Source organism: Macrosteles quadrilineatus, unplaced genomic scaffold, assembly GCF_028750875.1.
Source record: "Macrosteles quadrilineatus isolate MER2022 unplaced genomic scaffold, UCM_ALF_1.0 Scaffold_1__1_contigs__length_201487025, whole genome shotgun sequence".
In the NCBI taxonomy this organism is placed as follows: Eukaryota; Metazoa; Arthropoda; class Insecta; order Hemiptera; family Cicadellidae; genus Macrosteles; species Macrosteles quadrilineatus.
This window is the reverse complement of record NW_026542594.1, coordinates 131,689,389-131,832,330: the sequence shown is the minus strand read 5'-3', so window position 1 is coordinate 131,832,330 and position 142,942 is coordinate 131,689,389. Positions and strand designations below refer to the sequence as shown.

Genomic DNA, 142,942 nt, shown 5'->3' with positions numbered 1-142,942 from the left:
GTAATTACATGTGTGCTACAGAAGAAATTAAATTATTGCTAAACGGCGGCCATTTTGGACGCCATCTGGTATTCGAAAAAATCACGCCCTAATTTTTTGCTTATGTTTACATCATATTTTACTAGAATAATCTTTTGCTTTTAACTAAATAAATCCATGAATGTTTATTTCATTACAAATGAGCCTACACAGGTCCATACGTAATTTCATTTTTTTTTATTTGGTTTTTTATTTGATAATTTTTAAATCTTGACCAAATTTCCAGCAATTGAACACTTTAATCATAAAGATTAGTCCAAAATTAAGGCGTTGGCGGTCTCACAAAAACCGCATTATTTGCAATAGTTTCTTAAATAATTACAACTTTTTTGTGTGCTCACCCTCGCCTTAATTTTTTACCAATTTTTATTATTAAAGTGTCAAACTGCTGGAAAATTTGTCAATATTTCAAGAATATCGGTTATATTGACCTTAGGTGGATAGGTTTTGCCACGTTTAGCAGTTATTATACATACAAATTTACATGTATTCCTTATGGAAGGAGTTTTTGAATAGGTTATTTATTATATCTTGTAAATGGTTGAACGGAAATAGTTACATCATATACTTTTCTTGTAGGAAATTTAATCTTCTTTAATTTCCTAATTTAGTATAGTATACAAAAAGTTGATATTTTTCGAGATATTTAGGAAAAACCTAAAAATGGTACCTAACAGCGGCCATTTGGGACGCCATCTTGGATTGGAAAAAATGACACCCTAATTTTATTTGGAGATTACTATATCTTCTTTCAAAATATATTAAGTTTTTGCCTTTAACAAAAAAAAAACACGAATCTTTATTTTATTACAAATGAGCCTGCACTATAAGTTGTGTCTTACATTCATTTGATAGATGGACCTACAGTACTGTTCTGTATGTAATTAGAACAAATAATAAATGTATTTGTCAAAGTACAATTTTAACCAACTTTATTCAACACAAATTAAAAACAAAGTGAACAAGTTAACATTATAACCAGCTGATAATAGTTATAGAATAAATAAACGGTATCAGCATTCTGACACATACTTTCTCCCATAAGTTTGTCAACAACCTTTATCATGTGTAAGCGGTGAGAGTAAATATATGGAAATGGGATAAAACAATTTTCTTCAGAATTTAAAGGACTATAACATACTAAATTTTTATCAAAATCGTTCGAGCCAATTTTGGGAAAATCTGATTTTCCGTTATTTTATGGGGTTTTTATGGGAAAATAACATAATTAACAATAACTTTTGAACCGTAATTTTTACAAAGATGGGATTTGTACCATTTTGTTCAGAATATAAAGGACTATAACGTACTAAATTTTTATCAAAATCGTTCGGGCCATTTTTGGGAAAATCCTATTTTTCCGTTATTTTATGGGGTTTTATGGGAAAATCCCCATTAGAAATAAAAATTTCTAAAAAATGAAAAACCATCAAAATTGTAAGGAACATAACATACTATGTAAATCAAAACCGGATTTTTGTCTAAAATCCTATTTTTCGTTATTTTATGGGGGTTTTATGGGAAAATAACATAATTTACCATAACTTTTGAACCGTAATTTTTACAGAAATGGGATTGGTACCATTTTGTTCAGAATTTAAAGGGCTACAACATACTAAATTTTTATCAAAATCGTTCGGGCCATTTTTAAGAAAATCAGATTTTTCCGGTTTTTTATGGGTTTTTATGGGAAAATCCCCATTAATAATCAAAATTTCAAAAAAATGAAAAAAACGCCTGGAGATACCATGGATTAGAACCTACATACCAAATTTCATCGAAATCGGACCACAGGTGTGGTCTCTAGCTCTGTACACATCCAGACACACAGACACACACACACACACACACACACACACACAGACATCACTTCGAAAACCACTTTTTTGGGGCCAGGGGGACCCAAAACGAATATATCCACTCAAAACTCAAACTCGAAAATTTTGACGAAAACAATACTTTCTCCATATACTATGGTATAGGGGGAGAAAGTAAAATAAGCAATAAGTAAAGGTAGACTAGGATGTAACACCTCCCCTTCTTAGTGAGTTTCATAAGTTAAGTCTATCGACGGGTTTATGTGTCCGTTTTGATCGTCTCACTGTCATAGCGGAAGCTGGTGCCACTGGAACATCTGATATGTTGTTACTGGTCTCTGGATGATCTGGTATGTTGGGATCATTGGTCTCTGGATCAATGTTGTGATAATTTGTTACATGGTCTTCGGTGGGTTCCTCTCTGACTTCTCCAAAATTTGTTGGTATGAATACTTGATTTTGCTCATTCCTTAATGAAAACTCACACAAGTCCCGCCCTGAGCGTCTAATTTGGACTTGATGTCGTCTGATTGGGCCACTGCTTGTGGTTATTTCATAATTTCTTGGTCCTTCTTTTTTGTTGATCTTTCCGAACCCCCATTTGTTGCAGGTTCCATAGAGGCGGTAGGCGACAGGGTCTTGGGCTTTAAAGGACTTTTGCCTGTCACGGTCTTGAGCTTTAAGGGACTTTTGCCTGTCACAGTCTGGGTCAAACTTTCGGTTCATTTTTTGTGACAAATCAGGATACAATAAGTCTAGTCTTGATCGAATTTGACGTCCAATGAAGAGATGTGAAGGAGATTGTCCTGTAGTACTATGTGGAGATCTTCGATAGGCCATTAAATATCTCTGTAATTTTATTTCGATAGAGCCTTCCTCAAAGTGCATTGCTCTGATGGTATCTTTCAAGTCTTGCACATAGCGTTCTACTTGACCATTAGTAGCAGGATGGTAAGGTGCTAATCTCTTGTGTCTAATTCCGTTTGATTTAAGAAATTTTTCAAACTCTAATGAAACAAATTGCCTTCCGTTGTCAGACACTAATATGTCAGGAATTCCAAAGGAGCCGAAGAATTTACGCAAAGCCTCAATGGTTTTATGTGAATTTATAGTTGTAAGTGTTACAATTTCTGGCCATTTACTGTAGGCATCCACAATTAGGAGAAAATAATGGCCTAAAATGGTCCAGCAAAATCAACATGAATTCTTTGCATAGGTCTTGAAGGATATTCCCAATGGTGAACTGGTGCTTTGGGTGATTCATGCTGTACTCGTTGACATCCCAAACAATTTAAGGTCATATTCTCAATGTCTGCATCAATTTTAGGCCACCAAACATACGAACGAGCTAGTCCCTTCATGCGAACTATACCCACATGAGCCTCATGAAGTTCTTTCAAAATTCTTGCACGAAGTTGTTTGGGAATCACCACACGATTCCCTTTTAATAAGCATCCAAGCTGAATTGACCATTCTTGTTCGTTAGAAGACATCGGGTGATGGATTGGCTCCCCTCTGATTAGTGATTGATAAATATCTCTAAGATCTGGATCAGATTGTGTATTTTTTGCTATTTCTTCAGCTGTGACAGGTAAAGTATAGATTTGTTCTATTTCATGAACATCGGCTGAGTCAATAACAGCAGCTTCTTCAACATTTTTAGGTAGTCTTGAAAGTGCATCAGCATTAACATTGTCTTTGGTTGATTTATACTTTATGTCAAATGAAAATGCCTGAAGGAATATAGCATAATGTTGTAGTCTTGTTGCGGCCATAAGTGGTATTCCATTTTTCGGTCCAAATATTGATACCAGGGGTTTGTGGTCTGTAACTAGGGTGAAATGACGTCCATAAAGGTATTGGTAAAAGTGTTTAACTCCAAAATAAATTGCCAGGGCTTCTTTTTGTATGACACTGTACTGTTTTTGTGTTTGTGATAGTGTTTTGGAAGCAAATGCAACAGGTCTTTCGTTTCCATCCGGAAACACATGAGAAAGAATTGCCGAAATTCCAGATTGACTAGCATCTGTTGCTAGAATGAGTGGTAAGTGTGGGTCAAAATGGCATGGTATATTCTCTGACATCATTTCCTCCTTCACCAATTGAAAATCTCGTTCACATTCTTCAGTCCAATTAAAAGGTACATTAGCTCTTGTGAGATTAATAATGGCTTGCATCTTTTCACTTAAGTTTGGAATAAACTTTCGATAGTAACTTATCAACCCAAGGATTTGTCTAACTTCTTTCACATTACTTGGTCTCTTCAGGTTTCTTATTGCTTCAGTAATATGTTTACTTTTACTTATTCCCTTTGACGAGACATGGTAACCAAGAAAGTCAATCTCTGGTACAAGGAATTGAGATTTAGAAACATTAATGTGTAAATCGTTGTCTTTGAACCGATTTAATACAGCACGGAGTCTTTTCAAATGTTCTTCCTCACTGTGGGCTGTTATTTTGACATCGTCAAAGAAAACATCAACACCATCAATACGTTGTAGAATATTTTCCATTGCTGATTGCCAAATAGCAGGTGCACTTGCAATTCCGAATGGTAGATGATTTACTCGGTATAGACCTTTGTGTGTATTGATTGTGAGCAATTCTTTGTATTCTTCTTTCACTGGCATGTGTAGGTAAGCTTCGGATATATCAATCTTTGTAAATTTAGTCGAATTACCCATTCTGGCCAAAATATCATCAATGCGGGGCATGTTGTGTTCTGGTATTACCAAATGGGGATTGAGGGTTACTTTGTAGTCTCCACACAGTCTGATATTCCCATTTGCCTTCATAATCGGTACAACTGGAGTAGCCCAAGAACTCTGATTCACCTTTGTAATTATACCTTCTTTTTCTAGTCTGTCGATTTCTGCACTAACTTTTGGTAACAAAGCATAAGGTAGTGGTCTAGCTTTTTTAAAAACTGGTGTAGTGTCAGGCTTTAAGTTAAGAAGTGCTTCTCCCCCTTTGAAACTTCCAACTCTTGGTTCAAATATGGATTTAAATTCCATTAAAATATCGTGTACTTTGGGATTTGAGTGTTTAACTCTATTCAAGTCAGCTCCGTGAACGTTATTTATGTCTGACCAATTTATTTTAATCAATCTCAGCCATTCCCTACCAAATATCGTATCTCTATTACCATCGACTATATACAATGGAAGATATTTGGTTTGGTTACCGTAACCAACCTGAACAATGGTTTTACCCAATGGAACAAATTCATTTTTAATGAAATCTCTTAAGATTATGTCTGGATTCATTAAAGGTCTGTGTTTTGGAAAAAACTTGGAAAAGTTTTTTTTTTGCATCAAAGATACCCCTGCTCCTGTATCTAGTTCAAATGGAATAGTTTTCCCATTTATTTTTATGTTTAACATAATTTTCCTAAATTTATCTTCTGAGGTATTCATAGAACAAATGTCAATAACATTAGTTTCCTTATGTTAACTGTTAGGATCTAACAGAATTGTTCATATTTTGTTGTAGAAATATTTCACTTTGATCTTCGAACGAGTCTGTGATTTGTTTTACATTTCTTGAAGTACCGGTAGTGTTAAATGTAGTCTTATTTTGTCTTTGCAATTTGATAGGTGCATTAGGATTCCTAAAACAAATCTTTGCTAGATGCCCTATTTTTTTACAGAAGTTACATGTTGTATTTTTGTGTTTGCATTCAGATATGTATTCATGTAACTCTCACAACGGTAACATTGTTTAAGATTGGTACTGTTTTTAGGTTTTTGAAAACTTTTCTGTTGTACAACATTTAAGTTAACCGGCAATTCATTGTTTTCATGATTGAATTTTGATTGGATTGTTATTGAATCGTTTTGAGCCTTTTCAATTACTTGAGCCATGAAATTTGAATGTCTCTGATACTTCATTTGGTTTCGGTGTAAAATGTGAATTAAGAGTTTGAACTAATTCAGCATAGGGTTTAGTTATAGGTGATACAGGATGCAATATATCCCTAAGTTTACTGTAAGTGTCTGATCCAATACAGTGAAGTAACGTAATTTTCTTTTTATCTTCCGAAATGTTGTTATAAATGAATGATATCTCTAGTATTTCCATATACATTTCCCATGTTTCATATCTTTCATTAAAGGGTCCAATCAATGCTTAGTTAATCATTTGAATGTTTTGAGAGGTATTTGAATTACTTGTACTCACCTCCATCGTCGCCAAATTGTTCTGTATGTAATTAGAACAAATAATAAATGTATTTGTCAAAGTACAATTTTAACCAACTTTATTCAACACAAATTAAAAACAAAGTGAACAAGTAAACATTATAACCAGCTGATAATGGTTATAGAATAAATAAGCAATAAGTAAAGGTAGACTAGGATGTAACAAGTACCACAATGTGGGAGTTTCAAACCGTTGGTATGCCAGGTTAAAACCTGAACTAAGCTGTGTCTTATATTCATTTGATAGATGGACTTACAGTATCACAATGTGGGGGTTTCAAACCGCTGGTATGCCAGGTTAAAACCTGAACTAAGCTGTGTCTTATATTCATTTGATAGATGGACTTACAGTATCACAATGTGGGGGTTTCAAACCGCTGGTATGCCAGGTAAAAACCTGAACCATGTTTGTGTCTTACATTCATTTGATAGATGGACCTACAGTATCACAATGTGAGGGTTTCAAACCGCTGGTATGCCAGGTAAAAACCTGAACTAAGCTGTGTCTTATATTCATTTGATAGATGGACTTACAGTATCACAATGTGGGGGTTTCAAACCGCTGGTATGCCAGGTTAAAACCTGAACCATGTTTGTGTATTACATTCATTTGATAGATGGACCTACAGTATCACAATGTGAGGGTTTCAAACCGCTGGTATGCCAGGTAAAAACCTGAACTAAGCTGTGTCTTATATTCATTTGATAGATGGACTTACAGTATCACAATGTGGGGGTTTCAAACCGCTGGTATGCCAGGTTAAAACCTGAACCATGTTTGTGTCTTACATTCATTTGATAGATGGACCTACAGTATCACAATGTGGGGGTTTCAAACCGCTGGTATGCCAGGTTAAAACCTGAACCATGTTTGTGTCTTACATTCATTTGATAGATGGACCTACAGTATCACAATGTGGGGGTTTCAAACCGCTGGTATGCCAGGTTAAAACCTGAACCATGTTTGTGTCTTACATTCATTTGATAGATGGACCTACAGTATCACAATGTGGGGGTTTCAAACCGCTGGTATGCCAGGTTAAAACCTGAACCATGTTTGTGTCTTACATTCATTTGATAGATGGACCTACAGTATCACAATGTGAGGGTTTCAAACCGCTGGTATGCCAGGTTAAAACCTGAACTAAGTTGTGTCTTACATTCATTTGATAGATGGACCTACAGTATCACAATGTGAGGGTTTCAAACCGCTGGTATGCCAGGTTAAAACCTGAACTAAGTTGTATCTTACATTCATTTGATAGATGGACCTACAGTATCACAATGTGCAGGGCCGAACTTACCTAGGGGCGGACGGGGCGAGCGCCTGGGGGCCCCTTCTTAATAAATTCAATTAATTAGGCGCTTACTGAATAAATGGCCGTTTTGCGTAGTTGAAAATTATTATCGTGGGAAACTAATACGAATACCGGAAATTGCAGCGATCGCAAGAAATCATGACAGCCGTAGCTGCAATCGCAGGAAATCATAAAGAATTTTGCCGTGATTGAAATATGATCCTAGATAATGGTTGGAATCGCACATAATTGTCACGAGTATTGAGATAATGGTGGATGTGGCTGCGATCACGGGGAATCATCCCAAACTAAGTCGAGATCCCCAAAAAAGTCACAGGATTTGAACACCAACTAAAAATTAGACTGTTTTTCTTATCACGAAAAATAGAGACGATCGCGGCAAAACCCAATTGCAGGTTTTGCCATGATCGTGTGAAATCATCACAGGTGTTGTCCCGATTGCCGTGGTTGAGTAAAATAAAGGGGTTCACATGGTCGCTTAGAAGATAAACGAATGTTCCTGCTATCAGAAGACATTATCACATGTGTTGCCATGATCAAGATGAATTTTCACGGATTTAGCCATGATCTAGTAATGATAACCAATGTGGGGGTTTCTAACCATATGCCAGGTTAAAACCTGAACTAAGTTGTGTCATACATTTATTTGACAGATGGGCCTACAGTTTCACAATTTAGGGGGTTTCAAACCGCTGGTATGCAAGGTTAAAACCTGAACTAAGTTGTGTCATACATTCATTTGACAGATGGACCTTCAGTATCACAATGTGGGGGTTTCAAACCACTGGGTATGCCAAGGTAAAATCTGAATGACGTGTCATACATTCATTTAAGAGATGGACCTACAGTACAATGTGAATGTTTCGAACCGCTGGTATGCCAGGTTAAAACCTGAACTAAGTTAACCTACAGTATCACAATGTGGGGGTTTCAAACCACTAGGTATGCCAGGTTAAAATCTGATCTAAGTTGTGTCTTACATTCATTTGACAGATGGACCTACAGTATCACAATGTGGGAGCTTCAAACCACTGGTATGCCAGGTTAAAACTAGGGGTGTGCAAGTACTCGAATCTCCGAGCTTTTTGGTCAAGCTTTTTACCATTCAGGCCGGCTTGAGGCATTTTGAAAAAGCTCGAAGTTGTAGCCGAGCTCTTACTTAAAACTACTTGTTAAAACTAAAATAACACTTAATTTGTGTCGTAATTGAAAACAAAGTTATCACAATTCTACATTGTTCATGCATTCGAGGTTTAAAAAGCACGAACCTCGGCTCAGTCAAGACACAATGATTATTGATTGTAATTTTGGGGAGATACGAAAGCCTAAACTATCACCTATCCCCTTGTCTTTCTAACACAGCTATTCGTCATCTACAACGCAGTACATGATTAACTTGTCGCTATGACGACACACGGTTGCCGTGACAACCTACAGTGATTAAATTAACTTCACATTTTCTAATGAGTTTTCATAAACATTATTTAAATTGGTCAAACTATTAGCTTTTGTTTGCTAATTGAAAGCTATAGCAATTTTATGATAATTTTGCCGACATTCACCATAATAGTTTAATGATAAATATGGCAGTCAGCCCTACAAAACAGCTGTTTGATGGGAAAACAAAGCGGAAGCAGAATGAATGAGCAGAACACGAGACGTTACCGACAGACCACCACCGCGCCGTGCAGAACGCATCATACCGTGCATAGCCGAACTGTTCGTGGGAAATTGTTATCTCTATCACTGTCGCTGTCAAAACGTATCGTTTGTAGGTTAAATTTATATGAATTTAACTGTCATAACCTAACCAAACTTGCTGATAGTGAAAATATCGAATGAAGGTTTACTAATAACAAAAATAGTTCTGTCCATAAAATAAATAAATTATAAATGTTTCAAAATCAATTATATATTTTTTAAATTATAAAATTAAACTATCAAAACCTAACCAAACCAACCAAACTTGCTGAGTAGTATAGGTTGTCGCCGCCGTTTTTTGCGCATCGAGGTTTTTTGGGGGTACTCCCTCGCCCCATGTCTAATTGCTAGTACATCTACCATTACCCTTTCTAGTTGTTATATTGACTGATTTGATATGTTGTAGTCTATTATTTATGTCCTATCTATATATTAGCCGTACGAGTTGTTTAATATTGTCATTCCACTGTCTTTTGTTATCTAATAGAAATAAATATAATTATAAACCTGACAATTTACCATCATATACTTTTGATCTGATACAAAAATTCTGCGGCTGGATGCCTGACAGTCAGCCGCCGCAGTTACTGGCCATCCTTCGAGTTTCCCGCTTAAGAACAAGGAGAAATACATTTTGACACGTGAATAGCATTCTGTAGATTGCAGAACACTAGGAACGGCACATGATGCACTAGATTGTTTGCTGCGTTGAGGTTGTTGCGCTGAGGAGAATCGCTGAAGCTTCATCGCTGTCACCGTGCTGCCACTGCCGTGGTACGTGAGGGAGGCTGCGTCCTTCTCTGCTGTCTCTAGCGGTGTTGCCAGCGACTCCGCCTTGGTAAACGTCAGGTTGTCTTCCACCAGTAGTCTCTTCTTTATCAAATTATTCGGAATACCGCTCACTAATCGGCTCCTGAGATAGTTACTTTCTTGTCGTCCGAAATTCCATTACACTTTATGTAAAGCTCAAAACGTTCCACGTATGTAAACCACGTCTCCTCCGAACTGTCGAACGGCCCGAAATTTCCAATGACACTCATTGTAGTAACTTCCTCTTCTGTCAACATTAATTTACCGAATGCGGTGTAAAAATTGCCGTCTAGTGGCATGTAACATACCGAAACAATGGCACTGCACTGTAAAACGTGCTTCCTTTATCCACGCGGTAGGTTGTCGCACTCGTCGCCATAAAATCAAATCAAATCAAATCAAGTTATCCTTTATTCATTTAGTACACAATATACATAAATAGCGTCAATACAATAATCGTGATAAAACAAATATCTTAAAACTAATGTACAAGAGTCAGTGGAAAAAATCTTTTACCTTATAACAGCATTTATTACACAAAAACTTAAATAACTGTTTTTTAAAGGACTTAAGGGAAGCTGCAGATTTAATCGAATCAGGAAGGTTATTGTAAAACTTAACACCAGAGTAGTGGGGAGAAGATTCTAAAGTTGAGGATTTATGTTTAGGGTATAAAAGGCAGCTTTTGTGTCGGGTATTATAATTATGATTGTCCGAATTAACAGAAAATTTAGAAATATTTTGTTTCATAAAAATTAATAAATTGTAGATATATAGACTGGGAAAAGTAAGGATATTATTGCTTTTAAATGTATTTTTACAAGAACCCCTAGCTTTGATAGAATAAATTGTTCTAATTATTCTTTTTTGCAATTTAAAAACTTTTTTATTTTTGTCGGAATTTCCCCAAAAAATAATTCCGTAATTGAGAATAGGATAAACATATCCATAGTATACCATCAAGAGTGGAAATATCAACTGATCTAGAAAGAATGAGAGTTACAAAATATGCTTTATTTAACTTTTTGATGACGTCTGTTATGTGAGTTTTCCAGGTTAATTTATGATCTACTGTTATTCCTAAAAATTTGGTGGAGTTAGCAAGGTTGCAAGATAGAGTGGTGTTTTCGTGCGAAAAATTGTTATTAAAATAATTTTTTTTAAAGTTCATTAAAAGAGACTTGGATTGATTTAGTAAAAGTCCATTAGCTTGAAACCAACTTTCCAGCTTTTGGAATTCTTGTTTTATAAGCTGTGGAAACATTGATTTATCTGGATGGGTGAAGATAGCAGAAGTATCGTCAGCAAACATAACCAATTTAGAATTTAAGGTCATGGGCAAGTCATTGACATAAACCAGGAAGAGTAAGGGTCCAAGAATGGACCCTTGAGGTACACCATCTGTGATTAATCTATAATCAGATTTAATTCCCAGTGACTGCAAATTTATACACTGTTTTCTGTTGGATAGAAATGAAACCAACCATTTACTGGTCCTGCCCGATATACCATAAAACTGCAACTTCCGAATCAGTATATTATGGTTTACACAGTCAAACGCTCTAGACAGGTCACAGAAGAGACCAGATACATTCTGCGACCTGTCAAGAGCATCCGCAACCTCAGATACAAAGCTGAATATGGCATCTACAGTGCTTTTACCCCTTCTAAACCCATACTGATCCATGTTGAAGAGTTGACATTTATCAAGGTAATCATACAACCTATTAAAAACTATCTTTTCAAAAATTTTTGAGAATGTCGACAGTAATGAAATGGGCCTATAATTAGTTAGTTCTTTTGTATTGCCTTTTTTTATAACTGGTATCACGTTTGAGAGCTTTAGTACATCCGGAAACACACCTGTATAGAGTGAAGTGTTGATTAAATGAGCAAGTGGGATTGAAATAAAAGATGAACATTGTTTTAAGATGAAGGGTGATATTTTATCCCATCCACACGATTTGGAAGGTTTTAATTCGTTAATTATTTGCTGAATTTCTTGAGGATCTGTAGTTTTGAAAGATATTAACATGGAATTAGGTCGGACCCCTTGTTGTAAAAAATTTATTGAGCTTTCAGGATCAGAATTAAAATTTAGAAGTTTGCAAGTTTCTGTAAAGAATTTGTTAACATAATTTAACTGATTTTTTATGTTTACGGAATCGGATAAAAATGGAAATTTATCTATTTTACTGGCGGAAGTATTCTTACAATTTGCCAAGCAGTTTTAGTCTGTTTTTACAATTTGCCAAGCAGTTTTAGTCTTGTTGAACAATTGTTTAATTTTATTTTCATTATGTAATATTTTAGCAGTTCTTATACATTTACTGAGCACTTTGCTGTACTTTCTAACATAGTTTTTAAAATGCAGATTTGTGGATTGTTTGCTGAGCTCAAAAAGTTCCCGTTTATGTTTACTAGATCTTTTTATCCCACTTGTAAGCCAACCTTTATCTTTATTCCGGTTAAGACTATTTTTAGCCTTAACTAATGGAAAAGAAGCATTAAAATGTAGTTTGAAAATATGTAAAAAACACTTAAAATAGTATTTACATCAGATGTTACATTCAATTTCTGAAAGAAGTAAGACCAATCCTCCGATTTTAAAGAATTGACAAAATTGGAGATATTAACCTTAGAAAAATGTCTTACATATATTATTTTTTTGTTAACAACAGTTTCTATATGTTTCTTAGTAAAATATTCACTATTCACTTGAAGATATTGAGTTAAGTGATCAGATATACCATTTTGTATCACAGGAGGCAAACATAAATTAGGTTTTAAATTAGTTATAATATTATCAATACATGTACTAGAAACATTTGAAACCCGAGAGGGTACCTTTATAGTTGTAAAAAGATTGAAAGAATTTAATATTGAAAGAAACTCTTCAGATTGAGAACTATTTTTCAAAATATCAATGTTAAAATCTCCTGTAAGTATAAAAAAGGATTTAGGATTCTTAAGAATAGAATATTGTAAAAGTGAACGCAAGCTAGAAAAAAAATATCATATGCAATTTTGGTATACACGGTAGGTCTGTAGACACAAAGCACAATTAAATCAAGAGGGTGCGTGATCTGAGCACCACAACACTCAAAATAAGAGTCAACCGTAAAGTTTCCAAGATCCGGTCTTAATTTAATACTGTAATTATTATTAACCAATACACAAACCCCACCTCTTTTTTGTTTCTCCCTGCAATATGAACCGGCTAATTGATACCCATCGAATTGAAAAAGTGGAATTTGGCATGTAGATGGAACCCAGTGTTCAGAGAAACAAACAATATCAGGTTTTGTTCTAAATGAATCTATGTAAAGATTTATTTCATCGATTTTATTGCCCTGGGTTATCCCTTGAATATTGCAATGTAAATAAGTGCTTGTGTGTCAGCAGTGCCCACATTAGAGGAATTGGTCTTAGATTGTAGTCTTATGCTTTCTTTTGCATGACCTTTCTATTCCTTAAAAAATATTTCATGTTAGTTTGCCTAGTATTTACATCAGTAAAACTGTTATCAACTATAATTTCTTCACTTTCTACAGAAATCAAACTCTTGGGTATTTCAGCTTCTTTTTCATTTTTTGTGTTGAGGTCATGGTGGAGTGAGATGTCAGGAGTTGTAGGTTGTGTGTCTTGACCAGGTGCACTGGACGTCGGAGAAGCAACATCCCGAGTTCCGATCATATCAGTTGGTAGATCTGCCTCTTTGGCCTGTTTAGGTTGTCTCTCGATGGACATTGCTATAGACTGAGTTTTATCATTCGGCGTTGAGAGGCAGTTGTCCAGGCCAGGGGTGAGAGTATGTTCGTTCTTCTATCTTTAAGCTTGTTGATGACTTTATCGTACTTAAATTTTATGCATCTGCAAAGTTCCTTTTTCCCCCTTTTATTCAAATGAATACCATCCTTTGAATAACATTTCTCACATAAGGAAGAACCATCGATAATGAAAACATTTGCATTTGAATGTGCCACATCATTTAAAAAAATGTTATATTCTAAAATATCAAAGTTGACCTTTTGTGAGAGAGATACATCACGGCGGAAGGGTACGGTGATAAGAAATAACGGAGTTTTCATATTTGGCAGTTTAAGGTTGGCGTATAAAGCTTTGAGGTCATTGCTATATATATTATTAGCACCAGCAAGTAATATTGTCAAATCATTGTCATTCCATGTACTACTGTTCATCATAAGTTTATCGACTTTGGCGTTTGGGCATGTAAAGCCACATACCCTGAACTCTTCAGAAAATAAATCCATTGTCATTTTAGCTAAGCCTCTTGCATGACTGTCTCCAATGATTTGAATTTTTTTCTGGGTCTTCTGGTTGTGTGATTTAATATTTGAATTCATCAGGTGGTTTCCCATATTTTTAAAACGTTTGGGCACATTTTTGGTGGTCACAATTCTCGGGTCTTCTGATGGTAAGTTTTCCGGAGCCCTAATTGACCTTTCCCCTGTAGCAAGTTTAGTAATACTTTTCTCTTCTTCAGATTGATTACTTGCACTAGTTTCATTTATTGATTCAGCGAGAGGTTCATATCTGTTCATTGTTGTTACAGGTAGTAAACACGGTCACTTACCGAGACTTTTCAATCTTAAGTTATTATCTTCATTTGCAGCAGTGGAAAAAGTACTATCGTCCGATTCCATGATAAATTTACTTTGCCTGCTTTAGATTGTTAATTTCTTCAAGAATACTCACATCAGTTCCCTTGGTGTCACCTATTAGAGTAGGTTTCTGTGATGTATTGCATATAGAAGGAAATATATTATTGTGTTTAAAAATATTTAGCAAAGCCAGTTTTGCATTCACTAAAACATTCAAGCCGCATTCAAACGAGTTTTTTTGTTGATTGCAAGAAACTTCTTGGATGTGCTGCTCACTAATACCTAGACGGTGGGCAATTCTTGCTGCAGCAGCTTTGTTATAGCCACTTATTGAGTCCCAGTGATAAGCTTTGGAAGGTCATATATGAGAAGGCTCCAATGGGATCCGGAGTCAGGAGACTGCAATTCCAAGCTGTCATTCACACATAAAAAGACAAACTTTTTTGAGCCAAACGACATCAATTCAAGCTGTTTTTGTACGTCGACCGAGGATCCTAGTTTTATCTGTAGCGTTGCTCCTGGTCCAAGAAGAAGAATGTCCTGTCTGCCATTTATATTGTCGTAGAGTGAATCAAAATAGGTTTGTAATATATCATCAGAAAACCACAAGTCATTATTTGTGGATGAAGGATTACTCTGTTCCGTAATAGCTGTAAGCTGTAACTTATGGTCAGAGATTTCCTCAGTCAGCTTATTGATAATGTCAGTACTTATATGATTTTCCCATTGGATTTCATTTATGTGACGAGTTAGGCATTCTTTCTCAGAGTTCAACCCGCTGATGATTTGTTGCAAGTCCGATATCTTTTGCTGAAGTTCGTGTATTTCATCGTTAGCTGAGTCTTGGATCTTGAACGAGTTGTTAATTTCCTCAGATCTAAGATCTTTCTCATTTTGCGCAATTCTATGCAACATATTTAGTTCTTCTTTAAGTTTTAGATTACTTGTCTCGATATCATATTCCTTTTTATGGATACTGTCAACTTTTATAATAAGTTTTGCGAGGTTTGGCAAAAGCAGTGAGTTTTGGGATTCGTCATTGTTAGCAATCAAAGTGTTTATTTCATTATAAAGTGAGGAAAAAATATGTTCAGATTCATCGTCTAAGTTAGTCACGTTATACAAAGCAGACTCTACATCCATCAATGTGCTACCTTCCCTCCTAATATATTGCAAATAAAAATTTGAATAGTTTCCCGTCAACTCTGGATACTGTAGTGCCTTCAACAGTTGAAACGCAGTTGCGCAGTACTCAACTATCAAGCGGGAAGCATCGCAAGAGTTGCAGGCGTAGCTAACCTGCAGAATCGCTCATAGGTAGCGTTGTGATGTTCTCAAGAAAGGGGTAGCTGCACGTATCCCGTATAGGTGGCGTCTGGCCTCTGTACAGTGGCGCTTCGTTTAGCAAATGTTGAGATGGAAGTTGGGCATATTAGCTTCATAGGTTTGCAAAATATTGGCCAAATGTTAATTGAAACAGAACTAGGTTAGGATTTAAAAACTTCTGACATTTAAAACTCACGCAGAAAAATGTCCAGGGAACCACAACAGTAGATGCGGAAAATCATTGACTATACACAACAACAAAAGTTAACTCAAATGGTCAAATCAAATCAAATCAAAAATCACTTTATTCACATTTATAAATATAAATACAGGAATACATTATTAGGGTAAGAATAGTATTCCCCCGAATGGACTGCAAGTCCGTGCTCAAGGGAAGAGCTCTTACCAGCAGGAAATAGGTTTTTGTTATTGTCCATAGGTCAAAAACATGTGCACACTGTTTATAAATAATGTGTACACGTGTACATATATACTTAATATGTATCAGGAGCTCCTAATAAATATATATACGCTATATAAATATATTGTATACTAGAATTAGTTACCTAACAATACACAGCCTTAAGCAACAATAAATATAAATCTATGAAGAAAAATTTATTTTGATAGCTATTATGGCGGCTTTTGATGTCAGTGAAGTTTTTAACGAGTATTTTGTAAGTGTTGTTGACAAATATATTAACCCTAAACTAAATAATCATAGACAGTTTGTCCAAATGCCAATTCCAAATAATGTATCAAAATTCCATATTAAACCTTTAGATGAACCAGAACTCGAGCAAATATTATCTTCTTTTGATAACAAGTTCACTTCAGGCTACGATGAGATTCCAATGCCCATTATAAAAAGTTCTAAAAACGCATTACTAAAACCCTTGGTACATATTATCAACTCTTCTTTCATTTCTGGAATTTTTCCAAATAAACTAAAAATTTCTAGAATCAAAACATTACACAAAAATGGAAAAAAAACAGTACCATCTAATTACAGGCCTTTATCAATATTGCCCACCATATCTAAGCTCTACGAGCGTGCAATGTACTCCCGATTGGTAAGTTTTTTGGAAAATAATCAATTATTTGACGAAGAACAACATGGTTTTAGGTCTGGAAAATCTGTAACAACTGCTGGTATTGATCTAGTTGAGGCTATTATTGATGCCATTGATAGAGGTGACAACTCTGTTGGAATTTTCATGGACCTTAGTAAAGCTTTTGATAGCGTTTCGCATCAGACACTTATTTCAATATTACAACATTTTGGAAGGTATTACTGGTAATTCACTAAATTGGTTTAAATCATATTTAGAAAACAGGCAGCAATATGTTGAACTGAATACGATTACAGAATTCAATCAATTACTTAAAGTCAAATCATCTCTAAAACAAGTCAAATATGGAGTCCCTCAGGGGTCTATTCTTGGTCCAATTTTATTCCTCTGTTATATAAAAGGCCTGCCTTCAGCTCTAACAAACTTAAATAGTAAATTATGCCTCTATGCTGATGATGCAAATTTAATAGTTTCTGGTAGATCAAAAAATGACATTGAATATATAGGCAATAGTAGCCTTGAATCTATATATGAATATTTATCTTGCAAAAACTTATTGCTTAACTCAGAGAAAACCAATTATATAAATTTTTCAACTGCCCAAAAAAAACCTTTAAAACCTAATTTAAAAATTGATAACAATTACTTAACTCAAGTGACTCAAACTAAATTCTTAGGACTAATAATTGATCAACATTTATCTTGGTTGTACCACATTGATAAACTAAAAAGTAATATTTGTTCAGGTCTATTTATGCTGCACAACTTGTCTAAACTCTGCTCGTTGAATGTTTTACTGAAGGTTTACTATGCTCACATAAACTCACATATTGCATTCGGCATTGAATTATATGGTGCAACAACCATTCAAAATTTAGATGGTATATTAATTTTACAAAAGAGAGCCATGCGTATCATGTTAAACTTGGGAGAAAACCAATCGGCAAAACAGTATTTTGCTAAATTAAATATCTTTACAGTGTATGGATTATATATTTATAAAACTATAATTAATCTAAAAAGTGAAATGAATACACATACACTTCCAAAATTGGGAATGTCACATAATTATAATACTCGGCATCGGAACTACCCAGCCATCCAGAGGCATAATTTAGAGTTTTATAATAAAAAACCCACTGCTGCAGGTACTAGGTTTTTTTATGCTCTGCCTAAAGATTTAATGGAAATTAATAATATTAAGACATTTAAAAAGAAATTGAAAATATTTATATTAAGCAAATGTTACTACTCATTTAGTGAGCATTTTGATAATATTTTATAGAATTAATTGTATTTATTGACGCCATTCTGCATTTATATTTGTAAAATGTAAATCTTGAATAAAGTGTTTCTGAATCTGAATCAGAGATTAATTTAAATGTCAAATCAAATCAAATCAAATAGTTTATTTCCAAAATATAAACAATACAATAAACAGATATAAATTAAAAAGAAATATATTTTTCCGCATAGGCGTAAGCCCGTGTGCGGAAAAAGAGTTCTAAATCTGCTATCTGGTATATTGTGGATAAACAGTGATTTTTATTGTCTAATTAAACATTTACTACATTTCTTAAAAATAATTATATATTACATGAAACATAATTTAAAAGTTAATATGCACAAAATTAGGACACAATAACACAAATTTAATTTAGAGTAGAATTTCCTAATGTAACCATGGATTAAAATAAGCAACTAGAAGCTACAATAGCTACAATGAAAGGGTCTCAGCAGATTACTCAGATGTTTACGTTTTTTTCTTCTTTATAATGAGCCTAATTATATGGGGATTTTACCAGCGCCTCCGTAGCCGTCCGGCCAATGCTGGCAAGCCAAGTACTCACCTTTCTTTTGTACACCGGGACACTGCTCTCCTCATACTGCAGGATTTGTGGCGGAAGATTGCGATATAAGATATGGGCGATAAAAAATGGGTTACTTTTTAACGAGGTTATATTTAATCTAGGAAATTGGTAACCAAAGTTGATTCTATGTCTTGTGGGATAGTTATGCTGCAAATTGGTAAAAATTATGTTTTTGTTTGACCTAATAAAGACTAAAAGAGTTTTTACAAATAACTGTCGTATATCATGAACACGAAAATCTGAGTACAGATCCTCTGTTGGATATCTCGATGGTTTGCTAAGTATGGTTTTGATTAATGACCTTTGCGCAACAGCCAGAGGCTCAAGCATAGAGGCCGAGACACCGCCCCACGCCAATATACCATATTGAAGCAAAGACTGCACGTAAGCATAGTAAACTGTCCTACAGTAATCCGTGGTCAGCACTCCAGCAAGTTGAGAAAATGCATATATGAGCTTTCTAAGTCGTTGTTTGAGATAATGAATGTGGTGAGCCCAACTAAACTTTTGATCAATTATAATGCCTAGGTACGTGTTCTTCTCTACCCGCACTATAAAGTCACAAGTACAAGCCGCTGACCGAAAGTCGCCGCATGTATGAAGAAATAGTTGCCTCGGGCTGGGGTCACTTTCATTCTTAAAAAATATTGGTAAACTTTTTGTTTTACTTATGTTAAGGGTTAACGTGTTTTGGTCTAACCAACGTTTAACTTTATAAATGTCTGTAGATGCTTGTTCATATGCCTCGTCCCACGTGCATCCAGACGATACTATGGCCGTGTCGTCAGCAAACAAAAAAACTTTCCCTTTAATTCTGACTTTTGAAAGGTTATTAATATATATCAAGAATAGGATGGGCCCGAGTGTACTACCTTGGACCACTCCATAGTCAATGCTAGTTTTATCACTATCAACACCATTGATGGACACATATTGTAAACGATTTTCTAAATAGCTGATAAACCAGTTTAATGAACGACCACCGATGCCAACTAGTCTCAATTTAGAAATTAGATATTGTCTGTTAATGGAATCAAATGCTTTAGCCAAATCTAGGAATGTTACCAATACACGCTTCTTGTTATTTATTTCTTCAGAAATAAATTTGGTTATATCAAATAATGAGTGTGATGTACTGCGGTTCTGTCTAAATCCATACTGCGCGTCACATATAATTTTCTCTTGTTCAAGGTAATCCGATAGCTGAAGTTTTACACATTTTTCAAGAATTTTAGATACTGTGCAAATTAATGAAATTGGTCTGTAATTTATTGTTAGGTTTTTTTGGCCAGACTTGTAAACAGGTATGACTTTTGCAATTTTAAACACTTCTGGGAACTTCCCTTCCCGTATACTAAGGTTAATTATGTATAATATTGGTAAAATGAGAGAGTCTACATTATTTTTTATAAATTTTGAGGGAACGCCATCCCATCCCGGTGCAGAGTTGCCTCTAATACTTTCAATAAATTTTAAAAGCTCCTCAACGGTGACAGGCCTTAGTGAGAACTGGGAATCGGTGGCGTGGTCAGCGTCGTCGACCTCCAAGGGGCCGGCGGGCTGCAGCGCTCCGGCTAGCTGAGATCCAACAGAGGCATAGTATTCGTTGAAATTATCACAAATGTGTTTAATATCGTTGGTGGGGGCAGTATCCCGGTTCACATGGAAAACTTCCAACGGAAATTTAGACTTGCCAGCAGGACGTCCCGCTACATCATTAACAATTTCCCAGAATTTTCGTGGATTTCCCTGATTCGTCTAATTTATTTTTATAATAATCATTTTTTGCATGTTTTAGTAAGGATTTCAATGAGTTACGGTATCTGACATATCTAGCACGAAGCTGTATGTTGAATGGGTTTTGCTTAACTCTGTTACTTAATTTATCCCGATTGCGGATAGAAGTAAGAAGACCATTTGTAATCCATGGTTTTAATTTAGCCGTTTTAGCTCTCAATATGTGTTGGGACGTGTTCTGTTCTATGATATTTTGCAAAATCAAATTAAAATTTATAGTTGCTGCATCTAAGTCATTTGAATTTAAAACTTGTTGCCAATTTTGAGATTTCAATGCTTCTGTTATATTTTTCCAATTAGTATTCTTGTAAATAAACTCGTTGCCCTTTCTAATACCTGTATTACTTTTCAGTTCAAGAGCAACAATGAAATGGTCTGTAATGTAAGTTTGTAAAACTGAGGTGTTGACACTCAGCCTGTTTGGCAGTTTTATAAAGTAATGGTCGATACATGTATCACTAACTGGCCGCGTAATTTTATCTATACAAGGAATAAATCCGAACTCATAAAGCAAGTCAAGATATCGTTCCTCTTGTGAATTTAAACATGGATTACGAATGTCACAGTTAATGTCACCGGCGATAATTTTAAGTGACTTTTTGTTTGTCATACTAAGAAATGTTTGAAGACCGTCGTTAAATGTAACTAGTGACGAGGAGGGACTTCTGTAGATGCAGATTAATTCACAATCAATATTGGCCCATGTAAAAACTATGGACAAGCTGGTGGCGACTCCACCTATAAAAATCTGGTTACATGTTGCTAATAACGTGTCATCTAAGTACACAACCAGACCATCACACTGATTGAGGCTATTGTATGTTCTAAACAGGGTATAGCCTTCTAGGGCTGTGAGCTCACTGTCGTTCCTCAACCAAGCTTCAGTCAAAATTATACAATGGAATTTAATCTGGAGACCCTGCCATAAAACTAAAAACTCATCAAAGTTTTTATTATAGCTCCGAGGATGTAAGGCGAGCGAATTACAGCCTCTGCAGCCTCTCGTCCCACAGTCATCAGCCACTCACAGACCTTGCTTTTATACACAGCGACACTGCCTGATTCAGCATCAGTTATATTGGGCGGCAAGTTGTGATAAAGGATGTGAGCTATGTAAAACACATTATTTTTCAACGAACTATATGCTATTTGTGGAGTGCGGTATCCAATGTTATGCCTGTGTCTAGTCTGATCACTGTGTTGTAAGTTAGAAAAAATATTTCCTTGTTGTTCTTAATGAAAAGTAATAGTGTTTTTATAAACAATTGTCTAATATTTAAAACTGGGAATTTGGAAAAAAGTAAATTCTTTGAGTAATGTTTCGGCCTTTTAAGAATAATTAATTTTGATTAAGGTTTTCTGGGTTACGTGAAGAGGAGCCAATGTGGCAGCAGATACACCGCCCCACACCAGTATGCCATACTGCAGCACAGACTGCACGTATGCATAGTAAACGTATTTGCAGTGATCAACCGTTAACACACGGCTTATTTGATAAAAGGCGTAGACCAGTTTCCTCAATCTTTGCTTTACATAGATAATATGAGGAGACCATGTCATCCTTTGATCAATGATCACCCCAAGGTACTTGTATTGGTCCACACGATCGACTGTGTCACATCCGTAGGTATTAGACCACAGATCGCCACATGATTGAAGATAGAGTTTAAGTATATTGATAAAATCGGAAAGAAATTACAGAGCAAAATAGACACGTCTAACATGAATCCGTCGTCACGTGTCTTCCATATTGTCGCATCCGAACCTAGATGCGAACGAAGGATCAGGTGCTCGAAATAATAAACTCATTTACGTTAAGAAAAACCGCATTGGCGTGCGGGAGTCTGTGAGGTAGGATGATGACTGAAGGTACAGAGAGTGTCGGGTGATCGTGGTACAGTGTTTCCATTCGCGGGATTATTATCCCGAAAACGGGATTTTTAGACCTTGAGCGGGATTAAAACGGGATGCGGGATAAAACGGGATTTTCGGCTGTGACGACTATTTTTATTTTTTTCTACTTAATTTGAGAGAAAAACTAACTCAAATTGATTAAAAACTGTAGCAAAATATAATAGTGATGTTTAAACAACTTTATAAACATGATACGTCAAGTATAATACTAGGTATGGTACAAAAAAAATCATGCGGGATAAAACGGGATTTCTCGACCCAGTAAGCGGGATTATTTCTTTGGTCGTGTGGAAACACTGTCGTGGTAGCAGTGGGAACGGAAGGTGGTGTGATGGAACAACCAATGGGGTTAGTTTATTCGATCAGGCCATATGACGTCACATCGTACGATATTCTAACGGTACATGGATCGAGCTAGCAAATTTAATACTTGTAACTATCTGAATCTGAATTAGAAATATACAATTAACTTTATATTTAAATCAATACACTACAGTTTCCATCGCATATACTTCTGATTTCATTGACTCGGTTTTGTACATAAACAGTCCAATTCTCATTTCCTTTTATCCATGCCAAACAAGTTGAAGAGTCACTCCAAATTGTGGTTTCTGCATTCTTGAACATATCCATGCCCTTCACTATAGATGAATGAAGCCTAGCACTTATCGTAGCACCCAAAAGTTCCAGTCTAGGTATGGACATGTTTTTTATTGGTGCGACTCTTGACTTCGCTTGAATCAACTGAACATTCATACCAAAAGATCCTTCCACTCTCAAAGAAGCTGCTTTGGCATATGCGCCCTGACTCGCATCACTACTTAAATATGGAGCTTTCAAACCATATGTTAATGTAATTTCATTAGTATATGATTCTTTCAGTTACTGGTACTTCATTTGTTTATGTTTATGTTCTAATATTTGTGAAATGCTGTAATAATATTTTTCACCACACTATGATGTTTTTGGCTGTATTACATACGTTAATTGGTGGCTGAAAGTTACGTTTTGCTGGTCATGCCAGCTGTCATCGTAATTTGGGGACCGAGCAGGTTTTTACAGGCCGGGGCCGCAAAATCAGCTGTCCGCTTACTTACTGACTCGACCGCTGGTTTAATGCATTTTAAATACACAATCAAAATCCATAGCATTGCAATAGAATTGTGTTATTGTCACCGTTGCCTAGCAACTATTTATTTTTATTTTTCAAATTAGGCTGATTCCTCAAATTATTTCTTCACATAACCTTAAAGTTGCAGTTGTGTTGACTATCAGTGTGCATTATTATAGTGGTGAATCAGTGATAATAGGGTATAGTGTGGTGAAAAATAGCGTTCCTAACACAGACCGAAATGGTTTTGCAGCTCTCGATCGATTTAAGTTCTCGACTTCGTCTCGAACTTAAAAACTATCTCGAGCCGGCAAAACCTCATTTTTGGCCCTAGGTACGAAATATACTATTTCAGGGAATATTTCATTGTAAAAAGAAATTATTCATGGATATGAAATAATTAAAATTCTACTATCATTGCCGTATCAACCTAGGCCCTTATCCTGAGTTGTATGAGAATTATATTTAGACTAGGTGAAACCCGTCGAAATCGACGGATACTTTCAAGGCTTACGCTAATTCATCTAACTGCGATAAATTGAGTAAAATGATACATATTTTGAGCATTTAGCTTGTTTAAAGATTAATAATTGTAAAAACAATAATGATATTAATTGCGTTAGTTACCAAATATGGTTGATCATTCAATGAATCAAATATTTCCCATATTGCACGTCATCGGCGTTGTTAGTATGCTATCTGGATGTCTTCCTTTGGAAGAACCTTTAAATAGTATTAAAATTGTATTGGTGGATCTTTTGTAGTTAAACACTTCCGTGATTTCATCAGTGTAATGCAGATTAATCTATAATTTTATTTGAAAAAAAAATCGGTTTGTTGGGAAGACACGTACTAACTTCAAAGGGAGGTACATACGTTACAGTGTAAGTTTGATTTTTCCTTCGTCACGTCGCGTCAGTTCATATCGTACTTATGTGCCAATGAATAACCCTCTAGCACAGTTTAGAAAAATTGGTTGTGGGGTTACTGTTAAAGCTGGAATTCCTTGACATGGGGGATGTCAGTTAGTTGTTTCAGCCTTATCAGTTACATAAAGTTGTCAATATAATATTCTACTGAATGTTAGGTGTAGTGGAATATACTTGAAGTGAAGTTGGCTATTATTCTTGAACCGTTAGGGACCTCCTCATTTATATGGTCGTGCAGCTTCATTGGCAACAAATAATGCGAATTAAATAGTAATGTGGCATTTCCAAAAAGCAAAAAATAATGTAAATTCGCTGTTACGTAAATATTGACGTTTACATGCATTGTTAATCAACGTATCTTATAAAGGATAATGTGATCTAGTTTAAAAGGAATATGACCCATTGGTCATGACAGTAGCTGCTTAAATAGTATTTACTCATTGGGCCATTTTTACAGCCAAAATGTCGTGTTATTTTCAATAATGTTACCAACCCAGTGGGCCACGGTCGGTAATGTAGGCCACTGCAAATAATTTGTCAAGATAGGTTCTATTTTAGGCAAGGTTTCTGTCTTTGGATGTTATTAGAAACGGCAAGAGCACAATAAAATTCTTCTGCAGATGAGTTTTCTGTTGGAGAAATATAAGCCGAATTATAAATGTCACAATGCGAGTTTGAGCATTTTGTAACTATATTATACGGGTAAGTTATATAGATTTTTTAGGCTGTTGCTCAGTGCACCTTAAGAATATATATTTTAGAGATAAATTAAATGGTTTTTGTTGCTGAGTAGCGCTAGTAAACATGCACAACCCTTTTCGTTAGTCTAAAAACATTCAAAGGCTCTTTAAGAGTTCAAGTTCTTATTTGTATACATATCTATATTATGTTTTCACTAAGCTGAATGAATACATCGAAGTGACCTCTGTGAAAAGTCTGCAGTATATTGCAGTTTTCCAGCTTAATGACTTTCTAAATCATGCACATATTTCTACATAAAAAATGTATAATGTTTTATCCAGTTGCTGAAAACCACTATTAATTTAACAAAATATAGACACTGCTCAAATGGGCACCGTGCCCTTCTGCACTTGTATTATTTTGTATTGTATTACACAATTAATTGAAGAATTTTCCAATGATTGAAAGCATGTATGACTATAATCTCATGAACCTATGATGATCCGTCTAGAATAATACGATAAAATATAGAGAAAAGGTGTGAAAAAGGCAGACGCCAACCCGTAAAATAGATATAAGATAGTTCAATAAGAAATAAATGCAAGAGTTATTGTGATAAAAGGATTTTCCACTGATTTTGTAATGGAAATTTATATTGCAACACATGACATGATACAAAAGAAAATCAATTTTAAAATCAGAAAAAACAATGCAAATACTTCTTTTGGACTATTCTGTAACTCCCAATAAATGTCCGGTGTTTAAAATACAATTTTAAAATAACAGCTGTTTTATTAAAAAGTATTATCCACATGACCAAAATGTAAACAAATCTGTGGAGGTATCTTAAGAGGCTTCTGGGGCAGAGCCCTAAGAGAATTTACGTAGTTTTTCTTTTGATAACTCATCTAGAGACCAAGACCTTTCTTTGGACACCTCCACCAAGTTTCTACGCCCAGCCGTTCTCTCAAATTAGTGGAGACAAAGTTTCCAAATAAATATTTAGATTCCCCCATGTTAATCTTATGGGAGAAAATCCAACTTTGATGAAAGATCCTGCCCAAACAATAAAAGCTATCAAAAAACTAAAAACACTTTGCAAAACTACAGATCAGGGCAATTTTTTTGACACTTTAATCATCAAAATCGGTCCAAAAATGAGGGAGGAGTTCTGTTCACAAAAATCGGCTTAGCGTATTATATATATAGATTTATTTTTGTGTAAACAGTAATTTGATATCCCTGCTGCAGCAAACCTATAGACTAAGCGAATTTCCATTTGCCTGAATGTAATTTCCCTAAAATATGATAGAAAACTACCCTATTGACAGGTTTGGAACTATTTTGATAGCTTTTAGTTTACAGTCCAAACCATTATACAAGTTATTTTATTATACCTTAAATATATCATTGGTTTTGTATCCTAGGAAGCCTAAATAAGTATTCACAGTATGAGTTAACAAAAAAGTACTATTACTATTGTCAAGTTAAGTAATACAGTTCAATTTCGTTTCTAAAATAAATGGTAGGGAGTCAAACCATTTGGCATTTTCAAAGAACCAGCATTAACTTTTTGCATACTGACCCCGTTGCAAGGGGATCACATAATTTGTCCGAGATTTCAACTGTCCGAGTTTGTTAAAAATTACAAAATATTTTAAAAATTAGTTGTCCGAGTTTATTAAATTATTTGAAAAAATATCGAAATATCAAGTGTCCGAGTTTTCAACTGTCCGAGTTTTTAAATTATTTAAAAAAATATCGAAATATCAACTGTCCGAGTAGGGTCAACATCAAATGTGACACTGCGCGCCGAGACTAGCGTGTCTAAGGCCAGGGACACACTTACCGGCGAAACCGCCGGACTGCGACTGCCCCCCACTCATCAGTCATGGTTCAACCCTCGAGGGTGGTGATTTTTCATGATTTTTATGCAGTGTCCAAGTGGTGTATTTAGTTTTGTTTTGCTATTTAGTTAATTTAGTTTTTATTATTAGTCTGTTTATCATTTTAGTCTGTTTATCTGTATATCATCATGGTAGATGTTGACATGGATTTACTTATTAGTTTGGTTCATGAGAAACCAGAACTTTGTGATAGGTCTTTGGAAATTTACAAAGACAAAAACAAAACGAGGGATAGCAGCAGCTGGCGACAAATTTGTGCCGCACTGAATCCAGCCTTTCCAGCGTCTCATGTATATGTTTTGTCCTTGTATTTGCACTGTAATCTTTGATAGTAGCTCGTCGAATGAGGGGGCAAACATTCAAAAATAATTTAAAAACTTATTTTCTTCATTTCTCAACTGTAAAAATAGAGTGTAAAAAGCTCCATGTAGCTGTCTGTTCTCCAGAATAGGATGCACCCAAACAGTTCGGTGGTGTTTTCTCTTCCTTCTGTGGTGGATCAAACAGAGCAAGGCCAACTTTTGAGGTCTCGACAACACCATTTCTAAGACTAAACTGTACTAGAACTGTACTAGTCTAAGGCAAAACTGATTCAGAGTTCATTGCACTCTATTTTTATTCGCCGGCTTCGGCAAAATAGTTTTTGCCGGAACAAGTGTGTTCTGACCCTCAACTTTTGGGGCGGTTTTGCCGGTAAGTGTGTCCCTGGCCTAAGGTGCCTGGTCAGAAGTCGATGTAAACCTCTTCTGTGAAGGAGTCGGGCATTGTGCGAACCGCGAGAGCCCCTCACGTTGACTTAAGAAAAATTATATTATTTTTATTATAAGACTAATTTTACAATTTTTAATTATAAAATTAAACCGTCATCACTTAACACAACCAACCAAACTTGCTGATAATATAAAATACCCCCGCCGCAGCAAATATGCAGACGAAGCGAATCTCAACTTGCCTGATTACATATTTAGTAAAATATTTCCAAAATTAAGCGAGTGCTTAGGTTTGCTGCTACGGGGAAGGTAAACAGTGTTTTTTGACCATACGTCAAAAGTATAGGATGAAATAAATAAAATTTCCAAATTTGATCAACACATATCCATAAACAAGAAAACTAAAACAGTTTTTATCTTCTCCATAAGAATAACATGGGAATTTTAAAATTGCATTTTTTTATATTTTCTCCGTAACCATTAGGCATACAACAATGCTTCAATATACTAAATTATTTTTTTTTTTAGTTCTACAAAATGGTTGTGAAATATATTCCAAAATGTTATGTTTTTATGGTCAAAAATGGGAAAACCCCATAAACCCCCGTTCCCATTGTCCGGTTAAAAAACACTGATTACCTTTCCCTAAGCACTCGCTTATTTATGGAAATATTTGAGTAAATATGTAATCAGACAATTTGAAATTCGCTTCATCTGCAGGTTTGCTGCGGCGGGGGTATTTTATATTATCAGCAAGTTTGGTTGGTTGTGTTAGGTGATGACAGTTTAATTGTATAATTAAAAGTTGTAAAATTAGTCTTATAATAAAAATAATATAATTTTTCTTAAGTCGACGTGAGGGGCTCTCCCGGCTCGCACAATGCCTGACTCCTTCGCAGAAGAGGTTTACATCGGCTTCTGACCAGGCGCCTTAGACACGCTAGTCTCGGCGCGCTGTGTCACATTTGATGTTGACCCTCTCGGACAGTTGAAAACTCGGACAGTTGATATTTCGATATTTTTTTTAATAATTTAAAAACTCGGACAAATGAAAACTCGGACACTTGATACTTCGATATTTTTTTAAAATAATTTAATAAACTCGGACAAATGAAAACTCGGACAGTTGATGTATCTAATTATTATTAGTTATTTATCAAAACTCGGACAAATAAAAACTCGGACAACTGATTTTTCTAATATTTTGTAATTTTTAACAAACTTGGACAAATGAACCTCACCCGTTGCAAGGCAAGGGTATAGCTGCTAGCAAATAAGAATAGAAGCGTTGGTTGCAGTAGTGCCAGTCAAATTTTTAAGCGACCGGCGCTACTAATTAGGACCGACGGGATTGATTTATTTAGTATCTTATATACCTTAGAGTTAATCATTTACTACCCAAAAGTCTTCTTTCTACATCAATTACAATTCCATAACACCCGGGCAGCCTAAGCGAATTTCCATTTGTGTGACTTTATTTTCAATTAAATCTAAATCAATAACAGGGCCGGATTTCCCAATAGGCCCGGGCCTATGGGCGCAAGCTCCCAGAGGGCGCACGGCCGAGAGGAAAAATATTTTTTTAATATCTAAAAATAAAATAAATAGCCATAGCTTAACATATTTTGCGAGTTGATATAAAAAAAACTCTTGCCAATAAAGCATTATAATTTTTAAATTCATTAGAAGAAATAACCGTTAGAAAATATAAACAGTTTTTCAACATTACGCATCAATTTCGTTACAACATTGATAACGAACATTGGTTATACGGGAGTAGGCTGTAGGGATGTTGTCGAGCGCCCGAGCGGTACGCATCGTATTGCCACTGTTCTCTTTGCACTGCTACTATGCTGGCTTGGCGTCACTGATCGGAGTGATTAGGGGCGTATGCGTGTTAGACACCGTTACCACCCTTACCTCACAAAAAGAAAATGTATTAACTAATCTTTTGATCAGTTTACAGCAACCTGCAGGGTCAAGTTAAAATATATAATACATTTTTAATATTACAAATATGATAAGTTATCTTTAAAATTCAATAACGAAAAAAAATCTGAGTTTGCAAGAGGTTTTAGAAAAATTAAATCCCCTCCAAAGCACCATTTGATGTTATTTTCTCCTCAGCTCAGGCCTGAGGATAATTATGGTTGGCCGGACTATTGCTTTGCAAATATAATCTGAATGCAGTACCACCATAGATTAACCATAAACTCAAGTCGACTTGTTATCATATTTTTAATCCTAAATATAGTTTTTCATGTCTAGTTCATATATGTTGGTCACACTGGAAGTTAGTTTTGACGTAATTTTGTTTCTATTATTGTCTATTATTCTATGTTGTCGTTGTAAGAGTTTTAGTTTCTTGTAATATAACCAGGGGACGACCTATTGTTTATGATTAGATCGTTTTATTTTGGACAAACTAGGTTTAAATAACATATAACTTACATAAAAAGAATTGTTTTCAGCTAATCCCTAAGGATGACAAATCTACTAAAGGCCTATGTTTAATCTATGGTATCACGTACTTGTTATGAAGTTTATGTTTTGGGGCCCGAAATTAGAATCAATGGACATGTTTTTTTACAGGAATGCTCTGTGGGTTGGATTGTTTTGTTTCAGTCCCACAAGCGTGAGCATTTGCTAAAAGCATAAAATTGCCTAAAGTGTTTAAGACGGCATTTTGTTAAGGCTAACCAAGACAATTCTTAAAAAAACTTGCAATGATAAAATTTCGACGAGGAGTGGTGTTCAAACAATTAACATAGGCCTTTAGGCATGATATAGTTTTTAGTTTTTAATAAAGGTTTGTAGGAAATAAACTGTGACCAGAACAGGGGGCGGAAGAAATATTTGGGCCTAGGGGCGCCAAAATGCTAAATCCGGCCCTGATCAATAACATTATGTTTAACGAGTATCTAGGTTATGCTGCTACAGGGAGGGTTACGAAGTGTGATTTTAGGAAAATACTAGTTTTAACCAACTAGCAACAAAAAAACTGGGGTACACAATGAGACCTTAACTTTTTTCTATGGTTCAAGGGCAGTGGTGGAACAAAAGAACCAAACTTTCTCAAACCATGTCCTCACCCATAACTGCAATAAGCATTTGATACTTATATGCCAACCCCGTACGAAGGATGGGTACTCTGCTAGTCAAACAATAAGTGGCAAAAGAGTAACAGAGCAAAATAAAAGTTATAGAAGACAAAGTCTTCAAATATTCTAAGCTCGTTTAATAAAAAATATTGGCATACATATTTTATTTGGCACCAATTTTAATAAAAAGTTGGACACCCAAGGACACTTTTAACCCTCGAGCTGGTGGTCTTTTTATGCTGTGGTGGCAAGGGTTTTTTATGGGTTGCGCAACATTTTTGATAACACATTTTTATATAGTAAATAAGTTTGTAAATATATCATATTATTTATCTTTTTTTAGCAAAAACAAGGAATAGTATTATATAAATTTTAAATATGAAATTTTAATAAAATTTTTTTTTTTTTTTATATTTACTAAGTGGACTTTTTTTTATTCATATGCATATATATATCCTCTGCATTATAAGACAAATCAATGAACTCAAAATAATTTGTCAAAATATACAAATTGTGCACAATTTCATGAGGAAAGGAATGAGATATATGTACCTTGTAAAAAAAAAAAAAAAATACATATAATGGTTTTTATTACCATCTAGGCATACATATTCTTTGTACAACCTACACGAATACTCGAAGCGAATCATTCAGTTCTAACTTCATACAAGAAATAATTTATAAAATACTCAAGTTATATCACATACCAAAATCTTACATTTCAAGTTATATTATATTCAATTTCAATAAAAAATAAAACTTATAACGCCAAAACACCGAAACTAACCAAACACAGCGCGAAATAAGCAACAACAGATGCAAACAGATGGTAATAAGCGACTGCGTCATCATGACAATGTTGTCAGCTGATGCGTTATTTTCATAGAGCTTTAAGTTTTCCCAAAGGCGTCCAAATAGTTGAAATTCACATCAATCGACAGATTATTAATTTCAAAACCGAATAAATACTATATTAAGGGAAATTTGTTTCATTTTCGTGCAAAAAACTGCAATTTCCGTGACGTAAATTTCGGCCGTGGCATAAATCGCATGCCAGCTCGAGGGTTAATCAATTACAAACACTAGGATGGTTATAATCACTTGAACAACAACTACATGGTATGAAAGAATGTAATTAAAGCTACAAATTTCAACAAAACGCTAAGGTCTAATGTAGTTGTTACGCTTCAATTTAAAATATTTGAAAAGTAGTTAACTTTTTATTTGACTATTTTTCCAGCCAATAAAACAAAATGTGACAAATTCATTGACTATTCATTAAACAAATGTCATTAGCAGATTAAATGGCTTTACATAACCTAGATACTAATAATTTGCATAAACTTATTGTGAAAAAGCACATTTTTCAGTATTCCTATTCAAACAAAACCTATGCTAAGGTTTGTCCTTATAGTGTCATGGTATACATTAAACATTCTATATACAATACTTCTTGCATTTTGAATTCAAAGAGCAACTATAGAAATCACGTAGTTGGAAACACTATTTATGTAAAAACCATTTGAGCCTAGGTTGGTACTCTGAGAGCCTTGTTCAGGTTAATCATAAAAAATAGATTCTATTCATATGTTTTTGTTAAGAACTTTAATTATACAAAATATTAGGCCAATTTAAAATATGTGCAGTAAATAATGAGAGCAAGCAATGGTGTAGTTATACAATGAAAAGGTGAGATTAAAACTCATAAGAAATTACTTTTAAGTTTTCAAAACAAACTATGGATATTTGTATTTGCTAATACAGTGTTTTTTTACTTTAATTACATCATAATGTTCTAACAAATCCAGAACAACTCCTGAAAAAGGCAATTTCACCTTTAGTAATTGTACTTCCATTTGTATCTATTATAGAATATTTTTAGATGAGCCATCACTTAAACTCATGTGTTTGATATGATACAGTACGCATATACAGTTTAACCCAGTGAGTAATAAAAATAATTATTTTGAAAAGATTTTTTTTCTTTCAATAAACAATAAAACATAGTGATATGAGGCATCAACTTTTTTAAATAAAAATCCCGTAGGATATGTATAGAGTCGGCTTTAAACCCTTTTGTGTTTTTTTTTTATTTATTACAAAATACAATGTGTAGCCTATCTGTTAAGACACAAAAACCCTAGCACTGAGGAATGGTATAGTGATAACATTTTCGTTTACATCTTAAAACGAATTTTAACTTTTACCTGTCACATACAACACTAACATTCAGAAACTAATGAGAAACTCGATCTTTTATAAATATTGCTGGGTTTAAATAAAACCTTATTTAAGTTTAAAGCAACCAAGTCATAGTAAGCAATATAATTATTCTAAAAACGGCTATGTTAAACAGTAAAAAGTCTTTCACACAATGTTTCAGAAAGATAAAATTACACAAATTATACTTTAGTAAAACAGTAAATTAGTTGTCTTTGAGTGGTGAACATCCCGAGTCCTCTGCTAGACTTGAACACTCGGAGGAGCGGTTGGAACGAGTAACACGTGATGTTCGGCCAGTTCTATGCCGGTCCCGGGGAGTGGCTGGTGTTGAGCCTGTGTCACTGGAGGCCTCCGACATGGAGCTCAGGTCCAGGCTGGAGCATCACAACAAACATGTGTCATATAAATTTTAAGCAGATCAGATAATGCAAGTTAGATTCACATTTTAATGGCTCAGGGATGATTACAGATTTTTATGAACTTAAGTGATTCACATAATTTTTTAAGTTTGACCAAAACAAGGCAAAATTAAAACAAAATTAACAAATTTAATCGTTTCAAAATTAAAACAAGTTGCATGTAGGGACACAAGTCCCTAAAAAGCTCAAAATGTAAAAACAACTTATTGTAATATTTAAACAAACTAAGAATTAAATAAATTATTTGTCAAGATGGATACCTCTGTACCCAGCGGTTCCCAAAATATGGAGCACGACCCACTAGTGTTTTTTTTATTGGGACTCATAATTTATCAATGCCTTAATGGGTTTGCTGAGCGTCAGAAAAGTACCGAGCGGCTAAGAAGGGGTTGTACACGTTTTAACCCTTTGAGTGCTGCTGCGTCTCGCTCAGAGATGCACCATTGTCGTAGCTGAAGTGCCGAGTGTCTTGTAGCGAGACGGCCGAGGTTGCGCGAGAAATGCCGGCGTCTCGGAGCGAGACGCTCAGAAAATCAATTAATACAGTATCACATTTCAATAAAGCTGGCTATTTATGAGGCTAGCTTCATTTATGAGGAAAAAACAGAATACATCTACTTTTCACTAAAAAAAGATCAACCCACTGATGCTTATAAAACAGTCAAACTCTTAGGCATCCATCTTGACAACAGACTAAGCTGGGATAACCACATTACACAACTTTGTAAAAGATTGGCTAGAAAAACCTGTCTCTTGAGAAAACTTAGATCATGTGTGAGTTTTAACACTCTAAAAATGACTTACTACGGTTTTTTTCACTCACAGCTGCTTTATGGTTTGCGTCTCTGGGGTGGTTCACACTTAGCTCAGAAAGCATTTGTTTGGCAAAAGAAAGCTCTTAGAGCCATGCTAGGATTGCAAGATCATGAATCCTGTAGGGATCACTTTTCCAATTTAAATTTGCTTACATTGCCATCTATGTACATTCTTTGTAATTTAATTCATATAAAAAACAACCCCTTAAAATTTTCTAGTTATTCTCATCCATACAACACGAGGCACAAAAACAACCTGGTCACACCTCAAATCAGACTTTCAAAAACTTTAAATAGCCATTTTTACATACAACATAGCCTATTTTCTTCAACAAGCTACCCACTTGTTTTCGTGAACTACCTTTAAACCAATTTAAAAGAAAAATTACTGAGTTTTTAAAATCAAAAGCATTCTACACGCAGGAAGAATTTTTAAATAGTGACATATCATGTTTAGATTCTTAATAGGATATTGTATGTATTGACATTTATAATTGATGTATGATCTATTTTTAAGTATTATTGTAACAATGCCTATTACAAAATGTTATGTTTCATGGCTGCAATTAATCTTATTGAATCTTATTATTATTATTATTGAATCTAGCACACATTAGGCTTTTCCCAATAGGTGACAGCACGTACTGGGTCACTTGTTGTTTTTACGATAAGCTGCATTAATTTCGTCATGGGACGGAGCTGTAGTTTCAACTTTCCCCGATAAAACAGCACGTACTGGGTCACTTGTTGTTTTTACGATAATCTGCTATTGGTTTTAGTGTACTGAAATTTTGTTTTTTAGGTTGGCGATTCTAAATTGGCTGAGTTCAGAAAATAATTGATAACGTAAACAAACCTGGTGTTCAGAAACGTTTATAACTATGTAACGTTAGATTTTGAGGTTGTAAATGTGGTGAAATGGCTTCAAAACGGAAACATACTTTGGTTACATTACGAGACAAACTTAAGTGTTAAAACGATTAGACAATGGTGAAAGTGTGTCAAAATTGGCTGTTGAGTTTGGAGAGGGGAGTACGACAATCACAGACTGGAAGAAAAGCAGGTTATAAATAAAACAATTTTGTATTGCTTCAACAAGTAAGTGTACTAAATCCCATCATATGAAAACCACACCACTGGAGAACCTCGACAGTGCTTTGTTTGTTTGGTTTTCTCAAGAGACAGAAAAAGGTACCCCGATTAGTGGACCCTTGATCAAAGAAAAAACTCTACAGTTTAATTAATTATTGAACAGCATACAACTTTTTCTGCTAGCCCAAGCTGGCTTTATAGTTTTAAGAAGCGTCACAGCATACGGCAATTAGCCATGACGGGCGAACGGCTATCGTCGTGTATGAGGCTGATGCAACCAAATACATTTCAGATATATTTGCTGACCTGTCACAACATACATTTGTTCACAACTCTGCCTATACTGTATTTGAAAAGTACTGTGTAATTTTTAGTAGATGCTGTAATACCCTTATTCACTGCTCTATATTTTTTCCCTTTAAAATATCCTTTCTTACAAAAATAAATTCTAAAAATGTCTTTTTCAGTTTCAGATTAAGTGTACTTTTGGATTACCCAAGTTTGGATTATCGGGACTCCACTGTATTTAAAAATTACTTCCCACAAATAATGTCAGGCGGAATAACTTGTTAAGCTTGTGATACTTACTCATCAATGTTGCCACCGCCCTGGGACGGAGGGTCCCAGAAGTGAAGCTGTTGGCGCCACTGACGTATTAGACCATCCCACGCACGCCTGCTGTACTTGACATGTCTAGGTGGTGTCTGAGGATGCTTTCTGTGCCGCTTATGTCTAAATAAACACAACAAATACCATAATGAGTTTGTATCATAAAAAAATTCATAAATTCTGTTCCCATTTTTCTCCCCAATAATGCCGATGACACTATTTTGAGCTCTCTGTGCATTTAACTTTTCTAGCATTCAGAAAATGAATTAAAGACCTAATTTCACAAGCGGCTGGATTATTTATTACCAGAGCTATTATAAATAAACGGTAACAGCAATCTGACACATGCTTTCTCCCATTAGCTTGTCAACAACCTTTTTCATGGGTGAGCGCTGAGAGTAACTATGAATTTAATAGGTAAAATCACAAATGTTGCATTAACTTTTGAACCGTAAATTTTACTGGAACTAGGGGGTTGCACTATTTTGTTTATTATTTGTTACAACCACCACAACAGACAAATTTCAATCAGGACCGGTTTTTTTACAGCAATGGGGGGGGGATTGCACTATGTTGTTAAGAACTATAATGACAGTCACGTAATTTCAATCAAAAGCTTTTTTTTAATACAATATTCTCTTATTTTATGGGTTTTTTAAATGGGTAAAATAACATAAGAAACAGGATTTGAACCGCAATTTTTACAGGAATGGGAGTTCACCATTTGTTCAGAATTTAAAGAGCTACAACATACTAAATTTTTATCAAAATCGTTCAGGCCATTTTTGAAAGAAATTAATTTTTCCGTTATTTTATAAGTGTTTATGGAAAATCACCATCAAAAATTAAAATTTCAAAAAAATGAAGCTAAAATTTCAAATTTAGCGGTGTGGTCTGTAGCTCTGTACACATCCACACATATGGGTCTTTACCAAATACTCGCAAACACCAAATTGTGGCATCTTTCAAACTGCGGCCACCAGTGGATGAAGGAAGGTACCAAAACCTTGTGTACACCGATATTTCTATGAACACTCCATTTTAACATCAAACACTCTAGTTTTTAATGGTGGCACCATGCCGCAATTCGGTATATATCAACAGTGTGTGGACAGGATGCCACTAATGCGTTGTAGCGCTTGAGCAGTGTGTTTGTCCCCCCTACTTCTCGCGTGCACTGTTGCCAGTTCTCTGTTCTAGTTTAATCTGTCTTCACGTGCCTATGCCCTAGCTCGTTGCCCATGCCTATCACTTCGTCTTTCTCACTTTATGCTCATTAGTTTAACGATTTGTTTACATATTTTACCAAACCGGTATTATAATTCTATCGAATCATTTAAAGATTAGACTTAAAGATTTGGATTGGATTTAAAGATTTGGATTGGATTTAAAGATTTGGATTGGATTTAAAGATTTGGATTTAAAGTCAATAAACAGAATAAAATGTCGGGAGGATGACGTTCAAACTAAAGATATAAGTTTGGACTTCATTATGTGGCCAAAATAGTCGCACACAGAGCAACAGAAGAATCTACTATTTTTTTATAAAATTAGTTTTATCGACGTTTGAAGACAGTTTTATATAATTGTTTTTAAGGAAACTCAAAATTTATTGGAAATCAAAAATTAATATGATTTGAATATTTTGCCTCCTACAAATGAAACACCATGCGCATAAAGGTCCTCTGGTCCTGTTAATACAATTTTGTGAAGGTTTTCTTTTATAATTTGAAACTATATCATTCCACAAGCATTTTCAAGGTCTCTCTGCAGTTTTGCGTACTCTTGCAACTACTATTTCTGAAATTCAAGAATCAGTTTGTTGACAAATTCAAAATAATGTGTTGATACATTATATCATAGTGTTTGAGGGTGAGACTGGATTTTTATACTATATTATAGTTTTGCATTCATAGTAGAACATTATAGACTTTAAGTAAACCAACAGAAAAAAAGATTGTTTAGAATTTTCAAGTTTATTTGAGAACAAAATGTTTGCTCCGCCTCCTAGTTAACTGAGAATTTCAAGAATTAGAAACATATACAATATTCATTATTCATATTCAAGTAAAATATAACACAATGTGTTTTTAAAAAAAAACATTAGACAAACTTCACGTATGCCAATATATTTCCAACCAATCTAGGAATTTCCTAAAATTGATATTGTATGTTGAAATAGGTTTGTTATTAATACAGTTGAGAATACTAAAGGTTCTACAAAACAAAACATTGAATAGTAAAAATACTTTTATATTTAAAGTAACAGATGGATTGACAAAATTGTAAAACGATTGTATAATATCAAACGATATAAAATTATTTACAGTATCACGGTTACAACTTTTAAACTACTCTTGTTATGACTCAAAGTTAACCTCTTTAGGACCTTTCATTTTATGCTTTTGTTAGTGGGGACTGGTTAAAACACCACAGTAGGTTTTGCAAATATGATTGTGAAATGATATATAATCTGAAGTAGTTTATGCAAGTTGATAATAATATGTATTTTAATTTAAGTACTTTTATTGATTCGGTTATATGTTTACCTCATATAACATTTGAACATGGATTGAATCATTTGAGGTCTTTGGAATACTCTGAGAGTGAGTTAGCAAAACGAAAACATAACTTTCAGCAATGATGCATCAAAATTTACCTTTACTGTGTGATTCAGAAATGTAATTGTAAAATATTTTATCAACATGACTAGAATGTAATAAAATAGAAGTATCAGCACGAAATAGTTTGTAAGATAAATAATTGCAGCATAGGGCAATTTATATAGTGTTCTAACCAAAAACATTGTTATTGTTTCAATGTAAAAATGCAATTGATACAAAGTAGGCCCTAACTACTTTACCAATTTATGTTTGTAAATAAAAATATCAATGTTGTAGTAACAAGATATGGCATGTTGTCATTACTAATTATTTAAGATAGTAGAAGCGCAAATAAGCAAGTCGGTACGCGACTCTTCCATTCATTGTAATGGTAAGGCGATCGCGCACCAAGACACAATAAAAAAACATAACAATAAAAAAAAGTAAAAGAGCATGAGAAAAGGCAGAAGGGATGCTAATTTAATTAGGCAAGTAGTTGTGCTCCTTTCATATTGTTCAACATTTCACTTGCATTCGTTATTACTTTTTGTTAATTAACTTTCAATCTTTCAATATTGTTTTTGTATTTGTATTAATATCAGCATGTCAACTCTGAAAAATGGTGTAACCGTAAATAGATAAATAAATACACACGCGACGTTGCCAGTTCTCGCTCACCGCGGCCTTGTATACTATATACAACTATATACTAGAAGGCTATGATTGTACGTGCACGGCCGCCTTTTAAGTCCAGGCCGTGGCCTTCGAAGTAGCAACGTCGCAAGTGGTGTTGTAACAGCTGTTTTGTTTGGAAGCAGCTAACGGTATTTTTGTATTTACGAAATATTGATTACTGGACTATGACAATATTGACTCTGCTTAAAATGTACAGATATAGTTTTTTAATTCATATTGTTTCGGTTTTCAATTCTATACAGGGTGATTGGTACTCAGTGTGACAAACAATTTTTGGTGTAAGTACAAAGTAAATGAAGTATGATGATGCATATCAAAAATTAGCTTCCCAAAAACAAAAATAACCATGTTTTTAAACTAAGTACAGCGATTTCTCAATTACCTGTATATGGATTTGAGTAGATAATGTTATTTTCTTGTTCTACATTAAATGTTGAACAAGAATAATAGAAAATGTCGGAGGATCAGTTGTAAAAACTCCATTGTAAATAGATTCAAAGATAAAAATTAAGATGTTTGATAAACATTTAAATAAACGGTATCAGCATTCTGACACATACTTTCTCCCATAAGTTTGTCAACAACCTTTATCATGTGTAAGCGGTGAGAATAAATATACGGAAATAGGATTTGTACAATTTTGTTCAGAACTTAAAGGAATATAACATGTTAAATTTTTATCAAAATCGTTCAGGCCATTTTTGGGAAAATCCGTTTTTTCTGTTATTTAATGGGGGTTTTATGGGAAAATGACATAATTTACAATAACTTTTGAACCGTAATTTTTACAGAAATGGGATTTGTACAATTTTGTTCAGAATTTAAAGAAATATAACATGCTAAATTTTGATCAAAATTGTTCGGGCCATTTTTGGGAAAATCTGATTTTTCTGTTATTTAATGGGGGTTTTATGGGAAAATGACTTAATTTACAATAACTTTTGAACCGTAATTTTTACAGAAATGGGATTTGTACCATTTTGTTCAGAATATAAAGGACTATGACATACTAAATTTTTATCAAAATCGTACGGGCCATTTTTGGGAAAATCCTATTTTTCCGTTTTTTATGGGGTTTTATGGGAAAATCCTTATTAAAAATAAAAATTTCAAAAAAAATTAAAAAAAAATATAAAAATTGTAAGGACTATAACATACTATGTTAAATCAAAACCGTATTTTTTTCTAAAATCCTATTTTTTGTTATTTTATGGGGTTTTATAAGAAAATAACATATTTGACCATAACTTTTGAACCGTAATTTTTACAGATATGGGATTTGTACCATTTTATTCAGAATTTAAAGGGCTACAACATACTAAATTTTTATCAAAATCGTTCGGGCCATTTTTGAGAAAATCCGATTTTTCCGGTTTTTTATGGGTTTTTATGAAAAAATCCCCAAAAATCAAAATTTCAAAAAAATGAAAAAAACCTAGGTACTCGTTAAACCGAATGTTATTTCAATGGATTTAATTGAAAATCAAATCAGGCAAATGGAAATTCGCTTAGTCTGCAGGTTTGCTGCGGCGGGGGTATTTATCAATTTCTACAGTTTGAAGATTACTGTTTTCCACCAAGGAATCAACACAGATTCACATTGTGCTGTTTTCCCATCCAGGAATCAACAAGTTACACAATCACAGTCTAAGCTTTGGGATATTGCACCTGAATTTACATCTCTTATTCATTTTTTGTTCTTTTGGCCCTTTTCAATTAATTTACCTTGGCCTACAGCCATAATTGGTCCCATTGTTAGACTACAACAATTCAAGCTAGTTTCTTCTAACCCACTTCAAGTAACATGACGGATGAAGTAGTTAAGAAACTTAAAAGCCAAGTTGATGCGGTCCAGTTTCGTAGAAATTGTGCTTTAAAGAAAATAGACAAAGTTTATAATCTAGGCTTAAGCTTAGGAATAACCACAGAGTCTGAAGATTGTGAATCCTTTAAAATTCGTAGTGCATCCATTCATGAGTTATTTGAGGAATTTAACACACTCCAATCAGAAATAATTGCTTTAAAAAGTCAATTAGATGAATCAGATTATAGTGAAATAGAAGAGCTTTCTGATAGTGTTAGTGACAAATATTACTAAATAGAAGAGCTTTCTGATAGTGTTAGTGACAAATATTACTACATTTTAACTGTTATGTCAAAGATTGTCCCTCCCGAAATTGAACCAGTACAACCACCTAGTTCTAGATCTGAAACTAACCATTTGCCCGTACAAAGCCAAGCAAAGTTACCTAAAATTAGTTTCCCTACATTTTCTGGCAATTTCAAAGAATGGCCCACCTTCTATGATTTATTTAGGCAACTAGTGCATGAAAATAAATCATTGTCAAACATTGAACGGTTCATGTACCTTATTGGCTCATGTACAAATGATGCATTGAGGTTAGCAAAGAATTTCCCCATAACTGATGTCAATTATACCATTACGTGGCAAAGTTTTGTATCTAGATTTCAAAATAAGCGTAAACTTGCTACATGTTACTTGGATGAAATACAAAACATATCTCCAATAACTTCAAAATCTCCAAAGGCTTTGAGAAACTTCATTAATACCTTATCTGAAAATACAAGTGCCTTAAAAACACTACCTGTTGAGCAATGGAGCTTTCTCTTGCTTCACAGTGTTGTTTGCAAAATCGATCATAAGATGCGCACTGATTTTGAACTTAAACATTCTGATATTGAATTGCCTACTTTTGACCAATTTTTGAGTTTTTTAGATGAACAGTGTAAAGCTCTTGAAACTATTCAAACTTCTGTGACAGAAGTTTTTACAAATAAACCGTATAAGTAATACACTAATAATAAGCCTTATTTTCAACAAAGAGCCTGTGTATCTAATCTCAATGCAGTAAAATGCTTATTTTGCAAGGAAGCTCACACAATTTATAAATGTGAACGTTTTGGACGACAAACTCCTGCTCAGCGTAGGGATTGGATTAAAACACAAAATGCTTGTTTTAATTGTTTACGGACCTCGCATAAACTAAATGAGTGTACTTCAAAAACTAGCTGTTTTAAATGTGGAGCAAGACACAACAGTTTACTACATAATGATGATATTGGCCTAACCAACAAGGCTCAGGTTAGGGTAGGGCAGAATAATAAAGTAGGTCCTAATGAAAATTCCATTCAACCAGCTGAAAAACTTAAGTCAAGTCCCTTGCATGTATGCAGCAGTGTTAGGTCTTCTTTAGTTTTGTTAGGAACTGCTTTAATTCATATAAAGGATAGATCAGGTCAATTCCAACCAGTTAGAACTTTGATTGATTCTGGATTTCAGACTTCCTTTATAACTGAAAATTGTTGTCAGCGCCTATGCCTTCCTCGAAAGAAATTCAATGAACATGTATCTGGTATTGCAGAATCTACTGTTTTATCTACAAAAGGAGTTGTATCGTGCACTCTGAAACCTCGTTTTGATTCTGAACTTCGCCTTCAGACTAATGCTGTGATTCTGAAGAAAATTACATCTCAAATGCCTTCTACCTCCCTTCCAGAATGTATCAAAGACGGATACAAACATTTAGAACTTGCTGATCCTACTTTTGACGCACCAGGAAAAATTGAATTTTTATTGGGTGCAGACTTGTACCCTGAGGTAATGAATGGCGGGCGGATACCTGCTCCCAAAGGTTACCCCGTTCCTTACCACAGTAGTTTCGGATATATTTTGATGGGTCCAATTGATCTTAATAGCAAAATACAGCCATATGACCAGGAATCATCTATTGTTTCCAATGTTGCAACCATTGAACATTCTCTACATGATCAACTTAGACGTTTTTGTGAATTAGAAGAAATCCCAGTCCATGCATCAGTTAACCCTGAAGAAGAAAAATGTGAGATGATCTACTGTAATGCTGTAAAACGGGACCAGGAAGGAAGATACATAATTCCGCTCCCTTTTAAAAACAAAGATCCCAAGATTGGAGAGTCGTATGGGAACATGAAGTCGTCGATCAAAGCTATGAAAAGAATGAACAACTATGAAGTCCATCCAAAAAATGGTGTAGCTCAAACTATTATGTATCAGAATATGTCCAGTCACTATCGCCGGATCTATAATGCTAAACCTCGCATACTTTTTTCTCACAGACCCAAGCTACACATCATACTTGGAATAAAAAAGAAAGTGAATATTTCTACAGAAGCAGAGCAAGTCATCAGTTTCCTTGAGCTCAAGCAAATGCAGTAGCTACTTAATCACATAGTTTTGTGATTTTTTTAGCGAATTTCCCATATAAGGAATAAGCTATTACCGTAGTACTCATGGTAAGACCTGGACGCGGGACCGATTTTTTTTTCGTTTTGAGGTCCCTAGAGGCCAAAAACACCATCCGTTCAAATTCATATATATATATATATATATATATATATATATATATATATATATATATATCTATATATATTTATATATATATCTAATATATAAAATTCTCGTGTCACAGTGTTTGTCTGCAAACTCCTCCGGAACGACTTCACCGATCGTTATGAAATTTGGTGTGTAAATTCTGTAGATATGCGAATCGGACGCAAACTATTTCCCGTTTCGAAATTCTTAAAAGGGCTCCGCCCCAGTGGCTCTGGAGTTTCCCATGTTAACCTTATGAGAAATGGAATTAATGAATCTTAACAGCTGTTTCAATTAAACAAGTTGGTTCTGTTCTATGATGTTCAATAGCATTAAAGTTACAAGGATTACCAACAGGGTGCAGCACTATTATTTCTTTTACATTTATGACAACAGCTAATTTGCAACCAAAAGGTGAGTGAGCGTAGCGAACGAACTTCAACCTGGAGGCGAGTGAGCGTAGCGAACAAGCTAACCTGAAGACAAGTGAGCGCAGCGAACGAGCTCCAACCTAAAGGTGAGTGAGCGTAGCGAACGAGCTCCAACCCAAAGGTGAGTGAGCGTAGCGAACGAACTTCAACCAGGACGTGATTGAGCGATGCGAACGAGATCATCTTGAAAATTAAACGTAACGGTACTTTCTTTCCATCGGTCTGTCTTAGGGGAAACCTATAACTTAGGCGATACGAAGTTCGCCGGGTCAGCTAGTATATATATATATGTGTCCGTCAGCACGATAACTCGAGCAAAAATGATCCGATTTTGATGAAATTTTGTACAAACATGTAAACCTACGTCTATTCGAACGAGTTCGCGATCCAGCATGATCGGACCATGGGAACGGGTGTTTACGGGGGGTTTTATGGGGTAAAAATAGGTTTTTCCCAATTTTGACCCAAAAAACATAAAATTTAGCAATTAATTTCAAAACCATTTTGTAGAGCTTCAAAAAACAAATAATTTAGTATATTGAAGCGTTATTATGCGCCTAATGGTTACGGAGAAAATTCCAAAAAATTGTAAATTTAAAATTCCCATGTTATTCTTATGGAGAATGAGTAAACTGTTGTAGTTTGCTTGTTTATGAACATATTTTGATCAAATTTGGAAAATGTTTTTATTTCTTACTAACTATTAACATTTTACAAAAAAAAAACAGTTTTACCCTCCCTGATGCAGCAAACCTAAGTACTTGTTAAACTAATTCTATTTAAATCGGGAATAAATGTTATATTTTTAAGTAGACATTTCAGTGTAAATCCAATCAGTCAAATGGAAATTCGCTTAGTCTGCAGGTTTGCTGCGGCGGGGGTATTTATTATATTCTGTTAGTGTTCTGTTTATTTAACTTATCACCAAAATTTGTGTTACCCTTTACCGTAGACTTCTTAACTGTTCCTTATTGAAAAGAAAACGTTTCTTTTGGTGGGCGGTATGTTAAGGCCCATTCCATATATATAATCAACCCTAATGCACTTTCATATTATACTGTAAAAAGAAGAATTAGAAACATATGTTAAAAGAACCAAAACAATAGTACAAAATTATAATGAAAATAAAGAACATAAATTAAGTGAGTGAATGTTTAAGTTATTTTACAAGTATTACTTTCAACAAAACCTCATTTCATCAAGTTATCCAAAACAAACTTAGTGACTGCAGTAATGAACCCAGTGTTTATAAATTTTATTTCAATGTAATTTTCCATGATGACCAATTGTTGCTGAAATCGCATCAAAATGCAGAATTGTAAGTAATCACAAAACTTTTTATTGCATGTTTATTTTTATAGATAAAAGGGTAATTTTTGGTTTCCACGTAAAAAATAAAATGAAGTTTCAGAAAATATATAGTTTTGATGGGTTATACAGTTCAAAATCATTTTTATTTCACTTTGCTTTTGAAATTTAATTTTTTTTTATTTTTAATATTTTTTTTATAAAATTTTATTTTTTCATATGCTCAATAACTATATACTTTTCTTAAATAACAGAAAATTTTCTACAAAATAAAAAAAAATATTAGTTTATCACTATTAATAACTGTTTTACAAAAGTTTTACCAATCGCCTGCAAAACAGCTGATTTTAACGGGGTAGCGGATTTTTATCCCCCTGGGCAAATGTGACGTCACAAACCAGGGGGTAAAATTCCGGCCGCGAACTTTTGAGTTTCGCGACATCAGCTCGATGGATTAAACGCGGAATTAAACATATATTTTCACGGTTGTGAATTTAATCAGAACACATCAAATTATAAAAACCTAGAATGTACGGCCCGGATATTTACCCCCGGAATTTTACCCCTCGGATTTTTACCCCCGGATTTTTATCCCCGGAATTTTACCCCCCGGATTTTTACCCCCGAAATTTTACCCCCTGGCCAGATATATAAATTAGCGAGAATTATTAATTATCTTCATTCAGTTTTAATTTAATAGTAAACATTTTATTATTAAGTAGCCTATCTTAATTTATTTGTAACATTAACTAATCGAACCGTTTTTAATTTTAATTTTGAGATTCGAGTATCAGGATTCGATCTTTGAAGCCAATTGTTTGTTAATATGATCAAACTAAAACAGCGAATTCTGTTTACTTAGTTGAGATTACAAAATAAATAAAGATAGGCTACTAAATAATGAAATGTTTAAAATTAATTAAAAACAGAAATAGGCTAAGAAAATCAATCATTCAATTTCTAAAATCGGCCAGGGGGTAAAATTCCGGGGGGTAAAAATCCGGGGGGTAAAAATCCGGGGGTAAAATTCCGGGGGTAAAAATCCGGGGGTAAAAATCCGGCCCGTACATCTTCAGCTGTCTAAACGCTAGTTATATGGATAGGGGGTAAAATTCCGGTTTTCATCGCTAATCTAATTAATCACGCTCTGACTATTTTCATTAGACTTCCAAATCCGCGGGGGTAAAATTCCGGCCGTGAACAAACTTTTGGCCGCTCAGGCTACTACGTCAGTGACGTCAGCTTTGCCCAGGGGGTAAAATTCCAGGGGGATAAAATTCCGGCGACCCATTTTAACTGCCTCCTGAAGGGCTGTTCGGAATCAAGTATACTACTTCCTTAATGGGTTAAGCCTTCGCAAACCTCGACCAAAAATGACTAATGCTCCGAAGAAAAAAAATAAAAATAAATTAATTTTCTAATACTAATACTAAGTTCTCTTGGAGGGGAGAAGATGTTACAATTTATTGCCTGTCTTTGGTCTTTCTGAATTATTAATTGATACTTACAACATATGTTTTTAAAATATTGTAAATATTGTCATTGATTGTTCCCTTTGTTTTAAATACAGATCAGTTTAATGATTGTCTTAAGTCTTGTCTTTGATATTTTTAACACAAATACTAAGCGTGTTGTTAATGTAAATATATGATTATTTGTAAAAAACGGTTTAGTAACTTAGTTATTCTTATGGTGATTTTGTTATTGTTGATTTTGTATGATATCACTATAAGAACAAGGTTTTCTCCCGGTTCAAAGTACAGTCCACTGTCTTTATTGTGCTTTTAGGTATTTGTATGTTATGTTAGGGTTTAAACTATTTGTCACTATAGTAATGGGTACTATGAGTGTTCAGATATTGGACGAGAAGCGGCACACAGAGGCAGCACAGAGAAACAGACAGAGTGTGGTGACAGTTAGTGCAGTGAAAGACACAATAAAGGACACCCAAGGGATGGTGGTAATGTGTTTTAAACGCAGTGAGGTATGAAATGTTAAGTGATTTGTCTAAAAGAAAAGGTTGTGTAAAACCTAGTGAAATGAACAATGGACTTATATTTGAATATTGATGGACTAATTCTACAAAACAATTTTTATTGTTGTAAAATAGTTATGATATTGTGTTGTCTTGAAGTAGTCATTTAATAAGGTGATAGGGTCTATAACTGATTTTATTGAAGCTGAATTGTCAATTTCATATATATATACATACTAGCTGGCCCGACAGACGTCGTCCTGTCCTATTGTGGTTTTATGTCAAATGCTCGTTCATTATCAAGATGAGCTCGTTCGCATGGCTCTATCACGTCCGGGTTGAAGTTCGTTCGCTACGCTCACTCACCTTTAGGGTGGAGCTCGTTTGCTGCGCTCACTCGCCTTCAGGTTAGCTCGTTCGCTACGCTAACTCGCCTCCAGGTTGAAGTTTGTTCGCTACGCTCACTCACCTTTTGGTTGCAAATTAGCTGTTGTCATAAATTAAAAAAAAAATAGTGCTGCACCCTGTTGGTAAACCTATTAACTTTTTAATTCTATTGAACATCACAGAATCAAATTGTTTAATTGAACCAGCTATTAAGATTCTTTAATTCCATTTAAATTTGAGTACTCATAAGGTTAACATGGGAATGGGAAACCCCAGAGCCACTGGGGCGGAGCCCTTTTGACGGATCTGCACCAAACTTCACACAAACCATCCTTGAATAATGCTTAATGATGCCTGAAAGTTTCATTACAATCTGTTGATCGGTTTCGGAGTCCATAAAGGACAAACAAACAAACAAACATACATTGGATTTTATATACAGACTGTCCCAAAAGTCCCGGACCGGTTTAATATTTTCCAAACGACAACAGATAAATCAATAAGATTTGGTACATCAACACCACACCTAAAAATCAACTTTTTTAAGGAAATATAAATTTTTTGTCACATCATAGAGACGTCCCACAAGGAGTCAGAAGGAAATCTTAAATAGAAGCATAGGTTGAAATGTACATCAAATTAAAGGTCTTTACTAGCAGAATATAATGCCGCAAATTTGAACTCAAACGGACAACCGAGTCAAGAATGACAGTGGTTCAAAGATTCATTCAATTTGCATTGCTATTATACGCTTACTCCTCGGGGGGCACAGCCCTAGGAATCGGAAGAAAATTGTTAACGTAAGCATAGGTCGATATGCACATCAAATTAAAGGTCTTCACTAGTAGATTACAATGCCGTAAATTCAAGCTCAAAAGAAGGCCTGAGTAAAAAATGGCAGTCGTTCAAAGATTCAAAATGGCAGATTCAAGAAATCTTTGAACGGCTGCCACTTTTTACTCAGTTATCCGTTTGAGTTGAAATTTGCGGCATTATATTCTGCTAGTAAAGGTCTAAGATTTCCTTCTGACTCCTTGCGGGACGTCCCCATGATATGACAGAAAATTGATAGTTCCTTAAAAAATTAGATTTTTAGGTGTGGTGTTGATGTGCGAAATCTTAGTAATTTATCTGTTATCGTTTAGAAAATATTAAACCGGTCCGGGACTTTTGGGACAGTCTGAATACAGATTATAGAGTGTGTAGATGTAAGAATATTGTGTGTATCTGAATATTTTAAAATTGTAATAGAGGAAAGATGAGATGTTGGAAAAATTTTGAAAAAAAAAATGGGTTGACATTTTTTTGTCAAAATTTTGGGGGGTATCTGTAACGGGTCCAATAAATAATTAAATACATAATCTAATGTATAATTCATAAGAAAGAAGAATTAAGAATTCTTCTTTATTTATTAAAATGAAATAAGCCCCACCGAACCACACGATTAACCTGAGATAAGAGGAAGGCTCTACTAGCCCAAAGTAAGTAAACTAATAATTAAATATGTAACTGGTGTGGTTAACTGTGTTGTAGGCCTAAAACTAGTCAACAATTAATTTAAAGAAAAGTAGGGCACCGTTACAGCATTGGGTAGAATTAGGTTAAGCTAGTCAAGTCAGGTTTGCCCCATTTTACAACAAAAAATCTTAATATTTTAGCTATTTCTTACGGTATTTGATCTTTTTGAACTTGGTATCGTTGGATTGGATAGGGAATTATAATTGCTAAATAAAAGTGTTCCTGACATTTTTTCATTAATTCAGCCATTTTTTAGTAATTTAAGTTTAAAAATTTAAAGTGGCTGCCATTTTGAAAATAAATGTCGGTAAAAAATAACTAATCCTTTTTGTGGATTCAGACCTTTATCCTGTAGAGCTCCATACCAAATTTTAACTTGATACATTAATCCATTACGGAAATAAAAATGTTGAAGTGAAAAAAACATAATGGCGGATAGCGGCTTAAAAAGTTGAAATAAAAAAAAATTTTACTGAGCATTTTTTATTTATTTTTGGTATGTAGAATATGGTTATGTATAGCTAGTTCCGGATTTATGTGACACCCTGTATAAAACCATAGCCTCCTCTAGGCTGCGGTGTTGATGTGTGGCAACATTGCAATGTTATGTCATGGTAATAACAGAAATAGGCTAACACAGTTTTTAACATTAACATTTCCTATAATGTCCATTAAACATTAGCTGTTTCAGTTTGACAGACAGCAGTGTTGCCACTTTTGTCTCGCCCCGGCATTGTATTAAAGGAAACTCATTAGTTGTCACCTGAACACCTATATCCCACCTACAATATCCAAGTGATTGGGATAGCCTATTGTTTTAATATATCTATAACACTTGTTAAACTTAAGTTTTTCTTAACCCTAGAAGTGCCCATATGACGAAATCGTCATATGCCTTTGCTTCCAAACCGCTCATATGACGAAAATCGTCATATAGTGTCAACTTTTTTTAAACAGCTCATAACTCATGTTTAACGGTTTCAAACCCAAATGATTTTGATACCAATCGAAAGATGAGATTCTAAACTTTCATTTTCATATATAAACAAACCTTATAACAATAATAAATTGATTTTATCGTTGTTAAAATTTGAATGAAAATTTAGGCGCAAGACTATTGTGAGGTTAGCGCGTCAATTTATTGCTCACTTTCAAAAAATCCTAGTGCCGATAATTTTGCTCAAATACCGTTGAGGTTGGTACCAATAGAAAGCTTGTTTTCTGGAGTTTATTTGCTTATCAAGAACTATGTTATATAATGTCAGACAGTTTGGGAAATGATTTTTAGAAATCAGCTGTCATTTGGAATGACGAAAATCGTCATATGGGCAAAGGCTTGTAAATCAATGAAGCATTGAGTTTTGGTGGTGTGTTTTTATATTCAAAGGTAGCCAGAAACATATTGCACAATTTGAACTACGCGGGGGTTGGCTGTGACGTCATCGGCAGGTCAAGATTGAGCTGTTTTGTTGTGAAACGGTGACGATCGCCATTACTCTTCTCTTTGTGCGTCTGACTGCTGTCGTTGTGTAATCGCGTTGTGCCGTCAGCTGTTCTCTGTTATTTTCTTTAGTATAATATGTGATAACTGTTTTGATCCACCTAATGATTGGTAATAGTTACCTACTATTTGTGAAAAATTGACTGAAATTTTGTGTTGGTGAAAATGAAACGATTGAGGCCTAGTGACACTTCAATGGACAGGCTACTTGGTGAACCAAGTGAATCGGAGAATGAAATCGCTACACCGACAGGAATAGACTGTGGCATTGCACCCTTCAGCGATGAAGAGGATGATGTTGATGACTCCTCCATTTCAACTCCTATGGCTACTTCCACACCGGAAAAACCACAACAAATGCCATGGTTCGATGCAGTACCCTCTACTAGTAAAGATGATGTACCCCCATCCTTCATAGGATACGAATCTAAGGGTAGGCCTAGGCTAAGTACAACATCAGGAACACTCTATGCCGCCATGAGGAAACAGTTGGAGGAGGAAAGTGATGTTTCCGAGGAGGAGTTACTAGACTTCAGTTCTGGAAGTGAGGACGATTATGTTCTAGATATCGACGAACTAGAAACGAGCAATAGGGAAGATATTCCTGCTGAGTTTCTTCCTAAGCCTAAAAAAAGAGGTTTTCCGAATTTGACCTGCTCCATCCGGACTCACCTCCCCATATCGCCAGGAAGAAGCCGTCGACCCGACCTGATCTACCCCCTCCAAGACCTTCGAAAACGTCTAACCTACCGGTACCAGTACTACCCCCTCCAAGATCTTTGAGACCCACTGGGCCTACTTCAGCACAGAGAGTGGAGCCTCCACCCCAACTCCACCTTGAAGAACACCTAAGAGAGATTGGGGCCAGCACCACCTCCCAGACAGCCGGCACTTGTGAGGGAACTCCCCGCCGGAGAGCCACAGCCCCCTGAAGAGCATGCTGCTAGGCATCAGGAGGGTCCACCCCGCCAGGAGATGCCCAGCGGTCCACCATGGGTCAGGATCTACCCCCCGGAGCAGCCAATCGAAGTAAGATCAAAATTTGCTAACACTGATTCTACTGGCCCTAAAGATTTTGGTTTTTTGTTGAACCCTATAGAATATTCGTACCTTTTCTTTACTGCGGCAATGTGGGACATGATTGTCACTGAAACAAACAATTATGCCAACAACAAACAAGGCATGGTCTGCTGGCCCCACATTCTCGCCTTCGCAAATGGACCGATGTGACAGTAAATGAAATGAAAAAATATTTTGCGATCCTATTTTCAATGGGCCTAACCCGGCGCAAGAACTTCACAGAGTACTAGAGTAACCACCCTGTACTGCACATACCTTTTTATTCCCGAACAATGCCATTCAAACGATTTCAAATGATAATGAGTATGTTTCATTTATCCTCTCGCGTATCTCCACCTCCAGGTCAAGAAGGGTATGACCCGTGGGTGAAGATACGGGATTTTATGGATATGTTGAATTACTCGTTCAAAAGATATTTTGTACCTCAGCAGGAGGTGTGTATTGATGAATCGATGATCGGCATGAAAAACCGGACAGCGTTTATTCAATACATGCCTAACAAAAGGCATTCCCGTTTCGGAAAAAAAAGTTCGAACTCTGTGATAGTGTGACGGGTTATGTCCTACAGAGTGTTTTATACAGTGGCAAATACTTTTTGTCTGGGGGCCCTGATCCCTTCACCCATAAAGTGGTTGCATATCTGCTTGGCAAAACTGGCTTACTTGACAAAGGCTACCACGTCTTGTTTACTGACAATTTTTACACAAAAATTTGCTTGGCCCGTTGGTTGACTGCTCGTAAAACCTATTTGACAGGGACGATCAACAAACGGAGCAAGGAATTGTCCAAAGCTGTGTTGGAAGCTGGTCTATGTAGAGGTAGGTGAAGCTTTGTATTTCAGAAAGAGGATTGAACCTTCGGGATCAGTCCTCCATGTGAAATTCAGGGAGCGTGAAACCAGGAAACCGGTTCACCTCATCACCACAGCTATACATGCTGAAAACACTGTAAATGTCAGTGCAAATGGCCGCCAGTCAGTAAAGCCTTGTGTCGTTCAGGTGTACAACAAATTTATGGGTGGCGTGGACATGAAAGACAAAAGTCTTTACCACCTGTCAATCGAGTCGTACTACTATAATATATTGGAGGAAAATAGTCGACAATTTTATTGACATGGCCATGCTGAACTCGTACATTTTGTACAAGTGTCAACATGGCAACAATTCAATGGCCAGATTCAAATTTATTGTCAGTATAATTACGGAACTGTCTTCCTCCAATATGCCTCCCCCTCTCCCGCCGATTGCTGGTCCGGGGGGCGATGTAATTGAAAGGCTACCTGGAACTAACACCAGAACACGTGTTGTCTGCCTGGAGAAGAACAAGAAGTCCAGATCTGGTTACTGGTGTCCAACTTGTAAGGCAGGAGTTCATAAGTTTTGTGAACCAGCGATGACACACAATCCAGAGCGATACATGCATCGTCCAGGTCGCAAAAATAACTAAAGCAAGGAAGGATAGGGTGCTAGTAAAATAATTTATTCCAAAATTTACAAAATTTTTAACATTTTTTATTCCATATCCGAATTTTCTGAGTCTTTGTGAATAAAATTAGTATGGATATGATGGGGCTAACTCTTATAGTTTATACACAGAGGCCGTTTGAAATAACATCTGCAGATGCAGTCCAATTACGGGAAAGCAGAGGCATATCTGTCATGTACGTCTCACATCTAAAATGCTTATAGAACTTTTATTTCTTATTATTTATATATACATATATATATATTCTTGTTTGGAAATGTATTCTCTGTAAGTATATGTACAAGTTATAATAACAAATTGCAATAAAAAAAACACATACAGCTTTGACTGACTAATTTTCCCGTATGACAAAACTTATATTTTCTTTTTCAACTCATATAACTATATTATCAACTTTACTTGTATAACATTTTTTGTTCATTAGAATTATATTTGATATTTTTTTCTGTGGTACAAAAAATCATAGTACATTTATAGATTTTTTACAATTTTACACATTTATTCCTGTAGATGGCATGATTTTTTTTCTTTTATCAAAAACCAAACATTTCTACGTAGGGAAATAAGTTGCCTACAGTTTGTATATCTTGGATTTTTGATAAATATTTTTTTGAAAAAATACCAAAACTCTACTTTTGAAAATTATGTAAAAAAAATTTTTGAAAATTTTATTTTTTAAACTGTAGCTAAAAAACCACCCCAAGGGATTTTGATTTTTTTTACTTTATTCAAAATCTCCTTTATTTTGTCTACAAAATGAGTATCTATATGACTAGGTTATCATAAATAGTATAGTCACTGCTAATTTTTAAATAAACCCCTTGCAAAATCGCAAAAATGGCTGGGACATTAATCCAAACTATCAGGGCAGTCCTAGGGTTAAAAGTTGGTTTAACCCTAAAATTAAATTCCCAGAGTACTAAACATAAGAATGTAAGCATAGAAGAAAACTTACTTAGGCACCATTTGCAGGTATCTCTCATATCCAATAGTATTCTTCCCGTAATCAATCTGCTTTTGTCTCCGACCTAATACTTGTTCATCTGTTTCTAACTCAATAGTTGGGGATTCAACTGGCACTACACTGAAATTATTAATATACAATTTATTGGTAATACAAAATTCACAACAGATCTACCACCTAGGTATCTACCATTCACAGGGATGTTTTTAACCTCAATCAACTTAAATAGTATATGAATCAATCTAAGAACAAAGATAGGTAATTTTAATTATTGACATTATTTTTGTTTCTAACACAAGTGGATTTTTATTTATTGGCCAGATGGTTTGCCTAATACAACAATGGTCACATTAGAGCCTCAGTAACGAATGTTGTATTATAACCATTGACTATTGTATACTGAAGTAGACATACCATCTATATGGACCAGCTGTCGCCAATTTTTTATTAAAAAAGAACCTTGTAATGTAAGTCACAAAATGCACTAGGGTCTAAAATACACAGACTTTTTAATAAAGTCAAACTAATGGAATGACTTAGGGTGAGCTATAGCAACTGGACCCATCAACATGGTGAGCAACAAATAAAGGTGGAAAATGGAATTTTAGACCCTAACGCATTCTGTGACTGGCTCACTACAAAACTATGTTCTTTTAGCGAATTTAGACCATGGGATCAGGGTTTTATGGGGTAAAAATAGGTTTTTCTCATTTTTGACCCTCAAAACACAAAATTTCCCAATTTCACTCTAGACAATTTTAAAGAGCTTAAAAAAACAATTCATTTAGTATACCAAAGTGTTTTTGTACAGTTATTGTTTACGGAGAAAATTCCAAAAGTTGCAAATTTAAAAAATTCCCATGTTATTCTTATGGACAACTAGCTTACCCCGTCGTGGCTTTGCTCCCGAAACATATGTGACCACTTAAGTTAATTAAACTAAGAGAGAACTTTTTCATTTACAACATTAACTGTCCTTCTACCAAAAGCTTCAGACTGCTCACTCTGAAACCACCTACATAATATTTTGGCCAGAAAACTATTCCCGCTGTTATCTGCTTTTACATAGATTTACTCGTATTAATAGTCAAAGGTTTACTGGTTTACATCCTTAAACCTTATTTTCCAATAGTACTGTCAGCTCTCATAACTTTATTAGGAAGTTTATGTCCTAACATTAAGTGACATAACAACCTTGCACGATGTTTTATTGTGGTTCTTATAACCCTCAAAGGGCCTAAATAGTTGCAGGTCTACAGTGTCCATGATGTTTTAACCTAGCAAAATGTACTCACATAAAAGTGTGTTTTCTCAATATTATTCTCAATATCTTCATAGTATGCATTTCTTTACAAAAAAACATAAAAAGCTATTAGTTTTTACATAATCCACCAAATCATGAACTGGGATCGTAAAGCAACATACTCATCTTGCATGATTGTGCCATTTTTATTAGCCTGGGGATGGAAGTGATAGAACTTACCAGGTAATTCTGATCTTCTCTCTTGAGCACCCATTATAAAAAATGATCATAAAGTAGTCTAGGGGTCCGCGGAATTGGCTAACTCTGGAACTCGCTAACCCCATGTTAAAAGCCCTATCTTCAAATTTGGTCGATGAGAGGAACTCGCTAACTTGTTCGGTTTCGGAATTGGCTAACTCCGGAACCCGCTAACCCGCTCTAGAGCCGGGTTAGCGAATTCCGTCCTCGTACGGAAGTCGCTAACTCGGTCCCTCGGCGGAACTCGCTAACTCCCAATCAGAAGCCTCGCGGGCCGTCCAATGGGAGCCAAGCACGAATATTTTTGGCCAGTGTTACCGAAAGTGTAGTACCTGTATAGTATCGGTACCATAATGTCGTATCCTACGATTAATTAGGAGTAAGAGCAACGTAGTTGATCAAATAAATATATTGAGAAGTATGTTTAACATTATTCTCATGATTATTAGGGTGAAAAATGCATTATAGTCTTACCATAGACTAACCAACACAAGTAAACTTTATATCCCATTGTAAACTTTGAAGCTCGTTTTTCGCGTCTAGATCATGTCCGACGACACTGATCGCTAGTGTCGCAAAAATTGTGTTTCTATTATTTCTAAAGTTAACTTCATAATTTGCTCTTTACTGTTTGGTTATATAACTAGGGGACGTGTTATTTTATTTTTTACTTTACAATCTGTTCTATTATATATTGAACAATAAGTAAATGCTATGTAATACAAAAAATTGACTTTGGAACATTAAAAATAGCTGTTAAGCACTCTCAACAACAAATTTTTCAATAAAAACACTTTACAAAAATCTGAAGGGCAGATCCAGAATAGATGGCCTCTTAAGTCTGTAAATTGTATCCATGTTGTTTAATAAGTTAAGAGCTAAATTATTTTGATGAGATTCCAATTTCGTAATATATCGTTCACTTATGGTCATGATTTCGTCCTTAACTGTAGGCATCTTAAGGTCTTGACTGGAAACAAGAAACAATTGTAAACAAAACACGACCTCTAAAGACAGTGCACCGGACAGAACTAACAATAAAAGTGTTTTCAGCTGATCCATAAGGATTAGAAATATACTAATATAAGGGAGTATGTTTTATATTTGGGCTTTTTACTTAAATAGTAGCTTAATGGTATGCAAAAAGATAAAAATGTACATTTAATTTGGATCTTTTACATGTTATGAAATATCTATTTTCATAGTTCTCCATTTGTTTCTTTTATTCGAATAAATACCATTTTTTGAACTTCTGCAAATAAATTATTGAGTTCGTATTTTATATACTGGGCTTGTAACCTTGAATCATAAAATTGAATCATAAATCATGATAAAATTTACACGTTAAACGTCAGTCCAGAAATACATTGTAGTGGTAATGTATTTTTAAAAAGAGCTATTGAATTTAAATACATATTTATCAATACAATATTATAAAGTTGTAGGCCTAATTTATTCATAGATTGCATTAAAAATTAGTCTATGCACAAATACAACTTGTAAATTTCTTTTATCGTAGGCTATTAGTGTAGAACCCGGGTCATCCTCTTAATTTTGTTTAATTAATATTAATTTTACGTCTTTCAGTAGGCCTACTTTTTAAAAGTCTGGAGTTTTTCTCCAGGCTGGTTCTAAATCGACCCAGGCGTTATTGTTTGTTACAATTCTTATGAATGGTGGCCATACCTAAAATTACTTGATCTTATCCAAAAACAAAGCTATTGTCTATTTAGTAGGTCAGTACCGCGGAACGGTGAACCGAGCAATGGTTTGGTATAGTTTATTTCGATTGTGAAACCAATGTAAAGGAAACCCAACTAAGAAAATCCGTCAATTTGTTGACTAAGAATCGTGAATTAAAATTACCCTGTCACGTTTTATTATATGAGTATTATATCTTCTCCTATTATTTACTAGTGGTGCTTAGGTGTACAATCTAAAAACTGTTTTAAAATATGTAACATTATTACTAAAAAATTCAACACATTTTAGAATTAGGCAACTATTGACTAGTAGGCCTACAATGCTTTGGCTTAAACTTTTAGGCCTAGATAAAAGCTTAGTCTAATGTCATATTTTTACACGTAAGTTGGACGATTCAACGACGAACATTTAATTTTAAATCTATGAATTAGTTATGAAAGTTACGATGGTTGATGACTGATGGTTGATGTTTGATGACATTACGATTAAATTTGTTTTCCGTGTTTGAGAACTAGCGTGTATTTTAGCTTAATTTCGTAAAGGTTTAATTATTTAGTACCTTTATATCTTATATCAATATTTTTCAACTCTATTATTTTCTTTTATACTTATGGCATTTATATTTAAGATCGAAATCATACACATTTAACTGGCCATTGTAGAGTTAAATAAAAAACACTTTTCATGAATTTTTAATAATTGTCTTTGAATTACTTTGGGCTAGTTATCTGTTAAAAGTGAAATTGATAACAAAAACAATTACATTTACTGTATCTTCATTGACACTGATATTTTGAAATACGGTAATGTACGATTATTTTGTCGTGCAAGGTTGGCAACGCTCCATGCAGTGGGCGCGGCCGGGTTAGCGACTTCCAGAGTAGCGAATTCCGCCGCGAGACAAAATCGAGTTAGCGGGTTCCGGAGTTAGCCAATTCCTGACTGAGACGGTTAGCCTGTTCCAGAGTTAGCCAGTTCCGACACATGACCGAGTTAGCGAGCTCCTGAGTTAGCCAATTCCTACGTCTCTAGTCTAGTGGTAGAAAAAGGCAGATACCATCCATAAAATATTAGGTGAAACTCGATTGCAAATAATCATTCCTTTGACATTGATATTCTGAACAAATTAAATAATATACCTACTGGTAATTAGCTGTGACAAAACCCCGTTTTTCCTCCATAAGAATAACATGGGATGGGAATTTAAAGGCCACTGGGGCAGAGCCCCAAGGGAATTTACCACGTTTCTCTTTTGATGGCTCATCTACAGACCAAGACCTTTCTTTAGAGACCCCTACCGAGTTTCTACACCCAGCCGTTCTCTCAAATTAGCTGTCACAAAGAAAAACAGTTTCAAATTAATATATAGATACCTACTGTTATTTAGTTGCTGAGAAACCGATCTTAAAAATATCTACAAATAGAGTACATATTGATTTTTTAATTTATTTACAGTAACGATTACAAAATAAATGGTATCAGATATCAGCAAACTGACACATACTTTCTCCCATAAGCTTGTAATCAACCTTTATCATGGGTAAACGGTGGGAGTAACTATGATATTCTATAGGGATGAATCACAAAAGTTGCAATAACTTTTGAACCGTAATTGTTACAGCAATGGGGGGTTGCACTATTTTTTTAGAATTATAAGGACCATAACACATTAATTTTAATCAAAACCGGCTTTTTTCCTAAAATCAAATATTTTGTTACTTTAGTTTTTTTTTTTGGGGGGGGGGGGAATGATATAAGTTACAATAACTTTGGAACCATATTTTTTACAGAAATGGAATTTGTACCATTTTGCTCAGAATTTAAGGACTATAACATACAAAATTTTCATCAAAATCGTTTGGGCCATTTTCGAGATAATCTGATTTTTCTGTTATTTTATGGAAAAATCACTAGGTATCAAAAATAAAAATGTTGAAAAATTGAAAAAAAAATGCCTGGAGATATAATGAATTAGTATGGATCTTTAACATAAACAAATGACATTTTTGGCCCGAAAATAAAAATTATTTAACATTGTTAAATGGAACTGCCAAAACATATGTTAATGCTATTAGTATAGGATTCGGGCCAACAACGTCATTTGATTATGTTTATGATCCATACCAGGTAACATAATATTACCAGGTATCTTTTCTATAGTATTCATGCTTTCTACTCTTGTTATGAAATATCTATACTTCTATACTATTAGGCTATATAAAAATCTAGTGGTGTCTGTCTGTATGTTTGTTACCAATAGGCACACAAACTACTGAACTGACTGGGCTTAAATTATACAAAAATATAGCTACCATACCAAGGACCTTTATAGGACTATTTACACTTTGATACTGCCCGTGGGCTTTGCCCCTTTGGCTTTAAAAGTTCTGAGGTGAGGATTTTAAAAGTAAATATTGATTGGTCTCCATGGCTGCAATGAGAACAATGAGAACACATACAATGTTTGCATTTTGCTATGCCACCCAAAATTTAAACGAGCTGAACTGTCAAACCACATTAATTCACAACTCCACAGCTGGTTTATAAATAGGCATATAATATTCTCTACAATCATGTGACATGTTTATTTATTCTTAAATTTTATGGTTCATTGATTATTGATTTTGTTTAATAAGTCAGATTGTATATCTGTTGCTGTATCTATCCTTAACACATTCGCTGCTGACCGCTAGATGCCGGGACGGCGCCAGGAGCTGAACTAACGCTCGCCGCTGCGTAAACATTGCGGCTGATACACTGAATTACAGTAAAAACAACAGTAGTTGTACTGGATGGCAATGTTCTGTAATAAAACTGGCTTTGGACATAGTACTAAGTGATTATGATAGATAGCAGCACTACTGTGACGCATAGCGGCACGCTATAATTTTTATAGTGTGTGCAGTTCGCGAAGCCGGGCTGCATGTTCATCTCGTTGCCTGCCGCGACTGCATCAATGCTCTATCCCCACTTTTCCTAGTTTTGTCCTCCTCCTTCGTCAACCTTCATCTGGACAGAAAACCTCTCCGGAAAACACCAGGCATTCTCTCGATATGATGGATAAGTTAATTGATAGTTAATAAGTAGTAATAAGTTCAAATTATGGTTGGCTAAGTCAGGTAACAAGCGGGGAGCCCTTCTGGCTCGCCCGACTGGTGAAATGTAGGAAACAAATGTTAGCCGGGTTCGCTACCCTTAAGGTAGCGGACCTTCTCAAACCTGTTAGTTAAACCACATGTTCCCAGAATGTAGCTTAGCAATTATCCATCAATTTCATACATATTAGCCACTCAATATTCAATCTACATATTATTTTCCCTCACTCATCAATATTAGTAAGTAATTTCCCAAGTTCAGTTCATAGTTTGAAGGATAGGTTAATATTTAAATAGTTAGTTCAATTGGTTCAATCAAAGCTGGCTAGGCAAGTGTTCTGATCTGGGTAAAAGGTCTCCGTCCCTCTGGTCCCCAGCAATCTTCCTAATTTTATTGGTAGCAGATTCAGCACGCTTATGTTAAGTTTGGTCCAGACACACCTTCTCCTAACCTATTACATTACCCTGTTTATTCCCTCCTGATTACCCGAATTCCCTCCTCCATCCCATACCAATAACCCAGTGGTTCCCCACACCTTAACCCCGCACCCCCCTCACCAAACGGCCACTGGCTACATATGGTAGCAGGCTTAGGCCTAGGTCAGAGTACTTAACCTAGTCAATTTCAGTTTCATTTTTAGGTAAAAATTTTTTTTAAGTGAGCATTCTGGGGATATAATTTTTTCTCCTGTCGAAAAGTAAATGCATTTTTTCCTGACTTAACCGACACCGAATAGGTAGGCTAGTAGCTAAATTGTCTTAAAATTAGTGAATTGGGAAGTCTAGGGTGACCATCCAACTTTAGTGTGACACATAGGTAGGGCTGTGTGTGTTTTGTTTGTTTTTAGGTTACAGGAGATCTTACCACCGGTCAGGCCTATGCAGCAGTCTCCCTAGGGATCAGTGTTGTGAATTTTGGTTTTATTTTAAGCCTAACAAGAGGCAATTAGCTGGTCTGTAATATTTAGTGGGTGTATGGTACAAGGTAGGGTATTAAAACGACCTACAACCCAATTTTGTTAAATTAAAGTGGTACTTTGCCCAACACAAGGTGTTTTGGTTTGCTTAGTGACCAGATTATTTTAAATTAAAATCAGCACCTTGTGAACCAGTGTAGAGTCAGTGTTATATGTGTTCTATGTCTTATTAAATAAATTATTTGTCCTACAATTGCAATAGCCTATTTTCACCAATTGTGTTCTAGTGTGTATTCTGCAGACCTACTGTGTCTGGTAATTTACTGTTGTGATTTGTCGCCTGTGCCTTATTTATTCCTGTCAAATGTATTGTGTCATATGAATTGTCTTTGTTACTTATTTTGTCACACTATTGGTCATCCCTAGTAGACCTTAGCTAGTCTTTTTTATCCAAATTTTCATTGAAACAAATCTGCAAGTGCCAGCGTAGGCTAGGCCTACTTCATTATATTACTGCAAACAGTGTTTTGGTTATAAAAATTTGTTAATGGTTAGTAGGCTAGTTTTTTAAGTTCTGCAATAGTAGTTTAGGTTACCAGGAACCTTATGGTTACCATTTCATTTATTTAATTTGTTTTTATTATTGCCAAAACTCGGTTTTTGTCTGGGCTGACACTCGAATTAGGCCAGAATCCACGCCATTTACAGTAAGCGCTGTCAAGTAGAGCCAACAGCAATATCTGGTTTTCTGGTAGCAATACAATAATTTTGGTTAGTGTGTGTACTCATAACAGCTTGGTTACCCATTTTAGCTGGAAATTCGAGACATAGCCTGCGACAAATGTATTTTACTTCGAAGCAAGGAAATTAGATATTTGAATGCAATTTGCAATTTCATTAAATAATTTTGTTTTGTGTCCAATACAACATTTTGAGTAGAGTTTTGAATTGTGTGTAGGCCTACATTTAGGAAGGTTTTGTGCCAGTTTATGTACCATTGTATTTTGTTAAGTGGGTTTTTTTTTAAGCAATCGCCTTTGTTAGTTCGACGAATCTACACTTCTATTCGTAGTCGGTTGAGCAGTTTTGGGTTTCACCGAGTTGCAATTAGGTTAGGTGAATTAAGAGTTGGTCATGAACCAAGAAAAATCTTCGTTAAATATTCAGGTAATCGGTGACTCTTATGCCACCCGATTTTACAATTTTTGTCAAGCCAACCGTCACTCAACTGGAAGATTACAGCCAATCTTAGTCAAGGGCATTTCTGGAGCAAAAATATCCGAACTCAAGAGTTTTGTCAAGTTAAATAGTACTGCGATACAGCCACACATGCCACTGTTGTTTTTCTTAGGTAATAATGATTTTTTAGCAAATGTTGGAATTACAGTTTTTAAGAACTCCTTTTTGTCTTTTCTGAGATTATTACGTCGGAATTATCCTGGGATGGTAGTTGTGTTTACGACGTTACCGCATTATCCAAGGATAAGGAATTCTTTTTCAGCAATCAACCGTCTGCATCAAATAAACAAATTTTTGCTGACCTTACGTTCAGAGTTTACTAAGGTAATAGACATCCCCGACGAATTGAATCACATGCAATATTTTCATGCCTATTATGGAAGGTCAATGCGTCGTGATGACATTCATTTAAATAACGACGCATTTGCGACATTGATTCCATCAATAGAAAACACTCTGTCACCAGTTCTCACGCAGAAATGATTTACCCCTCGCCTCAAACATTCCAAATCAACCTCTTTTACCCAGATCGGAGCACTCTGCTAAAGTGATATTAGGTTAAGTCTTCTCAATCTGTCGCTGTCCCCGTCAACGCCCGGAGGAAAGTGAGTCTCGGGGTATCCTTCCTTTTGGATGGGCTGCCTTACACGTCTTCTTCCGTGCGTTGTCGGCCAAATCTTTTACCCCTCCCTTTTCGTCTCTCGCACCCTCACTGAGTTGATTAAAGAATTTTTTTTGTTTTGGAATTTACTTTCCACGGGTGGTTTAATTTTATTTTTTACTTTGCTTAATTTTACCCCGTAGGAAAGGGCTCAGTGATGGCACCTTCTGTGGCGACCTTGCCCGTCGAGTGTTTAGAGACAAACTCTCTTTCTATTCTTTCCTTTACCTCCCTTATTTTCTTTTCTTACTTCTTAGCTTAATTAGTCACTAAGGTAGAGTTAGTTAGATTTAGGGGAGAAATAGTTACCAGTTTAGTTAAGAAACTCAGTACTTTTATTTTTTACAAAAAAACAAACGAACCGGAAATCTTGCCTCTCAAGGAAATACTTGATAAGGAAACAATCTCCAGGATCCCAAGAAAACCTATTCCCACCTTTTTCTAGCGCTTACCGACGCGCAATTTTCTGCATGCGTAATAATTTGCATGCGAAACGTTCTTTATTAAAAAAAAAAAAAAAAAAAAAGGTTTCAACAAAAAAAAAAAAAGGTTTCAACAAAAAAAAAAAGGTTTCAACAAGAACAGTTACTATCCTTCCAAACTCCTTCAACACACAGACCCCAAAACGGTACCCGCGAGTTCCATCAGTCTGGTTTTGAGTAGCTCGGCCCCAACGAACCCATGGTTCACCTTTTGAGTCCGAGCCAACCCGTCAGTGATCGGACCTCCACCTTGCGACCAACCCTTCTTCATTTCCACAACGACAGTCACCTTGAAAATAATTTTTTTTACGATCATCTGCGATCTGATTAAATATTCATTTCCCCCAGCATTATTTAATAGAAACCAGACAACTGCACAATCAAAGCAACCAAAAAATAATAAATAAATCAAATGAAAAAGCAAAACTCAATTAACAACTCTACAATTTTCCCGCATACCAATCAATCATGAAATATCGTGCACATCTGTTTTGGACCACAAGAGACATTTACCTTCTACATCCCCCATCATCAGTCAGCGATGCTCCGGCCTTGTCCGCATGAGTCATCAGCCAACACACCTTGGGCGCAGCCAGTGATGCTCCGGCCTTGTCCGCATGAGTCATCAGCCAACACACCTTGGGCGCAGCCTGCGATGCTCCGGCCTTGTCCGCATGAGTCATCAGCACACAACATCTCTACCTACACTCAGCCTGCTGCCTCAACACTTAGCCCATACCATCAGCACCTCTCAAGACCTGCATCACCAGAAGACACACCAGCTGATCTCAAATTCCCCCACAGTGCACCAGCAAAGCCTTAAGAAGAAAACCTAATAAAAAAAAAAAAAAAAAAAAAAATCTTTTGTGCGTGCAGTTGTCCGTCCCTTTTTATTTCACAACAGAAAGCAATTCAATTCCAATTTTTGCCAGGTTAGGGAAACAAACTGTCGTCCCCACAATGCCTTCCTCTTTTCGCAGGGGGGTGGATCCCGCTCTCTGCCGTGGTTGGTTCGGGAAAGTCCGGTGGTCCGAGGTACCTATTACAACCAGGCTGGTCAGAACCTTCCACATCTGGAAGCAAATCGAACGACAATCTTCCCCACAAAAAAAAAACAAAAAAAACACCAAACCAAACCCTTTCACCAACCTCCCAAAAAAAAAAAAAAAAAAAAAAAAACTGTTCTGTTCTTTTCTTTTCTTTCGTCGAAGGGGGGGTGGTTGTGACGCATAGCGGCACGCTATAATTTTTATAGTGTGTGCAGTTCGCGAAGCCGGGCTGCATGTTCATCTCGTTGCCTGCCGCGACTGCATCAATGCTCTATCCCCACTTTTCCTAGTTTTGTCCTCCTCCTTCGTCAACCTTCATCTGGACAGAAAACCTCTCCGGAAAACACCAGGCATTCTCTCGATATGATGGATAAGTTAATTGATAGTTAATAAGTAGTAATAAGTTCAAATTATGGTTGGCTAAGTCAGGTAACAAGCGGGGAGCCCTTCTGGCTCGCCCGACTGGTGAAATGTAGGAAACAAATGTTAGCCGGGTTCGCTACCCTTAAGGTAGCGGACCTTCTCAAACCTGTTAGTTAAACCACATGTTCCCAGAATGTAGCTTAGCAATTATCCATCAATTTCATACATATTAGCCACTCAATATTCAATCTACATATTATTTTCCCTCACTCATCAATATTAGTAAGTAATTTCCCAAGTTCAGTTCATAGTTTGAAGGATAGGTTAATATTTAAATAGTTAGTTCAATTGGTTCAATCAAAGCTGGCTAGGCAAGTGTTCTGATCTGGGTAAAAGGTCTCCGTCCCTCTGGTCCCCAGCAATCTTCCTAATTTTATTGGTAGCAGATTCAGCACGCTTATGTTAAGTTTGGTCCAGACACACCTTCTCCTAACCTATTACATTACCCTGTTTATTCCCTCCTGATTACCCGAATTCCCTCCTCCATCCCATACCAATAACCCAGTGGTTCCCCACACCTTAACCCGCCACCCCCTCCACAAACGGCCCCCCGCTACACTACCCAGGTTGCAGTCGGTAAAGTAGTGTCGCTATCTAGCAGGAAAGAGGTGAATGGACGGCGACGTACCGGAACGTTCCTAGCTCCTGGCGCCGTGGCCTGTTTGACGTTCCGGAACGTCCGTAGCAGCAAACGTGTTAATTAATTATTAAAAATTTTGATAATGTGAATAATTATATTGAAAGATTTTGGTGTAAAAAATAGTGAAATTATAAAGTTCACACTAACTTAAATCATTTTAACATTTTTGAACAATTAACATGTGTTTAGAGTAGGGCGCACACACCTTAAAAATTGAAACTTTTTTCTCAAGGAGATAATTGATTGTATATTTTTGCCATTTTGAGAGAAATATTGTTCACACCATTTGCCTTTTCACAAATTTTTATATCATAATTTCATATTACTACCCATAGATTATTTATGATGTTTTATAATCCAGAGGTAGCTACTGCCTATCTATATTATAACTTTTGACACTTCCTGTAGATTTCACATTCTACGAGCGTTTCATGGTCATTACATGTATATTTTCAACCAATCCTATTAACTTAACCTACCCTCGACATAAACATTGTTTGAATAGCGTTAAATTTCCTAATTCTAAGCTGATATACAAATATTTCAATTTAAAAACAACAATAAAAAACTAAGTTGTATATGCACTTGCCTTTGGTGCATGAATAGTAGGTGCTATAAATAGCAGGGCTAAGTATATTTCTGTTTTTTTTTTTAGTAGTAAGAGTGTTAATGTTTTTGTTTGTTCACATAGTATATAATGAGATATTTTTATAATCAATGCTAAGTGAGCAATGCTTTTTAGAAGCAAGATCACATGTTTCTTTTCATTCAAACCGTAATACTAACCAGATGTTGTAAATTATTGTTTGTCTATGTTTGATTTTATCATTTAAAAGTAAGTAAAAGCTTTGAGTCTTTTATTTGTTTTATTGTTTGAAAATGTTTTTTATGTAGGCCTAATTAGTAAGTTAAAAGTTGTTGATAGGTACATTTATTGGAATTGAATCTTATTTTACACAGTTTTTCATTTCAGATTTCAAAAAGCACCATTTAAACATACATCAACCCCGGACAAAGGACGGGTACTTTGCTAGTACTATTTAAATGTAATAGGTCAAAACAGTTGCTATAGCTCACAATAAGTCATTCCATTAGATTAACTTTGTTTAAAAGTCTGTGTATTCGACACAAATTAGTGATTTAGATCAGCGTAATCTGTTGGTGGCTTACATCAACTACGACGATTTTGATTAAAAAACTGGCGATAACTTTAACATGGGGAGGGGATGGAATGTCTAGTTTTAGCCTATTAATAGTCAAAGATTATAACAGATCATTTGTAGATAACAGATAAATAATTACACAAACATGCATCAACACTGAATGTTTCCATACCCATATAAATTGAAATTACAGTGTAGCATTGCACATGGATTGATACAATATGGTTTGGATCAACCAATGTCGCATACCTGTCAAATATAACGGAACAGCAAGGAATTTGGACTCTCGTTATGCGCTAGTCACAAAAAGGTCCATTCAAAATTGAATATTTTTTCTGAAATATTGTTACGAAATTTGGTACTAATGTAGACCTACCATTTAGGAGTATGGCGAGAACCTGGAGAATGTTTTGATCTTTTGCAAACCAAAGGACTTTCACCTGGTTCCCTCTTTCGCCTCGAGGAGAGCCTGGTGACTTTCTTTGGGCTGGGCATCAACACATCATCAGGTAATACAGCATCTTCACTCAACGAGAGCTTAGTTGGAGTGCATAATCGTTTTTTAGAGGATCTCATTTCCCGACCGGACTTCATTGGACTTCCCATTTGTTCATCAAGAGGTTCTAATTTAATTGGGCTCTGCATGTGAAACACATCCAAGTGGCTGGAAAGACTTAAGTCATCTTGTAAAAATTCCCGTTGAATTTCTCGCTTGACACTTTTTACAATTCCGTTATCTTTAGTTTCCACGATCTCAGTAATGTTTACTTGATTGGACGGAGTTTTTAAAGAGTCTTCTATGTTTTCCTTACTTGCAGAATTTTTCAGAATTGTAGCATAAGAAAAGCGCCACGGGGATTCTTCTTTTTCAACTTTAATTTTGACTTTTGTTTCAATCGCTTCTTTTTCAGAAACATGTTTACTTGGAGTATTTTTATTCAAACCTTTTTCATTCTTTTTCGGGCTACCTAGTGATTTGTTTTTAGGCAGACTCTCTGTTTTTGAATTCTTTTCAAATATTTCTTTATGATCTCTATTTTCACTGTCAGAGGTATCAGAGTAATTAAGCTCATCATCACAAAGTTCAACCCAACTTTTATTGACTGATGTGTCAGCCATTCTTCTTTCCCCTGCTGTAACAATAAAAAAAACAATTATTTTACAATGATAAATCATTAACACATTCAATGTGGCTAATAGTGAGAAGATATCAAGTCTTGATACTGACAGGAATGGCGGCAATAGCACGCCGGCGTGGCATTTTACTGTTCCAGCCGCTACAGCGCTGCAATCGTTCAAGATCAAGCCACACCTACTAACAACCCTAACATGGTATACAACCGATTCCGACAAGAGCTTAATACTTAATACTTTTCAATCAAATGGCGACCATACAAACCTAATAATAAGCAATAGATGAACGTGCATTGTAGCATAGCACAGTACTGTTCCATCAGCGTGAATGTTCAAATTTTCATGACACAGTACTGTGCGATCAGCAATGTGAACGTGATAAGAACATACACAATATTAAATTAATTTGAATGTTTTAAGGAAAATATGAACTAGGTGGCTTCACAACAATTCTTTGCGGTAAGGAAAAACAACACCGTATATAGGGCCTAGGTTATCCTGTAAGTAAGTACAACAAATTAAGGAAATATTTTATGGGTCATGGGTCAAAATAAAACAAAAATCCAGAAAAGTTTTTTTGAAAACTGCCTTGTTAGCAAGATATCTGACATTTTGTAAGCAAATTTCCCATTTAAGGGACATGGTAAGTGTTTATTTTTGCTCAGAGTTCAAGTATTCAAAGCACCACAATAAAGGCATTTATTCTGTTTGTACCAACAGCACTTTAAAAATTTGTATATTTGTACAGCACTACAACTCAAGGACTCAATGCCATTTGCAGTTTCGATTTGAAGTGAGCTGACGCTCGGGGGGAATTCTAAGTGGCGCTGATTTGGGTGTTCGCTTATGAAAAATTCCTAGAACCGGCCCTGCACCCTGGTTTGAGACTGGAGTTTTTTCTCGGGGCCACAAAATAGTTTGATATCTTTGTACCTAGAAATAGGCTTAATTTTCAATGCGCTCTTTTCCTGTTTCAGGTATTAATTCGACAAACTAGGCCTAGGCCTACATCAATGCACAAGAAATTTATCAAAATAAAAGTTCTCAACCTTTGTTAAGAATTGGCTTACCAGTACACAAAACCCGTTTTACCACATTACTGAAAATATCCTACTATCCTACTAATATTATAAATGAGAAAGTTTGGATGTATGTTTGTGACAAGTGAACGCGAAAAATACTGGTCGGATTGGGCTGAAATTTGGCGTGATGATAGCTCACATTCCCGATTAACATATAGACATATTCTTATTTCAAAAACCCTTTCGGGCTCCGCCCCAGTGGCTCTGGAGTTTCCCATGTTAACCTTATGAGAAATGGAATTAATGAATCTTAACAGCTGTTTCAATTAAACAAGTTGGTTCTGTTCTATGATGTTTAATAGCATTAAAGTTACGAGGATTACCAACAGGGTGCAGCACTATTATTTCTTTTACATTTATGACAACAGCTAATTTGCAACCAAAAGGTGAGTGAGCGTAGCGAACGAACTTCAACCTGGAGGCGAGTTAGCGTAGCGAACGAGCTAACCTGAAGGCAAGTGGGCGCAGCGAACGAGCTCCAACCTAAAGGTGAGTGAGCGTAGCGAACAAACTTCAACCAGGACGTGATTGAGCCATGCGGACTAGATGATCTTGAAAATTAAGAAGTTAAACGGGGCAAAGCCCGCGGGTTACAGCTAGTTGTATAATAAAAGTAACAAAAGCACACTAACTTATGTTGGAATTTATTTGTAATCTTGTTCCTCATTGCCTTTTTGGTACTAAGTTAGAAGCAGCTGTCATGTGTTAATATATGCCATGTGTTTGCTATGTTTATTAATTTGTTGTAAATAAACATCACTTCCACTATGGACTTTAGAAACCATACTGTGTAGTCATTTTACTCTTATAGCCCAGTCAATGAACGCACGAAAACGCCCGATGTCGCAACTTTTGGACGACAAGCTGAATTTTGCACAAGTGTTAGTACACATTCAGAGGTACTTCCTCCAAAAAGTCCCCTAAAATCCGGCCGGTGCTTTTTTTTCTACAGCCCTTTAAAGTCAAAAATGCAAGCTTTTACCGCAGCGCCTATATCTCCGTTATTCTTTATCAGATCATTTCAAACTTTATACCATTTAGAAGGTAGGGAAGTGATCTAGAAAAAGTGTTCAGTTTGTATTTTCGATTATCCTAATAGTTTTCTTATAATTGTAATGTAAAATATGATTTGTTGAAATTTGAATGTTTTATTTTTCGTTTTTACGTTGTAACATTTGAAATAGCCAGATAATCAAAAAACGTTTCCTTGAAAAGTTGTAGGGCATGTTTTTCCGCACGCATTGATATGTATAAGTACATGGATTAGTCATAAATGAAGCCGCGGGTGTAACTTTGAAACAGCTATGTTGGACGCGCGGCGCTCGGGTTGCAAATGCAAGCCTTCGCTCCAACGCCAATATCTCCGTTACTATTTATTGCACATTTTTGCAATTAATTCAATTATTTCCATTATTAATAACCTACAAAATCCGTATAATATATATTTCCGATTATTTATTTTTTTGTTTTTTCATTATTAAAATAAGATGCTAGTTCGTTAAGTTATTACTTTTTATTCTTTATATCTATCATTTTAACGGTTTGTCATATCCTAAATTTAATCCAAAAATAATAGAGGATGTTTTTCTAGAACCTGTGATATGCACATGTACATGGTTTTGTTATAAACTAATTACTAACTGGCTGTAAGCCTGTCTTAAAGCAGCGAGACGCCAAGGTCAGGTTGGTTCGGCAATCGGGGTATGAGTGGAGTATTGGGCTTTACGCGATTACGATATTGAAAACTACTATAAAAACATTAATGTTGTAGTGATTTATAAACTGTAAGTTTAAGGAGTTATTTTTTCTGTGTTAATTTAGATTTATATGATCTTTAAGACGTTCGTATTTCTTAGTTGAGATTACAAAATCGCTGAGCTAAATTTAAAAAGATTATATTATTAGATTAATAGAATGTTACTTTTAAATTTTTCCATCAGAGCTACCTTTAATTTTAATTTATAGAAAATGGAAAATTGGGACGTAATATGTGTTTTATGTAAGAATGATCTCAAGAACAAAGCCGTAGTTAATGTCCGACAAAAAGGGCTGAACACATTAGTCCAAAGTTAAAGTAGCTTACAGCGTTGTGATGGTATACATAAACAAATTGAAGAAAAGGATTCCATTAAAGTTCACGTTAAGTGAAGGAAAAATTATACTAGACCTTCTAGTATCAAATCAGCTATCACGAGAGCACCTAAAGAGGAAGATCACGCTGTACCCTCCACATCTACCAGACTTAGTGCAGCTGACGCATTTGACTTCAAAACTAATTGTTTCATCTGCGGAGAAACAGCGTTAATTTCAAACAAAGTCCCTGTAGACCGAAGAGATGTCCGGTTCATTGCTACATTAGAATTAAAAGTGTGATGACCGTAATGATGAATGGGGAGAAAAGGTCAAATCTCGTCTATTAAATATTAATGATTTAGTAGCATTAGGAAAAACATCTACTGGTAAACATAAACAAAACGAAGAATATTTTTCTAAGTTACAGTTTGATTTAATCGATGAAAGTGATGAATGCCAATTCACTATAAAAGAACTGAAAGACGAATTTGTTAAAATTAGCAACGAAACAGAGACTATGTCTGGCGAATTGATAAAATCCCGCCTTAAAAAACATTATGGCGATAGAATCATCTTTTCAAATATTTCTGGTAGGAAAAACGTGGTATGTTTGTCTGAAACTGTTAATAAAATAATTGATAGTTGGTATACGGATAGAGAAAATGACCAGCAGTCTGAAAGGCTAAGGATTATAAAGACGGCAGCAGACATAATTAAGGAAGATGTAAGATGGTTTACGATACGAAGTCTTATCCTCCAGTTCATGAAATGGCCAGTGAAAGTCTATGAGTCATGCCAGAATCATTGTCAGTCTTCTCTGAACAACTGACTAAGAAAAGGGGGTTATCAGAGAGAGAAAATATAAAAAGGAAACGTGTCATCAATCATCAACCATGCAATAATTTCAGCTATTAGACCCCGTTCTTTTTTGTCATGCATACAATTCAGACTTGGTCTCACGCTTCACAGGTTATTTGGTTCCAAGCATTTAATTGATATGCTTCATTCAATAGGGATTTGTGCATCATACAACGAAACATCAGTTTATTTAAACTCTTTGATGCTGGACCACCTGAAATAGAAAAAGAGGCATTTGTCCAACATGTCTTTGACAATGCGGATGTCAATGTCAGGACACTTGATGGCTTAAACACCTTCCATGCTATGGGAGGTATACAGTGTATTACGCCGAAGAATTGTGTACAAACACAAACAAACGTTGAAAGAATCACCACCGGAGTGTTTTCTGGGGATATAATAAGAGTCAAAGTTTATGCAAAGGCAAAGTCTCACGTGAAGGGCTCAAGTCTATATCAGTTACTGGATATTCGGACTTAAAAACGAGACTGAACATTGAAGGTGATTTTACCTCTTCCTCACTCTTTCGACTTAATGCAATTTGGTTAGCAGGAGTAAATACTCAACCAGGGTGGAATGGTTTCATGCAAATAATAAGTCAAGGGATTGATTTTGAATCAACCTACATCATGGCACTACCCTTTATTAACATGGATGCTCCATAGGTGGAGGATAATGGAACAACCCTTATACATGGGTTCGGAGCTGTGCTCCCCCGAACCAAAACTGGTTTAATTTAGGCACAACAAATTAAAATTATTCATGCAAATCTATGTATTTCATAATATTATGCCAATACATAGATTTATTTATTATTTACAGTTTAGGTTTTCATTTTTGAAGAGCGTAGGAAGTCGCTCTGCGTGTTGCGTGTGACACGTCTCTATGAGCAAATTGAATATATACGTTGTTTACTGCAAAATCTTAGACATGTGCATATTGAAATTTCCAGAAACACATCCTCTATATTAATTTTAAATTAAAGTAAGGACGTAACAACCAATAAAATATATATATATATATATATATATAATAGTTAACCAAAAGCATATTTTTTTAATTAAATTAAAAACTAAAAGGTTAGTCAGAAATGAATACTGGACAAACTATGTAGGCTTTCTAATACCGGGAATAATAAAATTAATCACGAAAATTTACAATAAGTACTGTATTAACGGAGATACAACGGAGATGGAGATGTGTTGGAGCGAAGGCTTGCATTTGCAACCCGAGCGCCGCGCGTCCAACATAGCTGTTTCAAAGTTACACCCGCGGCTTCATTTATGACTAATCCATGTACTTATACATATCAATGTGTGCAGAAAAACATGACCTACAACTTTTCAAGGAAACGTTTTTTGATTATCTGGCTATTTCAAATGTTACAACGTAAAAACGAAAAATAAAACATTCAAATTTCAACAAATCATATTTTACATTACAATTATAAGAAAACTATTAGGATAATCGAAAATACGAACTGAACACTTTTTCTAGATCACTTCTCTACCTTCTAAATGGTATAAAGTTTGAAATGATCTGATAAAGAATAACGGAGATATAGGCGCTGCGGTAAAAGCTTGCATTTTTGACTTTAAAGGGCTGTAGAAAAAAAAGCAACGGCCGGATTTTAGGGGACTTTTTGGAGGAAGTACCTCTGAATGTGTACTTACACCTGTGAAAAATTCAGCTTGTCGTCCAAAAGTTGCAACATCAAACCTTTATTGACTGGGCTATTATTATCATAAAGGAAAATCAATTATAAACAAGTGGTTATGGGCCCAGTTTCACTTTTATTGTAACATGTTCTCTGTGGCCTATTTTGAACTGTTTAATTTTTGAGGAAAGTGTTTGAGAAATATTATAGTAAATTTCATTGAATGAACACTTATTAATTACTATGATGGGAGACAAAGTTATATACTCCACATCAGGCCCTGGAATTTCTAAGTTGAAAGGGTCAGCCAACTATTACAGTTGGAAATTTGACATGAAGATGGCTCTAAAGTATGAGGGATTGTGGAATTGCATTGAGCCACGAAGGACTACTACAGAGACGACACCGCTAACTGTGGATCCAGACAAAGATGAGAGGGCACTCGCCAAGATTGCCATGCACCTGGAGGCAGCTCCAAAACTACGTATCAGGACGGCCACATCAGCGAAGGAAGCTTGGGACATTTTAGCAAAGCAGTATGAAGTCAAGAGCACAAACAGGAGAATATTCCTGCTGGACCAGCTTTTAGATTTGAAGTTGGAAGTATGCAACAGCATGAGTGGAGTATATTTCTAAATTTCTTGACCTCAATGCTCAACTTGCTGACATAGAGAAACCCGTAGACGATGAAATGAAGGCGTGTCTACTTCTAAGAGGTTTGCCTGAGTCTTACAGAGCATTTAGGATGGCAGTCGAGAGTACAGATAAAGTAGAATATAGTAAAGTACTAGAAAAATTAAATAGCATGGCTGAAAAGGATACCACTGAGTCCTCTGTAGTATTTTCAACTTTTAAAAGCAATACTGGGAAGCCTTTTCTATCAAAATCAAATACTAATCAAGCTAATTCTAATAAAAGCTCAAAGACGAGGAAGCCTTTTATTCCTACTTGTTACAAATGTAGAAAGGCAGGCCATATGATAAGGGATTGTCCTGAAAATAATCAAGCTACTGTAACATTAGTAATAGCTCAAAGATAGGGCCAATTTCCAAAATTGTAAGTCAGATGGTCAAAACAAAAATAAAAATTTAAGTTAGATAACTGCTCTGAATGTAAAGGTAGAACCTGAAAGCTGGTACTTAGACTCGTGTTGTTCTGACAATCTTTCTAAAAGTAAAGAAAGTTTTCAAACGTTTAACTCGAATGAGGGAGTTAAAGCTCTTTAATAGCGAAGTTCAAAAACAATACGATCTTTTATGTACAATGCCACCCCTTCACCGATTTCATCGGCTTTGTCAGGGAGGTTTCCAGATAGCACACACACTGCGTGTGCAGATGGATCACAGCGTAGCATATGTCGAAATCAGAATCAAGTACAAGTCTTGATCTCCTCTAGGTCACTGTCGCTAATAATACCAACATTTACTCTGCGGGTTCTGGGAAAGTTTCTGTGAACCTTAAAAACTTTGGTGAGAGAGTGATATCGAATGTGACGTATGTACCAGGTTTATCTACAAATTTGATATCTGTGAGCAAAATAGCTAGTAAAGGGCAAGTTTTAGGTTTGATGACAAAGGGTGTAATGTTTACATAAAAGATGGGTTTTCAGTAAGAGGTGAAATTTGTGAAACTGGAACAAATGTAAACGGACTGTATCGGTTGGATACAGAGAGTAATGCAACATTGATCCAAATGATGGAAATTTATGTCTACTCAAGTTGACCAGTCAGTTAGTGTGGACCTTCACAATTTTTGGCACAGAAGTTTGGGTCACTTGAATCATGTTAGCATGGGTGTTTTGAAAAAGGGGATGGCTTTGGGTGTTGATTTTCCTAGTCAAAGGCCAGAACCATGCATTCCCTGTGTGGAGGGGAAACACTCCAGAGAATCTTTTCCAACCACTCCAAGTAAGAGAGCTGAGACAAAATTAGAGTTAATCCATACTGATGTCTGTGGGCCTATAAATGTTCAGTCTCTTCAAGGTAATCGCTTCATGCTAATATTTATTGATGACTTCACTAGAATGACCTTTGGTTATTTCTTGAAATCAAAGGATGAAGTAGTTGATTGTTTTCTTAAGTTTAAGACTTTAGTTGAAAATCAGACCAACCAGACTATAAAAACTATTAGGTCAGATGAAGGCGGGGAGTACATGAATGCGAGACTAGAAGGAGTGTGTAATAGATATGGAATAAGGCACCAGGTCACTACTCGATACAGTCCTGAGCAGAATGGGGTAGCAGAGCGTGCAAATAGAACTATTATTGAAAAGGCTAGAAGCATGCTAAGTGACTCAAATTTGAGCAAGGGAAACTGGCAGTATGCTGTGGAGGCAGCTATTTATCTTAAGAACCGAAGTCCTACAAAATCTGTTTTTGGAGTCACGCCACAGGAGAAATATTACTATATTACCATAAGTCTCTTAATAAAACAACAAATACAATAGGCCTATATTGATATCTTATTTAACAAGAAAGTAATTCAAGAAAACCCAGAAAAAGTGTTCATCTTCACCCCGGTTTACGGTACTTTAGTATTTTTAAGTTTTTTTCAAACCTGATTTCCTGGGTAAAAACGGCATTTGGCAAAAAAGTGTTTAAAATGGACTAAAATAATAATAAAAAACACAGAGGATACGCGTCCGGTAACCAGACGTGGATTAGGCGTCCGGTAGTGACGTCACCGGGTTGTTGGGTCCCGGAACGCCATTGGCACAACAATACGATGTTCGGCCAACGTTGTTCGTGGTGTAGTGGATAGAGTGCTCGGCTGATATCCAAGAGGTCCCTGGTTCGAAACCCATCGGTTTCTTTAACTTTTTGTGACAGATTTTTCTTTGAATGTAATTTCTTCTTAACTGTACATCTTTTGTTAGAATTATTGGCATTTATAATTTTATGTAATGAAGAGAATTGAACCTTCATTTGATTTTTTTCATTAGCCTATCAGCAAGTTTGGTTGGTTAGGTTAGGTTATGACAGTAACTGCCGGACGCCTAATCCACGTCCTGTTACCGGACGTGTATCTTCTGCGAATAAAAAAACCCCAACCCTAAGTTAAGTTATAAAGAAAATTATCAAGTCCCAAAAATTATTGATTTCAAGCATTTTTCTTGATTTTCAAACAAGATTTTCAGGGCGAAATAAGTTAGGTAGGCCTATTTCCCCCAAAAGTGCCTAAAAAGTGCTTAAAATAGGCCTAGTCTAATTTAGGTAGGCTAGGCTAGATAAGGCAAAAAAATTCAATACTTAACATAAGTAGCCTAGTGTAACTTAAGTTCAGTTTTACCTACATCTAGGCCTAAATCATGAATTCACAGTACTTGGCTGCACTTTAGTTTAAGTTACGTTACGTCCTACACTCATTCGAATGTAAACAAACAGTGACTTAGAAATTAATAATTTTAAAGCTTGTTAAAAACAACTGCAAGGAAAGAGCAGTGAAAGGTTGATTACTTCATAAATAGGCTAGTTTATAGAATAAAACGTTAGACAATTTCCCGTTGAATGTAAGAGGCCTAGGGATTAATGATCTGTAGAAAAATTTGACAGGTTAACTTAGTTTTTCATCCACCAAGCTTACCATGGAAGCCATTATGTGAAGCTGTGGTCCTTTCCATTTACACCCAATTGACCATGGTCCAAGGTCCTAATTTTTTATGGTGAACTAACTGAATCCTACAACTTTTGACAAAAGGTGGCCAGCAACTGATTAAAAGTTACTAATTCCATGAACAAACAACTGGTGTACTTACAGCTTAAACTGCGGACACTGAAGGACAAAGTGCTACCCAACAACTGTGTGCCTATTAAAAACACAGAGGAGCCTAGACACGAATACTGTAGTTGAACTTAATTATTTGTTTCTGATAGACATTAAGCTAACTTAGATTGTTCACATTCACTTTATGTTTTCAATCTTGTAACTCTGATAGTCGATGTTTCGCTTTGTATAGTTAGTGTAGGCTACCTAACGAAAACGATCATACTCTACATTCTACAGTACTAGTACATCCTCTAACCTAGTAGTAACAGTAACCTACGTTCTAAAGTCAAGTCAAAAGTTCTACCGTTCTACGTTACGTTCTGTTTTCTCTTTCTGTTCTATTCTGCTGAGTTAGGCGGGAAAAGTTGCCTTTATGCAAGGACATTTAAACTAGAATTGCTTTCATAGCAGTAAAAGCGGTAAAAGCCAGTTGAGCGTGGAGTAACCACTCAAATACAGAGGTTTTAAAAACGTACCACTGTTTTAGCTGGTTTTGTTTCAGAGTTTCGTTTTCGTTAGGTTGGCCGGGTGATCGGGTTGGTGGGACTTGTCAAATTAGAGGCAAAATCAAGATGGCGTCATCCAACTTAGTAAACAAAAATCTGCCAACTCAACATTATAATTGCAATATAAGTTTATTTATTTATTTTACGAGCAAGAGCAACCCATTTTAACAAGATCATAAACCGATGGTCGTTATTTAATCAAATGCCATAGGGCTATTGGCCTAAACCAATATCTCCAAACCAGGAAACTTTAGCCTATTTTCACCACATAGCTTGAAAAGAGGTAAATAATCTTGTATTTATTTACTATCCAACAAAAACAATTTATAATGTTTCAAAATAACTTTAAATACAGAGGTTTTAACGTGCAATAACTTAAATAAGTTTTTTTATACAAGTCCTTGAAATAACGGATAACATAACCCCAAATAAATAGTATGGTTAGAATGAATTGGAATTATTTGACAGCATCCCACCAACCGATCACACGGCCAACCTAACAACACAAAACACCAAAAACAAGCCCACCAAAACGGTGACCATTTTATCACCCCCACAGTGTTGACAAGATATCGGTTCAATATCGTGTAGTCATATCGACCATCACTTGCTATCGATTATCGATTAAAACACACTAAAAAGGACTTATGAAAATAAACAAAAATGATGAACTATTAATATTTAATTTAATACTAACGCCGGAATGTTAGTCTGCCTTTTATCCCAATTAACTTATATTTACTTAAATAACGCGTCTTGGGTATACCTATAACCTTTTGAAATAATGATTTGACAACTAAGAATCTTTTAACCTTATTATTATTAAACACCAAGTAGGAAAACAAAACACGGCCGGGGTAGTTTGACTCGAAACTCAAGAGAAGGAACTATTTTAGTGTGTTGTAACAGTCCTCTTTTACACAAACCCACGGTTAGGGTTCACTTACTCTACGAATCATTGACACAATGAGCCTCCAAATATGTAATACTTAAAACACATGGCTCACTTACTCTACAAATCATAGTCTATACGAGCTTCGTAAATAATATTGAAGGTTCACTTGCACTACAGGCTCGTATACTATACGAGCCGATCAAAAATATCAAATAAATGAAGAGGGTTCACTTACTCTACAGATCATTGTGCCTATGAGCCAAGCGTATGAATTCTTGAATAATTCAGGAATCAGCTCGTATAGTATACGAGCCAAAATACTGAATTTAAATAAATTACAGGAGTAGGCTCGTATACTATACGAGCCTATTTCATGATAACTATTACACAAATAGAAGACGGCTCACTTACTCTACAGTTCATTGGCACAATGATCTGTAGAGTAAGTGAACCCTCTACAAATATTAGAAGGCTCACTTACTCTACGGTTCATTTAGCTACTCGTCGCGCGGTTTGCAGCGCATCGTTGCAGGCGTGTATGGTAAACCAATACCGCAGTTCTGCCGTTCTGCCGTTCTGCCTTACTTCTGCCATTTACTAGTCTTGCAGCGTGAAAGAGAGCTTGTTATGTTAATGCATTGTTGAATTTTTAACTTGTGTACTCGTTGCTAGAAATCAAGCAATTATCAAGTACCGGTATTACAGGAGCTATTTTAAGAGTTATAACAGACTTAATTTTCAATTAATTAAAAAGACTCACGTAAAAGCTTATGCAACTAATGGAATTACTTACTGTGTTATGAACATTTCTATTAGGGATGGACGAGATTGGATTTTTAGTTCGAGACGAGACGAGACGAGATTTTTTATTTCTCATAAAATTTCGAGACAAGATCGAGACGGTATTTCCCTTCTCATACACAACGGGAAATGCACGTTCGGAATTTTTACCTGATTTTGTAACATTGTTAGATGACTGTTTAAATACAAAAATAATGATAATAGGCAAGGATATTTACTATCTTTTATTAAAAAACATCAGCATAACATTTTTTTATTAATCACACCTAAATTATTAAAAATGCCTACGATTAGGAAACATAGTGATATCAGTTAGGATTGAGTTCAACTTATCCTAAAATAAAATAAATCATAAAATAAAATATTAATTTTTATAAAATAGTTACTTGTTTTGACTTTTTTATAGTAATAAAACATTCCTCACACTGCTAACACTTAACAAAACTTCTCAAATGTTATTAAAATAATTAAAGTAATATTTACATTTTTGAAGAATTAATTAAATAAGAACGCCTTCGCAAAGGAAACGCAACTACAACACGCTCCTGTATTGCGGGTATTGCATTGACTTTCTGCAGGCGTTTTTAATTTTTTTTTTTTTTTTATTCTTGTCTTGATTAAAATCTCGGCCAAAAAGAAATCTCGTCTCGTGTAACGAGATTTAAAATTTCCCGAAAATTTCCCGAAATTTCGAGACTTGACCATCCCTAATTTCTATATAATTAAAGTTGTAAATATTTTAAAATTGTTTAGAAGATTGCCTTTTTAGTGTTTTCTACAAACGTGTCTCAACTTATACACATAGACTGGTGGAGTGGTAATTTATATTTCTAATCATTTAACTTTTAATTATGAACGCTTTCAGTCACGTGAAGTTGAATTAATTAAACTGACATTAGTTTTTACCATAAATGATAAACCTTTTGAAATTGACTTAATAGCTTTGTATAGAAACTATAAATATGATTTTTATTTTTTCCGCAATGATTTGCAACGTATTTTGAGTAATTGTAAAAACACAGCTATTATGTTAGGAGATATAAATTTATGCATTTTAGAACAAAATAACAGTGTCATTGATTATTTAAGTATAAAGAACTCATTTGGGTTTGAGTCGTTTATAAATGAGCCAACTTGGGGGAGAGAAAATTGGGTAGTGTTTAGACCATATGTATTCATCAGAAGTAAGACTAATTTAATTTTTCATAGTAATTTAGAAAACTATGACTTTACTGATCATGCTGGAGTTAATGTAAATTGCGTAACAAGTTGTGATAGTGCTTTGAAAGAGGAGTTTGTCAAGGCTGTAGATCATTCAATTTTAAAAAGAAGGTTGGCTGAAGTGAGCTGGATGCCAGTGTTTGATTGTGAGGATGTTGATAAATCTCTAACAGTTTTTTACGATATTTATAATAAATGTATTGAGCAATCAAGTTTTTTAAGGCCTATTAACAGTAAAAATAGGCATCGAACTCCATGGATATCGGACACACTAATTAAAAAGATAAATGAAAAAAACAGACTTCACTCTCGATTGAAAAAGCACTATGACATACATTTGTTTAATAGATATAAAGAACTCTCTAGAGAATGTTCTAATTTGAAAAGACGGGAAAAAATTAATTATTACTAATCTAAAATTGAAGCAGTAAAGGGTGACTCAAAGTCTTATTGGAATATATGCAAATCGATTATGAGAAAGTCAAAAAATGAACTAACATCCATTAATATAGATGATAAAATACTATACTACTACAATAACTATTTTACTGGTATGCCGGATAAGCTGATTAGAGAATTGTATGGGCCGGGATTCCCCACCATGCCGGATATCGGTCTAGCGTGCAGCTCAAGGTTACGTTTATCTGAAATTACTGAGGTAGAATTAGAAAGTTTAATCTTAAGCAAACCAAATAAACAGTCTGTTGGCTTTGATGGTATTTCCATAAATACTATAAAAGAAAATGTTAAGATTTTTGTCCCAATATTACGTCACATTTTTAATTTATCTATAAAGCTGGGTTACTTTCCTTCTAGTCTAAAAATAGCACTCATTGTTCCAGTATATAAGGCAGCTGATCCATTGCAAATGAATAATTACCGACCGATTTCACTTTTAAATACCTTTGCTAAGCTGTTAGAAACTTGTGTGAAAAGCCAATTAGTTAAATATTTTTCATATAACAATTTATTTTCAAATAATCAATTTGGGTTCATGAAAGGTAAAAATACTGACCTAGCAGTTGAAATACATATAAGCGAGATAGTTAATCATGTTGATGAGCGTAAACCAACAATAGGAGTTTATCTTGACTTTACTAAGGCATTTTACTTAGTTAATCAAGACATATTATTACATAAACTAAAGTTATATGGAATTCAGGGCAATAGTTTTAAGTGGTTTGAGACTTTTTTAAAATGAAAGAAAACAGATGGTTAAAATAAAAACGTTTACTAAGATGTATGTTCTCAAAGGCTTGGCGTCCCTCAAGGGGGAGTGCTTGGCCCAATTTTATTCACAATTTATATTAATGACATGTTATCGATGGATTTAAAATCGAAGATGTATGCTTTTGCTGATGATACATCTTTAGTATGCAGTGCTAACAATTATGATTTACTGAGGATGAAAATTAATAATGATTTGGACGTAATATCAAATTGGGTGATAAGAAACAAATTAATCGTCAATACTTCTAAATCTAATGCAATGATATTTACTTACAAACCTCATTTGACAGAGTCGTTGAAAGAAGAGATCGATCTACGTTGTAATCTAGTTACTTGTTTTCGTGATTGTTGCTGTACAAAAATTAATTTTGTTGATTCGGTCAAGTATCTTGGCCTTCTATAGATTTAGATTTAAAATGGCATACACATGTTAATCAACTATGTAAAAACTTAGAAAAATTAACTATAATTTCTTTCATTTGAGACAGTTTATTACTCCTAAACTTCTTAGAACGCTATATTTATTCTGGTTTGAATCTACTCTTAAGTATGGTTTAATTCATTGGGGAGGGACGTTTTCAACAATACTTAAACCAATTGTAATAATGCAAAAACTTACATTAAAAACTATTTGTGGTGTAAAGAAATTTGACTCAGCTGCACCACTGTTTCAGTACTTAGACGTAATGCAGCTAGAGAAGATATATTTATATTCAATTTTATGTTATTATAAAAAGTTTACTAGTTTATTTCAAACAGTTGTTATTAATAGGAATACGAGAAACTATACTGAGGGTATGCTTATGATACCACCTGTTATGAAAGCAGGTTACAGTGTTACCATAAAGTAGTAAAATGTTTTAACTTTAATTTTAGAGTACTCAAAAATATGCAGGATTTGAAAATTGAATTATATAAAAATAAATTAAAGGAATTGATAAAGAATAACTCAATCAAACAAACAAAGTGAAATAATTAATTATCGAATGTAGCCTATACCATTAAACGATTTGTAAATATAAAATAGTATGTAAGAGTGAATAGCCAGTGAAGGGATGAACCATAAGTGTTTGAGAAAAATCAAATTAGATATAAGGTATCAGTGACAGTGAATTTAAAGTTAAACAGAAAAAAAGACAGTTAAAATAAAATGAACATACTCAAGACAGTGTTTATAGAATATAAGTATAGTTTTAAGTTTTTCAACCGCGCGTGTTTTACAACACATGGTTGAATATTTGTATAAAAAAATGTTTTTTTATGTGAATAAAGATTTTTGAACTGAACTGAACTGAACTGAACATAGCCGCATTAATGTTAATGTGCATGTGCATTTTCGTCAATGATAATGTACCAATGTCGACCGTACCAATGTCTAAACTTTACTTTCAAATGGATTTGTTGTTAAATTTTTTTATATTTATACATCATACAGAATTGAAATGTTTTTACGTGACAAAAATAACGAAATATAACAAGCTACATTACTTACAATATAATTTAGGCTTGAGCTAATGGAAAACTGTAGTTTTCGCATACTTGTCTTAACTTATAGATTCAATTACATCCTTTGTTTACCAAACAAGATATTTACATTTATTGAAAAAATAACAATTAGACAGATCAATAATTGTAAATTACGATGACAACTGCATTTACATAACAATCCTTATACAAAGAAGTATGTTTTTGTGACAAAGAGGTCAAATAGAAATCTCTTTTAGAACTATATAATTTATAAAGACCGGCCTTTTACAGTAATATGGTTTACAGTACTTATTAATTGCGCGGTTGTTAAATGCCCTTATAAACATATGGAAATTAAAAATTTAAATTATTAAATCATTTTCTTTACAAACTCATGAACAATACAAAACGTTCGCTGACCCCTCATAGGAATGAAAAGTAAAGATGATCGCAAGATCTCAAGTTCAAGTCACGTTCTCATGGGCAAAGACCTGGCTGAGAACTAGCCAGGCATAGATTGAATTTCGATCTGGAATGCATCGTAGAAGAAATTGTAACCAATGGGAACAATCGACGAGAAACAATATTGTTCCCACCGATTCCGAGAAATTTTACATGCATAAAGAGATAATTTTACTTACGGTCAGCACCACGCCCTCTGGAGGCTGGTCATGAGGGAAGAAGCCAATGAGAACGATGATCGAAGATATTCCACCGATGATTGGAGGGTAGGCGTTTCCCGAAGACATCGGGGGGAAGAACCGATAATCCAGGAGGGGAAAGGAGGTCTTGGGGAAGAAAAGTGTTAATCAGTCTTGGAGAGGTCTCAAGAAGTAGCACTTCAAAGAAGAAACCGTCGGGAGTCCCTGATCGAGTAGGGACAGTGACTTAACAGGGTAGTTTGAAGCACCTATTAAGATCCCGACCAGACTCAAGATCACGAGGACACAACCACAGCTATTCTTCAAGACCAAAGGCACCACTACACTACCACGCTACCAAGGACCAAAGCAACCCGAAGAGGACGGTCCATAGGACGAGCGACCGACGACGAGAGGAAGGACTACGCTTGGATCAACCCTTGAGTCTCGAGCGAACAACCCCGGAGTCTACGCCCGCACCAAAGGAACGCCCCGGGGAACCTTCCAATCGTTGCCCAACTGCCTCGTCTTGTGGTATGTCCAAATATCTTCACTCAATTGGTAGCGTGCACAACTTAAATGTTAGGGAGAAACTCCATAAGATATAACAAAATCTATATATAAATGAAATAAATAAACCATAAGAAAGATAAAGTAAATATATAAAAATAGGGCAGACGAAGTAGAGTTACTTTAAAATTCATATAAACATCAACCCTCAATTAAATTAAAAGGGGTCAACCTAAACAAGAGCAATTTTGAAGTTTGAATAAAACAGGATTCAAAACGAATCCAAATAAATAAACCTGTTAGTTAGACTATTAATATAGACGTGTATATAATAATAGAGACAATTTCAAATATGAGTAAATAATTGAAAATTAGGGTGTTAACCACGTAAGCACGTATTTTAAATGTATGTTTAGTTAATATATATTATCAGAGGGATGAACTAACTTGTATGTAAATATTGGGTTTAATTTAGCTTAGAATGTTTTAAGTGTTTACGATTCATATAACTAATACCATTTAAGTGTCAAGGGAAATATTTTATTTCTTATCATTTGTATAAAGAAATTTTAAATACAATTTAAGTGTTAAGGGAAATTTTCTTTAAATATCCCTATATAAGAAACAGAGTATAAAAACAAAATAGGGTGTAAATAGTCATTTATATTATTTCAATTTTATTTATATTTTGTCTATTCTGAATCATTATAATATCACTGTATAACAATTATCTTCATTTTATGTACTTATTTTATGTGTGCACATTTAGTTATTTTTATTAAATCATAATTATTATACTGGAACTGGTGTTCACTTATTCCACGATCCTAGAGGTCCTCCACCTAGTGAGTACTCTACCCTAGTTACATTCCCCCCCTTTGAAGTAAATTTTGTTTGGTCAAGGTTTTCGTAAGTTTCTTTTACCTCTACAGAGGAGTAGAGGCTAGAGAGTTTTACACCCTCAAGAACTAACTGTGTAAATTTCTTTAGTGTGTTACGTTATATGAAAGATCCATGGTTTAAAAAGATCAAAATCACTCATAGAGAGGCTTACTGATGTGATGAGGTGAGGGAATTTACTTAGCTAAATATATAGTAATCCTGGTAATTATATCTCAGTACAATTATATCTATTGTACCAACACGTACAATAGATATAAGATAATTCGATAAGAAATCATTTTAAGAGTTATTGTAGTATTCAGATTTTCCAAAGATTTCGTAATTGATCGTTATATTGCAAAACATCAGATGATGCAGAACAAAACATCATCATCATCATCTATCTATCTATATATATAATACGATAAGCCGATTTTTGTAAACAGAACTCCTCCCTCATTTTTGGACCGATTTTAATGATTAAAAAGTGTAAAAAAAATTGTCCTGATCTGTAGTTTTGCAAAGTGTTTTTAAATTTTTGAAATCTTTATTAGTTTGGGCAGGATTATCCATCAAAGTTAGGTTTTCTCCCATAAGATTAACATGGAGGAATCTAAATATTTAATTGGAAACTTTGTGTCCACTAATTCGAGAGAACGGCTGGGCGTAGAAACTTGGTAGAGGTGTCCAAATTAAAGGTCTTGGTCTGTAGATGAGTTATCAAAAGAAAAACTAAGTAAATTCCCTTAGGGCTCTGCCCCAGAAGCCTTTAAAGATCCCTCCACAGATTTGTTTCCATTTTGGTCATGTGGATAATACTTTTTAATGAAACAGCTGTTAATTTTTAAATCTATCTATCTATCTATATATTAATAGGCAAGCATGTTTCTTTAAAACCTTTTTTCTCAGCTCGTGTGAATCGTAGGGAAAATCTACGCATACCGTTGGAAAGCTATTTTCCTGTAGGTGTGCAGAATCCCTTTATAAATTTAAATAGGCTCAAAGATAAGCACAAAAAATGAGTTTAAAAATTTGAAAAAATTAACATGGATCTTATGCGTTGCTATGCTGGTTACGAAATAACAACGAAATATAAACAGAAAATCAAAACAAATGGAGGAAACTCCAATCACATGTTTTATTTACAGTGTGGGGTGAAAATAGATAAGTGAGTACATTACATATTTTTGGTCGAGTTTCGACCACTGGACGACCTCTCGTATATTTTTAATACGCAGTTGTAACACTGTTTTCTCAGTAATTACTGGACCGATCTACAAGATTTATGTCTCAAATTAAAGGGGATAGTGTGTAGATTTGCCGAACTTCCTTAGAATTTACGTTTTATCTATGGGCTACGACCTACAGCCCTTTAAAGGTCGAGTCAATACAATTCTTATTGAAGAATATAATACACAGTTGATAAATTATTCGTCAGCTGTTTAATGTTTGTCAGACATTTGTTATTATTTTTACAACCTCACTTTCAGTATGCAATTATTAAACTTGGAGTTTCTGTTTAAAATACACGATTTTGATCAAGGAAAGTGTATTTGTTAACTTATTTTTGAAATGTTTTAGTTTTCCTGCAAAGTGATCTGAAGGAAAGTGGTAATTGAGTTTAAGTTTGAGTATGGAATGTGAAATAATACCCATAGTAGGGAACGGAAACTTATTGTTTTGATCAATATAATTTATTCTCTACGGCCACCAGAATAATCATGGGGAAATCCGCTTGCAATTTGTACATATAATTGTTAATGATTGGGAAACATACAAACATTTTATAGTAGGTAACGAATCTTACTCAAGATCAGTGTTAGACGTTCAGTGGTACCAAAATTTACCTTCTCGAGATGGCGAGTACGCTGGGATACGTGATACTACAATATATCAGTGATTTTTTTTTTCAAGTACACATGGAAATTGCTTGAGAAACTGTGACTTACCATTCGGTTCTGGCGAAGAAGTATGTGACTTGATGTTTAATGGCAATGTTGACTGGGGTCATTATAGCGTTATAAAACTTTATCATTAACCGCAGGGTGTGAAAAGTGCAAAAAGAAAAAGAAAAGGTAGTCATTCACCGGGCGTAAAGAGACATACCGAGGGAAAAAAATTTAGAGAACCAGAGAACCATCGAACTAAAAAGGTAAAGAGCAGTGTTGGTGTTAAATGTGCTCTGGAAGTCCCTTCTAAAAAATACCAATTTTTTTTTAATTGGGGTCGTTAGATTGGATTTGTCAGTACTGCAAATCTATGAATTTTGAGTCAGAACAGACTAACTGGGACACAAATATTTTTTCCTTATGTTGTCACAAGGGAAGGTAAAATGAACTTCTTATCAACATTTTGAGTTTATGGAAAATCTTATCAACAGCGACTATAAAAAAAGTATTAAGGATCAAAAGAGACAAAAAACTATTTGAGTAAAATATAATATATATCTGCATTTGAAATGGCCAGTTCTAAGTCTCACTTGAATCAACATCTTTCTGGTAGTGGTAGTCTACATAGTTTAAAATCCACGACTCCTTTTCCATCAAATTGGACCGTTAATACCCTCTAATATTGAACAAAGTATGCCCAACTTTATATATACGACGTAAACACAGCTTTTACTCACAGTATGGGTCAAAGATTCGTGAAATGCGACCAACTGCTGATGCGTGATTTATATGTAGGCTAAGTGACTATCTTTATTCCATACAACAAATGTAATGAAAAAAACGACGAATATAGGAATATACTTGAGCAAATTATCTAAATATCCTGAATAGCTGCTTATTAGGTTATCAGCATTGCCCAGTTCGTATACTATTTATTTTTCAAATGAAACTCGAATTAATATAAAACATTAATTTGGTTAAAATAATATATCGGTTTGATTAACATAAAATAGTTTATACAGGCAAACTATCAGTTCTATTTCATGTAAAAATAAACAACCCCTAAATAAAATACAAAGATAAAAAGTATTTGTTAATTATTATTTCTTTTATTGCTGACAATATTCCCGTGGGTGAGCACGGGCGGTTAACTAGTTGTATTTTAAACAACACACATTTATTAGGAGTTACTGAACTGTCCAAAAGAAGTATTTGCAATGTTATTTTCTGTTTTTAATAGCTATTTACTTTACAAGGGTGGTAAGAGCGTTTTTACATCACGCAGGTAAAGGTTGTGCAACGAGCGGAAGCGAGTTGCATAATTTACCTAAGTGATGTATAAACACGCTCTTGCGTAACGTGTAACGTACAAGATTTTACCTGACCCGACAATATACAGGAGGTTACGAACAATATTAATCATTATCCATTTCACTCATCTTCTAACAGTAACGTTCATTTACAAACAAAAGCTAGGTTAGGAAAATTCTAAATTCTAAATTCAGTAAATGTTTGTAGCAAACTGTTAAATTAGCAAAGTTATTGACTGTTTACAATTAACATTATCTTCTTCTTCTCACTTTTAATTTCTGACAACAGCACAGCTGGAGGCTCATAACAATTTTTGTTTCCCATGTTAATCTATGGAGAAATACGAAACTTTAAAGGGCCCCAGGGCCTCACTCTCTAGTTATTCCCCTAAAATGAAAGTCTCCTGCACAACTTCACGTTACGCTCTTTCTAATGAGACCAAAAACATGCCAATCGGTTCAGTAGTTTCGGAGGAGTAATTGTCACAAAAATCCTGCTTGCGTATTAAATAAGTACTAGTTGCTCTGCCCGTGCTTCGCTATGGGGCGAGGATGCAGAAAAGAATCATTTGGTTTTACTTTAATATACTATAAGGTACAGTTACAACACACTTACCAGGAAACATATAGGCAAAGGCTCAATCGTACCTATTGATTATTTAAATGAATATCTCTTAATGTATTACAGTACCATCATTTTATATAGTGTATATAATTTAAAATATATTCAAAAGTATAACTCATTGACCACATGGCACCAAGAAACTTCTCCTTGTAAACAAATTAAATTAAATAGCAGAACAGCATTTCTGACAACAGCTGGAGTTTCATAACAATGTTTGTTTCCCATGTTAATCTTATGGAGAAATACAAAACTTTAAAGGGCCCCAGGGCCTAACTCTCTAATTATTTCCCTATAAAAAAAAGTTTCCTGCACAACTTCACGTTACGCTCTTTCCAATGACACCAAAAACATGTCAATCGGTTCTGTAGTTTCGGAGGAGTAATTGTCACAAAAAATCTGCTTGCGTATTAAATAAGTAATAGATAGATATATGGATTTGCTTATGTTAAATTTATTATTTTAAAAGCAACCATCACTTAATTTGAAGACGATAATTAAATAATAAATAATAATTAGTTGATTTGGAATTAGGAATCACATCCCTATTTCACAGTAGATATTCTATAATGACCGAGTGGTTTTATTAAAGTAAGTATATTTAACTACTAGCTGGTGCCCATTCTACGTACGGGAATCTTGTGAGTAAGTAGAAATTTCTTAAATTCAGAACAGGAGTTGGTTTCCATATTTAGTGTGCACTTTTCCAGATATGTTGGAAAAACTATTACTGTATAGGAATACATATAAACCTTCGCAAATACCGCTTCTTCTGACCGTTTCAAGCCAAAACGAATGCTTCGCAATTAAATGTTACCCAATCTTGTTAGTCCATATTTTATATCTAATGAAGGAAGCAAAGGAACTGCTTTATAGATCTACTAGTAACAGTGCCCGTTATGGTTAAACACAACGGTATCTAGTAAAATAATGGTTATGAAATCCATACACCTCTTTACTCTCTAATATTAATGGTACAGTTTAAGCACATAACATTAGAATCACATACTAAACATAATGAACACACTTTAATTACAAATGCAAATTGTTAACAACAACATTTAATCAAAGAAAAATTAATTAGATAACAATAAGCTGTTGAATTATTAACACATGTTTCGTATGATTAGATTATACATACTGGTAAACCAATTATTACCATTTATAAAAATAATTGGTTTTTCTTTTCCGAGTCGGGTTAGCTCTTCTACCCGACCGATTTTCATAATTTTGGCCAACTAAGGACGTACCGCAGATTTATTTGAGCTATTGTTTATTGAGATCGGACTACCTAAAGCACACTGCTGAATCACGAATCAACGATAATTACCTATCTGCAATCAATGATACGTAACTCTATTTTTATTTAAGTTATTTTATATGTCTTGGTCTAAATACTTCAAAAGCTTTCACTTGAGATATTGGTAGTTTTAATCAATTAAGTTCAAGATACTGTATCGCTCAATCATAAAGTATAAATTGTATTATATCTTGGATATGGAATTTAGTTTTAAATATATTTAATTTATTCTAACTACGTTATTCTATTTGTTTTGACCTAAGAACCTTCATTGAAATACCACTCCCATTTCATTAAAGCACACAGCTAAATCACGACCAACACAAATTGTTCAAAAAATTGAGTTCTTTATCATCGATTTATATCCAAACGATCTTGCTTGCAACCTCAACAGTACTTTCATAATTATTTGCAAATACAGTGTATTCACAAATTAGGCTATCCAATGACCTATTAATTAATAAAATCGGTTCAGTAGAACTGTAGATTTAATTGTACAAAGCTTAAGAACAACATCTTTAATTCAGTATTTTCTCACTACTATACATTTGGAGGTTGCTTAACGTTTTTGCAAATAACTTTGAAATGGCGAGGAAATCGACCAAAGTGGAGCGTGATATTCTGAAAGAGAATAAAATTTCCTACAAATTACCATTATGTATTTCTTGAAATTACAAGAAATACATACTGTTTCATTAAAAAGTAGTGTAAAATTATACATATTGTCATATTTGATAGATAGATTGGCATTAATTTGGCTAGTTACGTATACAGACAAATTAATAATAGGTAACAAACAATTTACAGTATTTATTTTGCTTTTTGGAAATGCCACATTGCAATTTTATTTGCATCATTTGTTGCAAAAGAAGCCACATGACCATATAAACGAGTAAGCCCCTAACATTACGTAGAGAGATTAATTGACAACTTTATGTAGCCTATGTATAAGGCTGAGACAACTAACTGACATCCCCCATGTCAATGAATTTTAGCTTTAACAGTAACCCCACAACCAATTTCTCAAAACTATGATAGAGGGTTATTCATTGGCACAGAATTACATAATGTAAGATATGAACTGACGCGACAAGACGAAGGAAAAATCAAAAACGGATATACATCCCTTTGAAGTTAGAAAGTGCCTTCTCAACAAACAGATATTTTTTCTTATATAAAATCATAGATTAATCTGCTTTACACTGGTAAAATAGCGGACATATAGAAATCACTACTAAAAAATTAAAAAAATTTAGCATTTTTTTTAAACCAGAGCAGGTAAAGTGTTTAACTGCAAAAGATCCACCAATACGATTTCAATAAACCCTGCTATAGTAGTGTGCTGCTCCTAGTATATCGAGCTCTAAATATTTGCGTTACCAACGGAAGCGCAAACAATGGCATTGTTTCCTATTGTACAAGCCTTCGAGCGCCCGGTTGGCGGTTTTTTGCTGTGTCTACTCACTACTGCTTGATTTCATCACAGAGGCGCAGTGTGCGTGATGTTAAGCGTCACAAAAATGCAAATACCCCATTTATATTATTGAGCGAAGCACTTATAATTTTGTGCTTATTTTTGTATTTTAATTTATAAAGGCATTCTGCACATCCACAGGAAACTATCTTTCTAACAGTATGCGTAGATTTTCCCTGCGATGCACATAAGCGGAGAAAAAAGGTTTTAAAGCATACTAGCTGTTACCCATGGGCTTCACCCCGTTTTAATTCATAAGTAGGGTGACTTGCCCAGTGAATGACCGGTTAAGGGTAAAATTCTTTGTTAACTTAACAATGCTCTTAAATGAGAGTATTAATTAGGCCTACATATATAATTACACCTACTTCTTGGTTGCTATTTAAGGGTTTGCCCTATATCATAAATTGTCCATAAAAGATCAATTATGCATGTAAAAATTGTTTTTTTATACACCAAAGTCATGAGTCCAGTGAATGACCAGTCCTATGCCAGTGAATGACCGACTTTGGAAGGTTTAGTAAATCACTTATAAAATCAGTAATATACAAAAAAGGGGGATTTATATTGTTTAAAAATGTTAACAAAGCTTAAAAGAAAAAGCCTAATGCTATATAAAAACATTATCAGAAGTATATAGCATTTTACATGTAATGTAAAATGAAAACATAGGCAGGCCTGATTAGCTGATGGAAAAAAAACGTCTTAAAGTGCCAAAGAGGATATTCGATTGGGATTAATAGTAACTCTGGTCTAATTACAACACAAATCAATAACCATTTCAATGACAAATGTTTACTAGAAAAATAAGTAGATAGCTTCGACATAGAGTCCGGTCATTCACTGGTTGGATAAAAGAAAATGAATTATAATTTTAGTCTGATATCGATAATTATATTCCTTAATAATTTCTGAGCATTTTGATAGTAAATTGTAAATTTGAGTCCGAGCGGTCATTCATTGGTTTAGCCCAGGAATCTGTTCCAGTGTGTGACCGCTTGAATAAAAACTTATTTTTTGGCTTACGTATAAAATTAGATAGTTTAAGATTAATATAAACTTCTAATATTAAGTATTAGCCAAATAAATCGCCATTTCAACAGCCTTTTTTCACAAAAAAAGGTAATGAAATATGCCTTTCCTGCAGAGTTTTTATAGTGGCAGAAGCTAAGAACGAAAATTCAAAACATGTCCAAGCTAAACCATCAAAATAAACATAAATAATTAACAATAATTAAAACATTACGATTAAATATGAAGAATATAGTAATATCTATTGTCTAAACTAGTTGTTTTCACTCCAGTCTTAATTTAACTCTTATTATAGATGATTTAGAGTGAAACGGTCATTCATAGGCACCGGTCATTCACTGGGCAAGTCACCCTATTAATAAAATTATTGATTGGTTAAGTTAAACTTGAATAAACAAAACAGAATACAGAAATACAAACAAATAATTACACCTGATTTTAATAAGGAAATACATTGAAAGAATAACATACAAATAAGGACAGCTGAGGTTTTTTTTAACATTATGAATAAGGAAAGTTCCCTTTGGAAAGCAATTACGATCTTAAAGGGTGATTTATGAAATAATGGATAGTTTTGCGCAAGGTTTTTCTCGTCATGACGAACATTTTAAGTTTATGGTTTATGGGGGTGTCACTTGTAGTTTTCTCAAAAGTTCATGGGTACTTTTGGCTTTATATATAGATTTCTGCTTGCCTATTAATATATATTCACTTAGATCAAGCATCTGCAGTTGTTCGCATTTCACGGATTGTGGCCCATTCTGTAAGTAACAGCTGTGTTTACGTCGTATACATAAAGTTGGGCATACTTTGCTTCAATGTTAGAGGGTATTAACGGTCCAATCAGATAGTAGTATGTTTTCTGTGCCGATGGTAAAAGGAGTCCGAGTACTCCTCATTGACATTTCATTTTGATTTTGACATTTCCTCATTGATTCATGTTGACACATCGTTTTTAAAAATCCATCCATTATTAACGGAGGAGTAGTGTTTCGTAGAAATCACCTTCACGTATTATATAAGGAGTACCATAAGATATTTTTATTAACATTTGATATTATTACACACCAAGTTTAACATGGAGGATTCGAAATGTTTAATGTCAAACTTTGTCTCAACTAATTTGAGAGAACGGCTTGATAAATAAATGCATGTTTATTTATTATTTGTTTTACTAATTAGTTTGAAATAAATAGAAGTAGGGAAACTTCTTTTTTTAGCAGTAGCAAAGCTCTGCCAAAACAATTACATATAAAAACCGATGTTCATAGTTTGGTTTACTGATAATTATTTAAATGAAGTATGATAGCATTACTAAGTGACAAATTATCAGTTCACTGAGAGATTATGTGAACACGAGACATCTTCTATATAAATAAAATTAGAGTTTTGTCTGTACATTATTTCTTAGTACGATCTAGGACTTGCCTGAAATATTGTGTTCAACTGTTACGGGCTAGAACTAGCGTTGTGTTGGTGGGATAGAAAAAAGGTAGAAAAATTACAGGGTCGCGTGACTTTCTCTCAGTAACACTCTTAAATTGTATTTTAGCTTTTATTATGGTTTAAAACGCAATACCATAGATCCAAAATGTTATAACACACATATTTTTACTTTGTTCAGTTGAATTAGTGATTAGGGTAGAGGCAGCGTAAAGAAAATGAGCAAAATACAGGGCAGATAGTGGCGTACACAGGGTAGTATTTAAAGGCTAAAAATAGATCGTTTAAGGAGTTTTCTTATCGAATAAATTCCTACTGTGTGTATTGATGTCATTAGCATTGTTTTTCAAACGTGCTATTATCTCACGTCAAAAATGTGCTAGTATAATTAACGACTAGTGTACATGTTGCTCTAAATCGAGCAATTGCAAAGAAGTAAAGTAGTTATTTAAAAACAATTATTAACTTGTTTAAAAACGAATAAAAGTAATAATTTCCGATGATTTTAAAAGACTAAACTCATAGATGGAACGTACCTAACATTTCCATATAATAGCCTAAACATTTCTTGTAAATATTTTACCATTTTTCAAAAGCTGATCTGGTTTTTAGTGTATTCTACAAATATTTCCCACTTATAGCCACATTAGGTAGTCCATGTTGATCTTCGTCAATGATAACGTAGTCAGCATGGTACTACCCATTGTCACCAGTACGTTTACAAATTTCAGTAATTTTTTTTATAGAGATACAATTTTGTTTACAATAGGTACTTAAGAACTGCCTGATTTTCTGCATAACCTCTCTGTCACAATTTTATTTGCCTCAATTGGCATTAATTTGGCTAGTTACTGTTTTAACGTAAGTTATATTTACCTGAAAATATGCAGAATTGTAAGGCCTAATGTTGTTCAGATGGGTTTTGTTTCCCTTAAATGTGAATAATGCGAATCCTTCAATGCAAGTTTTATTAAGGTTTCTTGGATGTAGTCATATTATTTTAAAATCACTTGACTTTTATGAAAACATATATAATGTCCTTGCCGTACCAGTTTAATTCGGCCTTAGAGGGGTTTCCTTTGCAAATCATCATAAAGTTAAGTCCGTGTTTCCTACAAAATAGTAGCACTTCCGATAATATCCTTGTTCATTGTTTGTGGGAATCTTCATATTGTAGGTGTTCTTCTTTTATATAGGATGATAACGATAATATTTTTAAAAAATCTCGACTTTCCTATGTTTCCTTGGAAAGCAATTACGACCTTTAAGGGCAGTTTATGAAATAATGGATAGTTTTGCGCTAGTTTTCTCGTCATGGCGAACATTTTAAGTATATGGTTTATGGGGGGTGTGACTTGTAGTTTTCACAAAAGTTCATGTGTACTTTGGGCTTTATATTGATCAACTAGTGGCTTGTAGGGACATAAGTCCCTAAAAAGCTGATATGTAAAACAAACTATTGTAATATTTAAACAAACTCAGAATAAAATTATCCATGTGTCAGAATCGATACAGTGCTACAATACTACATGTACTCATATTAGTACCCTGGCCCAGTTATTATTTCTAATATTATAGCTCTACTCCTTTTGTAAAGGCACAACTGAATTAGTGTAAAGGCTGCCCTAGTTTCGTTTCTGATCAACATAAAATATAAACTACTCTCTGTGTCAGCTTATGTGGTGGTATTCCTCCTTAAGCTGTGATTGATTTTATACACTCTTTAAAAAAAAGGCCAATTTAAACGTTCAGTGGGTTCATAGTTTGTTAAGACCATAGTAAAGTATTTATTTGCTAATCCGTTATAATTTTTAAGTTAATAACATAGCGCTGTCTGCTGTTATGACGCAATGTACAGACAGCCGACAGCTAAGCCATGTCAGCTATAGTCATGTTAATAGTAGATTATTTTTCATTCAATGGATGTAAATTTTGTTTGGAAACATTTTACCGTTTATATTATTTATTTAGCCTACAGTTAAAAAAACTAATCATCGACTGATTACTAATTTTTTTGCCACTGGTTAGGGTTCCATTATCATGTTAATGAAACCAATCAAGAAAACAAATTCATCAGCATTGATATAGGTACATATTTTTGGTTAGTGAAACATAAAGAATCGGAAACTACCTTTAGGGTTTAATGTTATAGATTCTCTCTTTACTATCTATATAGATTGTATATATATATACAATGCATGTTGGGCTATATTATTTTAACCTTTTTTCCTTGGAGCAACAGACAGTAGATACCTGGTTAAAATCTACTCCAAACAATTTTATTTTTCCGCCCATTGGAATTTGTTATAATAATTAATGAAAGGAATATATGTATTGCCTGTACAAACCTATTTCAAATTTTATTCCCAGGTTATTCTCTAGAGTAACTGTTAAGGTTATTCCACTCGATACAAAGTATAGATTAAACACTACAATTATTACGTGTCAAATTAAATGTTATGATTTTTTTTTTTTTTTTTTATTTATTTATTTACTTTACAATCTGTTCTATTATATATTGAACAATAAGTAAATACTATGTAATACGAAAAATTGACTTTGGAACATTAAAAATAGCTGTTAAGCACTCTCAACAACAAATTTTTCAATAAAAACACTTTACAAAAATCTGTAGGGCAGGTCGAGAATTGATGGCCTCTTAAGTCTGTAAATTGTATCCACGTTGTTTAATAAGTTAAGAGCTAAATGATTTTGATGAGATTCCAATTTCGTAATATATCGTTCACTTATGGTCATGATTTCGTCCTTAACTGTAGGCATCTTAAGGTCTTGATGTAGTGTCCTATTGCTGACATACCATGGTGCATTTGTTATCTTCCTCAGCATTGTCGATTGGTATCTTTCGAGAATTTCTATATTAGAAGTACTCGCTGAGCCCCATAGTTGAACTCCATATGTCCAGATTGGTTTCAATATAGTTTTATATAACAATAATTTATTTTCTAGACTAAGTTTTAATTTTCTTCCGATGAGCCAATTTAACTGATTAGATTTTAAATTTAGTTGTTGCCTTTTTCTCCAAATGTGTGTTTTCCAAGTTAACTTCCTATCTAAATGGATACCTAAGTATTTAACCTCAGTTACCTCAGTTATGAAATTTAAAACAAAAGTTTTGAATAAATTTTCAACATATGTTTTGAAATAAAAACAAAACAGAAGTTTTCTAACTAAACTTGCATCGTTGCTTATTTAGTCAATGGGGCTATTTCATGTTAAACATTCCTTCAGCACAACAATAACCTACAAATGTGAAGAAATGTAATCAAAGTAAAATAATTTTGTAAACTTCGTGAACATGTGTTTAAAAAAAACCAAAGCTTAAATGTTTCAGCCATTCTATTTCCATTTACTTTGTTTTAACCATCTCCCACGATTCTACTAAATTTCATGCACTTGGCTAATTTACATACAAATACACAAATTTGCAAATTGCACAGTAAAATTAATTTCAACATTCTAAGACATAACGAAAAAAGTCTCAATTGTAGGTAACGTCATCCCTGGTTTTATATAGTATACAGTAATACATTGCAGAATTTACTGGCAAATGAGTTAAATCCAAATGTAATATTGCTTACTGGCTTAATGATAAATCACGATCAGCTGTATTGAGGTAAACAAAAATCAACAGACAAATGGCTTCTAATGCTATTCTTAGGGAGAACATTTTACGTTATATTATTGACTAAGTCAAAGGTTATATCTAATTTTGTGTTAAAATTTGGGAAATTTCACTATTTTTCCCACCGTCACGGGATCGAGACCTTTAATTTGAACCCTCTCCCGTCGTTCTACGACTACCCAGTCGCCCACAATTTTGACGCAAAGAATCGGCTTTCGTAATTAATATATAGATAGATATTTAATTTCCACAAAATCAGTTAATGTAACCAATGTGTTTCGTTGAATTGAAAAACAAAGAACACAATTAAATTAAACAGCTGATGTAAACAATATTATGTTCTTCGTAAGGATAACATGTGAACTAAAAAAGCCACTGTGGCAGAGGCCAAGGGACTTTTTCAAAAATTTTAGGCCAGTTTGCAAATCTACGCAACACGCTCTTTCCAATGAGACGTCAGTGGATAAAATCGGTTAAGAAATGGTGGAGGATTCAACCGACAAACTCCGTGTTCGCGTATTAATTATATAGATTTTCTATGTGCATGAAATGTTGGTGTGAAACCAACTTGTATACCTTTAAGCTAAATGGTTTAAGTTACCTGGCTTCGTCAAGTGATCCTTCTTCAGTATTAGGCCTACACTACTATAGTTTCGGACTTGAAAATGAGTCCATCTTCAGAAAACGTCAAATTGGTTAGATGACCTATTGACGTTTTTGTTAACCTGAAGATGGACTTATTTTCAAGTCCGAAACTATAGTAGTGTAATACTGAAGAAGGATCACTTGACGAAGCCAGGTAACTTAAATCATTAAGCTTAAATTTAGTGATCCAGAGGCTACCTCACCATGTATACCTTACCTTTGAAGTAGAGGCTATATTTATTCCCAAAAGGTATCCACAAAAGATAAATACAATATAGTTTAACACCCTAGAACTCCTTAAAAAAACTATGTTTTGTTAAGGCTTCGTCATAATGTTAAAAATACTCAATACAACAAATTCATTAATTTTACATATGTAAACGTTGATAGTTGTGTGCGTATTGTATTTTAATATATCTTCTGTATACATCTAGTCCTCTATATTTTCTGTGTACACAAATGCTTCTGTATACACTTTTTTTGGAACTCACAGTAACTGAGAAATATTCTAATCTGGTGAACGTTATTATAAATTTTTGCCATTATTTCTCAACCCGTGCTTAAAAAATTAGTGACTCGTGGATAAATCCAGATACAAAATTTAATCTAAATCGGACCACAGGTTTTGTCTGTAGCTCTGTATCTGGATCATACAAGTGTGTATTGTATAACCTGATATTAGTCAAAATATGTTTCATTCTATAAAGTTTAATTTAATTAAACATAAAAGTCATGCTCCCTCCATTTTTAAAGTATTCAGTCCAAAAATGTAATAAATTTACTTGTGCATACATATTAATTTCGTTTTAATAAATAATTGAGGTGATGCAATACACTTATGTAGGCAGTCGCAGCAGTCGAAGCCGGGCATAGCGCCTAGAGTTTCACGAACGCAAACCGCGCAACGAGTAGCTAAATGAGCCGTAGAGTAAGTGAGCCATCTAATATTTTGAAGAGGGTTCACTTACTCTACGGATCATTGTGCCAATGATCTGTAGTGTAAGTGAGCCATCTAATATTTTTCTGCAGGCTCGTATAGTATACGAGCCTATTCCTATAATTTATATTATTCATTATTTTGGCTCGTATACTATACGAGCCGATTCCTGAATTATCAAATAATTCGTAAGCTTGGCTCATAGTCACTATGATCTGTAGAGTAAGCGAACCTTCCTACTGTATTTTTAAATATAATACACGAGGCTCATAGGCACAATGATTTGTAGAGTAAGTGAACCCTCTTCATTTACTTTTTATTTTCGATAGGCTCGTATAGTATACGAGCCTGTAGTGCAAGTGAACCTTCAATATTATTTAAAAAGCTCGTACAGTCTATGATCTGTAGAGTAAGTGAGCTGTCCCCAAACCCACAAAGCTAGCTAAAATAAACCAAGTGAGAGCCTGTGTCACGGGGACGCGCCAAGGTCCGCGGCCAACAAGGTCTACGACCACCAACCTGACCTACGATTGGTGGTGCGAAATGTCCGAGCTGAACTAGTTCCGTGACGGGTGAAGGGGATGTAGTCGTGTTTGCTGCCGGTAGACCTTGTTGCCAGTGGCCAACGCATCTGTTAGGCTGGTGCGGTCAGGACAAAGTCTCCTTTACATAACTAATATGCATTTGTTTATTGATACTATCATTATTATAGTATTTAAATGGGATAAGAGTAAGACTAATACAAAAGTAACCCGTGCTATATATTTGTATAGCATTTTTGCTATTAAGATAAATAAATCTGGTTTCTGCTTATTTTCTTAGAATAAAAATATCCTTTTGTATTTTTTGAAGTTAATTATCCTTTTCGAAACCCTCTTATAGTAGGTGAATAATTTACTTTAAACGTTGTAATGTTAAATAAATATTTTAAAATCAAAACGATAGTTAAACTTTTGGCCAGAAGATATCATAATAAGTTTTATTAAAAAAGGCAACTTAAATTTTTGGGGAATGCTATTATTGTATTAATTGTAATAATAGATGAGTGAACGAAGTGAACGAATCTTCTTACTACACTTATATTAACAATTGAGTTATTTGATTTTACAAGGAAATCAATGTAAAAATAAAGCTTGTTATACATAGCCGGCACTTATTGTATATGCATGGCTGAGTACTATACGAAACAACGCCTGCAAAATCTAGTATACCTTTTGCAAACTCCGCCGTATTGTGGGATGATAGGAACGCCTTTTCCATTAATTTAATCAATGGATTGTTAATCTTTGTTGCTTTTAATAATATTTTATTTATAAGCTGCTATGTTGTAGTTTTGTAAATTTGTTCAAAATGACATCATATTTTCAATTATTGTATAGTACTAGAGAACCCGTGGAGGCTCAATGAGCCGCATAGTATGAAACACAACGCCAAGAAAAACATTAAGCTTAAATTCGAATGGTTTTAGTTACATCTTAGAGTTGTTTGAAAACTTATTAGAAACTAATTTTAAATATCTCTATTTGCGTCGTCAAGGCTCACTTACATTACCGGTATTTCTGCTCTCAGTTTTAACTGATGACTTCTAATGAATGCTAAACGATCTGCTTCAATTCGAGGTACCGGTAAAATGCTGCAACAAAGTGTTTCCAGAATCGAGAACTTTAGAAAACCTTATATGCCTTACTGATAACCTGTGTTAAGTAATTTAAGTCGAGTCATTTTATTTCTTTGATTTGAGACATACACCAACCTACTCAAACGAATTTTCTCCGTAGAGAATCCTGAAAATGGGGCGATATCTACCATTTCATGTGCTACATGTTTTAACACAGAATACAGTACCTAATACAAAAAACCACACTTATTTTAATAAGGAAATAAATTGAAAGAATAACAAACGAATAAGTTTAGTACAGCTAAGGTATTTTTAACATTAGGTATATGGAAGGTTCGCTTTAGAAATGAGTTACGACCTTAAAGGGCAATTTACGAAATAATGGATAGTTTGGATAGTAATGGAAGTTTGACAGTTCAACAGTTTGCTACGAACACTTGGTTGAAATGAAACATTTACTACAAGTGTACATGTTGCTCGAAATCGAGCAATTGCGAAGAAGTAAAGTACGGTAGTTGTTTAAAAACAAATAACTTATTTAAAACCTAATAAAAGTCATAATTTCCGATGAGTTTAAAAGACTCAACTCATAGATCACGTACCTAACAGTTCAATATAATCAACATTTCTTGTAAATATTTTATCATTTTTCAAAAGCTGATCTAGTTTTTTAGCGTATTCTACAAATATTTCCCACTTATAGCCGCATTAGGTTGTCCATGTTGATCTTCGTCAATGATAATGTAGTCTGCATGGTACTACCCATTGTTGCCAGTACGTTTACAAATTTCTGTAATTTTTTTACAACGATAACATTTTGTTTACATTACTTAAGAACTGCCTGATTTTCTTCATAACCTCTCTATTACAATTGTATTTGCTTCAATTGGCAATAATTTGGCTAGTTACTGTTATGACGTATGTTATATAATTGAGTACACGTATATTCAGTTATATACGTGTATACTCAATGGATAAATTTACCTGAAAAATGCAGAATTGAAAGGCCTAACATTGTTTAGATGGTTTTTTTGTTTCCCTTAAATGTGAATAATGCAAATCCTTCAATGAAAGTTTTATTAACGTTTTTTGGATGTAGTCATATTATTTTAAAATCTCTTGACTTTTAATAAAACATATATTTAATGTCCTTGCCGTAACAGTTTAATTCAGCCTTAGAGTGTTTTCCTTTCTTTGCCAATAATCATAAAGTTAAGTCCCCCGTGTTTCCTAAAAAATAGTAACACTTCGACTAACATCCTTGTTCATTTTTTGTGGGAATATTCATACTGTAGGTGTTCTTCATTACATAGGAGGTAAAATATATCAAATTGCCAAGGCTTTCTCGATTATTTAAATTGTAAATTAAAGTAGTACATGTATTTCATTTCTATTCAACCAAAATCAGTAAATGAACCCAATGCATTCCGTTGAATTGAAAGATAAATAACAGCAATTAAATTATACAGCTGATCAAAATGTAAACAATTATGTTCTTCATAAGGAAAACATGGGAACCTTTAAAGCCACTGGGGCAGAGCTTAAGGGACTTTTTCATAAATGTAAGGTCAGTTTGCAAATCTACTCGACACGCTCTTTCCAATGAGACGTCAATGGATAAAATCGGTTAAGAAATGGCGGAGGAGTTCAACCGACAAAGTTTCATGTAGCGTATTAATTATAAAGATTTGAATTTGGGTTGGCGCAAATATTACAATAGAAAAAGAGAGAGAGCCTGGATGAATTGATATACTAAAAAGAAAACAGCAACAGGGACACTATAACAGTATATCTATTACTTATTTAATACGCAAGCAGGTTTTTTGTGACAATTACTCCTCCGAAACTACTGAACCGATTGGCATGTTTTTGGTATCATTGGAAAGAGCGTAACGTGAAGTTGTACAGGAAACTTTCTGCTTAGGGAAATAATTAGAGAGTGAGGCCCAGAGGTCCTTTAAAGTTTCGTATTTCTCCATAAGATTAACATGGGAAACAAACACTGTTATGAAATTCCAACCACTGTTGGCAGAAACTAAAAGTGAGAAGAACATATTATGTTAATTGTAAACAGTAAATACGTTTGCTAAGAAACTATTGATTTCCTATTGGGAAATTTGCTAAAAACCAAGTGTTGCACGTGGTAGGGACTTAAACGTGAAATCTGTCCATAAAGCACATTTGTCTGATATAAGGTGTTTTTGCGTAAAAATTAAGCTCTTAATAAGGACATTGAACTATGATAATTATTATAATTCATTTTTATTTTAACAATATCTATCCACCACCGTCAATGCGTCGATGATATTATTTAGCTACAACTGCAGCGACCCTTGTCGCGGCTGTAGCTACCTGCCGCCGAGAGAAAGCTCGCACCCCAACACAACAGTCTTTGTTTGGGTTTCAAGGAACGCAAACTCTTTGTTCTCTTGCTCGCAAAACTGGACCCTCTGGTCATCGAACCGCCGCGCCGCTCCGCTTCTGCGGTGTTAATGCAGCCCACGTGGCTTTGCACCCCCTGTGGCCACCCCGTGTTTTGTAGTAGGTGTTTGGTGTTTGAGGGCATTTGTCTCTCAACAGTTATTCTCTATTAATGGAGATGGTACTCAAGTAAGAGTACCGATAACGTGCCCGGCATGTCATTCCATTGTGGACCGAATAATTAGGGGTTGTTATTTAAATTAAATGAATTGTTGTTTTTACATATTTTATTTTACCCAATCTGGCTGCTTCCATAATTTATGTACTAGTGGAACCCCGTCGAAATCGACGGTTAATCTTGAGGTTTATGTAAATTCAGCTAACTGCGATGGATAGAGTGAAGTCATTAAAATCTTAGTTAAATGAAGGGAGGATAAGCAATAATAAGTATGGCGATTGTGTTCCCTAAAAAACGTAATTGAAGAATTCATTTAACACAATATTTCCTGCCTTTTTATTGGCTTTAGGTTGCCCAAAAGGTTTTTTAGGAGTCTTACAATTGTTTGTTCATGAGTTTGTTTCATGCCAAAGCCACTTTCATTATATGGGAGAATGAGTTTATATAATTAGTCTATCATGTTACGGAAAGAGTCAATATTTATTACTAACCACTAATTCCATCTGCTTTAGGAAAATCATTCAGATTGTATCCGGATTTATAAGTAAATATTCACCTTTGGCCATAAAAATACAGAATTCTATCAGCATATTAAATCAGTTTTCTCATGTGTAATAATTTATTTATCTTAGGAAGGTGGCTAAGGGATGAATGCGTCCTAAAAATAGCCTACTATTATGGAGGGCCCACCACGAAAAAAAGTTTTCTTTTAATTAAAAAAGTTTGCTTATTGACACTGGGAACATTGGGTCACTTATTCTTGCCCCATAAGGAAGCCAATGGGCCCCATTTTTAGGTAAATCTTCTTCTAATTAAATAGCAAATACTTATCATTCTATTTTCACTCACAATTTAATAACTCTTTATAGGTGTATTTAATCTTTTACCTAACCCGCCATGTTAAACTTCCCTATCCCAAGCGTGATGTATACAACTTCCTTACTTCTCGAGTGATGTAAAGTATCAAAAACTCACTCGGTGATGTAATGAAACCCATTTAAATAACATTGAGTGATTAACTTAAAAAATATACCTCTATGGAGCCAACGACGTTCAACGCTAGAAATCAGCTGTGCTCTTGAATTTTATTGTTATGTTTTGAAGAATTTTCCTAACCTAGCTTTTGTTTGTAAATTAACGTTACTGTTAGAAGATGAGTGAAATGGATAATGATTAATATTGTTCGTTCGTAACCTCCTGTATATTGTCGGGTCAGGTAAAATCTTGTACGTTACACGTTACGCAAGAGCGTGTTTACATCACTTAGGTAAATTATGCAACTCGCTTAAGCTCGTTGCACAACCTTCACCTGCGTGATGTAAAAACGCTCTTACTACACTTGTAAGGTAAATAGCTATTACACATGATTGAAGGGGTATACTGTACGACATAATAAGTGGGCCTACAACGTATGAAATCACTTTATAATGCAATGTAATCATTTTCGAATTAAATAATGCCAGAGAGGAGATAGGATTATCAAAAAACTAGCTGAAGCCGGCAGACGTTGTCTTGCCTTTGGCTATTTATATAATTTAAGTATCGAGTAATAAAAATCCAAACTAATTCCAGGAATATTACAAAAATGTGTACGTTATCTTATATATTAAAACGTAACAGAGTTTTTTTTTATTTCACGATTCTGCATCAACCACTTGACGGATTTTTATCATTTTTGCGTTGAAAGAAAGATTTGAAAGAAGCCAATTTTGGGAACTAGGGAATGTCGAAGCCACTATTTTAGTTTAGGGTTTCAGTTTTTTTAATTTTAAAAAGTCCAGCAGCCGACGCTAACATTCTACTCTAGGTTTTGGTATAATACAATTTGCTTAACGTAACAGCTGTAAACAATCAGCGTTTTCGGCACAAGTTCAGCATTTGGATGAAAATGAAATGACATACGTAGGGTTGACTTTCTATACTATGTGTAATGCTTTAATAATTGATAGGTTTATTTATTCGGTTTGAGGACGAGATATAATTTAAATATACAAAGTAAAATTAAAATAATAGATGTTCTAATTTATTATTTCAACAGTCTATAAAATCTTTAGTTTGTTTTATATAATTTGTTATAACTAACAGCTGGTTGAATATACAAATATTCTAAGAACTATGAGGTTAGTTTATTTACTCTGTGATTTTGGATTATAGAAATTAAGTAAGATTCTATAACCATTGCTTTATACGAATCGAAGCTCGCGAGACTTCAAAAGAAAGCTTATGAAAATTGTTTTACCACCCGAATTTTTGACAACAGGTTGGGAAAGTAACGACGACCAGAAGTTTTAATTAATCTTAGTAGCTTTTTCTTTACAATAAACTTTGAACTGCTTAAACTAAGCTTGAATTAGGAATAGACATATTGATATAACTATATACAATTTTAATGGACTGCTCGATTCCCAACAGGAATCCCTGTAGGACGGGCCAACAGCTCGTTTTAAAATAAAACGATTTATTCCCGAAACATACCATTAATTTACATGGCATGTTTTAAATTATACTTCATCTATATATTTTGTAAGAAAAACAAATCTATTTAAAAATCATAAAATTTAAAATTCCTGCCGGACCGATTTTGTTACTTAATCGTTGGAAAGCCTAATTCGTGTAGATTTGCAAATAGTTATGAAAGTGTGATTTTATTACTTTTTGAGGAGAAAAAATGAAAATAAACAATAATACATTTAAAACGCCTTTTTCCAAGTTTATATTTGTAGCCAACTTTAGACTGTCTTTATTGAGTATTTTCAGGAAATTTTATTCTATCAAGAATATCACCGTCCACTTTGGTCGATTTCCTCACCATTTAAAAGTTACTCTATTTTCAAAAACCTTAAGCAACCTCCCAATTTATAGTGGTGAGAAAATACTGAATGAAAGATGTTGTTAAACTTTGTACAATTAAATCTACAGTTCTACTGAACCGATTTTATTAATTAATAGGTCATTGGTAAACCTAATTTGTGTAGATTTGCAAATAATTATGAAAGTTTGATTTTTTAAAGATTGCCTAGATGAAACCCGTCAAAGTCGACAGTTACTGTTGATGTCGCAAGCAAGATCGTTTGACTATAAATCGATGATAAATGACTCTATTTTTTGAACAATTTGTGTTGTTCGTGATTTAGCTGTGTCCTTTAGGTACGTCCGATCTTAATAATCAATAAATCAAAAGGAAGCTGGTATTTCACTGAAGGTTCTTAGGTCAAAACAAATAGAATAACGTAATTTGAATTGAGTAAAAATATCACAAACTAAATTCCACATCCAAGATATAATCAAATTTATGTTTTCTGATTGAGCGATACAGTATTTTGAAGTTAACTGATTAAAAACAGTGCTTTAGGTACGATTATTAAGATCGGAATATTAATAATTAAAAGCTCAAATGAAAGCTGGTATTACTATCACTATATATTATATATTATTATATATACTATATATATATATTATATCACTAAAGGTTTTTAGACCAAAACATATAGGGTAATTTAGTTAGAGCTGCTGAAATACATCTTTAATTGAAGTAAAAAAAATTAAATTTTTTCGTTGGGTAATACATTAGAAAAATTAATGATTATGTTTGATCACAAATATTTGCTTGCATAACTTTATTTTAAGACCAAAATTAAGAAAATGGATTGAGCAGAAGAGCCAAACGAACTTGAAAAAAACTAATTTAACTCCCATTAGAAATGTACAGGGACACATTTTGTGCATAACTCGAAATATACGTAAATAAAAATGAATGCCGATTCTTGATTGCAAATCTGTAGTGCGTCCATACCTTTAGTTTGAGGCCAAAATTGTGAAAATCGGTCGAGTAGAAGAGCTAACCCGACTCGGGAAAACAAACCCCAAATATTATTATAGATGGCCATAGGTGGTTTATCAGTATGCATAATCTAATCATACGAAACCTTTTGTGTTAATAACTAAACGGCTTATTGTTATTTGATTGATTTGTCTTTAATTAAATGTTGTCGTTAACAATTTGCATTTGTGTTTAAAGTAAATTATCATTCTAATGTTATGTGCTTAATCTGTACCATTAATATTAGTAAGTAAAGTGGTGTATGGATTTTAAAACCATTAATAATCGTGGAATAGATATGATAATTAAATAATTATTTTTCGTAGCCAAGCAAGTGTACGGTAATTTGTACAGTTACTACCTACTTTACAGAAAACGGTCTCTTAGTCAGCCCGCAATACAGCAGTGTTTTGGTAAAGTATCCTAGATTTTGCAGGCGTAGTTACGAGTGAAGTAGTCTCAGTTGTCCGCCGCACCGTTTGGTTAGGTCGGCCAAACCAAACTGTGCGACTCAGAGGCAAGTGGGAGGGATTGTTGGTCTCATACTCCGCCGGCCGCAGACCTTGCGGAAACTAGCGCGGGGGAGATTGACCGCGGTGGACCTAGGTATGACTCCCTGTGTCACATACGACTCCATTCAATCAGGACTCGGTACCCCCCACCACCGCGTCCGGGACAGCGGAATCGGAATCGGAACGATTTGGTTTGGTTTGGTGGTTAATTGAGGTTATGTTTATTGTTATTGTATAATTAATTAATGTTGCGGAGTAACAATAACCAGTAATAAAACTTACTACTAACGTAGGTTCCCAATCTTTATAACTAATTTACTATTAATTTCAAAATGTGTTTGTCAGATCAATCGATGGATATATTTCTAGAAACCAATTAATTAAGCCTAATTGATTTAGGCCTTGCCTAATAAGTTAATTGGATCTTTATAAAACAATGTTCTGTGTTGTACAAATATGTTGAAGGGTTTTTATTTAACTGACCTTACCTTTTATTATTGATAATAGTATTATTATGACGTATTTTATTTAAATATGTTATACGTAATTATGAAAGTCAGGTAAAAGAATTTAAACTGTTGTCAATTAAGTAGTAAGATGGACCCTAATAAATTTTGTGATTACTAAACATTCAAGTTACCTATTGCATCTTATAGAAAGTCTTGTGGGCTGCACTTTACTTTAGGTCCTACACTCATTCGAATGAAAATATCGATTATTCGATTATTTCATTCCCAATATCGTTTGGTTAGTTAGGTTAGGTTAACCTTACCTAACTAACCAAACGATATATCGAATGAAACAATGATCGATATTTTCTTTTGAATGAGTGTAGGACCTAAAGTAAAGTGCAGCCGTCTTGTGGCCTATTACTTACCTTATACCTTACCTTATAATAATAAAACATAACTTAGGGTATAAGTTAAACAAAACAATTTTTTTATTCAATAGGATAACTTGATTAATTATTAGGATAACATACCAGTTGGTTGTGTTTGAAATTTTAATAAACTTAGGTAATGATTTTGTATATAAATATATCACCTTTATTATTTGTTTTTGTTTCTTTAGACAATTTCTTTTTAAGGAGCTTTAAGGTGAGATAACATCTTAGCCTACTTACTGTTTGCATCTTAAGTTATACTAGTGTACATGTTGCTCGAATTCGAGCAATTGCAATGTATTACAGGAGTTATTTCAAAACGAATAACAGTCATATTTACAATGAGTTTAAAAGAGTCAACTCAAAGATTAACGGTGTGTAACTCAGACCATGTGTATCTTCGTTATTGATAAACCTAAAGCATTCCGGCCGGTTTTCTCCTTCTCAAAATGCCTCGCTGTACAGGCAACACAGGTCATTGATAGAGGGCCAATTGGGAACGAAAAGTCGTTTTGGGATTGTGTTAGGGCGCATTTGTAACCTAATAGTAGAGATTGTCCAAGGTCAGGTGCTGACTGTGATGATTTAAGCCTATTACGCACCACTGTGGATTGGAATTGGATATAAGTAGCTGCAGTCGTTATCACGATCACGCCTCCTGTCTATGTTTCGTTGTCGTCGCGTCGAAGGCATTTAAAAGAAAAAACAAACAAATTATAGCTACACAAAACAACGAACAACGATAAATGCACAAATTTAAGTTACAATCGTGCTAACACGATCCGTCATAGCGACACAAAACAACGATAAATACACTAATTTAAGATAGAACCATACTAACACGATCCATCTTGGGGGTTATGTTTACACAAACTCAAATAGTAAATAAATAAATAACAGCAATTAAATTATACAGCTGATCAAAATGTTAACAATTATGTTCTTCATAAGGTTAACATGGGAACTTTCAAAGCCCCTGGGGCAGAGCCCAAGGGACTTTTTCAAAAATGTAAGGCCAGTTTGCAAATATACGCGACACGCTCTTTCCAATGAGACATCAATGGATAAAATCGGTTAAGAAATGGCGGAGGAGTTCAACCGACAAAGTTTCATGTAGCGTATTAATTATATAGTTAGCCTAAATCACCTATTCTATAGGCTACTTTATAATAAAACATAAGTTAGGGCCTAACTTAACTTAAAACAATTCATTCTTTAAGCCTACTGAGTTTAATTACCAGTACGGTAAGCTTAACTTAATGTTTGAAATTTAAATAAACTTAGTTAGGCCTAGGTTACGAGTTTGAACACAAATATATAATTTCATTCTACGGCTTTGTTTGTTCCTATTGATTTAGTCTCGTTATTAATTGTAATGGAATGAAATAAAGCCTCGATTTCAGCTACAAACGGCTGACTTTCCATTCCCTTCTTAATGCATGCACCATGCACCTTAAAAGGGTAGGCTTAATTTGTTAGGAGGCTTTCACATTAATTACTTGTACATAGCTGAAAATAACCTAAGTTAACTTACTAAATTACCTACTGAAAAATCCATTTTGGTAATTCTTAACCATATTTTAGTAACTTAGGCATAAAAGATTATGTTTAAATCCGAAAAAGGTTTTTAACTTAGTATAGTTAACCAACATCTTGCAATAACTGGGCCATCATGAACCAGAACCAGACTACTAAACTTACTATAAGTTTACTGGACAGTGTTTTGGCTTTAGTGGAGCTGGTAACTGGTAAGCCTTAAAATCAGCTTTTTAAGGCAAGAAATGATTCAGTGTTTTCTGAAGCTCATTAAAATAAAAATAATAAATAAATGACGCTGATCTTTGGTGTTTAAGTGCTTTCTGGCAGATAGATTCTATCAGCCAGATACTTTCTCCCTGTAAGATGGTCACATAAGGTGCAATACGATTACTAGGCAAAACAAACTTGAATATTATTGATAGCATATTAGCTTTGACCATTGTCATCACTAGTTATTATCAATTATCAATTCTTGAGATGGGGACGCCACCTAGGTGCGTATTTTAACCCAAATATGAGTGAAGGATAAGTGTAGAATGATGTGAGATGATCTGTGTAGCTTTGCTACTGACTACAGATCAGCGGTTTCATTAGTCAGCATCATTTATTTAAAGCCCAATTATGCTATAAGTTAGTCATTTTAAAGCTGTCACCAGTTTCTTAATCAAGTTAGTGAGCCACCCCCAGATTGCGCTGATATAAATTACTGATTTCCGTCAAATATATGCATCGGCCTACTTTTTTACCAAGTCAAAGTGATAGGCCAACTTATTGTAAGCTATACAGTTGACTCTCAATAACTCGAATTTCAAGGGAACGGCTGTTTTCTTTGAGTTACGTATAGTTCGACTTGAGAATAGTTTGAGTTATAGAGGTAATATTTCACTAAATTCGACTTACAGGGGTAAACAAAATAAAATTCAAGTTATAGAGGTACAAATAAACAATGTTTTTTATTCCCTACATCCTTTAAAACCTTTGGCAGGCAGTTGGACAATTCAGCGACATATCCAGACCGGTTCGAGTTAGCGAAGGTTGATCTGAAAATTTCGAGTTGTTGAGGTAATGTATTTAAGGACTTCGACTTACCTCTGAACTTTGAGTTATAGAGGTAATTTATCTATCACTTCGAATTATAGAGGTAAAATTTGGGTGCAAAATTAATTTGAGTTAGCCTAAGTATGGTTTTCTTTTCGACTTACTTAGGCAGATTTTCTCAAGGGAACGGAAAAACATTTGAGTTATCAAGGAATTCAACTTTTTGAGGTCTGAGCTATCGAGAGTCGACTGTAGTATCTTTATGTCACCTTAACTAACTGAGTAGCAAAATAAAAGGAAGAAAATAGAATTCTAGACACCAGCCTATTAAACTTTCTCTTTACCAGCCTATGTAAATAGCCCATTAAACTGCATTGCAAAAACAATTTGTGAAAGCTGGTCTGTATAGATGGGGAATGTCTCACTTCAGTCAATGGTATTAGTTAAAAAATATAAACAAAAATTTGTTCTTACCCTTACAATAAGAATACACTGAACATACACTCATCAATGCTCCCTAGCCATTATTGCCGTCTGTCACTAGTTTAATGATATTGCTTGTACTATTGATGTAGTATTATCTCTCTTGTTATCTCGTTGCATGTTTTCTTGTAGTATTTTATCGACTGTTATTGTTTCCAAATTTCTATCTATTGTTATGCTTGCTATTCAACTAGTTTTTCTTTTTCTATTAGCATGTGATGTTAGTATTGATTTGATGTATGTATTATCTTTCTGTTATCTAGTCGCATGTTTTCTTGTAGTATTTATCGATTGTTATTTTTACCAATTCTATCCATTGTTATGCTTGCTATTAACCAGTTTTTTTTTCCATTAGCATGTGATGTTAGTCCCTATCTGCCTTTCAATAAATCCTGCAAAATAACAAAAAAAAGTAAAAGAGCATGAGAAAAGGCAGAAGGGAAGAAAATTTAATTAGGATCTTTCAATATTGTATCTGATCAGCATGTCAACCCTGTAAAAATGGTGTTATATGGTGTTATACCGTATACAAATAAACAAATACAGTAACTTACTACTTACTTTTACTTTTTTATCGGGGTGGGGACCGTGTTCTGTTGGACTGCAGAACCCTGCATTACAGCCCAAAAGCAATTTTATTCGGTACATTGATGATACTAAATCTTTGTTTACTTAATAAGATAATTAAAAATTTAGATAATTTTCAGTTTTTCAAACTACTTTGTTTAACTTAATCGAGTTTAAATTTTCAAAAACAATGCAAGTAAAAATGTGGCTCTAAATACTTAAAAGTGCTTTTGGGCTGCCCTCTGCATTTTTGCTTCGATGAGGTACATCTCTTTTACATTTAAATAAGTGGGAAAACAACATGCATTATTAACAGGTAATAACAATACTGCAATAAATACTTGGTAAGACATAACGATTGGGTAACATCTTAACAGTTAGTGGACTTGACATGCAATTATCAAAATTTTGGGACCACATACATCACACAAACAGACATACCTATCTGAGAAAACATGCATCAAATGAATATTCAAATAAATAGGCTACTATGTACAGTCTACTCTTACAGTCATAACAACAACAATAACAAAAACAAACAATAACAATCTGCCGCGTTTCAGTTCGGATCGGATGCTCCGTGTTCCGTTCCGATCCGATACCAATTCCACTGTCCCGGGCGAGGTGGTGGGGGGTACCGAGTCCTGGGGCCCTATTTTTGAAATGGTTGACTGTTGAGTTGAGTGTCGAGTCATTCTATTTCCAATCGTTTCGTATTTTTGAAACGATTGACGGTGGACTTATACAACTACAACCAAAACTACTCAACACCTATCGAGCTGTTGAGTGGAGGTTGACTGCACTTTCTTCTTCCTCTCTTTCGGCAAAAAATTAACTCCTTTTGAGTCGACGCCATATTGTTTTGTTATTGCTTTAATTTACTAATTACGATTTAGAGGTTATGTATTTGTTGTCAATGTCTTAGCAAACAATACTTTATGCGATTGTTAATTTTATTTACTGTGTCAATACTAGACTATTTAATCTATTTACTTTGTTATAAGACTATTTAATTTGTTTGAAATACACTAGGCATACTAATTGAACTTATTAAAAGATAATTATTGTTATTAGACCTATGATTTAAGATTGTGGTAGAGAGGAACAATATCATAGTTTGTTTCAATACCATTCACCTAATAATAAAGGGATCAAATTAATTTAAGTTACGATAAGCTTTCAGTGCAATGGCAAATAGGCCTAGCCATAAGCTTTAACCTAAATAAAAACACAATTAAAAATAACTTGAAACAAAACGATGAAGAAAACTAAAATAAGGTGATGTGTTCTGAAATAGATACGAAGAAAGCAAATAATAATGTATTTAGGATATGCCTAAACTTATAATGAGCTACACCATAAAACAAACAAACATCCATAGTAAATTTTATTGTTAATACTTATAAGTTTGGTACTTTTGCAATCGCTAAGATTAAGCAAGACATAACCTCAATCCCTCAAGAACGAAGTTGACAGTTTCTCGAAATATGTTAGATTGAGATTAGCTGATCCAGATTTTAGAGTAAGAAAGAAGAGGTAAAATCGAAGATCACAAAAACTCTGCATTGTGATTGGTTTAAAATGACGTCATCTGAATTTCGGGCGGTCGTATGCTCTACATTTCCAAAACGAATCACTCAACTACTGATTTCCAACTCACTTCCAAACTGTTGGATTTCAAAAATACCAAATCCTGTCGTTGGTTGAGTTGAGTGTTGACTGTAGAGTCAACTGTCAACCATTTCAAAAATAGGGCCCCTGATTGAATGGAGTCGTGTATCACGACACAGTGGCAGCCTTAAACTTAATGGCATATTATATTAAAGCATTTTCCAGCCAAAAGGTTGTTTAATATATTGTATATTTCAATAATTCATACGCTAGCTGGAACGGACCTGATAATTACCTATCATTATTGCTATATATTATTTCATAGAAAGTGTTAAAGTTAAAACCTTTTACGATAGCCCTATGTTCTAATGAACCATCTTGGTGTTTATTTAATTAGGCCTAACTTGCTTCAATTATTTATATTTGGCCATTAAGCAATGCAATACTATGTCAACAAAATAAATAATAAATAGTCCGTCTTGACTCACAAATGCATGCTAGATAAATATTTCGATACACAACAGTGGCAGATGTAGGACCTCACTAACTGAACAATTCCAACCCAACAGCAAAGTGAATGCCCACATAACAATTCAGAAGCATAAGTCATATTTTGGATGTGCTAATAATAACTTAGGCTAAGAAGCCCAAGAAGTATTTTTTATGATAGGAAAGCAATTAAGGCGAGGATTGGCTTTGGCTTTGCTCATGCTTATGGCGGGACATCAGCAGAAAACGGGCGATGGTTAGTTTGGATGTCGTCGACGTCGATCATTGGTTGACTGGTTTGGTTATCGAAAACTATCTGTTCGGTCGGTTGACAATCGATTGGTCGATATGGTTACGAAAAAATGTCAACACTGTGTTGGTGATAAAATGGGCACCAGCCAAAACAGTGGCACTTTTTTATCTAACGTTTAACCAGAGAGTAGTGACTCCAGCGGAGCGATCACGTTCTTGTTTTAACGAATTTCCACTGGTGGGGGTGGGGGTGGGGTTAAACCAACAACCTTACTTTTAGTAGTGGGGGAAATTGATATTTCCATTATCTTAGAAATTTGCAGAAATTTCTAAGTTTCAGGAGTAGGTCAAGGTCATTGTAACATAATTAAAAAAAGTGTGAACAATTCATTTAATTCTGCACCTTGTTTTTTTACACATAATATACCAGAATTAAACAAATTTCTAACAAATTTTTTTAAGAATTTGGAAAAATCGAATTTATTGTGTAAATCTTTGGTAATGTAAAATTTCAAAAGAAAAAATTACCGTGTCTTTTTTATCCTTTCTTGTAGCATCCCGGATGCGGTAATCATTTCTTTTCGGATTTTCAGGGTTTACAACATCTCTTGGTAATCTAATAGAAAAATGCTCTCCTGTATCGTTACGTTTTATAATGATGTTATTAAACAATACACATCTGACATAGAAATATTTTGTACACCTTTTCATTCTTCTTACCCGGATTGCTTTGGGAAGTTCTTTAATTTTATTGGCAGACTCTGCGCTTTTAGTGTGTCTTGAATGAATGGAGCATATATCACTATTCAAAACACATACCTTTTCACAGTGTTCCACCTTACTAACATCCTTTTTAAAAACATATCGACACTTAGAAAGGGTGTGTGCAAATTTCCTCCTCCTGTTGGCAATTAATTGTTTACACTTATCTGAAGGAGAAGTGTGAAGGTGGCCGAAGGATTTGGAAGTGGCTGATAGGGAGTCGTTTAGGGGAGATATGATGGGTGGTGGGGTAGTGAATTGTAAAGGTGGAGTTGTCAAGGGAGAAATACATGGTGTAGAAGTTGGAGGTGGAGATGCAGGTCTAGTGGCAGTAGATGTTAGTAGAACATCAGCAACAGTGCAGTCAGAGGACGAGGAAGAGCTTGTAGATGCAAATGAATTAGACGAGGTTGACTCTGAAGTAGATGAACAAGCCAAGCTTGATTGTGAAGATGAAGATGAATACAATATTAGCGAATTTCCCATATAGGGAATAAGCTATTACCGTAGTACTCATGGTAAGACCTGGACCCGGGACCGATTTTTTTTTTCGTTTTGAGGTCCCTAGAGGCCAAAAACACCATCCGTTCAAATTCATATATATATATATATATATATATATATATACATATATATATATATTTATATGTGTGTCCGTTAGCGCGATAACTAGAGCAAAAACGATCCGATTTTGATGAAATTTGGTACAAACGTGTTAACCTACGTTTATTCGAACGAGTTCGCGAACCAGCATGATCGGACCATGGGAACGGGGGTTTATGGGGGGTTTTATGGGGTAAAAATGGGTTTTTCCCACTTTTGACTCAAAAAACATAAAATTTTGCAATTTCTTTCCAAACTATTTTGTAGAGCTTAAAAAAAAAAATAATTTAGTATATTGAAGCGTTATAATGCACCTAATGGTTACGGAGAAAATTTCAAAAAATTGTAAATTTAAAATTCCCATGTTATTTTTATGGAGAATAAGTCAACTGTTGTAGTTTGCTTGTTTATTAGCATTTTTTGCCCAAATTTGGAAAATGTTTTTATTTCTTACTAACTATTAACATTTTACATAAAAAACACTTTTACCCTCCCTGTTGCAGCAAACCTAAGTATGTGTTAAACTGATTCTATTTAAATAGGGAATAAATGTGATAGTTTTAAGGAGACATTTTAGTGTAAATCCAATCAGGCAAATGGAAATTCGCTTATGCTGCAGGTTTGCTGCGGCGGGGGTATTTCAATAAGTGGAGGAGATTGATAACCATTGGTCCGGAAGGTGAATTGTTCTTCCGCTCCAGGACTTGCACCTTCTGACTTCAGTATTTCTCGAAGAACCAATTTTGGATCTGATACATGCGATGAAATTAAAATAGATCGAGGAAGAGACTTTGAAGATGAAGAAACTACTTTCGAGGGTCTATTAGAAATTCTAAGGTAAACCATGATAACAAATGAAACAGTAAATAGTAACTTGAGCTGACTTAGATTACTTAGCTAAGACTACTTCAGACCATGGAATGAGTTTGCCTGCGAAGCAAACCTCATTTTATAGCAAAACTCAAGTGGAGGGGGGAAGCTTGTGGGTGGAGGGGAAACATTGTGTCTGTTTGTGTTAACTTAAAAGAACTGTTCTCGGTCCCCAACAATATATTTTAAGGAAGCTTTCTAAGTCCTGTAAGTAGGTCAAGGTCATTTGCTAATAATGCCAAAAGGAGCAAAAATTAGCCCCATCTCTCTTTTTGTTGTAGTGGGGGAACTTAGTGTTTGTTTTATTTTTGTGTTTGTGTTTAAGTCTGAATTGGCTAAAGACTAATGTTACAGTCTTATTGATCAGAGGCAGCGCAGCCAACGGACTATCCTCATGGTATTGATCAAAGACTCATTAGCTAAAGCATGGCTAAAGCCGGAGCAGCACAGTCAACGAACTGTCTCCATACAAAATGTGTGTATGTCAAAGAGAACTCTTTGTCATGAATTTATTATTGGTTTCATGTTTTTGTTTTGTGTGCACATTTTTAACTTACTAATGTCACTTAGAACTTTGTAACATATAATGATAAATTTAAATTGAAAATACAATTTCTAATAGGGGACTTTATTATTTTGATACCTGAAATGGAACATCACATAAATAAGAAATACAACACCCTCACCAAAGATACAAACACACTAAATATGTAAAACACCCTCTAAACTACAAGCAAAAATAATACTACAATCAACATGCTTCTAATATAAGTACTAGGTGACAAGAACCTTAGGTTAGAGTGGTAAAACTCTAAACTAAAGGTCTCGTCAATAGCCAGCTTGCCCATCCGGTCAGCTTCACCGGTTGTGCAAGACTGACAATCATCCAGCTGCTCGCTGCCCTTTCATACGCTCGGGTTGAGTAGTGGGGGTAGAACAACGCTGCACCTGCTTATGTAAATTAACTAGTGATAGTCGGTTCCTGAATAGAACATACACCCGGTCGTATCCAAACATATACAACAAAATATTTTCAAAGTCCTGTAAGTAGGTCAAGGTCATTTAAAATAATACCAAAAGGAGAGACAGGGCAATCATTTTCTATCTCTCTTCTGTTGTAGTGAGGGAAGTGTCTTAGGTACAACAACAGCAATTAAAAATTTATATAAACCAAATGAAGGATGGCATATAGGCCGTAGGACCTCTCAACTAAATACAAATGGTTTACTTAAATTTTAAATATAGAATATTTACAGTCACAATAAAGTGCTCATTGTTCTTTATCCGTTGTTAGCTGACATAAGTAAAGTGCCAATGACAAAAAAACTAAAATGTAATTAAACCAAATGAAGAATGGTATACCGAATGGTAGGCCGTAGGACCTCTCAACCAATTACAAATGGTTTTTAAATTTCAAATATAGAATATTCAAAGACAACAAAAATTTAAAATTTAATTAAACCAAATGAAGAATGGTATACAGGCCGGTTGACCTCTCAACCAATTACAAATGGTTTAAAATAATACCAAAAGGGGAGATAGAGCAAACTTGCTCTATCTCTCCCTCTGTTGTAGTGAGGGAAGGATCTTAGGTATAACAACAGTAATTTAAAATTCAATTAAACCAAATTAAGGATGGTATACAGGCCATAGGACCTCTCAACTAATTACAAATGGTTTACTTAAATTTTAAATACAGCATATTTACAGTCACAAAAAAGTGTTAATTGTAATAGGGACTTCTTTATCCGTTGTTAGTTGACATAAGTCAAGTACCAATGACAACAAAAATTTAAAATTTAATCAAACCAAATGAAGAATGGTATACAGGCCATAGGACCTTTCAACCAATTACAAATTGTTTACTTAAATTTTAAATATAGAATATTTACAGTCACAAACAAATGTTCATTGTAATAGGGGACTTCTTCATCCGTTGTTAGCTGAAATATTACATGATTAGACTCTGCGCAATTCAAGTACCAAAGACACGATAAACTCCATAAAGTAAACCCATCTAAGCTACAAGCTAAAACCAACATGCAGCACATGCTATAGACTATAAAACATTAAGTTCGATTTGCCAAATCTAACGACAGGTTTTAATAAAAAATCAGTCAGTATATACACAATCAGTCAGCTCTGCCAGTTGGGTGAGACTGACTACAGTCCGTTCACTGATGCCACTACTTATGCGCGAGTCAGTTGGGAGGGGACCCGGTTGGGAGGTTTACCCTGCTTCGCGGGTAAGTTTCCCTACTGTCGGGTAATTCTACCTACTAAGTAAGGAAGTCTCCAACATCATATCATTCAGTGTCGAACCTTCAACGGAGACTGCTCACATTTGCTAGCTCTGTTCTGATGTTTTTTCTGATGTTAACTATGGACAAGCCAAGTCCAATCACACAAGAAAAACTAGAGAGAATAAAAGGAAACTTAAAGAAATCTATCCTATACTCTAATACGAGCAATGTTTGCTTGTATGTATGTATGTATGCTTGCTTGCTTGCACCAAGATCTCGAAAACGGCTCCGACGATTTTCTTCAAATGTTGTATATAGTTTATTTTTTGCATAAAAACTAATTTACTGCAGTTAGAAATGCCAACAAAAATCTAATTACGTTGAAAAATGAAACTGAAAGTCACATTTTTTAACATTAGTCTTATGGGTTGCTAAGTAACCATGATGGTTGAATTGAATAACAAGGAAAAAGTAAACAAAAGACTTGTAAGTTAGTCTATCCACGGTATACTAGCAATTACAAAATACAGTACAAAAGGAAAAACATCAGTTGTTACTATTAAGCAAAGAATATACGGAAGATTACTCGATACATTGTAGCAGGACATTTTTTTATATGATTGTAGTAAAGGATAGCAGTGTGGAGTGTGGGAACTGTTTATGATGATTAGATTAAGGTATCTGCAATCCTAAAATGCTATGGGAAGGGAGGGAAACAGGTCCGTGACGTAGGAAGTTGTTAATGAAGTAGTAAAGGCAAGCCGTCCGGAGTGTAGGAACTGTATATGACGAGTAGATTAAGGAATCTGCAATCTTAAAATGCAATGGGAAGTGAGGAAAACAGGTCGGTGACGTAGTAAGTGGTGAAGGAAGTAGTAAAGGCAAGCAGTCCGGAGTGTGGGAACTGTTTATGACGATTAGATTCATGTATCTGCAATCCTAAAATGCTATAGGAAGGGAGGGAAACAGGTCCGCGACGTAGGAAGTGGTGAAGGAAGTAATAAAGGCAAGCAGTCCGGAGTGTGGGAACTGTTTATGACGAATAGATTAAGGTATCTGCAAACCTAAAATGCCGTGGGAAGGGAGGAAAACAGGTCGGCGACGTATGAAGTGGTGAGGGAAGTAGTCAAGGCGTGCTGTCCGGAGTGTGGGAACTGTTTATGACGATTAGATTAATATATCTGCAATCCTAAGATGCTATGGGAAGGGAGGAAAACAGGTCCACGACGTAGAAAGTGGTGAAGGAAGTAGTAAAGGTGAGCTGTCCGGAGTGTGGGAACTGTTTAAGACGATTAGACTAATGTATGTAATGTAATCCTAAAATTCTATTGGAAGGGAGGAAAACAGGTCCACGACATAAGAAGTGGTAAAGGAAGTAGTCAAGGCAAGCTGGCCGGATCGTGGGAACTATTAATGACGATTACATTAAGGATATTTACAATCCTACAATGCTATGGGAAGGGAGGGAAACATGTCCACGACGTAGAAAGTGGTGAAGGAAGTAGTAACGGTGAGCAGTCCGGAGTGTGGGAACAGTTAATAACGATTAGATTAGGGTATCTACAATCCTAAAATGCTATGTTAAGGAAGGGAAACAGGTCCGCGACGTAGGAAGTGGTGAAGGAAGTAGTAAGGCTAGCAGTGCAGAGTGTGGGAATTGTCTGTGGCATTCCTAAAATGCTATGGGAATGGAGGGAAACAGGTCCACGACGTAGAAAGTGGTGAAGGAAGTAGTAAAGGTGAGCAGTCCGGAGTGTGGGATCAGTTAATGACGATTAGATTAAGGTATCTACAATCCTAAAATGCTATGTTAAGGAAGGGAAACAGGTCCGCGACGTAGAAAGTGGTGAAGGAAGTAGTAAAAGGCGAGAAGTCTGGAGTGGTGTGGGAACTGTTTTTGACGATTAGATTAAGGTATCTGCAATCCTAAAATGCTATGGGAAGAGGGGGAAACAGGTCCGCGACGTAGGAAAGGAAGTGGTGAAGGAAGTAGTAAGGGTGAGCAGTGGGGGGTTTGGGACTGGATTAATGTATCTGTAATACTAAACTGCTTTCAAAGTAAACTTTTAATTTTCCCCAAGCAAAGCTTGGTCCCCAGGTACTTACTACTCAAACTAGCAATTTTCGCAAGTCAATTTCACTACGTCTTAAGTTTCAGAAGCAAATTTAATTACCACTACATTGGAATGCGTCATGATCAAATGATTCTAATCAATTATCACCCAAAGCCATCTGTCAAGAAATGAAGCTTCCTCAACTAGTAAGTTCAATAGAAACAGAAAAAGTTACATTTAAATATCTGTTGAAATAAAACATTATCAATTAGTAGAACAAAGGCAAGATGCAAATGGTAAAACATTTAGTTTCTTTTGTGCCAACAAGTTTGTAGAGTTTTGCTTTCCGACACAATTAAATGTACCGAACCCTCCTGACATTGAAGCTGGAAAACTAACTTATTTGATTCACACAAGGCAGGACACATGGAATTGGGTATAATTCACGTACAAAAAAATTGGTTTTTCTAAAGACATCATTATAATCTTTTTTACCACAAAGGCTAATATGTCGCTATCCAACAAGAAATATAAACAATACTAGTGTCACTGTTGCTCGAATTCGAGCAATTGCTAAGTATTAAAGGCGTTATTTTAAAACGAATAACAGTCATAATAATCTGATGACTAGATTCAACTAAAAGATTATGGAAATACTCATGATGTAGGTACATAACAGATCGATATAATCACAATTTCTTGTAAATATTTTACAATTTTTTTAAAAGCTGATCTAGTTTTTTAGTGTTTTCTACGAATAGCCTTACTCTTAGCCGCATTAGGTTACCCATAATAACATTATAAATAAAAAAATCATTTATATATTGGTTGTGTTCAATGACTTTCCTATGTTTCCATAGTTTGCAAATGGGCTCTTTCAATGATTACTAAGAAATGCAGCACAGTGTTAATTCAGTTTTCTTATTAAGATATCAATTTATCCAGGCTCTCTCACTTTTTTCCATTGTAATATTTACGCCAACCCAAATTCAAATAGTAGCCTAAACATTTCATTTCAACCAAGTCAGTAAATGTTTGTAGCAAACTGTTAAATTAGCAAACTTATTGACGGTTTACAACTTATGTTCTTCTTCTCACTTTTAATTTCTGACAACAGCTGGAGTTTCATAACAATTTTTGTTTCCCATGTTAATCTTATGGAGAAATACGAAACTTTAAAGGGCCCCAGGGCCTCTCTCTCTAATTATTTCCCTAAAAAGAAAGTTTCCTGCACAACTTCACGTTACGCTCTTTCCAATGAGACCAAAAACATGTCAATCGGTTCAGTAGTTTCGGAGGAGTAATTGTCACAAAAATCCTGCTTGCGTATTAAATAAGTAAATAGATTTAATTTTACGTATTTTTTTACACTACTGTCGGCCAAATATACCTACTTATTTTATTTACGAAGTCTTTATTAAGAAAACAAGATTCCCTAATGTCGGGCAAATATATCTAATATTTTATTCCGTCTTTATTAAAACACACAGTATAAACATCTTTTATAAAATATAAATTATATTTGGTTTTTACATTAGGCCTAACTGTTATTACACATAGTCCAAACGTGTTCCAAACACACGCGCATACAAACACATGTCGCTTGCCATAACCACGAACAAACAACACAGCCCGCAGTCCGTACATCCACACGGCACTAAGATCAAACACGGAATGTGTTATACCAATCTTTACAGCTTAAAAGTCGCATTACGTAAAGCTCGCTAGCGACCGGTCGGGGACACCGAAACTGCCACGACGTTTTATGATCATAATCCATACCGAAACTGCCACGGCAATTAGTGAGGATTATAAGGGTGTTTTCGAGAGGGCTAGAAAAACTGAAACTGCCACGGTGGATTCCTCAGGTAGACGGGGAGAAACGGGAGACTTATAATTCCCATTTCTGTCTTAACCTTTTAATTTCTTTCACAGTAATACGTTGATTGGAAAAAATAAGCGATTGATTTGCCCTTTCGTATTTATATTTTAGGAGTTATTTTTGGTGTTGTGGTTTTTGGTGTTGTGACTGTTAGAGTATTTACTTTATAAGTATTTATTCCGTCTCCTGTGAATATATTTACTTTTCTTTTAGTCTGTATTTAAATTGGTTTGATAGTAATATGTAGTAGGGGGAATACGGGGATTCTACATCGTCCGAAGAGGACCCTCTTTGGACGAGGTGAGGGATTGGTGGAGAGGTGGGGGCAGGTGGTATGCGGGTGCGGTTTAGTATGTACTGTGTACGTACTAACCTTACTTAATGTACTGCATACGTAGGTTGTTTGCTTTCACGCCATAACCTCACTTTACGTACTTATACGTAGGTACCTTTGTAAATTAAATCAATTATTAAACTATATTTGTTTATTTGTTAAATTATGGGTAAAAAGTGTGCCTCGACTAGGTATCGAACCCCGGTCTCCTAGATGAGGGTTTGAAGTCATATCCATTGGGCCACGATGCCAGTTACAGGTCCTGTGTTTATAGTGGTAAATGACAACCTCAATTTCCTAATGTACATAGATACCGAGTGTATAATATACTTAAAAACATTATACTTTTATTCTATTTAATATATCTATATGCTGTAGTCCATTACAAATGCCAAACAAATGATAATTATGGTATCCGCTGTTAAAAACGGCTGAAAGAAGGTTTAAACGGAACTTAAACTTAAACGGAGCTTAAAAACGGCCTTTCTAAAGGCCACCAATTGTTGAATGTTAAATGGACATTTCATAGATGTTATGTTTTCGTGGGATGATGGATAATCGGAATAATGTTTTTTCCTAACAGTTGGCTGTGTATGAGCCAGAGGTTCACGGGTTTGATCCTTACCAATCACCAAAATGTGTTTCTTCTGGCAATATAGCAGATAAGTTGTAAAAATAGGTTTTCCTATTTTTGACCCTAAAAACCCTAAATTTCTTTCCAAACCATTTTGTAGAGATTAAAAAACTAATAATTTAGTAGATTGAAGCATTATTATACACCTAATGGTTACGTAGAAAAGTCCAAAAATGTTTAAATTTATAATTCTTATGTTATTTATAGAGAGAAAAAGCCAACTGTTATAGTTTGCATGTTTATGAACATATTTCGATCAAATTTGGAAAATGCATTCATTTAGTACTAAATTATTAATAAAAAATAAAATTATAACACTCTTTCACCTTCCCTGTTGCAGCAAACCTAAGAACTCGTTTAAATCATCCAATTTAAATAAGTAGGTAATAAATGTGATAATTTTAAGGATACATTTTAGTGTAAATCCAATCAGGCAAATGGAAATTCGCTAAGCATGCAGGTTTGCTGCGGTGGGGGGTTCAAAAAATGCATTATTGTGTTACGATGTAACTTTTAAGTACTCCGCTGAGCGTTAATTAAACTACCTTTCTAAAGTTCACCACATACTCGGTAGTTGTACTCCTTCTTTTGGGCTCTCTATGTTTGTGATGGAAATATTTCTAAGTTCAATCAATGACGAGTTAAAGTTTATTCTAATTCACCAAATATAATAAAGAAATAGGGGTTTTTACTAGAAGTAGATGGCAGGGTTTATAAATAGAACATGAATACTTGCATACTATAATAGGTTTGTGTTTATTGGTCGGTGGTCGTTAGTTAAAAAGCCTCTAGAGAAACATCAACCTCACCACCATGCTAGATGTCCCTCTTTTTCTTCTTTTATTGAGCGAAGCTCTTATACGTCGACTCTTATGCATTTCGTAATACGCAAACTCCTCCTAGACGGCTGAATTGATCGTTTTCAAATTTTGCATGGTGATAAAGACCACATCGGTGAGTGCCAACATCTATATGGCGTTAAAAGATACTCTCAGGAATCCGCCCCACTGGGTCTCAAAGTTTCAATGTAATCCTTATGGAAGCTGTATTTGACACATAAACAAAGACATATGATCAGCTGTTGACTTTTGAATGCAGTAGATAAAGAAAAAGCTGATAGAATTATTACACAGATATTAGAACAGAAACGGTATGGATCATGAATATAATCAAATGACGACACCAGCTTGAGGTCCGTGACGTAGGAAGTGGTGAAGGAAGTAGTAAAGGTGAGCAGTCTGGAGTGTGGAAACTGTTTATGACGATTAGATTAAGGTATCTGCATTCCTAAATTTCTATGGGAAGGGAGGAAAACAGGTCCGCGACGTAGGAAGTGGTGAAGGAAGTAGTCAAGATGAGCTGTCCGGAGTGTGGGAACTGTTTATGGCGATTAGATTAAGGTATCTGCAATAATAAAATGCTATTGGAAGGGAAGGAAACAGGTCCACGACGTAGGAAGTGGTGAAGGAAGTAGTAAAGGCGAGCTGTTCGAGGGATGGGATCTGTTTATGACCATTAGATAAGGGTATTTGCAAATCCTATGATGGTATGGGAAGGGAGGGAAACTGGTCCGTGTCGTAGAAAGTGGTGAAGGTAGTAGTAAAGGCAAGCAGTCCGGACTGTGGGAACTGTTTGTGACGATTAGATTAAGGTATCTGCAATCCTAAAATGCTATGGGAAGGGAGGAAAACAGGTCCGCGACGTAGGAAGTGGTGAAGGAAGTAGTCAAGGCGAACTGTCCGGAGTGTAGGAACTGTTTATGACGATTAGATTAAGGTATATGCAATCCTTCTATATGCTATGGAAAGGGAGGGAACAGGTCCGTGAAGTAGGAAGTGGTGAAGGAAGTAGTCAAGGCGAGTTGTTCGGAGTGTGGGAACTGTTTATGACGATTAGATTAAGGTATCTACAATCCTAAAATGCTATGGGAAAGGAGGAAAACACGTCCGCGATGTAGGAGTGGTGAAGGAAGTAGTAAAGGCGAGCTATCTGGAGTGTGGAAATTGTTTATGACGATTAGAGTAAGGTATCTGCAATCCTAAAATGCTATGGGAGGGGAGGGAAACAGGTCCGCGACGTAGGAGTGGTGAAGGAAGTAGTAAAGGCGAGCTGACCGGAGTGTAGGAACTGTTTATGACGATTATATTAAGGTATCTGCAATCCTAAAATGCTATGGGAAGGGAGGGAAACAGGTCCGCGACGTTGGAGTAGTGAAGGAAGTAGTAAAGGCGAGCTGTCTGGAGTGTGGAAATTGTTTATGACGATTGGAGTAAGGTATCTGCAATCCTAATATGCTATTAGAAGGGAAGGAAGCAGGTCCGCGACGTAGGAAGTGGTGAAGGAAGTAGTAAAGGCGAGCTGTTTGAGGTGTGGGATCTCTTTGTGACCATTAGATAAAGGTATTTGCAATCCTATGATGCAATGGGAAGGGAAGGAAACAGGTCCGTGACGAAGGCAGTGGTGAAGGAAGTAGTTTAGGGGAGCTGTCCGGAGTGTAGGATCTGTTTATGACGATTAGATTAAGGTATCTGCAATCTTAAAATGCTAAGGAAAGGGAAAGAAAAACAGGTCCGCGATGTAGGAAGTGGTGATGGAAGTAGTCAAGGCGAGCTGTCCGGAGTGTGGGATCTGTTCATGACGATTAGATTAAGGTATCTACAATCCTAAGATGTTATGGGAAGGGAGGAAAACATGTCCACGATATAGGAAGTGGTAAAGGAAGTAGTCAAGGCGAGCTGTCCGGAGTGTGGGAACTTTTTATGACGATTAGATTAAAGGATCTTCAATCCTAAAATGCTATGGGAAGAAAGGAAAATAGGTCCGAGACGTAGGAAGTGGTGAAGGAAGTATTCAATGTGAGCATAGTGTGAGAACTGTCTGTGGCAGTTAGATTAATGTATCTTCAATCCTAAAATGCTTTGAGAAAGGGAAGGAAACAGGTCTATGACGTAGGAAATGGTGAATGGGAAGTAGTAAGGCTAACAGTGGAGAGTGTGGAACTGTCTTTTGGCAATTACATTAATATATTTGCAATCCTAAAATTCTATGGGAAGAGAGGAAAACAGGTCCACGACGTAGGGGGTGGTAAAGGTGAGCAGTGTTGAGTGTATCTGCAATGCTAAAATGCTATGGGAAGAGACTGTAGACTGTAGGTTAAACTGATTACGAAGCACGAATCGATACATATTTCCGATACATGCAATAATTTGAAATCGAAATTTACAACAGCTGATTTTTACTCCAGAGAGGCTAAAAACGATTTTTACTCCCAAAAGAGTAAAAATGCTACTTTAGACCCGCAACGCATGCATTAAAAACGACTGTTTTTACTGCAGTACGACAAAAACAATATAATATGAACCCTTGATGGCTCCGCTCAATTTTGTGGATGCCTCTGCGAACGCCACCTAGTTATTATTATTTCTTCTTTTTTAAATTTTTCTTATATACATTTTCTTATTTTTATTAATTATTTCAGTTATTTATTGGGGGGAAGAGGTTCACATAGGTCGTATCTTTTATCATCATGAGCTGCTAATGCAATCTTGTTTAGCTCAACACTGTATAAATCATGCTTGTAGCTTCTTATCATATTCATCTTGCAATACCGGTCAACACGTGTTTTTAAACAGTCCTTATAGTCTTGAAAAGATATGGTATTTTCCACTACTGATTTAGTTATACCTTTAAATTTTTTTATGATATGTTCATCTTGAGACCTTCTTGCATACATCTTTGATCTTAACCCTGCGTGTTCATAGATGATTTTTCCTTTGAGTTCATCCTTGAATTTTCCAAAACGTGTTAGTTATACCTACACCAAACTTTCAGGTTGCAAATAACTCATCATGTCAATTAGTGCAGAATTATAATATCGCGATAATAAGTAACGCTTTTTTCCCACTGTACGGGTTTCCCCATTTGGTTGGAAACGGTACGATATTAACACCATTTTTATGTTCTTTTTAGCGAATTTCCCTATAGGGAAGTAGCTATTACCGTAGGTCTCATGGTAAGACTTAAGCCCGGGACCGATTTACTTTTTCATTTTAATGTCCCCAGAGGCCAAAAACACCATTCGTTCAAATTTTTATATATGTATATATATATAGATATTACTAAGCAAATCAAAATACCACAGTACCCTAAAAACATTTTATTTTATATTACTTACATGTTTCGGACATTAATGCCATGATCACAGTATAGTATATAACCTATTAGTTTCTTTTATTTACAAACATTATTAGATATTTCTTATTAAAGAACAGGTGATAATTTTTATGTTAAGGGAAGGAGGTGTTTTCTTTAAGATGTATAATTTCATTGAATATTACGTTTTGATTTTGAATTTGTGTCAAGTTTAGTAAATTGTCTTTGTCATTAATATGATGAGTATAAATATAAAAGTCTTCTTTTGTATTCATTTTTTCACCTTTATTTTCAACATCCAGAATGTGCATATTTTTATTCATTTCTGAGTATGTATGGTCGGTCTGAAGTATATGTTCGGCGTATGAGGATTTTTGTGTTGTCATATTGTTTGATCTGATTGCCTGTATATGCTCTTTGTACCTGACTTCGAATGTTCGACCTGTTTGACCAATATAGTATTTTTCACAGTTGTTACAAATCTGAATCTGGATACAGTATCAACAATACATATAAATTAATTGAAAAAATTAAGGATGAATTAATACCTGAAAATGCAATTTTCATCTCTTTTGATGTAACTAATATGTATTCAAATATTCCTACAAAAGATACCCTTCAAATCCTTCAAGAAATTTTAAACAAAAATAAACAGGTTTCAAAAAATGAGTTAAATGATCTTATGAAACTAGCTAGAGTAGCAATCAATCAAAGCTATTTTGAATTTAATGGCAAAATTTTCAAACAATTAGAAGGATTGGCTATGGGTTCTCCACTTTCTGGTATTCTAGCAAACATATATATGCAGCATCTAGAATCATCAAAAATCATAAACGACGAAAATCCATTTAAAAAAGATATAATCTATTGGTATAGATATGTCGATGATATATTATGCTTATACAACGGCAATAAAGACTCATATCAAGATTTTTTTAAATACTTAAATTCTATCTCCCCAACAATTAAATTTACGATGGAGACACAAGAAAAGAAGATAAATTTCTTAGACATAACAATTACTAAAGACGGTGACACACTATCGATCTTTTCCCCGAACAAGACCCCGAACCGAGCAGGGAGAAGGGAGAAGGGAGGTCGAAGGGAGGATGTTCGATAGTGTGTCACGGGTCCGTACACCGATCAAGACGCCGAACAAGACATCAGGCCGAGCAGGGAGACGAGCGCTCTGGAGGCGGTTTTTTGGCGAAAGATCAAAGAAAAGATCGGTCCGATGTACGGTCCGATGTACGATAGTGTGTCACGGTACATTTTTGCCCCGTACATCGTCGCGAGCGCCGCACCAAGCGGCCGCCTGCGCTAGCATTGATAGTTCTGATTTAATATGGCAATTAAACTCTTTAATTGGTAAAATAAATAAATGTTGGGTAATATGTTGCCGTTATATATTATAATCATTTAAGATGTAATGTTTGTGGTTTGTTTGGTCAAGGTTGAAAGTGTAGAAACCGTTAAATCAATTATATCAATAATATTAAGGTTGAATTAAGTAATTGATGTTGACTTAAATTCTTTCAAAAATAATATAAACATTAAATATTATTAAAGGCAATTAAAATTATCATTCTGTAACGTTATTTCAATGAATAAAACCAATAGAAATCAATAGGATATAACCTCTTCCACGGCACTGCCTCCGCGCTCTCACTCGCACACACTCTCTATCTCTCTCCAAACTTCCTTTTGCCGCGCTCGGTAGAATTCGTCTGGTCTTGGTCATGTTCGGGGAAATGTTCGGAGTAAAATTTTGCTGATATTTATCTCCCTTCTCCCTTCTCCCTGCTCGGTTCGGGGTCTTGATCGGGGAAAAGATCGATAGTGTGTCACCGCCTTAAAGAAAACGATCGACATAATTTCAATATATATAGGAAACCTACCCAAACTGACCTAATCATTCCATTTGAGTCAAACCATCCTTGGCAACACAAAATTTCTACATTCAAATCAATGGTATTTAGACTACTTAACATACCAATGTCTAAAGACAACTTTGAAATAGAAAAGAAAACTATAAAAAGAATTGCAGGAACAAACGGATACAAAGAAAAAATGATTGAAAAATTAATAAAAAATGAAAAAACAAAAAGAATGAAAGTAGAAGAACAAGAAAACGTAAAGAAAGAATTTATATGTATTCCATTCAGCTCATCCTTAAACAAAACCTTAAGAAAGACATTACCGAACTCAAAATTTAAACTAAGTTATAAAACAAGGAATAACGCTTTCAACATCATTCAAAAAAGAACAAATCCGAGACCCAACCCACCAAATTTATATAAGAAATCAGGAATTTACAAATTATCATGTAACAACTGTGAAAAATACTATATTGGTCAAACAGGTCGAACATTCGAAGTCAGGTACAAAGAGCATATACAGGCAATCAGATCAAACAATATGACAACACAAAAATCCTCATACGCCGAACATATACTTCAGACCGACCATACATACTCAGAAATGAATAAAAATATGCACATTCTGGATGTTGAAAATAAAGGTGAAAAAATGAATACAAAAGAAGACTTTTATATTTATACTCATCATGTTAATGACAAAGACAATTTACTAAACTTGACACAAATTCAAAATCAAAACGTAATATTCAATGAAATTATACATCTTAAAGAAAACACCTCCTTCGCTTAACATAAAAATTATCACCTGTTCTTTAATAAGAAATATCTAATAATGTTTGTAAATAAAAGAAACTAATAGGTTATATACTATACTGTGATCATGGCATTAATGTCCGAAACATGTAAGTAATATAAAATAAAATGTTTTTAGGGTACTGTGGTATTTTGATTTGCTTAGTAACATTTAAAGTAGCCCTCATTGATGTATACAATAACAAAATATATAGATATATATATATATATATATGTGTCCGTGAACACGATAACTTGAGTAATTTTTATCCGATTTTGATAAAATTTGGTTTGAAGGTGTAAGGCGGGATAAACTTGAATGAGTTCGCGATCCAGCATGATCGGACCATGGGAACAGGGTTTTATGGGGGGTTTTATGGGGTAAAAATTGGGTTTTCTCACTTCTTACCCTCAAAACACAAAATTTCCCAATTTTTCTCTAAACCTTCTTAAAGAGCTTAAAAAAACAAACAATTCAGTATATTAAAGTGTTTTTGTACGGTTAATGGTTATGGAGAAAACTAAAAAAATGGTAAATTTAAAATTCCCATGTTATTCTTATGGAGAATATTGTAAAATGTTGTAGTTTGCTTGTTTATGGATATATTTTGATCAAACTTGGCAAATTTATTTATTTTATAGTAAGCTATCAATATTTTACTAAAAAAAAACACTACTTTATTAGTTTCCTTGTAGCAGCAAACCTAGGTACTCGTTAAACCTAATGTTATTTAAATAGATCAATTAAAAATCAATTCGGCCAAATGGAAATTCGCTTGGACGGCAGGTTTGCTGCGGCGGGGGTATTTACATATTTACGTTGTTTTAACCGTGTAGTGTGAAAGCTTTAATGCTGCTTTTTGCACTACTAACAAAAAAAAAATTATTGAAACGGGTGTGATTGATCATGGATAATAGAAAGTTTGTTTTACTTTTTTTTATTGCAATAACTGGATAAATAACTTTGCAAGACGATAAGTACATATGAAAGGTAAATTGCTTGTTGGATCTGATGATGATTGGAGGGTCCAATTGAAATCGATCGCCATTACCACCTTTCATGTATTTACCGACTTGTAAGTAAACAGTATAGGTGTAAATATATTATTTAAAGTGTTATTTGACGTGTCCTTTGTACTTTCAAATAACTGGTTATGTTTAAGGGGGTTTAGGGGCTTTGTGTCTTCAAACTAAGTTCATATTTCCTTCACCTTAAAAACCTAATAATTAAAGATCTCTTTTAGATTATGATCTCTTCGAAATATTTAAATATATCAAGTGCCTTTTCAATGTCATCTTTAGGTTAGCATCTCAACTAACATTTAAAACCGCCCGAAAATCATCAATAAAAAATAATTGTATGTAAATATTTATCAAAGACTGCAATAATAATAGAAGGTCAAGGTTGTTTCAAATCTGTGACATAACAATATCACATTTAAATCCTGTAACTAAGCAAACGGCATATAACCACAGTTGTTGATTTGTTTCTATTGGTAGAGTAAACGCATACTCATGTATTAAATGTGTACGTTTTTCAGTTCTTATTACTATGTTGTTATAATTACCTTACACTTGAAATTTAGAGGAAATATTTTTCCATTTGTAAGGTAAACTGCTATTAGTAAAATAAACGTATAGATTGTTAAAAGTTGTTCGAATAAAACTTTTGTTTAAGTATGAATTAAGTTTAAGAGTGTTTATAAATCTTTGATAGTCATTCAGCAAGTAAATGTGTGACACCAGAGTGTCAGCTCAAATTGTTAAATGAAACGTGAAATAGTTACCTAACATGCAGGGTGAATACTAAAATTGTATATATGAATTAAAGGAGAGCATTCAAACATTACTGTAAAACCCAAAGGGGTGTTTCTTTCCTTTACGCTTCTTCAGCTAACTAAAAAATACGTGTGTCAACATTAATGAAAAGGAACTCCATGGGTGGCTTAAACAACTAGGAAATGCTCTTATTTAATCGACCAAAACTTTTTTGTCAATAATTATCAAAAACACGACAAAGATTTTCAACGATATGATAATGGCTTCGTTGAAAGAAAATCACAATACTATTTACAAATGAATACTTACAAATGTGGATTAACAAGCAAATTAATAATTCAGTACTATATGGTCAACATTATCATTAGGCATCTATCATTGATGAACCTGCTAAAATTTTAAATAAGTCTATTTATTTGGAGCGAGTTAAGAACAATATCTGAAGAAATTGCACCACATAAACTTACACTGAATGTAATTTCTATTTTGATGTTAACCAGAAACGTAAATCTGAGGTTATGTTTGCTTGATACCCTAACTTTATACTAATTTTGCTTGGCCTTTTCAAAAGGAGTATAAGATTAAAAAATAAATACTCAGTATTGTAGTAGTTTTGCCAAGTGACATTTATTCTCGCACATAGACAATTTAGTTCTTATTTTGGAAATATAACAATGATTTGTTACACATCAGAGTTTTTTATTACTTTTGTACCTACAAATCACTAGTTTACACATTAGTAGGAGTTTTACTCGTGCCTTGTTTAACGAAGTCAGTGTATACAAAAGAGACAATTTTGGCAGTCTTTTAAAATGTCTAAAAAATTTGTTTCGCATCTACCATTTAATTTAAATACGAAATTGAACTGTATTGAGTAGTTTGATAATACAGTAGTACGTTTTTGTCAGCTCAGACAGTGAAAACTTATATAAGCTACCTAGGATACAAAATTAATAATAGATTTTAATGTATAATCTAATTACATGGTGAATGGTTTGTACTGTAAACGAAAAAATATCGCGATAGTGTTAACTGTTTACACATAAAATATATATAAATACCTCCACCGCAGCAATCCTGCCGACTCAGTGAATTTCCATTTGTCTGAATTGATTTTCATAAGAATTAATCCTTTAAAACGCAGGATAAAAGCCTAGGTTTATACGGCAATGATTATAAAATCTTAACCAATATAATATCCATGAATAAACTTATCACGCAAGAATCTAGTCTGGAAATAGCTGTTCCACTAGCTTAATCGGACGGGGTTTTATTATACACTATTGTACTGTATTGAGTTTTTACCAGACACCAACCAGCAGATTATATTTAAGAACAAGCGATTATAAACGAAAACATAACCTCTTTTTAGAAGATATGGGTAGTGATTGTTAGTCATTTTGTCGGTGGAAATATATCAGGATTTGTATAGATTTTTTATTGTTAAGGTAGAATGACATAAAATATAGTATGCAACTCGGCTAAAATGTGTTGATTTGACCACACTCGTCCGGTAAAAACCTATTTCCAGAGCCAGAAACTTAATATACTATTACAGCATTTCACAAATATTAGAATAGACTCAGTATAGACCATAAACATAACAAACTTAAAGAATCCTATACTAATGACATTAACATATCGAATAAAATCAATATTTATTGTACAGTGGTAATGGCAGCATTACAATTTTGGAATATAAAAAAAATTATCAAACAGGGTTAATTAAAACACTCTGAACCTTAATTAACCAATTAATTAAACCTGGATTATTTTATTTTTATTTTTGTATATTATAATTATTTACCTGTGACAGTTCTGCTTGTTTGCAATCAAACTGTGTGGGTTTGTTCTTTGTTATCATTGATACCAATCAATATTTAATTTAAAAACTCTAACCTCGGAACTTGAGTGCCCACGGGACAGAGCCCTAGCTCAATACCGGAGCGGGAACAGTTCTATACGTATCCTCGTAACTGTAGCTTTATTTTTGGTCAATTTGAGCCCAGCTTTATAATACTGTAGTTAGATAAATCCAACCATGTGATGTTTGTCGGATATTTACTATAGAATAATTAATTATTAAAACTCATTTTAAGTAAACTCAACCAAAACTATTTATTTACAAAAACTAAACAAATAATGTAAACAAACCAAAATAGCAGATGATTCATACTTCATAACTCAGCTGGTAACAATAATCCTACATTTCTCCCCACCCAATTTAGGCTGAGTTTCCGAAACTATGTACATCATCATTTTCAGTTTCCATTTGCATTTTCCATTGAGGTGGATCAGTTGCACCTTCTCTTGCTCTCAGCTGGTCAGCGTGTTTTCTCTTTACATCTCCCCCAACTACAACTGTGTACGACAGCTCTCCCGTCCTTTCTTGTACTGTTCCTGGTCTCCAGCCCTTCTTCGTTTCATTTTGAACCCACACTTCTTGTTTGGCAGAAAACTCCTTTGGTTTGGATTTTAAGTCGTGGTAGTACTTCTGTCGCCACACTTGATTTTCTATTCTCTCTCTGCTATTACACCTCCACCTATCCAAAGCTGTTGGTAATCTTCTACCATAGAAAAGGACTGATGGTGGTTGTCCTGTGGTCTTTTGTGGGGTGTTTCGATACGCAAGCAACACTTGTAAAAGTGCAAGTGATGAACTGAGACCTTCTTGTTTGCAAGCACTATATCGACTCTTGAAGGTTCTGATAATCCTCTCCACTAAACCATTGGTCTTTGGATGATACGGCGCTGATGTGACATGACATATGTTATTGTTCTTACAAAAAGTCTTAAACTCATGGGACGTGAATGGGGTGCCATTATCGGATACAATTTTTTTAGGAATACCATACCTCGAAAACCAAGTCCTTAATCTATTTACAAGAGCAGCAGTTGTCGTACGGTCCATAACTTCGATCTCAACCCATTTTGAGTAAGCATCGATTCCTACTAACCAGAATCGGTTGTCAAATGGACCTGCGAAGTCGAGATGAATTCTCTCCCAAGGATCACTTGGCACATTCCAAGGATATAGAGGCACTTCTGTGTCAAATGATCGGTTACTCTGGCAAGGGTGGCATCTACGGACATAAACCTCAACATCCTTATTCAGATTAGGCCACCAAACATAATACCTTGATAGGGATCTCATGGCCTCTATTCCAGGATGTCCTTTGTGGAGTTCTTTCAATACATTTTCTCTCAAAATCTGTGGCACCACAATTCTTCCTAATCGCATGATTATGCCGTTTTCTAATGTCAGCTCTTCTCTCTTATTCCAATATGGTTTCATAGATGATGGCAAGCTTTCTGTATCTTTTGGCCAACCATGCTCCAGGTAGTCTGTAAGTTTCTTCATATTTGGGTCTTTCTTATACTCTCTTACAAGTTCATGATTTTGATAAACTACGTCAATTTTCTCCTGAACCAATGCTCGAATCTCTCTCTCATCTGGATCTAATACTTCTTGTGTCTTGAGTGAAAACCGAGACAAAAAATCAGCCACACAATTATCCTGTCCCTTGATGTACTGGATCTCAAAATCATACTCCATTAAATACAAAGCCCAACGAACCAAGCGGTTGTTTACTACTTTGGTAAGATCTCGATGCATTCCAAATATTCTTTCAAGTGGCTTGTGGTCCGTCCTCACCTTGAAATGTCTTCCACTGAGGTATTGTCGAAACTTCTTCACGGCAAAAACTAACGCCAGTGCTTCCTTGTCAACTGTAGCATACCTTTTTTCTGCTTCCGTTAGTGTCCTCGAGGCGTACATGACTGGCCTTTCCGTTCCATCCGGCATCAAATGTAACAGCACTGAACCCACCCCTTGTTCACTAGCATCACATTCAACAATGATCGGCTTTGATATGTCGTATGGAACTAATGTCTTCTCTAATGACAGGATATTCTTCAACTTGTCGAACGTAGTTTGTTCGGTGTCAGTCCATTTCCATTTAGTCTTCGTACCAGTCAGCTTATGCAAGCTCGAAGCGATCGCATGAAGATTAGGTATGTACCTTTCATAAAAATTTAGTGCCCCTAGAAAAGCTCGTAATTCTTTCACGTTTCTTGGCCTTGGTGCGTGTCTTATGGTTTCAACTTTGTCTTCGGAGGGATGAATACCATTCCCATCTATTGTATGACCTAAATACTTTACAGACTTCTGAAAGAACTTACATTTTGACAGTTTTGCTCTTATTCCACTTGATTCTAGCCGCCTCAAAACTTCTCTAAGAGTGGTTATATGGGTGGTCGTATCCTTACTAGAAATGATTATATCATCAAGTAGAACTCCAACATTAAGTCCTTTTAGTAAACTTTCCATGTACCTTTGAAATTTTGCTGGACTTGAGGAAAGACCAAAAGGCAACCTTTTGTAGCGAAAGTAGCCTACATGAGTTGCTATTGTAAGATACTTTTGTGACTCAGGGTGTACTTTCATTTGCAAGTACGCGTCTCGAAGATCTATCACTGAAAATATCTTTCCATCAGTTAATTTGGAAGTCAAGTCATCAAAGGTCGGCAAGAGGTGTCTCTCCGGAACTATGTTTGGATTCAAGGTTGTACGAAAATCGCCACAGATTCTGACTCTACCTCCACCCTTGTCTACGTTGACTGTTGGGGTACTCCATTCTATCGGTGTTTCGGAAGGATCCACTGCTTCCAAAACTCCTTCCTGTACTAATCGCCGTAATTCTCTCTCCACTGCCTCCCTTAAGGGGAATGGAACTCGTCGTGCCCCGTAAGATACAGGTTTTGTTCCACTTTTTAGATGGATAACTTCATTAGAGTCAGATATCGTTCCTAGCTCATCACGAAAGAGTTCAGAAAACTCCTGAGTTAATGTCACAACTTCTTTTTGTAACTCTTTTCCACAACTTTCTTCATTCTTGCCTGTCTCTTTACTATTTGTCTTTCCATTATCAATACGCCTAACCCTTACTTCCCTAGGCAAACTAAGATTGAAAGCTACACTCCACGGCAACCCAAATAATGGAACATCATCTTCTAGTAATACAATAACTGGCAATCGCTTAGTACAATTACGTAAAGTAACGTCCACAAAAGCCTTACCCATGACTTCTAGCTTATTTTTCCCATAGCCAGTGATTACATCAGACGTCTTTTTTAGAGATTCGCCACTTGAATTGATCTTATCCCAAAGAGACAAACTTATAGCACTTACCCGAGCTCCTGAATCAAACTCCATTCTAACATTATACCCGTTCAATTCTACATCTATCGTAGCTCTGGGAACCTTACTCTTGACAGACCTAATTTGTGTTCCGCTAACATCAATATCAGAACTACACTCATCATCGTAAGTTTGATCACAAAAATCATCTACTTTTCTCAAATTACCATCTGTTCTCTTGAAAAAATTATGTTTACTTTTGCACATTCTTGCGAAGTGGCCTCTCCTTGAACATTTCTTGCACACAGCAGAAATAGCAGGACACCTATCTTCACTAGGGTCATGTGTAAACCCACATCTATAACACCTATTGAAGCCAGTATATTTCTGTACCTCTGGTTTCCTCTTTTCCTTACTGTCACTTACTTTAAGAATCTCACTTTTACACGAATGTTTGGAAACTTCTTCTCTCGCTCGTTCCATAGATTGAGCTAACTCTAGTACTACTGTTGACTTAACACGCTCACCTCGGTTATTAACTCCCTCGGGCCATCTTTGTCTGACTTCGACTTCAAATTCTGGACAGTTGCTTCCTACTGCAAACCTATCTCGTACTCGTTCATCTAAGCTATCTCCATATTTACAACTTCTAGCTAAAGACTTCAATCTGTTATAAAACAAAATAAATGTCTCACCATCTTTTCTTATTGCTCTTTCGAACTCAAACCTTGTTGCAAAAAGGGTCCTTGTAGGCTTGAACAACCGGTTGGCTTCCTCTTTGACTTCGTCGTAGGTGCACTCCTCCCAGGCCCTTGGATACATCTGGTCCGACAGTGCCCTGAGGTGCTCCTCTCCGATATTTGCCAATAGAAGATCTCGCCGAGCCGCTTGTTCTTCTGTGTTAGCACCACCCAGTCCCTTAACTCTGCAGGTCAACTCAAAACGAGCTATGTAGTCTTCCCACAATTGTTCACTATTATACTCTTTAAATGAAAATCTGCTCATTCTATCTTGTATGCAAGTCATGTTACTACAGTCAATTACACTCCTATACTGAGACTGGTCTGTTTTCCTCGGCATTTTCTCGTCGCCAATATAGAATAATTAATTATTAAAACTCATTTTAAGTAAACTCAACCAAAACTATTTATTTACAAAAACTAAACAAATAATGTAAACAAACCAAAATAGCAGATGATTCATACTTCATAACTCAGCTGGTAACAATAATCCTACATTTACAAACACATGTATACACACAGAAGTAAATAATACGCCTATCGTTTAACCGGTAATTTCATATTTAGGCAAAATAATTAAGCCCCTTACAAACACTCAGGCGTAAATAATCCCTGAAAATAGTTCTGACCAGGAACGGAACAGGTTGTATCCAAGGTTGGTTAATTTGACTAATGTATCATTTGATAAAAATGAAGTTAATAGTTTTGGTAATTGCCCAAAGTATTACCCTCCAGGTAATATTACCATAGACTAACGTATGTTTTATCCATGATATTACAAATACTAATTAAATAACAAATTTACCATTAAATTTGCAATATCATATTGAAAATTCAATAAAGGAAATTACGATATTAGGTTACTAATATATTAGAAAATGTCATATCAAATTGAAAACACAGGATACCTTACAAACAACGGTTAACTAATAATGAAAATAAATGTATGAAGGTTATTAGGAATAAACTTATCCGACTTTACGCTGTATTAATAGAAGCTGGCAAATCTCTGTTATCATAATTTAAAATTGATCTGGACGCAAACGTAAACAAATTCTTCACACAGAACATGTGTATATGTGTTTAATGAAAACCAATTGAATGCAACAGGAAAAATAAGACAACAAAGAAATCATTTACCCGAAAATCGACTCAGTAATAACTCAAACCAGTATGTTTTATCTGTGCTCAAACGGTTATCACTAGGTTTCTCGAGTTTCTACACAGTGTAACTTGAACCCGCTCCTAGAACAGTGTATACTGCAAAACTTCAGTACTGCGGATGTGGGCTAATTATTTACTGCCAAGAAGCTAACAGGTGCCCTACCGGCTGCCCTACCGGGTGTCCTACCGGTTGCTCTACCGGAAATATATTTCCGCTTTGAGATTATCATTTCTGCCAAAGAAGCGCAGAATACGGTCAGCTCTGGAGGCAACAACACAGAGTACGTTTTCACTCCGCTCTATTATGAGGTAGGTAGTTAAAGCTGTTTATGATTTAATATCAATTATTTAGGCCTAAATGTAAAGGAATATTAGGCTTTGTTTTGCAACTGTAATTTAATCGGAGAAACTTATTTGTACTTAATTTGAAAAACTTCTAAATGTAGTTTTACTCCAGCTATTAGGTTTTTGCACTATTTCCTATTCTATTTTTAATTTCCTAGAACACCTCAAATTTTTGTATAATATCTTAAATACTTTTAACATTCCAAATGCCTTATGCTTCGGTCTAATGATATTCATAAGTCCTTATTTTTTATTTGATAGGCAATGAAATAGTAATTATATAATTCAATTCAGAAAATAAAAGAGACGTATAAATAGTTATTAATTTAAAGTATAACTTTCGCCTTATTAAATATTACTATTTTTCAATTACTGTATGTGACTATGTTATTCCATGGAATTTAAAATGTTGACGTATATGTTTTTATCATCACTGCATTAGACTTTAAAAATAACATTTAGAATACCAAATTATTTGCCTACCCCTATTTGTAACTGAGATATTTAAAGTAGTTTTATCCTAATGGAGAGTTTATTTGAAAGTAATGAGTTTAAATGACAATCAACAATTAATCTCATCAAACATAAATTCTGGCAAATAGAAATTTGCTGAGTCTGCAGGTTTGCTGCAACAGGGGTTATAGTTCATAGTATTAAGGTTAGGCACTTGTTTTTTAAAGTGCTCGAAATTGTTACTGTATAGATTCATTTATTCAAAACCATTAAGTACTGTATATTTAGGATGTCTGGTTTAAGTTTAATACTAACGACCTAACTTGATGTAATGATACAGGATTATTCACTGACCTAAAATAAAAAATAAAACGTAGACGATAATATATAAAGTGAGTCTGAAAATACATATTTATTGTATAGCATATACTATGTTTCTCGCAACTATTTTTATGAAATATTAACTAACTATCCAAGTTTCCTTATGGAGATTATTACAGTAGTACCATTCTCGTTTTATGCTTACTTCTCTTGCATCACTTTAGACTATACTATAGTCTATACTTAGAGTATTAACTACAAACTTGGTACATGATTTGTGGTTAAATAGAACTATATCAGTACAAAGTATTAAGTTAAAATTTAAAGTTTCCACATAAAACTAATTAAAAATGGTAGAGGTGACAACTAAAATTTTCAATTATAAATGTACTGTATTTAAAACTAGCTATATTACACAGAGAGTTACGTAATAGATTTGAATATATTTTTAATTTTTCCGTTATTGTTGTGCTGGGGTATTGTAATACCATAGTTACATATGAACCGATTTTTAAAATCCAAGCATCGTTATACTTTTTAAACTTATACTTGTCAAAATTGTTTTAAATAAACCGTATCAGCAATCTGACACATACTTTCTCATATAAGCTTGTCAACAACTTTTATCATGGCTAAGCAGCAGTGGGAGTAACTATAATAATTTTGTAGGAAAAATCACAAAAATTGCAATAATTTTTAAACCGTAATTTTTACAACAATGAGGGGACCGTAACATATTATTTCGATCAAAACCAGATTTTCTAAAAAAGTCCGACTTTTTTATTTATGTTTTTTTATGGAAAAATAACATAAGTTACAATAACTTTTAAACAGTATTTTTTACGGAAATGGGGCTTGTACTATTTTGTTTAGAATATAAAGGACTATAACATACTAAGTTTTAAAAAAATCGTTCGTACCATTTTTGAGAAAATTCGATTTTTTCCGATATTTTACAGGGTTTTATAGGAAAATCCTAAGTAAAAATCAAAATAAAAAAACATAAAAAATCATTTAATGTTTTAAGGACCATAACATGCTAAGTTAAAAAATCAATACCGATTTCTTTTTCTAAAATCCTATT

At 34.7% G+C, this 142,942-nt stretch overlaps 2 protein-coding genes across 3 annotated transcripts; both read right to left on the bottom strand.

Moving 5' to 3' along the window:
* Nucleotides 1-32,043: 32,043 nt before the first annotated feature.
* Nucleotides 32,044-78,116, bottom strand: LOC128985118 (histone RNA hairpin-binding protein). 2 transcript variants are annotated; one of them, XM_054404507.1, is made up of 5 exons: nucleotides 77,841-78,116; nucleotides 67,659-68,415; nucleotides 54,400-54,528; nucleotides 36,068-36,211; nucleotides 32,044-33,527 (listed from the first exon to the last, which is right to left on the bottom strand). In XM_054404507.1, the coding sequence occupies exons 2-5, from the start codon at nucleotides 68,399-68,401 to the stop codon at nucleotides 33,356-33,358; spliced, it is 1,188 nt and encodes a 395-aa protein (XP_054260482.1). In that variant the 5' UTR covers nucleotides 68,402-68,415; nucleotides 77,841-78,116; the 3' UTR covers nucleotides 32,044-33,355. The 2 variants fall into 2 exon arrangements, with proteins under 2 accessions (XP_054260482.1, XP_054260477.1); XM_054404502.1 differs by lacking the exon at nucleotides 77,841-78,116 and adding an exon at nucleotides 77,669-77,810.
* A 57,803-nt stretch (nucleotides 78,117-135,919) lies between these two features.
* On the bottom strand, nucleotides 135,920-139,915 carry LOC129000693 (uncharacterized protein K02A2.6-like). Its single transcript, XM_054427657.1, has one exon. The coding sequence runs from the start codon at nucleotides 139,913-139,915 to the stop codon at nucleotides 135,920-135,922; it is 3,996 nt and encodes a 1,331-aa protein (XP_054283632.1).
* Nucleotides 139,916-142,942: the final 3,027 nt, after the last annotated feature.

What these genes read in the sequence shown, in the direction of transcription:
- LOC128985118 (XM_054404502.1), bottom strand. Translation starts at nt 77,705, where the DNA reads ATGGAAAGGACCACAGCTTCACATAATGGCTTCCATG. An exon ending in TTCACATAATGGCTTCCATG is followed by an intron (nt 68,416 to 77,668) that starts GTAAGCTTGGTG and finishes TTATTGTTACAG; the next exon opens with CAGGGGAAAGAAGAATGGCT. An exon ending in GGCGGTGGCAACATTGATGA is followed by an intron (nt 33,528 to 36,067) that starts GTAAGTATCACA and finishes GTGATGCTCCAG; the next exon opens with CCTGGACCTGAGCTCCATGT.
- LOC129000693 (XM_054427657.1), bottom strand. Translation starts at nt 139,915, where the DNA reads ATGCCGAGGAAAACAGACCAGTCTCAGTATAGGAGTGTAATTGACTGT.